Raw genomic sequence first — 144,179 nt, 5'->3', positions numbered from 1 at the left:
ACCCTTCAGCGAAAACTCACAGTTTTCTCTGTAACCCAAGACCAACTCCTTAAGGCTTTCCTGGAGAAATTGAGGCTGCAGATGTCACCATTACAATACTGTACCCCAAAGTGTAAAACATGACATTTCCTGTTCCCACTAGGTGGCGCTGTCCCTGGTGTCAAATATGGCAGTTGAAATATGTTCAGGGGTGGAGCCTTATCATATGTGTCCACTTTGGTCAAGGTCGGACAATGTATGACAGAACGAGAGGCAATAAGATTTTCATGGCGAGTCATCGAAATTCGCCGTGGCGCCACGGCCTCACAGTAACCCGAAAACTCAAAAGCTCCGCAATTTAACATGGCCCAGGTGTGTAGTTGACACTGACCAAATATGAAGCTTGTACGATGAAATTCCAATGAGGAGTTCGCAAAAGTTCGAGGCATGGAAATGGCAAAATTAGAGCCAAAATGTCACGTTCACTTCCAAATGGCGGACTTCCTGTTGGGTTTAGGACATGGCCATAATAGACTTTTATGTGCGTCTCCGAAGGTTAGATATGTGTTCCGAGTTTTATACATGTAGGTCATACCCATCTCGGGGGCTCGCGTTTCTCATTTTTCTAGGTGGCGCTACTGAGCCAATTTCCCTGAACATGTCTACGGACATTAAAATACGTAAATTTTCACCAGACCTGACGCGTGTGCAAAATTTCATGAGTTTTCGAGCATGTTTAGGCCCTCAAAAGGCCGATTCATTTGCCGAAATAATAATAATAATAATAATAATAATAATAATAATAATAATAATAATAATAATAATAATAATAATAATAATAAGAAGAAACAGAGCAGATACAATAGGGCCTTCGCACTCTCGGTGCTCGGGCCCTAATTAAAGCTGCAAGCAGCGATATGAGGGCCCTCGCACCCCAGCACGTCGAGCCAAGCCCAACACCTAAAACCAGCGCTTCCGATCTGATGTCACATTGATGGAATTCATGCCTAGAACCACCAGCTAACGATTCATCTCATTCAATCATTATTATAGTCGTCCCACTAGGTGGCGCTCTAACCATTACTGACAAATGGCATAACAAACATTTCCAAGCTCGAGTCTCATCACGCCTGCGACCTTTGGGATAGATTGGACATTGTGTTTTTGAGCGACAGCAGGTTACTGCTTTTTGGCGAGGGATTGAAACTCCACGTGCCGCCATGACCACCCCGTTTCCTTGAACGTAAAAAGCTTCGCGATTTAACATCACAAAGATCTTTAGAGTCCACACACAGGAGATCGCGTAAATCTAATGAAATCCCTTGGAGGAGTTCGTCAAAGTATGAGGCCTGAAAAGAGGGGAAAATGTCGCCAAACTTACACATTAATTTTAAAATGGCTGACTTCCTGTTGGATTTGGGATATTGCTCCAAGAGACTTTTTTGTACATCTTGATATCTCCAATAAGCTTGCCAGGTTTCAAACTCATACATAAAACACAGAGCAGGGGCTGTTGTTTTGAAATTTTGTAGGGGGCGCTGTGGAGCCATTTTGCGCTGTTCAAGGAAAATGAACATATAAAAAGAAATCCCTCATCACATTAGAGGGGTGCGCCAAATTTCAAGACTTTTTAAACTTTTCAAGCCCCTCAAAAGCCACTTCATCTTTCATGGTGAACTGCGTTGCCACCAGGGTGTGCCGTTCAGTTTATAGTCACAATTTTCTCACTGAAGCATCAAGAGGGACTGATGGTGATATTCACCACTTTTGAGGTGGCCACGATGAACCTGTGAAAATCAGTACAACAAAATGAAAGACATGACATTTCCTGGTGCCACTAGGTGGCGCTCTACGTATTCCTGACAATGGGCATATCAATCTGTTCAGGGCGGGTCTGACATCATCCCTGTAAAATCTGGTACTGATCACATTGGATTTCATTGAGTTACACTAATTTGTTTCTTCATGGCGAGACCTCAATGTTCGCCATGCTGCTGGGGTCACACCCTTCAGCGAAAACTCACAGTTTTCTCTGTAACCCAAGACCAACTCCTTAAGGCTTTCCTGGAGAAATTTGAGGCTGCAGATGTCACCCATTACAATACTGTACCCCAAAGTGTAAAACATGACATTTCCTGTTCCCACTAGGTGGCGCTGTCCCTGATGTCAAATATGGCAGTTGAAATATGTTCAGGGGTGGAGCCTTATCATATGTGTCCACTTTGGTCAAGGTCGGACAATGTATGACAGAACGAGAGGCAATAAGATTTTCATGGTGAGTCATCGAAATTCGCCGTGGCGCCACGGCCTCACCGTATCCCGAAAACTCAAAAGCTCCGCAATTTAACATGGCCCAGGTGTGTAGTTGACACTGACCAAATATGAAGCTTGTACGATGAAATTCCAATGAGGAGTTCGCAAAAGTTCGAGGCATGGAAATGGCAAAATTAGAGCCAAAATGTCACCTTCACTTCCAAATGGCGGACTTCCTGTTGGGTTTAGGACATGGCCATAATAGACTTTTTTGTGCGTCTCCGAACGTTAGATATGTGTTCCGAGTTCTGTACATGTAGGTCATACCCATCTCGGGGGCTCGCGTTTCTCATTTTTCTAGGTGGCGTTACTGAGCCAATTTTCCCTGGACATGTCTACGGACATTAAAATACGTAAATTTTCACCAGACCTGACGCGTGTGCAAAATTTCATGAGTTTTCGAGCATGTTTAGGCCCTCAAAAGGCCGATTCATTTGCCGAAATAATAATAATAATAATGATAATAATAATAATTAAAGCTGCAAGCAGCGATATGAGGGCCCTCGCACCCCCGGCGCGTTGAGCCAAGCCCAACACCTAAAACCAGCGCTTCCGATCTGATGTCACATTGATGGAATTCATGCATTTAACCACCAGCTAAAATTTCATCTCATTCAACCATTATTATAGTCGTCCCACTAGGTGGCGCTCTAACCATTACTGACAAATGGCATAACAAACATTTCCGAGCTCGAGTCTCATCACGCCTGCGACCTTTGGGAGAGATTGGACATTGTGTTTTTGAGCGACAGCAGGTTACTGCTTTTTGGCGAGTGATTGAAACTCCACGTGCCGCCATGACCACCCCGTTTCCCTGAACGTAAAAAGCTTCGCAATTTAACATCACAAAGGTCTTTAGATTCCACACACAGGAGATCGCGTAAATCTAATGAAATCCCTTGGAGGAGTTCGTCAAAGTATGAGGCCTGAAAAGAGGGGAAAATGTCGCCAAATTTACACATTAATTTTAAAATGGCTGACTTCCTGTTGGATTTGGGATATTGCTCCAAGAGACTATTTTGTACATCTTGATATCTCCAATAAGCTTGCCAGGTTTCAAACTCATACATAAAACACAGAGCAGGGGCTGTTGTTTTGAAATTTTGTAGGGGGCGCTGTGGAGCCATTTTGTGCTCTTCAAGGAAAATGACCATATAAAAAGAAATCCCTCATCACATTAGAGGTGTGCGCCAAATTTCAAGACTTTTTAAACTTTTCAAGCCCCTCAAAAGCCACTTCATCTTTCATGGTGAACTGCGCTGCCACCAGGGTGCGCCGTTCAGTTTATAGTCACAATTTTCTCACTGAAGCATCAAGAGGGACTGATGGTGATATTCACCGCTTTTGAGGTGGCCACGATGAACCTGTGAAAATCAGTACAACAAAATGAAAGACATGACATTTCCTGCTGCCACTAGGTGGCGCTGTCCCTGGTGTCAAATATGGCAGTTGAAATATGTTCAGGGGTGGAGCCTTATCATATGTGTCCACTTTGGTCAAGGTCGGACAATGTATGACAGAACGAGAGGCAATAAGATTTTCATGGCGAGTCATCGAAATTCGCCGTGGCGCCACGGCCTCACAGTAACCCGAAAACTCAAAAGCTCCGCAATTTAACATGGCCCAGGTGTGTAGTTGACACTGACCAAATATGAAGCTTGTATGATGAAATTCCAATGAGGAGTTCGCAAAAGTTCGAGGCATGGAAATGGCAAAATTAGAGCCAAAATGTCACCTTCACTTCCAAATGGCGGACTTCCTGTTGGGTTTAGGACATGGCCATAATAGACTTTTATGTGCGTCTCCGAACGTTAGATATGTGTTCCGAGTTTTATACATGTAGGTCATACCCATCTCGGGGGCTCGCGTTTCTCATTTTTCTAGGTGGCGCTACTGAGCCAATTTTCCCTGGACATGTCTACGGACATTAAAATACGTAAATTTTCACCAAACCTGACGCGTGTGCAAAATTTCATGAGTTTTCGAGCATGTTTAGGCCCTCAAAAGGCCGATTCATTTGCCGAAATAATAATAATAATAATAATAATAATTAAAGCTGCAAGCAGCGATATGAGGGCCCTCGCACCCCGGCACGTCGGGCCACGCCCAACACCTACAACCAGCACGTCCGATCTGATGTCACATTGATGGAATTCATGCCTAGAACCACCATCTAACGATTCATCTCATTCAATCATTATTATAGTCGTCCCACTAGGTGGCGCTCTAACCATTACTGACAAATGGGATAACAAACATTTCCGACCTCAAGTCTCATCACGCCTGCGAACTTTGGGAGAGATTGGACATTGTGTTTTTGAGTGACAGCAGATTACTGCTTTTTGGCGAGGGATTGAAACTCCACGTGCCGCCATGGCCACCCCGTTTCCCTGAACGTAAAAAGCTTCGCAATTTAACATCACAAAGGTCTTTAGATTCCACAGACAGGAGATCGGGTTAATCTGATGAAATCCCTTGGAGGAGTTCGTCAAAGTATGAGGCCTGAAAAGAGGCGAAAAAGTGGCTAAAATTACACATTTATTTTAAAATGGCTGACTTCCTGTTGGATTTGGGATATTGCTCCAAGAGACTTTTTTGTACATCTTGATATCCTCCATAAGCTTACCAGGTTTCAGACTTATAAATAAAACACAGAGCAGGGGCTGATGTTTTGAAATTTTGTAGGGGGCGCTGTGGAGCCATTTTGCACTATTCAAGGAAAATGATCACATAACAACAAAGCCCTCATCACATTGGAGGTTTGGGCCAAATTCCAAGACTTTTTAAAATTTCCAAGCCCCTGAAAAGCCACTTCGTCTTTCATGGTGAACCGCGTTGCCACCAGGGTGCGCCGTTCAGTTTAAAGTCACAATTTTCGCACAGAAGCATCATGAAGGACTGATGGTGATACTCACTGCTTTTGAGGTGGCCACGATGAACCTGTGAAAATCAGTACAACAAAATGAAAGACATGACATTTCCTGGTGCCACTAGGTGGCGCTCTACGTATTCCTGACAATGGGCATATCAATCTGTTCAGGGCGGGTCTGACATCATCCCTGTAAAATCTGGTACTGATCACATTGGATTTCATTGAGTTACACTAATTTGTTTCTTCATGGCGAGACCTCAATGTTCGCCATGCTGCTGGGGTCACACCCTTCAGCGAAAACTCACAGTTTTCTCTGTAACCCAAGACCAACTCCTTAAGGCTTTCCTGGAGAAATTTGAGGCTGCAGATGTCACCCATTACAATACTGTACCCCAAAGTGTAAAACATGACATTTCCTGTTCCCACTAGGTGGCGCTCTCCCTGATGTCAAATATGGCAGTTGAAATATGTTCAGGGGTGGAGCCTTATCATATGTGTCCACTTTGGTCAAGGTCGGACAATGTATGACAGAACGAGAGGCAATAAGATTTTCATGGCGAGTCATGGAAATTCGCCATGGCGCCACGGCCTCACCGTATCCCGAAAACTCAAAAGCTCCGCAATTTAACATGGCCCAGGTGTGTAGTTGACACTGACCAAAGATGAAGCTTGTACGATGAAATTCCAATGAGGAGTTCGCAAAAGTTCGAGGCATTGAGCCCCAAAATACATCAGTGACCTCCTGACCCAGTATGAACCTTCCAGATCCCTCAGGTCATCTGGATCCGGTTTCTTATCAGTTCCCAGAGTCAGAACCAGCCACGGAGAAGCTGCATTCAGCTTTTATGCTCCATATCTCTGGAACAAACTCCCAGAAAGCCTCAGATCAGCTGACACACTCAGTTTATTTAAATCCAGATTGAAGACCCACCTATTCTCAGCTGCTTTTGAATAAATCACCAAATCCACACTTTTAAGCTTAAATTTCAAAACTTACATTTTAACTACTGACTTTATCTACTGCTCTGATTTTATCTACTGTTCTGATTTTATCTACTGTTTTCATTTTTGATTTTAAACACTGTTTTGTTTGTTTGTTTGTTTGTTTGTTTGTCTTAATCAATTTTAGATCATGCTTTTTATTTGTTTTTGTTTTTAATGTCTCTGTAAAGCACTTTGAATCACCTTGTTGTTGAATTGTGCTATATAAATAAACTTGCCTTGCCTTGCCTTGCATGGAAATGGCAAAATTAGAGCCAAAATGTCACCTTCACTTCCAAATGGCGGACTTCCTGTTGGGTTTGCGTCAATGGTCCCACTGACTTTTTTGTTCGTCTTGGCATGATACACATGTGTGCCAAATTTCATACATGTAGCTCAAACCATGTGTTCGTAGGGCTGCATTTAACAAGGCATAGGTGGCGCTACAGAGCCATTTCCCAGTGCTCATATGTAAAACCATTAAAATACAAAATTTTTCACCAGACCTGGCATGTGTGCAAAATTTCATGAGTTTTTGAGCATGTTAAAGCCCTCAAAAAGGCAATTCATTTCGGTAAAAAATAATAATAATAATAATAATAATAATAATAATAATAATAAACAGAGCAGATACAATAGGGCCTTCGCACTCTCAGTGCTCGGGCCCTAATAATAAGAAACAAAGCAGATACAATAGGGCCTTCGCACTCGAAGTGCTCGGGCCCTAATAATAATAATAATAATAATAATAATAATAATAAGAAACAGAGCAGATACAATAGGGCCTTCGCACTCTCGGTGCTCGGGCCCTAATAAACAGAGCAGATACAATAGGGCCTTCGCACTCTCAGTGCTCGGGCCCTAATAATAATAATAAGAAGAAACGGAGCAGATACAATAGGGCCTTCGCACTCTCGGTGCTCGGGCCCTAATAAAGGCCTGAGGTTTTCACTGGTTTTTCTTGCCATCAAAATGAATCAGAGTCTGTGACAGATTCATCAAAAATGTCTGAGCAAAACAAATCTAGCACTCCTACAAATTCCTATATTTACGCGCACATTATTGAATAACTCCAAATAGAGTAATGTAATTTCTGTATGGTTTTCAGCTGAATTTTACAATACTGTAAAATGAAATTGTTGGAAAAATAAATCCCATTTTCATTCCTTTTTAAATAAAAAAGTGTGACGTTGTCACTGGTCTTTCTTGCCATTCAAATGATCCAGAATGTGTAATGTAAAACAGATATATTAAAAATGTCTGAGTTTTAACCAGCTGAATCATACATATATATATATATGTATGTATGTATATATATATAGGTATATGTGTATATGTATATATACGTGTGTGTGTGTATATATATATATATGTACACATATAATACATATGTGTGTATACGTATATATCTATATCTTTATATATATATGTATATGTATATATATCTATATATGTATATGTATGTATATGTATATATGTGTGTATATTTATGTATATATGTGTGTATATATGTATGTGTATATATGTATATGTATATGTATATATGCATATATGCAGCTGGACCTCAGAAGGTCTGCTAGATGATGTTAATGCAGCACTACGGATGATACCTACAACCACGATTACCGACACTAACAAGCTGATCTACACTACGGCAGCAGTGATCAGTGAGATGCTTGAACAGCCACAAGGGGCAGTACCCTCCATGGAGAAGGAGGCTAGAGGGCAAGATCAAAGTAGCACGGAGGGAGGTTAGCCAACTAACGGAGTTGCAGAAAGGCGCGACAAAGAAGGTGCATAAGAAATACAGCAAGCTGTCCATACCTGAGGCCTTGGAAACTGCCAAGCAAAGACTCACAGCCTTGGCCAGCCGCTTGAGGAGGTACACCAGAGAGATAGAAGGCAGGAGAATAAACCAGCTGTTCTCCACAGAACCAGCAAAGGTTTACTCTCAGTGGCAAGGGAACAATAACAGAACAGCACCACCAAGGCTGGAGACAGAGCAATACTGGAAGAGCATATGGGAGAAAGACACAACCCATAACGGCAATGCTCAGCGGCTAGTGGATCTGAGGGCAGACCATAGCGACCAAAGCTGACTGCACTCCACAAGCGTCTGGCAGCACAAATGAACCAGCTGCTAGTTAACGAGAGACACCCGGAATGGCTAACCGAAGGTCGGACGGTCCTGATCCCCAAGGACCCCAAGAAGGGACCGGTCCCAACTACCGACCAATTACCTGCCTCAGTACTACATGGAAGCTCCTGTCAGGCATCATATCGGCTAAGATGAACAGGCACATGGGTCAATACATGAGTGGGACACAGAAAGGGATTGGCAAGAATACCAGAGGCGCAAAACACCAGCTACTGGTAGACAGAACAGTCAGCCGAGACTGCAAGACCAGACTGACCAACCTGTGCACTGCCTGGATTGATTACAAGAAGGCCTATGACTCAATGCCCCACAGCTGGATACTGGAATGCCTAGAATTGTACAAGATCAACAGGACCCTAAGAGCCTTCATCAGGAACTCAATGGGGATGTGGCGTACAACACTACAGGGAGTGCAGAATTATTAGGCAAGTTGTATTTTTGAGGAATAATTTTATTATTGAACAACAACCATGTTCTCAATGAACCCAAAAAACTCATTAATATCGAAGCTGAATGTTTTTGGAAGTAGTTTTTAGTTTGTTTTTAGTTTGAGCTATTTTAGGGGGATATCTGTGTGTGCAGGTGACTATTACTGTGCATAATTATTAGGCAACTTAACAAAAAACAAATATATACCCATTTCAATTATTTATTTTTACCAGTGAAACCAATATAACATCTCCACATTCACAAATATACATTTCTGACATTCAAAAACAAAACAAAAACAAATCAGCGACCAACATAGCCACCTTTCTTTGCAAGGACACTCAAAAGCCTGCCATCCATGGATTCTGTCAGTGTTTTGATCTGTTCACCATCAACATTGCGTGCAGCAGCAACCACAGCCTCCCAGACACTGTTCAGAGAGGTGTACTGTTTTCCCTCCTTGTAAATCTCACATTTGATGATGGACCACAGGTTCTCAATGGGGTTCAGATCAGGTGAACAAGGAGGCCATGTCATTAGTTTTTTCTTTTATACCCTTTCTTGCCAGCCACGCTGTGGAGTACTTGGACGCGTGTGATGGAGCATTGTCCTGCATGAAAATCATGTTTTTCTTGAAGGATGCAGACTTCTTCCTGTACCACTGCTTGAAGAAGGTGTCTTCCAGAAACTGGCAGTAGGACTGGGAGTTGAGCTTGACTCCATCCTCAACCCGAAAAGGCCCCACAAGCTCATCTTTGATGATACCAGCCCAAACCAGTACTCCACCTCCACCTTGCTGACGCCATGAGGTGGAGGTGGAGTACTGTACACAAGTTTCTGCTCTGCATCAAACCAGACCAGAGTCCAGAAGCAGCAAAACGCAGTCTTGCTGACTCTCTTTTTCAACTTTGTTGACAGGCCAAGTAAAACCAGTGCTATGATAAATATTTTGTACCATGCTTTTTCCGAATACTGTTGTCACATTTAGTGCAAAAAGAAACAGTAAAAGCTGGACTTTAACAAGTTGAAAATGCTTGCAAGCCGAAAAGGACAAAAAACATTTTACCCCCTCTCCTATTGGTGGAAAAATGCACCACATCAGTCAATCCAAAAATTTGGCAACACACGGCATTTGGTTGCTTAGGAAGAGGGGAAAGTTGTGGCAGTGACAGCTGGGGGAGAGAGCAAGAGTATAGTAATTGCGTAAGCTAGTTGTATTTTTTGCTTTATGTGTTAAAACTCTGAGCTGAGTACTGAATGTCAGAGATGCCATTGCCATGTCAGCCCTGTTTCGTGTGTATTTTTAGTTTCCTTACCTTTGCTTATCTTTGTATTTTACTTAGAGGTTGGAATAAAGCTGTTTTGAGTTTTATTTGGAGCTTTTGGAGTCCAGGGTTTGGGTCCAACTCTGTCAGCCACACAGACAGTGTGACAGCTAGAGTAAATACACTTTGAGTGCCACTGCAAAGGCCCTGTAGTACTGGTGAGTATTCAGAGTGAAATGAACACTAGTATATAGTTTTTCATAGGAGGAATATCAGAGCTGTAAAATATCAAAATTATGCATTAGAGGTAAAACAATTTTATTTTCACCCAAGAGAAGAACAGCATTCAGCATATTTCTTTCTTAACTCTGACTATAAACATACATCTAACCTGTGCAGCATGGAAAACGTGATTCATTTGTATCTGTCATATCTAATACATATATATGTTTTAAAAGCAGCTAATTAAAATGTCAACAAGTAAATTAAAAGGTGTTCAGTGAAAAGAAATGAACTATTCTGAGTTATACTCACCAAATAATAAAATCAGAATTATAATACTTTATTAACCCCCAAGGAAATTAAGTGGTTACAATTGCTCTAAGACCATAAGAACAGTTACAAACAGAAATAAAATAAATAACACAATATTTTACAAAGTTTACAAAATATGTAGATCAGTCAAAGCAAACCAGTCTTTAAAAGGTCTGAGCAAAGAAACACAGACATATACATCAAATGTGTTAATTATTTATTAGACTTTATAATATTGTTTATAATTACAAAGATTTATCTTTGTAATGATTTTCTGTGTCAGTGAAACACATAAATGAATTAATACTCACATCAGTACAGCACCTGTAGAACCCACTGTGGAGGAACTACTCATGGTAGGACCAACATCAGGTATATAGCCACAAAATGAAAGGTTCTTTGTATAATAAACAATAGTAAAACTGACTCTAAGCTTTCACTAGCAGGACTTTGATTGTAACGAACTCATTTTTGTTTTAAAAGTTATTACTAGTTAACCACTTTCACTGTGTATAAAGGGTGGAATATGTAGGTCCAGGAAGAAGAGAGCAGCATTCTAAATGCTGTGTACGCTATTTACTGTCCCACAAAATAAAAGGATAGGCAGGTCATTACTGTGCTGAATATGGAGCTTCGATTAACTGGAAGCTCAAAGCTTTAATTTGATTTGATTAAATATATTTTCAGTGCTTGAGAACACAGTAGACATCATTGGGATAACTGCTACACTAATGATTGGGTCTGTGTAGATTCCCCTGACTATAGAAACTACATCATCCTGTCCACGATCCTATTCTTCGTAGTGGCTGAGGCTATGTGCTGGTAATATTACTGCTGACACACTTCCAACAGAGCAGCCACACTACTGGTAATAAAAACATCCCATACATGCATTTTCATATAGAAGTGAAAACATTGTGAATGTATATAAAATATAAATAGAAATGTAAAATATGTTCTGCTTTTTGGATCTTTGTACAGGACAACACCATTTCTGAAAGTAGGCAAAATGAGTGAGTATATGAAGCGCTAACTGTAACAGACAGAGTTTGCACTATGGAGGAGGTTTAAGATGGTCACCAAGCTGCTAACGGACATTTTTAAAACACTTTCATAAACACTTCACTAGAATACTAACAACTGGTAATAATAAAAAAAAACCTAAACTACAGGAAGGCTATTTTTTGACCCTTTACTTATATAAAAGGACACATGCATTAACAATAATGTTTCTGGGATATTAGAAAGTATACAGCACAATACAGTACACAGGTGAGCGAATGCATGTTGGCATGTACAAAAAGTGTAATGTAGTGTAAACTGTGTAATGATGTGTGTTTACTCTCATCCAGTAAACTAAATTTCAGATCAGTTTGATTTATATGGCACCATATCACATCAACAGCTGCTTCAGTGCTGCTATTTATTTTGTAAAGTCTTTATGTCTTTATGATACCTGTTTAGCAAATTAACTGCATTAACACTTACAAATGGACTTTGAAACATTTATACATGGTCCCCGTTTTGAGAGTCTCAAAAGTAAACACATCATTTTGGGTACGAGGGCTGTTTTAAATTCTTTGGTGAAAATTGTTTCAGTTAATTACTATCTGAAGTCTAGAACCCACTTTCCTCCCTTGAGGTGCTCTTACAGGCCTTTATAGCAGCTGCTTTGAGTTGCTGCTTATTTGTGAGTCTCTCTGCATTTAGTTTTGCATAAAGTATTTGGAAAGCTGTTCTGTTGGGTGTGACCATAGAAGAATATCCCAATCTTGAGTTGCTTTTGCAGTATGCTTTGGGTCACTGCCCATTTGCACTGTCAGTTGTTATAAATGTAATATATAAGCAGATTTTCTGATTCTACAGAAATATGTTAGCTGCTGTTGTCACATTGACCCCCCCCCATTGTAATATCAATTTTCTTCTTCTTCATGCCCTCCCCCTTTTTAAAGACACGGATAGATGCTTTGACTCATTACTTTTTCCCCCTGTATGTGTAACACAAAAAGTACAGTATGAATGCCTGTGTTGGATTAATTGTAGCTTGTAGTTAGCATGTGTGCTTGTACTGATATAGCAACTTGCTACTAAGTTGAGCTCTGAAAGTGCTGTCTAGTACCACTAAGTCTCATTCACCTAATAACTGTAGCTCTTTCTAACATTCACACACACACTGACAGAAATACATGGACCCAACTCAGGGTCCCTGACTCCTCTGATCCATGTGCTGATCAGTAGACAACTCAGTCTACCACCTGGACCACTGTTACCCTCTTCTAAATAAATGTCAGTTTTGCTTATTTTGAAACGCACCCAAAAATAACTAAGGGATTAGGGTTAGGTGATTTTCAACTATGAAAATGCATTTTTGCAATTAAAATATTTTAAATGTACCAATTTGCCACTATAGGCCTGCTTAGTCATGCGTTTTTAGCCATATCTTTTTAGTGTTTCTGGAATTTTAATTTTCAAATCAAACTAAGCTTTAGGAATTTTCTGTAATTTCTATATTCGCATTTGAAATAAACTTTAAGTAACATCTTACTCACTAATAGTGAGTAAACAGGACTTTCTGCTTTGGTACATTTTAAGTTGCTGTGAAGAACTGATAAACCAAGGCAACATCCAGATCGCACCGCATTCACAGAACGCAGACTCCCAGCCTCATTACCACAGGCTCGAGATACATGATCAAAATGTGCTAGTGGATAAAACTGGATTCATTCATTTTTGTCCCTTGCGCTTCAGTGTCTGGTTCCTTCTTTTTAAAGTTAAAACAAAATGCTAAATTGATACTAAATTCAACTATATTCAATAAATTGATCCAACAGTCTGATGTAAAGCCTAGATAAACTTCAAGTTTCAAGTTTATCCCAATTGTTACAATACAAACATTGTGCTAAATGTACCAAATAGATCTCATGCAGACTGGAGATGTTATTCAACCACTCATCATTACACTGTCCACTTTTACTCCTGTGAAAAATTGCTCAATGAATGGGCACTACAGACAGCTATTTAGGCAACAAAATGCATCTTGCATGGTAAATCTGTGTTGCTTGATCAACAAAATGGCAACATTGATCCCAGAGGTGGCTCTCAGCCTCATGAAGGTCTCATGCTCTGCTGGCCTCTGAGCTGGTCTTGTTCTCGCTGTAATTGCCTGTGAAAAAACAAGTTAGCAATGCTTTCAACAGAGAAAAACTATTCCAGCACCAGTAATAAATATCTGACCATAAGAAATTAGCTATGTTTCCAGCTTTAACTTTTGGAAATCTTTTTACTCTTTCTGATTATGCTCTGTATGACTGATTTACATCTTTCCTCTGATATACAATAACTTACAAAAGGAACAGTGGAACGAGATGTTTGAATTCTGTATAGAGGGCTTAAATCTTTTGACTCTTCATCACTTCAGTGTTACTTCAAGTGCTACATCAGTGTTTGCCATCACTGTGGTCTGCGTAAGTTCATCCTGCTGGAGACCTTCCGGGCCCAGTGAGATGTTCTCTGTGGTTCCCTGTACAAGTTTGAACTAAGCTGTCAGCCACACATCTGGGTTTTTTTGGCACACTGCAGTGGAACGCTCAAACCCAATGCCTGTTACACACCATAACCCTGTATCAAATGCCCACATATAATCTTGATTACAGACGTTTGGTCAGTCGTCCCCCTCCCTGCACAACTTGAAAATGGATATTGAAATTGTATGGAAATAATTTCCTTCAGCTGAAATTGGATTAGTGTTTGGGCTAATGTTTATGTTTCACTTGTTTAGTGAAACCTCCATGCTTTCAGACACAGAAGCAAAAAGACAGCAGCCAATTTAGTCACATAATTCTGTCTGTTTATGGAACATCCTGTCAAACAGCTAAGATAAGAAAATAAGTTATGTGTAATTGTAACCATATTTGTGATGGAAAATATACTTTTTACTTTGACACCCTGTCTCAAATCTAGTCAAATATACATTCTTTCAGTTTTGCTCTAAAATCTTACAGTAGTGAATTCTGTGAAATGATCAGCCGGTAGCTGACCATGTCCCTGCAGCCTCCAAATAGGCCATGAAGGTGACGTTTGCTGCTGCACTGAACTTCAGGTATTTATGTCTCTTACATTTAAAAAGTAGAGAAAGAAAGAAACATGAACAGATGGGCAAAAACACTGGTATATTTTAAAACTATTTTCTGTTGTTGTTGACATATATTTAAGCCCATGTTGCTTAAAGGCTTGGGACTTTTGCTGTTTGGTGAACTGGGGCCTTGTGAGGCAGGCACATCGTTTTTCATGGCTCAGTCATCAAGATCAATTAAGTGAAACCAATTGACACACTGCATGGTAAATGAGTGCTGCTACTTTCATGTGGCTCACACAGACTCTTTTCTTTTTGGCATTTGTCAAGGCGAGCCAGATCTAACTGATTATTTCAAAAATAAGCAACAAATCTATCACATGATGCAGAGGCTGCAAAACGGCATATTAGCAGAGCACATGCTAGACAGTAGGAGCTCATCAGTATCATTTCACATGTCATTCTGCTCTGCTGCATCTCTGCTTGATTACCTGAGAGCATTTTATAGAAGATGTAACTGAGTTTAACTTACCAAAAAATTATGTACTTTATTAAACAAAATGATAGTTGGGTATTTCTAGTATAGACACACTAATAGTAGTGCGTTCAACTTTTCATTCCATAAATTCAGACAAAGAAATTAAATACTTTTCCTATCCTGTCTTCCAATGTAAAATTAATCTTTAGTCTTAAAGGTTGCTATCAATGCTTTTTCTTCCTAGTCATAAGCCCAGCACTGTAACAGCACATGCTGAACAGATTCAGGTACATTACACTGCACACATTGTCAAATTGAGTGCTTGCCTATCCACTGCAGTGTCTTGTTAACACCTGTATATCATGATTGCTATTTCTTCTTTTCAGATCCTGCCCACTCTCTCACAACTTACATGGTTTTGAATGTCGTACATATGCCTTCCTGTATTATTTATGCCCCAGTGCTCCTGCCATTTTCTTTGAATTTGACCATTAAAATGTTTTTAACTTGGTATCTTGGTATCTGTGAATCAAATTACTGTAATTTCAATGACTGTTTGGCTGGTATTTGTACATCCTCATTTCCTTCCACATCTACTGAAAGAAATCTGACATTTACACCCCTAATGCACAATCTTTGCAAACTAATATATATTTCATGAATAGTATCTAACCTGCATTACTTCCCAGTCTAATACTCATTAGCGCTGATAAACTGTCAGATGCAATAACTATATCTTCTTGCTTATTTCCTTCTGCCCTCTGCAAACACAGTATTAAGGCCACCAAGTCTACTGTGCGTACTGATGTTTTTTGACCCATTTGTAAATATTAGGACTTTATCTTTATATAGTTTCTCCAAGTCACTTTTTGTTATATACTGAACACGTGTATGACTGGACTTTTCCTTTTATTGCCTTTTGTCAAGTCCACAGATAGCATAATAAACACCCAATAGATGAAAAAGAGACAGTGGGACAGTACTTTGCATTATGTAAGCATAGATGATAAGCCTTTATATTTGAAACTTACCCAAAGCTCATGAAGTTGCTTTTACTGTGCTTCCAGCACCCTTGCAAGATGGCCTTTGCAGTGTGAGCCTCACCATGCCTCTGTATATTACCCAGTATGTAACCATAAGCTTAACTCCTCTTATTGTCGAGGGCATTTCTCCCAGTTACACCTGCACAGGTACTACTGGGGATGTTTTAAATGCACCACTACAAATTAAGGCTTACTCTACAATCATATATAAATTTTTATCTCATTACGCCTTGTAAGTTTCCATCAGAGACTGCCTTGCTGCCCCCCAAAATCTAGAATAGAATAGAATAGAACAGAATAGAATAGAATAATCCTTTAATTGTCCCACAGGGGGAAATTTGGTTGTACTAAACATATACAAACAGAACAGGACACAGGACATAGAACAGAAACACACACATTTTTTACATATTTACATCATGGACAAAAATTACCAAAACAGAAAATTCTGAGCTCCATTGTGGGGGACAGCAGTCCACAATAGTAAAACAAAAACAAGAAACACAAGAACAACAAAGAAACATATATTAAAGAGAAAAAAGGACTCCGTCAGGTCGGAGCTGCTGATACTGGCTGCCAGCTGGGAGCTAACCTGATAACGGAGAAGATTGTTGATCTTGTTACGTTTTGTTTTATTTTTACAAGGTCTCCAAGAGAGCTTTTCATCAAACAAAACACCTAGAAATTTGACTATATTAAATTGCAATAATGTCTGGCCATGCAATTTTAAAGACAGTGGGTTGTCATTTTGAAAAACCAATTACTTTAACATTTGCAACAAAGTTAACACTGAATCCCCACACATTTGATCCATTGCTCCATTGTATTTCTTGCTATCTGCATTTTCTTTTGTGTACAGCCAAGATTCTGGTCTTTGATCCAGAGTGCTCCATCATCTGTATACAAAGATTTCCTTGTTCTCTGCTCTGTATTTTCAAAAATGTCATGAATCAATCTATTAAATAACAATGGACTACACACACACTGTGGTCTCCTGTTTTCTAATATATGTCACTTAGAATAATAATTACCTACCCTGTTGTACAGGCTACACCTAACCTATTTAGCTTAATTAGATGTCCTTCGTTCAACAACATGTCATATGCCTTTTCTCACAACCAACTGTTTGTTGGTCACAGCCTTCCTGAACTACATGCATAAAACAGTCTCCATTGTATTTCTGCTTTTCACAAACACACACAATTGGTATTTTTTTGTACGAATATTGGTATGTTTGCTTTCTAAGAGATAAGTCAGTTTCAATAATCATTCGTTCCATAGTTTTACCTAACTGAGATGTTAATAATGGGTCTGATGGATGTTTCCAGGTTTTGAAAATTACAGACTATTTCCATGTAGATGGTATTTTACCAAGTTCCCAAACTACATTAAATCTCAAAATGCAGTGAGTCATTATCCATGTGCTCCAATACAGTACATCCAATGCAGTCTTTGCATCAGAAATTGTGTTCTCTTGTTAATGAGTTCATTTAATTTTAGTTTTAGGCACCTTCAAATGATTAAAAAAAATCCTGTGCTGTCTGGCAGCTTTTGCAATCAGAATTCTGATCTGAAAGCACTGTTTTGCCAAACACATTTTGTTATTCAATATATTCTCTGTAGGCTCCTCTTGTGCACGTGAGTATCATGTTCATGTTTGTATTCATTTTTTGTTATCTTTTGTTCCCCAGTCATGTTCCCCTGTCTGTCTAGTTTCCCTATTTTAGGATCATGTGTCTCAGTATACGTGCCGTGTGTATGTGTTGTTTATTGGTGTGTATGTGTGTGCTGTATGTTTATATAGTAAACTGCACAGGTTGAGCAAACATATTGCTGTGTGCAAAAAGAGAAGACAAAAAGTAAAAGACAAAAAAGTGACAGTGGGATTAAGACGGTGCAGTCACCCAAGAACCATGTTGAGTGACTAAAAATTAACAACAACAAGAAAAAAACAAATGAAAAAAAAAACGGGCTATGCTGAATACACTGGCATTAACTGTTCGACGCAGGCAATTCCTTCAGATCAGTGGAAAAGGAGAGTGAAAGGAGAATCAGAAAAAGACCTTAGTGTGGATACAGATCACCCGAGTCAGTACAATCATGGCCTAGTGATGATAAAGCTGCCCTATTGACTGCAACGACAGCTAACTTGGGGTGGCTGTAGCTCAGGAGGTAGAGCAGGTCATACTAATTGGAAGGCTGGTGATTCTGATCCCTTGCAAACATTCTTGGGGAACATACTAACCACAAGCTGCTCTCCGATGCAGCCAGTGCTATGTGAATGTTGACTGAAAGCACTTAAGTATAGAAAAATCGCTTGTATGAATGGGTGAATGAGAGCTTTTGAGTGCTCTGGGAGAGTAGAAGAGCATTGTATAAGAAAGTCCATTGACCTTTTACAGCTTGAGAGCCTACTTGTATGAAACCTTAACAGACTGGTGTTAACAAATTAAGCATTATAAATCTGCCTTCTGGGTCTGACATAGTGATCCGAACAGTGAAGTTTATTTTTGTATTACTTTATATGGCTACACCTTTTTGGTTTGACTTTTAAGAGCCTCAGCATGTGAGGTAACTGTGGAGAGGTGTGTGAGCTGTTACGCTATATAAATCTGGTTATAAACCTACTCTGGTTTTTAACTCCAGCTGATAAGAACATTTCCAACACCCATAAACATAAACTACACCCCTTTTACACTACTGACACTTTATTCACTTTTAGTCACTTACAGTTATTTATTCACCTTCAGTCACTTTAATTTTAAAACTGTGTAATTTTAAAACTGTATATACTGTATATTCTGTGTATTTATTATTTCACTCCTATTGCCTGTTCTTATTGTCCTTATCTTCACCGTACAGTGGCTTGCAAAAGTATTCGGCCCCTTTGAACTTTCCCACATTTTGTCACATTACAGCCACAAACATGAATCAATTTTATTGGAATTCCAGGTGAAAGACCAATACAAAGTGGTGTACACGTGAGAAGTGGAACGAAAATCATACATGATTCCAAACATTTTTTACAAATAAATAACTGCAAAGTAGGGTGTACGTAATTATTCAGCCCCCTTTGGTCTGAGTGCAGTCAGTTGCCCATAGACATTGCCTGATGAGTGCTAATGACTAAATAGAGTGCACCTGTGTGTAATCTAATGTCAGTACAAGTACAGCTGCTCTGTGACGGCCTCAGAGGTTGTGTAAGAGAATATTGGGAGCAACAACACCATGAAGTCCAAAGAACACACCAGACAGGTCAGGGATAAAGTTATTGAGAAATTTAAAGCAGGCTTAGGCTACAAAAAGATTTCCCAAGCCTTGAACATCCCACGGAGCACTGTTCAAGCCATCATTCAGAAATGGAAGGAGTATGGCACAACTGTAAACCTACCAAGACAAGGCCGTCCACCTAAACTCACAGGCCGAACAAGGAGAGCGCTGATCAGAAATGCAGCCAAGAGGCCCATGGTGACTCTGGATGAGCTGCAGAGATCTACAGCTCAGGTGGGGGAATCTGTCCATAGGACAACTATTAGTCGTGCACTGCACAAAGTTGGCCTTTATGGAAGAGTGGCAAGAAGAAAGCCATTGTTAACAGAAAACCATAAGAAGTCCCGTTTGCAGTTTGCCACAAGCCATGTGGGGGACACAGCAAACATGTGGAAGAAGGTGCTCTGCTCAGATGAGACCAAAATGGAACTTTTTGGCCAAAATGTAAAATGCTATGTGTGGCGGAAAACTAACACTGCACATCACTCTGAACACACCATCCCCACTGTCACATATGGTGGTGGCAGCATCATGCTCTGGGGGGTGCTTCTCTTCAGCAGGGACAGGGAAGCTGGTCAGAGTTGATGGGAAGATGGATGGAGCCAAATACAGGGCAATCTTGGAAGAAAACCTCTTGGAGTCTGCAAAAGACTTGAGACTGGGGCGGAGGTTCACCTCCCAACAGGACAACGACCCTAAACATAAAGCCAGGGCAACAATGGAATGGTTTAAAACAAAACATATCCATGTGTTAGAATGGCCCAGTCAAAGTCCAGATCTAAATCCAACCGAGAATCTGTGGCAAGATCTGAAAACTGCTGTTCACAAACGCTGTCCATCTAATCTGACTGAGCTGGAGCTGTTTTGCAAAGAAGAATGGGCAAGGATTTCAGTCTGTAGATGTGCAAAGTTGATAGAGACATACCCTAAAAGACTGGCAGCTGTAATTGCAGCAAAAGGTGGTTCTACAAAGTATTGACTCAGGGGGCTGAATAATTACGCACACCCCACTTTGCAGTTATTTATTTGTAAAAAATGTTTGGAATCATGTATGATTTTCGTTCCACTTCTCACGTGTACACCACTTTGTATTGGTCTTTCACATGGAATTCCAATAAAATTGATTCATGTTTGTGGCTGTAATGTGACAAAATGTGGGAAAGTTCAAGGGGGCCGAATACTTTTGCAAGCCACTGTAGGCTGCTCAGTTGTTTGTTAATTGCCCCTTGGGGCTAAATAAAGTCTTCTGATTCTTATAAATCTTTCACCATAAATTCTCCACAAATTTCGATCTGGTTCATTCTTCATAAATTGGATCAAAACGCCATGCAGCTTTCCCAATGCACATGTTAGAAAAAATGATCTTACTTTCCAAAGCTTCAATCTAAACAGGGGCACCAGACAGAGCTGCCCACTTTCCCCCTTACTTTTTGTAATTTTCATTGAACCACTAGCATCTGCAATACAACAAAATGTAGATATTAAAAAATTTCAAACTAAGAATACAGACCATAAAAAAAAGCCTACTTGCTGACGATTTATTACTTTTCGTTTGGAACTGACAAACCTGTATAATGAAGACAGTCACACTCATGGATACGTTCTCTTAATCAACTGGAATAAATCAACAGTTCTGCCTCTGAATTGTAATTTCAGACCTACCCCACTACAGTCAGGGGTAAAACTTAATGCACCATGGGAGTCCCCAAGCAGCCTACACCTATTGCAGCATAACTAAGGGAGGATTCAGGGTCACCTGATCCAGCCCTAACTATATGCTTTAGGAAAAAGGAAAGTTTGAAACCTAATCTTAAAAGTAGAGATAGTGTCTGTCTCCCAAATCCAATCTGGAAGCTGGTTCCACAGAAGAGGGGCCTGAAAACTGAAGGCTCTGAAGAAGCAGAAAGTTAGAGGCCATCCAGGTCTTTATGTCTTTAAGACAGTGAAACAGTGCCTCTATCGAGCGGTGATTTCTGTTTCTGTTCTTTTGTGCTTTACTCATTCCACCAAGGCAAACTATTTTTTACCACTTCCCACTACAACCATTGGAATGGTTTCTTCTGGAATCTGCATGATTACTGTCACCAGCATTCTGTTAAAAAGATTCGGCATTACTTATATTGTCCCTTAGAAATTCTTCACATTTCACTTACTTAACACTTTTTAACTAAACCTTTCCCAGTTATACCTAGTACCTTTCCTGTCAAGATTCGGTTGTGTGCAGGCTGGAGTTGGACCCAAAATGCAGACTCTCAGACACGAGTGATGAACTCAAAACCACAGCTTAATTTGCTTGCAAGGGAAAAAAAGCATACAAAGCAATATGAAACTAAACTGGGAAAAGATTAACTGAAACGCAAGGAGACACAGGGAAACACAGCCATGAGGGAGGACGCGACACTGACAAAGAGAAACACAGAGCTTAAATACACTGGGGAATAAGGAGGCATTCCCCTCCTAGACACAGGAGGAGAGCACAGCTGAGAAAAATCAGACATGACGAGACAAGGAAGCAAAGCAGAATACACTTACATGAGACACAGACCTTCAAAGTAAAACAGGAAGTACACAGAGACAGCCTGGAGGGAGAAAGAGAACATGGAGGAGCACGTGACGGGATGAGGAAACAGAACACAAGGAGTGGGAACAAAGCACAATACTCACATCACTATATCCACTTAGACACACAGAGGGAGACACATGGGTCAGCTACACAGAGGGAAACCTATTAAATACACAGGAAACTAAACAGAGAATACAGGAAACCTAAGAACACCGGACACTATGGAATAAACTAAGATACAAAGAGAACCTTAAACATCAAACATAATACAAAAGACACAAGGAACTCTGAACGCTGGGTCGAGAGACCCAGGATCCTGACATTTCCTACTCCAAAAAACATCCAAAAATCCTCTACTTCTCCACAGTGTGCTATTTGCATCTCCAAACCATATTATTTTCCATCAACAGCGTTCACTATATCAACAGGCAAGTCTTTTACATGGACTGTAATAGTTAATAATTGTTACCTCATTGTCTGTCATTCAAAACCCTAACCTTGATTGACTCATGTTTCATATTTACATTAGCTAATCTATACTTTATTCTATTCTACACAAGGGTTAGGGCTAGACAAGGATGATTATGTGTTATTTTATGGTGGATGTAAAAAACTGCACAGCCCAAACAGACAAAAAATACCTGTAAAAAAAATCAAGATGATTGGGAAGGCTGCAGAAAAATTCCTTGGAATTAATGAAATGGGATGGGAGACAGTTAAGGAAATGCTGAGCGGTACAAGTCCTAGTTTAAAGTCATGGGATGGTTCTTTGTGGTATTAATCATTCTACAAGGGCTTTGTTATATGCACTGTAAAAAAAAAAAAAAAAAAAATCTGTAAAGCAACAGGAATATTCAGGCAGCTGGGTTGCCAGAGAAAACTGTAAAATAATGAAAATTTACTATCACATAAAAATACAGAAATATTCAGTAAATAAAATAAAGAAAATATTAGTATAATAATAAATTACATGTGTAAAAACAATTAAATTACCTAATAATATGGTCAAACTCTACTAATAACTAATATAATTAATCAGGCCTAACATTACAAAAAAGTACTGTTATTAGTTATTAGGGTTTTTTAAAATGCAATGTTATATGAAAAATATTGTACTTTTATTCCATAATTAATGCAATAATATGATCTGCCACACTTTAAAACAAAAATCAAAATACTTTTATTAAACTAGTAATTGGATTTACTAGCTCTATCACTCTTGTCTGCCATCTCCTATCCATTCACAATCCAGTTGTTGCCATCTGCCCTGATTCAGTCCCTTATCCAAGGTGTAGGTTAACGACCTCTTGGATCATGGTAGTCTTAAGAACTTGAAAAAAAGGCAAGAAGATATCTTTAAATTTAAAAATTTTAAACAAGTCCAGTCACCTTCTTTCCCAGCTGTTAAGACAACCAATACCACAATCAAATAGCCAAAACTATTTGAAAAGAATTTCGCTTTCCACACCTGCAACCTCTTAACCTCTATGACAAAGAACTCTAGGAAGACAAAGACTAATAGTACAATAAGGTAATTAAGGAATTAGGAAACACCAGGAGACACAGAAAACAAGCCAAAGAAAGCATAATTAAATACAGCACAAACAACACCAGAGACTACGTAAATAAAAGTAATTAAACATAGGAACATCAAACATGGTGACAGACACTTAACAGCCAGAAGAAAGGAACATAAGGCCAGCATGATAAACTGAAAGAAAGAAAACAAAGTAGCCAGCTGAAATCATGAAGAGAAACTAGACTGCAAAAGTAATTGAATTCAAAATACAAGATTACTACAAGTATTCAAACTCAACCTATCAAATAAACAAAACAAAAGCTCTGGAATAATACTCCATAAAATGATTTGAAACACACTCTCAAATAATTGCCAGTTCCACACACCAAACGAATCCTTATCCTAATATCCTAATAAACATTTAACGTATGGTTACACTGTAACCTTTGTTCTCTGAGTGAGAGCTGAGTGAGAGCTTATGTGACTTTGACCGAGGTGGGGGACCTTGTTGCAGGAGTTGGGTTGCCCCCTGGCCAAACATGGCAGAGGGGTCGACAGGCAGCCTCAGCAGGCAGTACTGGTTGTCCAGCTGGAGCTGGGACTGGGACAGCCAAAGCAGGTGGCCTGCCACCGAGAGCAAGGCCAGGGAACTACCAGTAGCTATAACTTGCTCCTTCATCAGCCTGGTGGGTGGAAGCGGCCAGCAGGTCAGCTGCGACGCTGAGGACTGCTATACTCTGGTATAACAAGGGGGCGGGGCCAACCGAACCCAGAAAAACACAACAGTTAAAGAATTCACTAGCCAGGCGAACCGCAGCAAGGACCCACTGGCAGTGTGAACCCGCAAGACTGTGAGCAATGTGCCAGGGGAACAGCCGGCTGCAAAACCCTAGGCGAACGCCAGGTGTGCAGTCTGGGAGACCCGGCACCAGCAGCTAGAGCCACAGCAGCTTCCTATCTTTTTTTAAAAAAAGTAATTTATTTATCCTTTTTTCTGGATAACAACCTGCAGTTGTTTGTTAAAATTTTTTAACAAGTCTCAGACACGGCTCCTGAGCATTCACAGATGAATCTTATACTCCATCCCGCAAATTTTCAAAGGGATTCAAGACTGGTCCAGGCCAGTTAAAATTGTTTATGTTGGTTGTCTGGGGGTAGTTCTTCAAAATGCATGTTTAGGTTTCACTCTCATAGTCCACTGGAGCACAAATGGAGTGTCATCATTATGCTACAATACACGCCATCCTAGTCCGGCCCTCAGGGCGGGGTTTCATTCCTCACCTGCCGTGGCCACCTGCAAGCCATCAGGCATTCAGCTGTGGAGTACTGAAGACCGGTGCTGACTTCCACTCTCAGACCGTCCGCTACCCCATGGTGGTAACTTGGCTCTTGTACCTTGTGCCTCCTTGTGCTCTCCGCTAACCAATCTAGGATCGTTACTCACCTCACCTGCAGCCGCTTCCTGAATGCTGGATTTCCCTCTCTACTCACCTCAAAATGCTTCGCTGGGTGTACTCACACACCTCCTCATTCCTGCCCTCCAGCCTGTCACTCACATCTGGATGGTGCAAACGGCTGGATTGCCCTCCTTCCACTATATGAAACACTCACACGGCTATTAGGGAATTAAAAAGTAGAATGGGTGGCAGAGTATTCAGGCCCCTCTTGTGTGAAACCAGATTGGATTCAGGAGACATTCATTCTTTCTACTTTTAAGATTAGGCTTAAAACTTTCCTTTTGATAAAGCATACAGTTAGGGCTGGATCAGGTGACTGAGAATCCTCCCTTAATTACGCTGCAACAGATTGCTGGGGGATTCCCAGATTGCGTGTTGCTTCTTAATTCACCTTTTTTTCCACTAACTATGGGTACACTACTCTGCATTTAACCACTCTGCATTTAATCAATAGTTATTATTAATCTCTGGTGACTGTAGCAGATGGCTAGAATATTTTATTAATCCCTAGGGAAACCTAGGGATTAATAAAATATTCTGATGATTCTGATGGCTGTCCCTCTCTGAGTCTGGTTGTGCTGGAGGTTTCTTCTTGTTAAAAGGGAGTTTTTCCTTCCCACTGTTGCCAAGTGCTTGCTCAAAGGGGGTCATATGATTGTTGGGGTTTTCTACAATAACACAGTTTTTACTGTATTGTTGTTGAGTCTTTACCTTACAGTGTAAAGCATCTTGAAGCATCTGTTGTTATGATTTGGCGCTATATAAATACCACTGAACTGAATTAAATTCAGCTGTGTCAGAAAACATCCTTAGGATTTACAGTTAAACCATAATTCATAATGTTTAACTTTATTAAAGATCTGTATATACTGTGAAATGCCCCCCCCCCAAAAAGCTGTTGAACACTTTCACTGATTTCACAGGGTAGAATACTTTGTGAATCCACAGCAAATATTTCACCTTTTGTTCTTTCTCATTATAACACTTCAAAGCCTTGTCTTCTGCATTCAGGATGTTTTTATGTTATGTAGCATTTTCAGGCTTTGCTTGGTATCATAACATCCAAAAAGTGTGACAAATAAATTGGAAAAAACACACACCTATTTATTTAAAATAAGTAATTTGTACAAACACTATCTGTGGAATTCTCAGCTCTAGTTTGAATAACGACTGCTGATTTGACAATTTCAAATATGGACTTGTATAGCACATTCTTGCAGTACATCCCTATGAATGCAGCTCATGTAACAGAACTTTACTCTAAATACCATTTATCTCTCAAAAGACAAGTTTTCTCTCAGGATGTCTCGGGATATTGAGTAGAACACGATGTCTGCAAGAGACTTTTAGGGCTCTAAGAAACGATAGATTTTTCTGATTTGTCTCCTTGGTCAAACAATAAGAGCTGATCACCCCTAAAATTGTGCCTATTATTGTATCATATAGTTGATCAGTTAGACAATTAATTCTATGTTTGAATGTATCTATGCATGGACTGACACTTTAATTCTAATTTTTTTAATGTAGTTTTAATTATAAAGAATATATTAAACACACAACCATATGTAGCCATTTATTCATCAGAATAAATAGGAGTAAATAAATAGAATAGAAAAGAATAGAATAGAATGCCTTTATTGTCACCATACAGTTGTTCAGTGAGATACAGAGCATCTCCAACTCAGTGAATAATAATAAAGTATTGATTATCTTTATCTCCTGACATTCAGCTCACTGGGTGTATTGAATTTAACACATTTAGAATTTTTTGATCTGAATTAAAATGGATTAATATAAACACTGTTGAGCTTTTTGTGGAGGCTTCAGTCTTAGAATCTTACACAATTTTTTGCATTCCCCTTTGTAACCTTTTCAGTTTTAAAAAACAATATTAATATCATCATTCAGAGGACTGTCACCGCTTCACAGTTTAATTTATTTTTCAAACTTTTAGAAAAACGTGATCAGAAAATGAGACATGGAAAACACCTTCACTATAAGGCTAAGTGTCAAACCTTGAGGACTAGCTTGTGTTCCTGCATTTGGTTCAAACTGATTTAAGGTTTTTTTTTCCAGCTGTAAATAAAAGGAAAGAGTGAGCACAGCACACATCAATGCCTGCAGCTGTCCATTAAAGAGTAGTTGCACTGGCTTGCAGTAGCCTGTATTTGACAGGTGCTGGTGTTTTGTGTCCATCCAGTGTGACGTACAGGCGGATGTGCGGGTGTGGAGGATGTGCTAAGTCTGTGTTAAGGCCTGCATTTTCAGTGTGAGTGTATCGTGGGTTTGGTGTGTGTGTGTGTACGTTTGTGTGTTCTTCGTTCTCATTGGCTGCTGAAACTTGTTGGAGCCTTTTCCCCCTCAAATAAGAGAAAGCGCCAAGAACCTATTGGTGCTCGCGAAAAATCGTCCATTCTCCAGTCCGCCTGGTCTGGACTTCTCCGGGAGAAAATAAACTGATATCAGACAGAACAACTGTATACTGCGAGCACATTAGAATTGTAAGGACTCCGCTCCACAGCAGTCCCGTGTACCTGAATGCTGTGGGCTCACATTTTAACATCCAACCGACGTTTTCGTTTGTTTGCTTGTTTGTTTGATTTTTGCTCCACGCCGGATCTGAGTCCCACTTTCCATCCTCAGAACCGTGTGACCAACAAATCAACTCTTGAATCGGACATCTAAACGTGTCCGTCTTTTTTCTTTTCTTTTCTTTTCTTTTCTTTTATTTTCTTTTCTTTTCCCTTTTCTTTTCTTTTCGTTGTTGTTTTTAATGCTACAATGTCGTCTTTGCCAGGAACAGTACCACGAATGATGCGCCCGGCTCCCGGACAGAACTATCCCCGCACTGGATTCCCTCTGGAAGGTAGGAGCTTCAGTAGCCCTGAACAGCCTTTCAGACTCCGGTAGATTTTGTGCGGAGGCTGAAAAAAATGCAAGCTTAATTTGAAGATTATTCAAACAAATATTCTGCACTAAACATTAAAGGCACGTGAGAAGTCCTTCAGCGTGCTTAACAGTTAAGGCCTCAACTCCAGGGTAAACTTCGTGTGCACGGACTGGCACTGAACACAATTGCATGAATAAACGCAAGTGCCCCCCCCCCACCAAAAAAACAACAACTTTGTATTATTCTTATGCTAATACAATTTCCGTTGTATTATTCTTATGCTAAATCATCTTAATCATCCAGTGACCACTTTGTCAGCAAATTGAAAACGACTAGAAATTCCAGAGAAAACAGAGACAGTCTCTACAGCACTTGGATTTCTTCAAGTTCTGCGCGCCTGGAAATTGGCACCCACTGGCAGAACCAGAGGATCAGTCCAATATTTGGACAGCGTGACGGCGAACAGTGAAGCGTGGCAGCAGGTGTTCTTCACCTCCTCTGCTTGGCATGTGGAACTGTGAAGTGTTAGCCCTTAATGGCGATCAAATGAGATTTGAAAACAATTGACACATGGTACTGCCAGTGAATACTGGCAGGGAACAGCTGAAAGAACACTGGGCTCGCATTACGTGTGATTGATAAGAAAAATAGCCTGTCATCAAACTGGATTATTTAATAACAGACAACAGTCTGCGCTTAAAGCCGCTCTGTACCGAATCTGGCCTTGTGTCGTCCACAGTGTCTACTCCTCTGGGCCAGGGACGAGTCAACCAGCTTGGGGGGGTTTTCATTAACGGCCGACCGTTGCCCAACCATATCCGACACAAGATAGTCGAGATGGCCCACCACGGGATCCGGCCCTGCGTCATTTCGCGACAACTTCGTGTCTCCCACGGCTGCGTGTCCAAGATCCTCTGCCGCTACCAAGAGACCGGGTCCATCCGACCCGGCGCCATAGGTGGCAGCAAACCCCGGGTGAGAGAAACGATCTAAAGGACAATTGTCTGTCAGTACCACTAGGCTAAATAATAAGTTAGTAACCTTTTAGTAAATGATCTGTAGATTATCTGTAGGCTTCCACAGCGTTGTGATAGTTTATATTTCCACCTGCTTTCTAAAAAGTCGCTCGAGACATTTCGGGGCCTGTAGCCTGTGGCTCAGCTCACTCTTCTTGTTTCTGTGTGGCTCACGGCGACCTGCAGCAGGTAGCCACGCCGGATGTAGAGAGAAGGATTGAAGAGTACAAGCGGGACAACCCTGGCATGTTCAGCTGGGAGATCCGGGATAAGCTACTGAAGGACGGGGTGTGTGACAGAAGCACAGTCCCTTCAGGTGAGGCCTCCTCTGGTAAGCAGCGTTTAATTCACAGTTTTACTCTCTGAATTTTGCCCTCCTCGATGAAAACATAAAAACAGACTTTCAAATCAAGGACGTTATCACGAAAAATATATTATTATTATTATTATTATTATTATTCTTGTTATCATCATCATCATTATTATTATTATTATTATTGTTGTTGTTGTTGTTAATGGTAATAACAAAAATAATAACAGAACAATATAATAAAATAATAATGACAGAATAATAGAATAACAGTGATTTTAATATAAAAACACTATTATTATTATTATTATTATTATTATTATTATTATTATTTTGTTATTTTGTTATTGCTAAAAATGCCTTTCTGTTCGCAGTGAGTTCGATCAGCCGTGTACTTCGCGCTCGTTTTGGGAAAAAGGAGGATGAGGATGAGTGCGATAAAAAGGAAGAGGACGGAGAAAAGAAAACAAAACACAGCATCGACGGCATCCTCGGGGACAAAGGTAGGCCCCGGGAGGACTAGCGGCCTGATTACCAGACAGTTGTCTGGTAATCAGGTCTAAACGGGCGTTTTGTCCCATGGCTTCTCCCGCCTGGAGGCCCTTAAATATTCATGGTGAGCGGTGGCGCGGGCTCCCGTCACGCTGCTCCTCTGAGAGCGACGCTAAACGATGACAAATGTGGCGGTCCATACCGATCACAGGCGGCAGGAGCCAGGCCGTCAGCTCCGTGTGTGGATACCAAGTTCAAGCAGAATTTTCGTCTGAAATGACATTTAGCCTACAAACAAACAAACGCTAAATAAATACATGAACCTAGCCAAAAATGGCATAATTAGATATTTGAATGTATTAAATTCATAACTTTTAAAGTGAAAAGGCATAGTAAGTATATGGTTATAGTACGATTTTAATGGAAGATGTTAAATATCCCCTCTTCATATTTCTTTCATATACACACGTATACATGGCGGTTGGAAGCTGATTTGTTAGTTTCATTTTTATTAAAATGACGTCGATGCAGCATGTTTGAGTGTAGCGTGTGGACGGCCGTCTGTTGTTTAAATTTGAGACCTGTAGCGGACCCAGTGCTTTCTGACCACTGGTTTCACTGGTGATTTTTTTTCAAACAGCTATCAAGTCTCCCCCTTTCCACATTCTTCAAAAGATCAGCCCAGCGAGTGTCTCTGTGTCATCCGAGCTTGGCATTTCATAATTTGAAGACTTAGCCTATTACAGCTGGTAATGAAACCGGTGTCTGTTGAATAGGCGTTTGTGTTGGAAAGGGGTGTAATAGCTGGAAGGCATGGTAAGAAATATATTTATCCCCTATCAGCCCTCACTCTCACAGTCCCAGGCACACGCTCTTGAAGGGCCTTAAAGCAGATTAAATTGAGCCTTTTATTTCTTTTCACTTTCATCTCTCAGTGGCTCACTTCATAGTGTGAAGCCTGCAGCATAAATTCATGAGATTGTAAGCTTTCCACTCCCCTTGTTTAGATAGTATTTTTAAATATATATATAATTGTTTTAATTTGCAAATGTTTTTTTAATGTTTACTTTTGGTGGCGTGCTGTACATATTTCAGCAGTAGTCAGAGTGAATTTTAGGTTGAATGGAAGAGGCAGTAGTGATTGAGACAAACTCATTGAAGGGTACTGTTTACCAGTTTTATTTGATCCATTAAATGAGATGATTTTTTTATTTACATGATATGTGAGCACTGATTACAGCAAAGGACAAGCTAAAAACGACATAAAATGAGTAAGGCTAATTTGAAATAACCTTTAAAAGTAACACACACACACACACACACACACACACACACACACACACTTGATTCCTATTGAAGTATTGCTCAGTTGAATGCAATATTCCGGGCACATCCTGTTCTAGTCTGACATTTGCATATAACTGATAAATGACAAACTTACTGTTAATCTTCAGTTAGGATCATTGTTTACGCTTGTTAAATGTACATATCAAAGCTTCAAAGTAATCACCTTGGTTCTGTAAATTACTGTCACATTGTAGAAAACACTGAAAATGCTTCCTAATATGTTAGCCTGCACACAGCATTTCACTGCACACAGTGACTGGAATCCAGTTAAACAGCTGTTCAGGCTTTCTTTTTACAGTTTATAGCACTATTTAGTGTGTATGCTGTGTCTTAAAGATGTAAATAAGAATTATGTAGAACAAAAAAACTATAGAGTCCAGCCTGGTTTAAAGAGAAAAGGTAGACAGTGAGGATAGAGAAAGCACTTCAAACAAATCCAGTGCAGGTGACGGGAAGCTCCTTTGCAGAGAGCACAGTCTTTGGCAAGTTGCTGCTATTAATAACAATTTCCCTGGGCATTCACACATACTCTACTCCACCTTCACTTTCTTCCAGCTATTTTACTCGGGTTGAAATTGAGGGAGACCTAAATGCTGTCTGCAGATAACACAATCATCACAGCCACGGTCCTGGGCTGTGCATCACTGTATTAAACTGGGATTAACCTCTCTTTTCTCCCCTGCTGTTGTGCACCAAAATTTACATTTTTAACAGCTGTGTTACAAAATGTAAAGGGGGTTGGAGGTCAGTGGAAGTGTATCAGCAGTAATGAGTAGTGAGTCAAAATCATCATGACAGTGATGTGTCACAGTCATTCGTGGGGTAAAAATTCAAAATGCTGCTGGCATTTGCATCATTGTGAGGATCTGCTGCTTTTCTGCCTTTGACCTGTGCTAACAGTTGGCATTCTTAAATATAGCAATTTGAAGGCATCACCCCAAAGTGCACATGTAATTTATTTCACTTTAATTAAACAAAGAATTGTAAATATTACAATGAACATATAAAAAGTGTATTGAATTTTAAATGTAAAACTAAAGGAAGTTTCCAAACGTCAGAAATAAATCCTTTCACACTGTGATTCCAAATCTTTGGGGAGATAATATTTGTTGTCTTACGTAATGATCTAGATTACATCAAAGCATTACCACCGATCAGATATATAGTTTATAATCATGTACTGTAAATAAAATTTTGTAAAATCCTTGATGAAATTTTGTTCACGGTGTATGAATATTGAAATGTATTTCAATATAGTATGTTACATTAACACTTTATTGTACTGATAAAAAAAGTGATACAAAAATCCAATATAACCAAAAGTCTTAAGGATCACTGATTTTATTGCGAGTGATAAAATAAATTAATTGCTAGTGAAAATGTAAAAAATCAGTGATGTGAGACCATGACATTACAAACATCATCACGTAGCCCTCGACTAAACATTCCTAAGATGCACTGATTTTATAGCAAATCATTCCTCCAAAGGACAAAAGAGTGCAGTGACTTAGGAATCAGCTAACACTGTCCCTAAAGCTTTGAAAAGAGTCAACATATAGACATGCTGGTAGTTTGTGATTATGGATGCAGAGGTTGTTTTGCGTCATAACAGTGAAATTTTACTCCCTTATGAGTTGTAAGTATAAAAAAAAGGCACATATGTTCACAGAAGCTGTTTCCACTGTAATGCTGACTGTTGAAGCTGTGGTGGACTGAGGGAGACCTGAGGGCACGCTTCCTCTGCTCTGTTTCAGACTTTAACAGCAGAGGAAAAAGTAGGTGAGGAAAGTATGAAGCTGCTGGAGCAAAGTGAGGAGCTTAGAGGCTTTGATCCTCTGCTGCTTTTCATTATTTGTAGCATTTGTGGTGACACTGCCACAATGAGGCTTCATCACATTCGCTGAAGCCAGCACTGCCTTCAGGCTTGCCTGTGTAATAATTAAAGCCCATTTTCTATATGAGAGAGGATCTGTCCGTCCCTCTGTGCCCCCAACACTAATGCCATGCCTCTGTTCAGAGGGACGGCCTGTCTCTCTGTGATGTCTGAGTAAAACCATTGTGCTTATTTGGAAACTAATGACATCAACTTAATAGTTAAATTAATAGCTGCCTTCCTTAAAACCACAGAGAAATATTTAAAATACATTTTAAAATTACAGTTGTCTATGTGAAGCGTTTTTTCTAGGCTCTCCCTCTCTCTCACCATGTGAAATGAAGGGAATCATAGTTGGATGAGGTTCTGGAGGTGGGCAGGGACAGCATTAGATCCCTGTGGGGAAACTGGGTCACTGCAGACGCACAGAGGAAGAGGATAAAGCACAGTAACACAAGACACACAGCAAATAGGAAAAATCAGAAAGCAACATGGGAACGTTTTATTTGAATAGCCTTACTGTGTGGAAAGATCAATAACTGAAATATTTAATAATATGAAAGACAGACGTCAGAAAGTGAGCCAGTTAATGTAGAAATGTGTGACAGTAAGGTTTCAGATTAAAACAGGTTCAGGACTTGTTATCGAAGATGAACAGTGCTAAATATAAGTTGTTGCTCCAGGGGTCCACGGCCACTAAGAACAGTGATTTCATTAGTGGGCGTTAGAGGTTTTTTAACAGTTGTTAACAGAAGAAATGATGAAACAAGTTTGTATTTCCAGTATTTGATAACATCTACCGTAAGCAAAGTTTTCAGCAGTAAATCAGTAAAAGTGTCAGACTTCTCAGTTGTTTTAGTGATCATGTTTTCATTTACGATATGTGGAGGAATTTTCTGATTTTTATCTTTCACATGCAACACAAGGGTTACATGTGAAAAGAAGACTGCTATTTCTGGAGTGATTCACACGTGTTTTGGTGCATTGTATTGCTTGTTCAAACATGCCTTAAAAAAAGGCATCGGGATATTTAACATGAATATTTTCCACATATTCTGTTATGTTGCATATAATCAGTCTAATGCTCTGTATAACAGACGTTCCGATGTATCACATGACCACAAATTAATTTTGTTTTTCGCAGCTTGCTTTGATGACAATGATAATGTGGATGAATCAAATTCAGTAACCAGTAGAAGGATCCACAGGTTCTACAGAACATCAGAGAAGAATACCAATTTTTACACCAGTTGATTTGCTAATATTTTCTTATTCCTATTTATGAGTATTGGTTCCATTTCTTTAGTCTCATTAAAACAGACACCGACTTCTTTCAGACATTTCAGTTACCACCAAGTTAGGTAGTTGATAAATTCATTTAATACTTTCAACATATGAAACATCTTAAAGGTTTACACCAAGAAAACATCACACTTGATTGTAATTGTTGGTGCTTAGAGTGCAGCTAATTGTATGATTTCTTTTCCTTTTCAACAACTATAAGCATGTTTGCCGGCCTGACTTCCCTTTATTTCTGCAGAACTGGGGACTTCTCAATGCTGTCTTTGAGAAAACAAATATATATAAAGGGGAGCTGCTGAACTGGGAGAAGGCTTTGAATAGGAGAATAGCAGCCCACTTCTTAGCCATGGAGTGTTTAGTAGCCATCCCTTAATCCTTCTTTCATTTGCCGACAAATGCCAAGGATCTTGTCTGGCAACCCAATAGGAAGCTGATCAGCCAACAAAAGAGGAATGGTCCACAAAGAGCAAGCAGGCAAAACAGGGATGAGGGCAGTCAGAAGCCTATGGCATCCCATTAACAACCCATTTGTAAAGGATATACACATCGCAAATTCAAAGAGAGCAATATAATATTTGCACAAACAATATTATAACAAAATGATGCCATGTTAACACTTTGGTCAGTCTGAAACCTTAAAGAAACCTTATACCTCGGCTGTATAGCTTTAGTTTAATTCTGAATTTGTATTGCTTGTGTCATTATTCTATGAATTTTATTGATCAACGTTTTACATGTTTTTTGAGTGGAATACCTCATAGCCGGAAAACACTTAATGTCAAGATAAATTTGAGGAAACCTTAAAAAGCCTTTTTAGATTTGAAGATTTCACTCACCTTTTTAAGGTTTAAGAACTTCATTTGAAATCATGTGCTTGATTGGTTTGTTAGCTGCCTGTGTCAGGGTGTAGAAGGGAAATATCTACTTTAATCCAGTTCATTTGGCTGCAGGGGAAAACTTTCCGCTGTATGCTAACAGACCATTCAGAGAACGTTCTTTCTCCACCTTGCTTTTCTCACAGCTAGCTGTAGGATTAAACTCTGCTGTCTTTAAAGACACCGCTCCCTGACAAAATCAGTCGGTCCAGAGATACTGCTGCAGCTTTGTAACGCCTTTTAGGTTATTCTTCCATCTGCAGCACCACTGAATTTATTTTGAAATTAAACTATCTTACAAATTAAGCGTGGATGCATTTTTATGTAAATTACATGTTGATTTGCAATGTCACTTCCTTTATAATACAGGAACACCATATAGCTTGTGATTCTTTAAAAACGAGATGCCCCTGAGATTTAGGGGGAAAATGTTCCCAATTCAAGCAAAATTAAAAAAGCATATCAAAGCAGATATCTGGATTTATAGAAATAACAAGGCCACAGTTCTCTCTTTTTATTGCAAAGCAAAAATTTTAACTATTATTGTTCAGTATACAAATATAAACATGTAAAGCAATCATCCTGTTGCCTAGCAAACTAGGAAAAAATTCCAAAAACCCAGACTTCTCAGATATTATCTTAAGTGTGAGTGTTGGGGCCTGTGCCTAATTAATATGAGTGAAATTAAGCATGAAAAGAAAAGATTTGCATTAAAGGATGATACAAAGAATAAGATCATAGTATAATACTGAAAAGATGGTTTGATATCTTTTAATATCCCACTGCCTATTTAATATTTGTTTAATGTTAAATTCTATGACAAACATAAAACAAGCAAAAATGAGCAGAGTATGTGATTATCTGTATTAGATGATTAGGAAATCATCTAAGAATTATTTAGCAAGTATAATTTCTCTGAGGGTCAGTGGCTTTTCCATGGTTTTCTCCATACATTCATGAAGTAAATCTCATTTAGTAAACACCATTTATTCATTGTTACTGGCTAAAAAAAACGACCTTAAATAAACAGAGATTATTTGGGTATAAAGGCCTAACAATGTTTTCGTTGGTGGGTGCGCAAATGTTCACTCTGTTTATAGGAATGAAAGTGGATTATCAGCCATTTCTCTATCACTGCAATAAAAATAATTCGAGCCAAATCTTTAGCAGTCTTTGGTCATGGTGGAAACAGCATTGTTCACACTGTGGCTTCATGAGGGACCACACTCTGTCACGCTAGTAACCTTGGATTAGTGAATGGATCTGCTGCAGCTCTTTGCACAAAAATCTTTTTTCACTTTGTTCTGAGAGAAGTCTAAAGGTTTCGATTAGCACAGAATGGGGTTCTTAGTTGGTGTTACTACAACCTGACCCATGAGAACAGCCTCAGCAGTAGTAGTGATTTATTCTCTGATTGTGTTTAACTCTAATTAAAGCACATCAAAACAAAAATGGCACGCAAACCGGTCCAAAATTTGCTGTAATTTCATATTTCGGCTGACACGCAATGACTGTGGATGGGATAACAAAATATTCACATTTTCATCAAAACATGAGTTTGATCAAAATTACACTTTAATTTAATTTAATTAATCTTCCTTGTCTCTGTGCCTATATTTATGTCTTTTAATTTGAAAAAATATCTTGATTCGAAGAATTTGCTTTTGCCCAGACTGCTAAATGTTTTGTGTGTTTGTTGTGTGCAGGCATGAGCAAGTCTGCAGAAACAACTTTTGTGTATGTTGTGGGCTGCTGACAGGATGAGAAGAAAGAAAAATTAACCTGGTTTGAAATGGACTAGGAGGGCAGCCTGCTATTCTGTGCCTGCATTTGCCACTGAAGGAGTTGATGAACTCCTCCAAGTCTATTAAAGAAAGGAAACAATATGAACCGAAGGCTTGAGGCAAGCAGGCTGACAGTTTATAAAGTGGCTGCCATTGTAGCCCGAAGGCAGATGCATGAATACCTCTGAATAGACTCCTTCAAAGTGATACGATTGAGCTAGACAACAGCAAAATGCTGAAAGGCTTCTGGTCTGTGCTGGTGAGCTGATCGGCATTTCTAATGCTTCTGTTTTGAATGAATATGCAACTGCAGTGGGAGGGATCGCTGTGGCCAACTCTCTACTCTCTATTATTAGAATTAGAAGAATTCTTACAGCAACTTCAAGCAGCAGGTATAGCAGAACTTCTAGGGAAGCATTTTACCAAAATGGCCTTTCTGGACTGCCTGCAGCAAACATTACCTAATAATGACATGGTTTCAACTCAACTGCATGAAAATAGTTAATGATAAAACAATAATAGCAGTGTAACTCGGCTGAAGAAAGCTCTAGGTAAAATGAAAGATATGAGCGCTCTGTTCATTTGCATTAATGGGCCCTTTAAATAACCCAGAGGGAGATATAGGACCTTGCATAAGAGAGGAAAGCCAACTTCTCTGAAGCGTGAAGTCACACAACACAATAATACAAATACCCTAGCTAATTATTCCATTAATTAATAAACTGTATATTACAGGGGTCTCAAACATACGGCCCGCTATACAATTATATCTGGCCCGCGAGATAATTTCCCGTGTCAGTAATTAATGGCCCCTCAGTATGTGGGAGCCAAATCTTCAGTCCTACTGAGAATTAATGCAGACAGAGGCAGGATTTCATTTTGATTGGCACACCATGCGAGCAATCGCATGTACAGACAGACTTGGATCATACCATTATGTGAAAGAAGGAAGGATGGCAGATGTTCTGAAGACAAGTGTAGTAGTACAGGCCAGGTGCAAATGCAAGCTTGTGGGCCAAAAACAAGCAAAACCATAAAATGAGCAGCATCTGGCTGCATTTCCATCATGTTGGAGAATTAATGGTAAATGGCCTGTATTTATATAGTGCTTTACTAGTCCCTAAGGACTCCAAAGCGCTTTACATATCCAGTCATCCACCCATTCACACATACATTCACACACTGGTGATGGCAAGCTACATTGTAGCCACAGCCACCCTGGGGCGCACTGACAGAGGCGAGGCTGCCGGACACTGGCGCCACCGGGCCCTCTGACCTCCACCAGTAGGCAACGGGTGAAGTGTCTTGCCCAAGGACACAACGACCGAGACTGTCCGAGCCAGGGCTCGAACCGCAACCTTCCGATTACAAGGCGAACTCCCAACTCTTGAGCCACGATCGCTCCTAATTTATAAAATTAGGAGCTAGATAAAGGGATACCCACTTTTATTTTCAGCCATTTTCCATTGTGCAAGACAAAAAACAAAACAAAACAATAAAAAAACTTGTCCAGGCCTCGTGTGTTCTCCTTAGTAGTAACAAATGCATAAAAATAAGGGTATCATATAACTTTCATATAAATATATATAAATATAATAATACATAATAATATACTACTACTAATAATATATATAAATATAAAAAAGTGTTTTTGAATGGCAGAGATGCAGAAATGTCTGCCTGTAGCAAAGAGTGTCTAAATAAGTCTCTCAGGCCTGAATGTACACGAGAAGCCATTTATAATTCTTGGTTGATCTGCTGCTCACAACAAACAAGCAGAAATTTTGGACTTTTAACTCTATTTTCACAAGTTTTCCTACTGATAAAAACCTCCCATAACAATTAAAGCAATAAACAATTAAATAACAAAAACTTTCTTTTTTTCACTTTCTGCTACAGAAATTTCTGGGGTTTTTTTTATAACTACAGTTAAAACCCCCCAAAACCAAACAAAAACTGAAGAGTCTGGGCAATAAGCTACCAGAACTTTTTCTGTCATTTTGTATGTTTATTTCCTATCATTAAAGTCTAAAGAGTTGTGCTGAGAGCTTTCTGCTGTATCAGTAGTTAAATATGCAACTTCTTTACACTGATAGAAAGAGTTTCACTGGTTCAGCACACTTGGGGTCAAAGTGAATGAGACTGAGTGTGGCCCACAGTATAAATGAGTTTGACCCCCCTGGTCTATTGCAATCTTTTCTTTGCCTTTTCTTTGAATTCTGCCATTCTTTTCTTATTCACTAATGTCTGAGGCCTCTATTTTTATGGCAAACATCCATGTGTACAATAATGACACCATACAACACCACTGTCTTTGAGTTTACAAAGAATTACAAGAAATATAATATTTAATTTAATGAATGGATCTGACATTGAAAATACAAATATCCTGACAGCTCTAAAAAGCAAAATTTTGTCCATAAATAAAACTTGATTACATTTTTCTAATTTTTCATGCAATGCATGCAAAACATATTATGTTACTTAATTATGTTAATTCACTTCACATTGGAGGAATACCTTTGTAGATGTAATAAATTCTGTTGCATGCACTCTTCTAAGAGCAGGGTTGGTATAAAGGTCTTCTCTAGATCTTTTAGGAGCAGAAAAAGTCCAGTCAGCAAGATAAAAATGCATACACAATACTTGACCATACCCCGCTCCTCTCATATGGATCCAACGACAGGTGAGAGGGACGACTGGGTTCAACCCAGGTAGCTGAGACGGCAAGGTCCAAGGCTGTACTCTCAGTGCAGAGCTGCTGCTGCTAGCTAACTACACTGAGCTAATTGTTGGGACTAATAAAGAAAATGTCTTCTGAAAAGGAACAGATAAAATGTCATATTTAGTCATGTGTTTAAACATATGTGATGTCAGTTTTTTGTTGTGGTTGTTGATTGGCAAGGAAGGACATCCTCCCTTTGTCCATGATTTGAGCTGTCGTACTTATTAAGAGGGAATGAATGAATAAAAACAGCCAACTGTATTCAGTTATAAGAAGAGATCCTGCCCCCCTGATATCAGCAGATGTCACTGTTGTGGCATTTTAAGTTCAACAACAGATTCGTTGCAAATTGAGAGAACATTTATTTTATAAATGATAATGGATTGAGATTTTTTCAGTCAGTTACTGTTTCTTGTCATATATATATATTGATCTCCTTTTTTTCCTCTGAAAAAATAGAAGAAGAGCAGCCCCCTCTGCCTCAGTGTTGCTGCTGATTTACACATTTTAGGTTTTTTTTGTGACTGAACTTGAATTCAAAATTCATTCACTAAACTGGAAGTTCCAGCTGTTACTACTGTACTGAGGCTTCTGAAATGGCCGCAGTCTTTGCATGTTCTCCGGTGTGGGTTTGCTCTCAGTGCTCCTGCTTTTCTCTCACAAAGAATGTGTCATTTCATAAAAGTGTGGTTATTATGTTTCAAGGGCATAGATTTGGTTTTGGCATTGGTGGGGACGGATGATTCAACCACCAAACCCTGCCCTGTTTCTCTTTTTTTCCCCTTTTTGTCTTTGCTTCTTGATAATAAAAAAAGGAGAAATATACTTGTCTACATATGCTATTCTACATGCTTTTAAACAATTTAAAATTACAATTCATACTTTTAGATGTGAATTATATGATGTTAAATCACTATTAAACAAATGACTGAGTAAGTATTTTAGAATTTAGTTTACTTTAGCCATATTCCATATAAATCAGATATCATAAAAATAGCTTAAAATACAGTCATGACAATAAAAGAATATGACTTTAAGGACTTAACAACATTACTTCAGTTGTAGTACACCAACATGTCTTATACATTAGCACTAAGGGAACACTGAATGACCTGGTGGTTTTTGTCCATAAAACTACTCATCTAAGATTACCACAAAGTAAAAGATCTCTAAGCAACATTATGCCCCGATCAAATCAGTGAGCTGGGATTTTATATTCTAAACATGAACTACTGTTACAGCAACAGACATGGACTACTGGTGCCCCACACAACAACTCAATGTCCAGTATGTGAAGGAGCCAAACACATGCCTGCTCCTCTCGTTAACTGAGATAAACTGCTGGCATATTGGTTTTACATCTACACTGTCCAGTCTCTCCTGGTGGACATACAGCAGCATTGTTTAATCTCATTTGAGCCACTGTTAAACTTAGCCATCTTTTTAGTCTTCTGAGAGCACTGAAGCTTCTTTCAGCCTCAGTACATGCGTTTTATCCTCAGATTAAAATTATTATTCTGTGCTTGATGTGCCTCACCTTTGGCCCTGGCTCTTCCCCTCTGACTGCACTAGAACATATTGCCACCTGATAAAATAACACATTGATTTGTGCCATATAAAAAGTGAGATATGTCAATTCAGATTCTTTGTCCAATGTACACTAATGAATCAATTTACATCAGCAGCCTAACAACTGTCATGATAATAAATACTAGTTAATCTATAGCACCAAATCATCAGTCAGTGACCTGTGACTTTGCCTCTTCTGATGAATAACAGTGAGACATTCCAAATACATGCAGTCACACATGTGCTTCAAATACAGTAATAAACCACCAAGTCATCATCCAATTTCACCTGTGATCTTGTATCACCATTACTCTCTGAGCTCTGTTGGTTCTTCTGTCACCTGACAAATAGCACATACATGACAATAAGAATAAAATGTGTAGCTGCGTCAGTGTTTCTGTCAATTTGTGCAGATCTTGACTCATCAGTAATGTTTGTAGTGTGAGTGCATTTTTAAAACAATTTGTGCAAACTGCACTACAAGGTGGAATATTTGCAAAATCATGACTACCTCATGATATTTTGTCTCAAAAATTAACCCTATGAATATATCAGTGCCATTAGGATTAAATTATTGTGTCACCAACATTTTAACGTTAGACATATAATTTTAACATCCTCTGTAAACTAATATCCTGGCTTGCCTGAGGCTGCCGTTTTCTCTGACAGTTTCAATCAAAATTAGAAATGCTACTCTGAGACTGAGATAACTAATAGTGCTGCCTGTTGTGCAGTTAGTTTCCAAAACACGTTATTCATGGTTACATACAATTTTAGACTGATGTGGGCCAAAGCCTAGCATAGCCTGTAACGTTATTATGACGGACACATTTTATGAGTGAACTTGGCTTTAAGTGACTTACAGGTTTCTTTGAAAAATACTTTCTTATATTCAGGTTCTTCCTTTTTGCTGCCATCCTCCTCTCCTCCTTGCAGGTCCTCGCAGCGCAGGCTTGCCGCTGCTAACACTAAACAGAGCTCCCTGAAAGGCACAGCCAATCACATCGGCATATTTGTCACATGAGGTAGGACTCCAGTAGAGAACGTAATTTAACTCTTTCTGCACCGCTGGGTGAATGAGACGTTGACAGATCGTTTTTTTTCTTTCTATCGGGTTTGTTTTTCTTTACTCGAAGAAATCAAATTATTGGTGGGGACAATTCAATAATCGCTGGATATTGGTGGAGACATGTCCCTTCCGTCCATGCCAAATCTACGCCCTTGTTATGTTTTAACATTTAGTCCAGTCTGATGTGTTGGCCTCTTCATTATGATATAAAGGTCACAGGAACAATCTAGGACCCATCAAATGTCTGATTTCCCATATTGATCAGATAGCTGTTGGTATAGCGTCACAAGGTCACAGTAAATAATATGAGACTCTGTAACACTATGTATTTTACTTTTTCCAATCAGTGTCTGGAAGGAGACTTTGGATAATTTATTACCTGTAGTATGATCTAGACTACAGGTAATGGGTCCATTACAAATATTTCAGTCCTCATGAATCAGAATTTGACATTTTCCTGTCACAATGATGGTGACTGTAAATGTTATTAAGATTTCACGTTTTAAAGTTAGGCTGACGAGCTCTTAGAGTGGTTGGAGTACAGCTTGTTTTGCATTCAATTTCCTAAACCCAAATCGGAGCACTTATTGTGGATGAAGGACCCAAATGCAGGACTGGTACACAGAAACGTAAACTTAGAGCGGCAGCTTTATTTGCTGGGAAAATTATCCATAAAACAAACTTACGAAAAACAAGCCAAAACTTGAACATGGAAACAAAGAACTAAACACTAGGAACGATGGAAACAGAAACACTGAGAAACTTACACGACATTCGACAACAACGGGCAGAGGAAAACACTAGGCTTATAGGTATAGATAGGCACAGAGACGCAGACTTGACAAGGAGACACAACTGACTTGAGAGACACAGGAAATGCACAAACATAGAGACTGGTGAGACTAGACAAGAAACGTGTTACACAGGGGAGACGCAGAGACAAAAACAAAGAATCACCAAAAACTAACTGAATCAAAGAATATCAACAATCAAAAATATAAACACTCGGTCACCAGACTCAGGAACATGACACTTATAGGTATGACAATATATTTAATATTTAGCATATCACACGACCTTCCTCACAGTGCTGTGTGATAATTTGCAAATAAATATTATTATATTATTAATATAAATATTCACTCAAGCCTAAACGAGGCCCTTTTTGACTTCCCCGTTGTTTTCCACATTCTATGGGATGGAGAAAATATGATTCTGATTCCAAAAATGAATGTCAAGCAAGTGTAGTCATATATTCTGCAATACTGAAAATCAGACATTTTCAGCACATTGGTCCACAATTCAATCGGACCACTCCTAACTAAAAGGTCAAAATAGCGCCCATATAGTGCTCAATAAGCTTTAGTCAGATAATTAAGGGGCCTGGTAAATAAGATTGAGTCCTTGACTTGGTAGTATAGCATGTGTGTAAATGGTAAATGGAATACGTAGTGCTTTTTACACACACACACACACACACACACACACACACACACACACACACACACACACACACTCTAATGAATGCAAGGACACTGGAGGAGTTGGGGATCAAATCACCAACGTTTCAATTAGTAGATGAATCACTCTAAATTCTGACGCTGTCCAGCCAGGTGTTGAGGTGAATCCCTCTGTTGCATTTGTTCTTTTATTACCATAATACTCATGCTATAGTTTGGTTTTACAAATTTCCTCCTGTTTGTAGAAAAAAATTTCAAGAGACTATCATTCTGTATCATAGGCCTTAACGGTAAGCTTAATGGTTAAAGCCTTAAAACAAGTAGGGAAGTCTGACAGGTTTAGGTTTTGAGATGGGTGCATTTGCTCCCATCTGGAGGTGAAGTTCAAACCATTGTTATTTTATTTTATTAAATGAAAGAGGCTTAGTATTATTGCTGCTTCTGGATAAAAGAAAAACTGGAACAGTTTCTATTAGTAATCCACGCAGTCCTGGTGTCAAACTATGAAGAAAATTTTTTACTGTCAGCTATAAACATTTGGCATTGAACTGATTTCTGACTGTATAATTCAGAGCGCATTTGACATGTGACCCACATTTGCACAATGGTGGCACGAGCAAAGAAGGTACAAAGGAAAACCTCACCTGTTCCTCCATCTCCTACAAGCACATCAGAGCTTTTTAACTGAAATCTGTAAAGATGGTCAGCAAGCACAAATCGCTTCATTTTCTTTGCACCACTCTGATAGTTAATCTACTTTCTTCCAAAATAAGATTATACTGTTGCTCTTTAAAACTTTCTGCTTTCTTTAAGCCTGCAGCTGTCCAGAAGGCTTTACTGTGTCGAGAATATCTTAAGAGTTCCTCTTATTATTATATTTGCTCCCAGCTCTAATCTCTATCAGTATGTATATTGACAGTCTGCAATTTTTGTTTATGGCTATTTTTTATCTACTAAATAAAGACATGCATGCCAGTGCCTGGGGAGGAAAGAAGATAAAGACTTTGCATTAATAGCAGTTTGCTAAGACATAATGCTCTGATAAAGCCAGCGTCTTTGTGTGGGCTGGATTGAGTTCAGTGCCAGTTCTGTGCAGCATTTGTGCAAACCATGAGGCTTCTGTAACAGCTCCCATAGCTTTCGGGGAGACTATATTTTGTGGATGCAGTCAAATATTTTTCCATAGTTAAACGACAAAAGTTGGGATTTTTTTCATTCATTTTTCAAAGAAAGTGTGCAGAGTTTTTAAATCCTTTGGCAAATATTTCACTCACTGCTTTAACATGGCCTATGCTGCACGCACTCCACTCATGCTGCTTACTATACACTTTTGCTGCATTTGTTGTGACTAAATACTATTGTGATGGAGCTGTATTGGAACAAAGGCAGGAACAATACTAAACTGTGTGAATGGGAGTGTGTGCAGAGGCGCAACAGCATTGCAGCGCTTCTCTGCTTCAGCTCGATTTTGCCCATTTGGGTTTGCATTTAAAGCCTTTGTTGACAAAGCTGCTCCTGATGCCAATTGGCAGATTATATTGTACTTTCTGTTGTGATTTTTGAATAATTTTTCAAACTTTGGCTTTGGCCTCAATTAGCTTAGTGTTTAGAGCAGCAATTCAAGGACTTGTATTGTTGGTAAAGGCATACATAAATGAAAAGAGCCATCCCAGCAAAAATGAAATGAACCTCTAGCTGATTTTACAGTAAACTTCAAAAAATGTATTTACACATTCAGGACGGAAGCAGCTAAGACTTCCTTGTAGGAATATTCTTAGTAGAGTTTGCAACATTTAATGAGGATTGTTCTTTAATTGCTGATTTATTTTGGCTCGTAAACAGTGCATTTATACTAATGACTGAGCATTGTCTAACCATGCTAAATGAACTATGCTGAAACATTTAGATTCATATACTTCAGTCTTTCACATAAACAATATTAGTTAAAAATATGAACATGAATATTTTGTTCTCTCTCTCTTCACCATTTTACCTCTTTCATCCTCGATTATGCAGGCTGCACTTTGCTCACTGCACAGCTTTAGTAAATCATTTTGAAAGTGTTTACTGAAATCTTGCAGAGTGTGACAGGGTCTTTTATTGTCTTTATGTCCAATGCCCCCCCGATGAGGTGCTCCTTTTATACCTCTCACCTTCAAAAGGCCTCAGGAGGCTCCTGGGCAACTGTTATTTAAGAGAAGCCTACTTTGTGCTAAGACATGATGGCTAAAAGAGCCACAGCCAGCACCTCTCCATTTTAGTTTATTTCCATTTGTTCATACACCTCCTAAATCTGTTCACCTGCGTAGGACAAGAAAGAGTCAGCAAGTAGAACTTTGTATCCTCTCTTTTTAATTAGTCCGTTAGAGCTGGCATATGGAATAGATGATACAAACTGTACAAATGAAGGAAATCCTTTCTATGCTAATTACAGTATCCATTAGATCACATGACTAATACTTAAAAGTGTGCCATTAAATTAAGACTTGCTAATGGTATAGTCTCATTGTGGTATTGACACAGTTAGGGCATTAGTTTTCCTGCTTTAAGATATATCTCAGTAATATTATGGCAGACTCCATAATTATGTGGATCTATCAGTATTGTCTGTAGTGTATTTTCTTTTGTGTGTGTGTGTGTGTGTGTGTGTGATTCACATATCAGAAGGTCCTTCAGCAAGATACTAAACCCCAAGTTGCCCCCAGTGTGAGAATCAGTGTGGCTGTGTCTTAGCAAAGTGCTGTATATATCATATCATCTTGGGGTGGCTGTAGCTCCAGAGGTAGAGCAGGTCATCTATTAATGGGAAGTCCCTGGCTGCTGCAGGCTGCATGCCAAATATCCTTGGGCAAAATAACCTAGCAACCCCAAGTTGCTCTCCAATGCATGCATTGGAGTATGGATTTGTGTGAATCCTCGGTAGAGAAAACTTAAGCATAGAAAAGCGCTTGTTTGAATGGGAGAGTAGAAAAGCACTATATAATTATCAGTCCATTTACCATAATCACTCTGTGACTACGGTTTGTAAAGACTTGTTAAGTGCTAGATGATTTCAGACATTTCTTTCTTTGCAGATGATTGTTGTTCTCAGTAAATACTAATACTAAAGTTAACTAAAGCTAAACAAATGCATTTTGCTCTGGCTCAGGTGTGCCCATAGCCCAAGCAGGCCATAAATAAACTGAGACAATGAACAAAAGAAAGATGCTAACAGGCCACTTATTTCTCTAACATGCAAACAGACCCGCAGAGGACCAAACAGCAACATTAATATTCCATTATGAGAAAAAAAACACATTGTTTTTCAATAATAAAATTCATTAACTGTTGAGCCAGCAGTCTGTTTAACTGGTCAGAGACTATTGAGCTGAACTGAAAGCAGATCCTGGGTGTAATTACACTGGAACTAATATGATTTTCTCAATGACCCATAATTAGTTTCATGTAGCTCTCCAGAGCAGTTAGTCTTTGTCCCCATGTCTTGGTCAAAATGGGTAACAATATCATGACTATTGTCCATCAGATCGACTGTTTTCACACTGCATTCTTTCAGCAAATGTGTTGCATTATATCTGTTGGGCATATCAAAATATTAATGCCTTAGAAGGCCTTTTCTGTGAACCCCAAACAGTTGTTTATACCTCTGCAAACATGTGACAGGTATCTTTCACTTCTACATTTAGTAAACCCAATAATTGGAATAGTTTGCTTCATATAGTTAAAGATTATTACAAATATATACGATGATACAGTAAAAATAATATGCAAACATAATCTTTGGGATTTGTTTATAAAGAACATTTTGCCAATTTTATGTTATGAAAATGTAAAATAATATATTTACCAAAACACACACATGCACACACACACCTGCACACATCCATACAGCACTTTATTTTATGCCTTCAAATACTTTCTAGTATTGGAGTTCAGTGACTTTCCCAAGGGAGATGCACTGCATGTCATTGTGTGCAATGCAAGATAAAACATAAAAGCTTGGATGTGTTTCAGTGCTGGTTGTATTCACTCTGTAACAAAAACGTTGCTCTTCTTGTGTTTGTTATAGCTGCACATGTGTAACCCTGTGCGTGAATGTGTGAGGGTGCATGTGTCTGGGGAGCTACATCACACTCCCATTCTACAGATAAGTCATAGCATGCCAATCGGGAGATCTGGCGTGGACAAAGATGAAGTCCAGGTTTAGCCCCTCTATCGGCTCTAGGCGTCTGTCTCATTACCATAATCTCTGCTTTCCATTATCAGCTGAAAAGAGGAGCTGACCCTCCTGATCCACCGGCCTGTCAAACTTTAGTCTCATCCATGCTGGGGATTCTTATTGTGCGGCTTTCCAAAGCAAGCATGGAGCAGCTGCTAGCATGTGATACCAAACCTCCAATGGTGTTCAAGATGCCATTTGCAACACTGAAGATCACACTGTGCTATGCAGTCTTTTTTTTTACATGTCAAATTCAATGAAATTCTCAGTGACTTACAGCTCTGCCTTATATAAAATAATATAAATTAATTCTCATGCACTGTATTTTATATGGAATCTGTTCTCAGGAGAGAAATTCAAGTTGAATCATAGATACAGTTCCTCATCCTTTTGATTGTAATTTTCATGCAGTTATGGAGCTTGTTTGTGACTAAAAGACTTTGTGTTACTGACTTAATTGCCTGTAGTGGTGAGAATGGTACATGAAAGTACACTGGCATTTATATAGCACTTTATGAGACCTACTGGAAGCCCTTTAGATAAAAATGAAAATGAGTCTGTACTTTGCACAAAGTTTCATCATCATGTATAATCAGAACTTACCTAATCGTTAGAGCAAAAAAGGTGCCATATTCAGGAAGTTCGACTCCATCTACCAAATGTATACATGAAACACATTTATTTTAAAATACACAATTTAGCCCAAGTGGATAGAGACAGAGAGATTGTTTTGGTATACTGATAAATACTAATAAACATTTGCTAACTACCAAATTGTGGTACTATAAAAAGTACTTCTAAAAGTTTTAATTACATTTCTACAGCTGGCACACTCTACATCATGTTCTTCAGTGAAATGGCGTGATGTCAGAAATCAAACCAACAGAATGATCTCACAACCTGGACGGACACAAACAGTCTGCAAATGCTGCTACTATTGTGTAGTGCACTTTAAAAATATTGCTCATCATCTTTGCTGTTACAAAAACCATCAGCCTTCTGCACTGTAAATATGTTCACCACAAACATAAAGTAACTGCTTTGGTAGTAAGGTGAATAAAAAAAGTAGATATACAAGAAAAAATGCAAGCTCCATAGCCAGTTTTCTCAGCGAGGATGCTTCTTTTCTTTCACATTTTCATTCACATTTCTTTCACATTTTGCTGCCACCTCTGCCCTTCTCTTGCCCTAAATCTAGCAGCATGTGGCGGGAAAACAAATAGAGTCTATCCTGTCACAGCAGCACCCCGAGGACTCTGAGGTGCCTTTTGGAAAGTGATCCCAGTGGCCTCAAGTGTTGTCATGCTGAGTTAGTGCCAAATTGCTTTGCAGCAATCCCTCCTACCCCACTCCTTCACAAACCTACCAGCTACGAATATAACACATACGGTATATTGAGACTTACTTTAGAAATGTGGAGAAGTATAAATATATTTTTTTCATTATTATTTTTTTTACCTTGGTCTTTAGGAAAACAAACCTTTGAAGAGAATAAATGTTGAAAGAATTGATTTAATTAATGCAGCAGCATGTCCTGTGGCCACATGTAATCCGTTGACAATTCTCTAGTGGGAGTGTTTGGCAGAGGGTTGGGGGGTGGGAGTTAGGGGGAATACAAAAACATATTCTCCCTGAGACTCTTCCAGTGGCCTGTACTGGGAACCTCACACTAATCCTGTAATTCCTTGTTTAATTAAACTTCCTAGTCGACCCTGTAGTTGTCCAAGTCAGTTTAACAGGCATTTTCTTTTTTTATTTTACCACCAAGACCAGCTTCTGAATGCGTTAAGCTAAGTTAGTTGAATTCAGTTCGTACAAAAAAATCAATAACCAGGAAATATCCACAACCAGAGCTCACAGTCAGTGTTGAGTACTGAATTACAATAGAATATCTGATAAGTATTTAAGACTAAATCGTGAAAGAGTGAGCCATCTACACAGGCTTCATTACTGCTTGTCTTTTGTCATGCTACAAGCTTGTAGATGTAGGTCCAACTTCTTGAGTCTGCACAACCACTCTGAACACTGACAGACTGAAAATCCTTGCACCCTAGTGCTAAGCACACTAACGTAGCTGTTATTCTGCTAATGTGCTGTTCATGCCTTAACTTTTGTGCAAACTAACTGTCGCAGTCACAGATTGAGGGTCAACTGTTCTGACAATTCTCAAACATATCTATCGTTCATAATACATCACATTTGAATTTAGAATTTTATAGTATAAGGTTTAATGCTGGCAAATATGACCTAAAATGGCTGAAAATGGCTGAAAATGTTGAATGGCATCCCACAATTTATATCAACTATTAAGAAAGAACAGGACCCAAGTGAATTTTAGCAAAACAAAAATCAGAATCAACCAACTCACTGTAATTCACTCCATATTTTTCTAATCTTCTGGAAGATTGCTATTAAAAACACAGAAATGTGCCTTATGTCATAACACAAAGATGGACTGGAGACCAAAATAACTGCTCTACAATCCAACAGTTCATTTCAGATGAGTCTGCACATACTAGTTTAATAGTACTGTTACTATTTTCATAATAGAATTACTAATTTGATTTGATTTAAGTTTCCAGCCAAACAACTTCCATGGCTACTGTACCCTCTACAAGATGCCTCGTGTTGCTGAGTTAGTGAAGCAGCTTGGTCAGCTCTCTTATTGTGTCTTGTATTACAACATGCACCCTTTTTACTGCACGAGAGTGTAACCATCCTTGCAACTGTCCATTGCCAGCCATTTCATTTTGCACGAATCCAGCCAACTATTCCACGTTTGTGTAGTTTATCCTTATGACCAGATTGCACCATGTCTTCAACGTCTTATTACTTATCGTAATAAGATGAGTACCGTAAATCCCGGACTACAGAGCGCACCTGATTAAAAGCCGCATGCTCTAATTGTAGAAAGAAAATCAATTTTGTACTTGTACAGGCCGCACCGGATTTTAAGCCGTATGCGTTTCACTTGTAATATGAGATATTTACACAGAAATATTACACGTGAGGATTTTTAATGTTTAATTTAATCCGTAAGGTAACATAAACGTTATGGTAACATACAAAAATACATACTGCAAAAGCTTTTTTTCCTCGAACAGCGCCTGTAACACGGCTACCTTTAAGTATACGTACGTATCGGTAACACACAAATTACGTTGCTTATGGTTTTTTTACGGAACAGTGCACAAACAACATTACAACGTCTCTTAACAACCGATAAAAATATATATCGTATATATACTACTTATCATTTTGATTGGTCTACTGTTACCAGGCAAAATGTTTTTGGCCGCATGAAAAAAAATATGCATTAGCCGCACGTCAGTATAAGCCGCAGTGTTCACAGTGTGGGGAAAAAAGTAGCGGCTTATGACCCGAAAACTACGGTAATAAGAGTAAGAAGATCAACCTGACTGTGATTATGTTTTAAAGAGAAATAATTCCCTTGTTACTGAAACCGATTCTACACATGGCATTTTGTAGAGGGTGTAGCAGCTGTTGCACTTTATCTTGAAAGAACAACTGTAATCTTCACAATTTTTACTTTTTTCTCAAAATATTGACTTCATATTTAAAATGAACGATTTAAAAAAAATATGACACTCTTACCTATGCACCCTTCTCATATAATGAAGAACCCACAGTCATCAATTTTCATTAACCTGTTGGTTAATCTGCCATTTTCAAGTGCTATTAAGCAGAAAAGCTGTATCTAATGTATATATATATATGTATATATATATATATATATATATATATATATATATATATATATTAGGGGTGCAACGATACACAAAATTCACGGTTCGGTTCGATACTTTGGTGTCCATCCATCCATCCATCCATTCGCTTCCGCTTATCCTTTCCAGGGTCGCGGGGGCGCTGGAGCCTATCCCAGCTGTCATAGGGCGAGAGGCGGGGTACACCCTGGACAGGTCGCCAGGGCCAGGGTACTTTGGTGTCACGGTTCGATATTTTTTCGATACAAAAAAATGTTCATGCCTTTTTAATTTGTCGTTTATTAAAATTATAAATAGATATTTCAACTCAAAAGTACAGTTTTTAAATTTAATGTTGCTGAAACAACAAAATAATAATAAAAAATAAATCTATCTGATCGAGGAATCACTCATCTTTGGAAAAGGAGAGTTTATTACAGAGAAATGGCTCTTTCCAAAATAAAAGCTATACTATACGCTTCTTCTGGGGTATATTCTCAGCAGCATATTGAACATATCAGGTCCCCATAAGGAGAATCATGTGCTGACGGCTGTCTAAATGACTCGCGTAAAGTTTGTAGCATGCGTGCTTGTTTTTGTCTGCTTCCACTTGTCTTTGCACTAGGATGTTGTCGGCGTAAATGTGCAGTCATATTCGTTGTGTTCCCACTAGTGCTGTCAGCGTTAATCTCGTTAAAATGACATTAACGCCATAACGCGGCAAATCTCTGTTAACGAGTTACCGCGGATCGCCCCGTGCGTGGGGCTGGACGGCATCAACACGCTAACTGCGCTAACGCACTAGTTCCCACCAATTGAGCATTGCGTGGCACATCAGACATACTGTTTTACTTTTGTCCATGATGCGCTTACCATCAGGGTCATGCTTCACATGAAAACCAAGATAGTTCCAAACGCCAGATCTGAATGAGGGTGTGGGTGTGTGGGTGTGTGTGTGGGGGGTCAATTTTGGGTAGCGTTGAGGCAGTTGCCATGTTGCAACGAGCTTAGCTTCTGTCTTGCTAGCATGCGCTGCACTCGACAGTGCAGCCTAGGCGGAGTAGCCGAACGCAGATCCACTGAGCGCTCAACAGAGACAGCATCGGCAGAAGAAAAGTTGATAAAAGAAATAAAAAATTTTGTATTGTTCGATACATATGCGTACCGAACCGAAAACACTGTATCGAACGGTTCAATATCGATACGAGTATTGTTGCACCCCTAATATATATATCTATATACAGGGAGTGCAGAATTATTAGGCAAGTTGTATTTTTGAGGAATAATTTTATTATTGAACAACAACCATGTTCTCAATGAACCCAAAAAACTCATTAATATCAAAGCTGAATGTTTTTGGAAGTAGTTTTTAGTTTGTTTTTAGTTTTAGCTATTTTAGGGGGATATCTGTGTGTGCAGGTGAGAAACTTGAGTGAGGAGGATACCATCAAAATCTTTTCCCCCCCCTCTTTTTAAATTTTTTTTTTTTTAAAAAACTGAAATCAGAGAAAATTTACTGTGCATAATTATTAGGCAACTTAACAAAAAACAAATATATACCCATTTCAATTATTTATTTTTACCAGTGAAACCAATATAACATCTCCACATTCACAAATATACATTTCTGACATTCAAAAACAAAACAAAAACAAATCAGCGACCAATATAGCCACCTTTCTTTGCAAGGACACTCAAAAGCCTGCCATCCATGGATTCTGTCAGTGTTTTGATCTGTTCACCATCAACATTGCGTGCAGCAGCAACCACAGCCTCCCAGACACTGTTCAGAGAGGTGTACTGTTTTCCCTCCTTGTAAATCTCACATTTGATGATGGACCACAGGTTCTCAATGGGGTTCAGATCAGGTGAACAAGGAGGCCATGTCATTAGTTTTTCTTCTTTTATACCCTTTCTTGCCAGCCATGCTGTGGAGTACTTGGACGCGTGTGATGGAGCATTGTCCTGCATGAAAATCATGTTTTTCTTGAAGGATGCAGACTTCTTCCTGTACCACTGCTTGAAGAAGGTGTCTTCCAGAAACTGGCAGTAGGACTGGGAGTTGAGCTTGACTCCATCCTCAACCCGAAAAGGCCCCACAAGCTCATCTTTGATGATACCAGCCCAAACCAGTACTCCACCTCCACCTTGCTGGAGTCTGAGTCGGACTGGAGCTCTCTGCCCTTTACCAATCCAGCCACGGGCCCATCCATCTGGCCCATCAAGACTCACTCTCATTTCATCAGTCCATAAAACCTTAGAAAAATCAGTCTTGAGATATTTCTTGGCCCAGTCTTGACGTTTCAGCTTGTGTGTCTTGTTCAGTGGTGGTCGTCTTTCAGCCTTTCTTACCTTGGCCATGTCTCTGAGTATTGCACACCTTGTGCTTTTGGGCACTCCAGTGATGTTGCAGCTCTGAAATATGGCCAAACTGGTGGCAAGTGGCATCTTGGCAGCTGCACGCTTGACTTTTCTCAGTTCATGGGCAGTTATTTTGCGCCTTGGTTTTTCCACACGCTTCTTGCGTGGACAAAATACTCATTTGCCTAATAATTCTGCACTCCCTGTATGTGTGTGTATTGTATAGTACTTTATTCTATGTTATATAGAATTTTATTTTATTTTGTATAGTATGTTATTCTATTCTATTTTATTCTATTCTATTGTTTTTCTTAATTTTTGCTGCTCTTAACTTTGTACTGTCCACTTTCTGCTGTGGCCAAACAAACTTAGCACATGTGGGACTAATAAAGGTTTATCTTATCTCATCTCATCTCATCTCATCTTATCTTAGTTCAGACTGAGTTTGGAAAATTTATTCCCTTTATGCTATGGAGGTCCACAGAGTTCCATGCTCGGACCAATTTCATTTAAATAATACATGCTTAGGGTAAGCATGTAGTATAGCAAGGCATAGCATACATTTTTATTGCTGCAGATGATACCCAGCTCTATCTATCCATGAAGCCAGATGATTCATACTTTACCATTTAGTTAAACTACAGGAATGTCTTAAAGACATAAAGACATGAAGATCACTAGTTTCTTGTTTCTAAATTCAGATAAAACTGAGGATGTGAATTTTCCAGCTGTGGGACTAATAAAGGCTATCTTATTGTTTTGCATTGGATTGTATCATATCTCGCCTTGTCTCATCTCATCTTGTCTTACTCTGCCCTAAATAAATATCTTAGAAATACAGTGTTCAACCAAATAATCTGGATAACATTACCTTGGTCTCCAGTAATACTGTGAGGATTCAATCTTTTTTGACCAGGTATGCCCTCCAATGTGCATATTACACAGGTATGTAGAACTGCATAGAACCCTCAGAAACATCCTGTCTCAGAATGATTATGAAAAACTAGTTCATGCATGTATTACTTCTAGGGTGGACTACTGTAATTCATTATTATCAGGTTATTGTCAGGCCCTAAAGACTTCCTGACTCCCAGTAGATGTCTTTGTTCTCAGACTGCAGGCTTACTTGTGGTTCCTAGAGTATTTAAAAGTAGAATGGGAGGCAGAGCCTTCAGCTTTCAGGCCCCTCTTCTGTGGAACCAGCTTCCAGTTTGGATTCAGGAGACAGATACCCTCTCTACTTTCAAGATTAGGTTTAAAGGTTTTCTTTTGATAACGCATATAGTTATAGCTGGATCAGGTGACTCTGAATCCTCCCTTAGTTGTGTTGCAATTTTTAATAACTGTGGACTCTCTTCCATAGCGAGTTTTTTGTCACTATGGCTGCCCCTGCCTAAGTCTGGATCTGCTGGAGGTTCCTTTCTTCCACCCTTTGGTGGGTGGACCGAGGTGGACGCAGTTTTTAATATCCTCAGGGAAGAGGTTGTCATAGAATGAGTCGTCGTCAAACACCACTTCATAAAACGTAGCCGTGGTTAGCGCCACATTTGCTCTGGTAGTAATGGCCATTCTTGTATTTACAGATCACTTTCTGACCCACTGCTAGCTCCTGCATGGCAGCTTTGCTGTGCTCAGGTATGGCTGGTGCTCTGTGTCTGGCTAACAGGACTTTGTCTCTTTGCAAGCATCTGCACAGACAGCATGCTAAAAAAGCTAGTCAAGAACCCAGAGTGATGTTATAGCTGTATGCTGACTTCAGCCCAGCAGCCAGAGCCTGATCTTCAGCAGGTAACAAAGGCAGTGATGAGCAGTCAAGCCTTTTGTCACCTTTTACCTATTCTTGTTCCGAAAGTAGAATCACTGTAGTGATTGCTTCTAAGTCTCTTTGGGCTGTTTTTCCAACTTAGCTTTGATTTGTTGGGTTTGTGTTCACTCATAAACAATAAAACAAAGGCTGTATATGTGTTCTCAATATGACAGGAATTTGTGTTGTTGTGAATGGTAAATGAAATGATTCTTATATAGTGCTTTTCTACTCTCCTGGAGTACTCAAAGCGCTCTATACAACGTGCCGCATTCAACCATACAAACCCATTCACACAAGCACTCTATGCTTTGTCAGTGCTTTCTAACTAATATACACTCATACGCATTCATACTCCAATGGATGCATCGGAGAGCAAGTGGGGGTTAGTATCTTGCCCAAGGATATTTGATATGCAAACTGGGGGAGCCAGGAATCGATCAGCAGATGACCTGCCCTACCTCCTGAGCTATTTTACCTACATTACCATGAAATGGTAATTATGTTTCAGTGCATTTCAAGTCATTTTACTGAAAAATACCAAAGTAATAGTGTAAAGACTTATCTTCTTCAGCAATTAAGAAGTGGTTTAATTTACCATCCTTTGCATAGTGAATTTCACTTTCTTTCTTCTGGGCAAAGGTTTCTGATCCCAAAATGTAAAACAACAAGGTTTAAAAAAAAAGGAACAGATAAAGGAACCTGAAGCTGAACCTTTGTTCTGAGAGCAGACTTTACAAATTAACAGCATTTCAAATTAGTTAACCAAGAGAGGGTATCTTCACTGAAGTTCAAATTTTATGCTAATGACTGACATGAGGTCAGGGTTAGCATCCCATTGCATCTATAAATTGGGGCAATTTGTTTGTACATCTCAGTTGTCCTGTGAATATTCTGCATTAATACATATTCACTAAAACATGATGACTAAAGTCTTCCTAAATGCTCTAAATACCTTCGTATTTACCTTGTGCTTATTCAGGCAGCCGGATGGATGAATCGTCAGATGTGGAATCAGAGCCTGACCTTCCACTGAAGAGGAAACAGCGTAGGAGTCGGACTACTTTCACAGCGGAGCAGCTGGAGGAGCTGGAGAAGGCTTTTGAAAGAACACATTATCCTGATATTTACACTAGAGAGGAGCTGGCCCAGAGAACAAAACTTACTGAGGCCAGGGTCCAGGTAATGCTTTAGTATTCAACTATCCATTAATCCATAGATCTCTGCATCCATGAGTTACACCCTTCATCTGTCCATTTTTCATTCCATCCTTGATCTCTTTTTTTCAAACCCACACACAAAGACACACTTACTCATTTTAAATGTTGAAACTGACTACTTGAACTGAGGCACTGATAGAGAGCATCTCTATAAAGAAACATGAATGATGTTTTGTATTGTGTGTCGTCCAACACAATGCTGCAACATTCTCAATAGATTATTAGTAAAATATTGACCTTTTTTGAAATCACACATACTGGTTAGAACCTTTACTGTTGACTATGCAGCATTCTACTATACTGTTTCATAAATTACTTGCAGTACTATCCAGAAGTCTTGAGCCACCATTTGTTTCTTTATATTTTGCTTTCAAGGAGCAAGACTGTCATGTCATTTTTAAAAAATAGTCTTGAGCAATGGTTTCTCAGGTACCCTTCCAAAGTTTTTTTTTTTTTTTAATTCTCTTTAACTCATTTTTCCTATTCCACTGAACATATTCAGATTTGTTTTGCATGTTAACTCTGGCCTATGTATCATTCAAACATAAAAAGGCACCTAACCCAAAGGATGAACCAGTGTTGTGTCTGTTGGGTTTGCCAAATGGCACAGTAACAGGACCCAGTCACGAGACTTCCTGAACAGTTACAGTGAGGTTATTTACAGTGAAAAAACAAGGTGCAAAACAGTTCTAACAAAACGTGATTTTCTCAGTGGTGACTGCCCCAACTCCCGGTGGGGCAATTCCTTCCAAACACACACTCCACAGTTCTATCCAAAATATTTACAAAAACCTTGGTACTGTCTTCAAAACTCTCCATGGGTTTTTTAGACATAAAAAGAACAGAGGGTTAGTTTCCTTCACTAAGAGAAACACAACAAGATCACTTCTTTGGATGAGCCAGGGTTCCAGTGACTATTGTCACTCAACGATTCAGTGTTGACTGAAGCTCGACCGCTCTACTAAATAGTGCCCCTTGACGGGATCATCAGCGGCAGACGTATGATTGTCAGCAGGTGTATGTGGCTCAAGAGTGGGAACTTCTTCAAGGTCCCAGTGCTGCACAAAGAAAAGAAACCACACACACAGAGGAGGGAGAGAAAGAGGGCTTGAGGTGGAGGGAACCCCACCCCCGAAATGGAGGTCAGGCCAGCAAAGACAGAGGGACCATGACAGTGTCAATACAAAACAGACAACTTAGCAAATACCGAATTTTAAATTGTTCTAAGGAACATGGTGATGAAATAAAAACAATGAACAAACTAAGTAGCTTGTTACAAAAATACATTATTTGCTTTCATATCTTTAGTTGAATGGTAATGATAACACAGGTTGGCAGGCATAAAATTGTATTTTTGCACCAACATGGTTATCCTTAAAGATCGGTTAGCTCACCAGCTAGCTATGCAGTAAATCCTTAAAAAATGAGGAAGCTGGACAAGTAGAGGACAAAAATAGGAGGCCTTAAAAGCAATCTAAAGTAGATGAAAGATATAAGAAATGTCCATAACAGGATAAAATGATGTGACACAGGACCTGAGAGACAGTTCTGGTCCTTCAGTTGATTCATCTATTGCTCAACAAAGTTGACGGTCAAGAAGCCATTCATAAGGAAGGGAAACTGGGAGAGAAGGCTCTGGTATGCCACATTAAAGAAGAACTACTGGCTGCATTTCAATTATGAATGCAGAAAAGCACTGTCAGGTTTTGACCCCGATGCAAAGTATCTGATTGGCATGGCTGCCAAAAAGAGTTCAAGCTGTGATGAACAATAAATTTGGTCATACAAATACTGACTTTTAATCTCATTAGAATTATACAAACTCTGTACCAAATATGTTTGTTTTCAATACATCACTGTACATTTCCCATATTCTTAGCAAAATATAAAGAAATGAGGTGTGAGACTTTTTCACAGTATTTTATATATTTGTTTAGTGTGCAAGACTAACTCTCTCTAACTTCTGGAGACTCTGCCAGCTGTTCACATCCCCACTAAGGAAACTGGCTTTGGTATCTGTTTGACAGCTTCACAGTGCCTCAGTTGTGTTTGGGAAAATATTGTAGAGTTCTAACAACAGCTGTAAGTTTTCAGCAGTAGGGTGGGTGCTGCATTCCTCTTGCATGTCTCACTCCCAGATTCTTGGCTGGAATTTGTTTTTCCCACCATTTTAGAGTCTACCACTCATTGTAAAAATCAGAGCAGATCATGGAAGTCTTGGCTCTCAGGGGAACTTTAAGCCATAACTGCAAAGTGGCTCAATCAAGTCACAGAAAACTGAGACAATGAGAAACCAGCGTGGCATGGAAACTCCTCCATGCCTGCCACTTAGGTCATGAATGCAGACCTCAGAATTATCTGTAAGCCTCTACTTGACACTGGTCGTCTTACATCCATCCTACACATAGAATGAGTTAATGGAGTACAAATTAAAAGAAAATCCAACTCAATGCCCACCTTCTAACTTGTTTTGAAGCTTACTATTTCTCAATCATGTTGGCTAAATTTTTAACTTTGGATCAGGGGTCGCCAACTCCAGGCCTCGAGGGCCGGTGTCCTGCAGGTTTTAGATCTCACCCTGGGTCAACACACCTGAATCAAATGATTAGTTGATTACCAGCCTCTGGAGAACTACAAGACATGTTGAGGAGGTAATTTAGCCATTTGAATCAGCTGTGTTGGATCAAGGACACATCTAAAACCTGCAGGACACCGGCCCTCAAGCCCTGGAGTTGGAGACCCCTTCTTTGGATAATGGCACAGTTAAGTAGACCTAGTTATAACTTTACACTACATTTGAATACTATTTCTGTGTCCTTAAGCTGAGGCAATGAAAGGTTTCAAAAAATACATTAATATTAAATACTTATTACATAGTATGGTACAGATATAGTGATGGGAAACAGAGAACTGCAAAGACTGTAACTAAAAATATTTGTGTGTCAAATCAAATCATTGTTTCAGTACTACTTAATGTATAAACATGGAGAAACCAGTTATAGTCAGCTTGAATGATTGTCTCTGAAATTTAATTCAACAATATTTGCACAGAAAATGCAGCCATGCAAAATTACTGTTTTTGCATGGCTGCAATTAGCAACCAATTTTGTTCTAAACACATGTATTATAGTTGGTCAGAATCATTGGAAATGAATGGGGTTGTGCCTAGTGAATCCATGACACACCTATGTTTCTATTTGTAGTACTGGCACTTATATGTGGACATTGTAAGAAATTACACAATGACCCCATTTCAGAATAGAACCACCCTCATTACCGACCAAGTGGGTCCCTGCTTCTTTAACTGTCTTCAGTGTACAAACTACCATGCAATCAGTAGCTGGAAGACAAGTAAAGACAGACATAATGCCATAAGAGCCACTTATTTCTTTTGTCCTCACAACATCTTTCACTTTCTCCACAAAATTCAAGTCAGGAACTTTGAGGTGTTTGAGGTAACAGATTGATCAATTCAATTCAATTCAATTCAATTCAATTCAATTTTATTTATATAGTTGGATCACACTGCCAATGATCACACTGCCAATGAACATTAAAAGTACCCCCTTATTTAGGTATCACTGGTAAACCATACTGGCTCGGTATAGTTTCCCCTGGGTATAATCTGTTGTATGAGATGTGATCAGGAGTATTGTCTGTTTTCAAGTGCCTCAGAGAGTCTGTGATACTGGAGGTTGGGGGCCTTGTGTTGCAAAGACAGGCTGACACTTTCCTCTTCAGTTGCTCCGCTTCTGCATCCACAATGTTGTTCTTTTGGATGACTGTATCTGTGGCTGTAATTAGTTCCAAATGTGAGATTTGTGTGGTGTGACATCAAAGTTAAAATCGTTCACAAGGATGGCTTTCTCTGCTTAAGTTAGTCATCTGTCAGATAATTTCTTCTCTCACTTGTCCACATTCTTGGAGGGAAGCATTCATCTCTTCACCAGCTGTTGAGGTCAATTCAATGTAACTATCCATCCTTCCGTTTTCTTCCACTTATCTGGGGTTGGCTGAGGGGTCAGCAGCCTAAGTAGAGAAGCCCAGAGCTTCCTCTCCCCAGCCGCCTTCTCCTGGGAACACCAATGCATTCCAAGGCCAGCCGATATATTTAGTCCATCCAGCATGTCTTAGGCCTGCCCTTGGGCCTCCTCCCGGGGGCACATGCACAGAAAACTGTTTCTGGAGGCATCCTCATCAGATGCCTGAACTGGCTCCTTTCAATGTGGTAGAGTAGCAGCTCTACTCTGAGCCCCTCCTGGATCACTAATCCCTTTACCTTATCTCTAAGGGAGAAGCCATACACACTTAGGAGGACGCTCATTTCCACAGCTTGTATCTGTGATCTCATTTTTTCAGTCACTCCAGAGCACATGACCATAGGTCATGTCTGCAGTGATCTTCTTGGTGGTTGGTTGGAGGGTACCGATGTCAGCAAATACAGGAGTGGAACAGGGCGCCACACTGCCATAGCAGGAGGAAAGGAAGCCTTGGGAATGTTTCTTCCAGAGGCCGCAGCTAGAGCCCCGTCTTCACTCACTGGATTGAGTTTTGTGGATACTTTCCTTGGATGATGGATTTTATCTTTTTCCACAGCGATGTTGGAACAGTTCAAGAACTTCAGTTTTTGGTTTGAGGTCCAAGGATAACTTTGGTACATCATCCTTTAGGCTTGATATGTCCATAGGTGCATTATGTCTTTCATAGAGTTGTAGGTCTTCTTCTGAAAAACATTTAAAAACCCCAAACATTTTTCTGAGAAACTGTAGCGGAGGTGTGGTCCCTGACTCAGGTGCAGGGGAGGGGTGGTGCAGTGAGCTCAAGGGGCAGTGCCAGGGAGTTTGGTTTGGACAGGTGTGTGATGTATTAGTTAATGAGTTCTCTCTCTCTTGCTGTGCGATTTTTAGTGAAGCCAGAGCAGAGAGTGGAAAGGTTGGTCAGAGCAATCATGCCCGCAGAGTTAAAAACAGGGGGTTTGTAAGGGTTGGTAAGTATTGTAAAAGTGGTGTGATGTACATGTTCAATAAAGATGGCTCATAACACCTACCTCTGGACCCGCTGTGCCTTAATCGCGCCACAGTGGTGCCAAAACCCAGGACGCGGCACGGCAGGCCCACGCCAGAGCCAGGGAGGGGGAGAGCTGGCTGAGAGGGTAGTTGAATTGGCGGCCACTCAGCGGAAGCAGGTGGTGGAGGCATACCGCCAGCAGGAGGAGCTGCGGGAGCAGGCAGCGTGTCACCTGGAGAGGATCGAGGATCTGGCTCCGGGCCTGGTCAACACCACCACCGCCACCCCACACCGGTGTATCCCGACGGTGGGGAAGCGGTGGAGGAGCCGCGTGGGGCACCTCGGCAGCCGGAGGTGGTATATGAGGCGTGCGGGGGGCCGCGTCTGCCGGAGGAGGGGGAGCAGCCGGGTGAAGAGCTGCTCCTGCCGGAAGTGGTGGAGTAGCCGCTCCAGCCAGAGGTGGCGGATGAGGCACACGGGGATCTGTGCCTGCCAGAGGGGGAGGAGCCACTGCGTGAGGGGCTGCTCCAGCCAGAGGTGGATGAGGCGTGAGTGGGGCCGTGCCTGCTGCTTCCAGCCGGGAGCGGTGGACGAACTGTGCAGGGAGACGAAGGTTCTCGGGCCAGGGAAGTGCGGTCAACCTGGGGCCGATGTCAAGGCGGCAGCGGAGCAATGGATCCCAGCTCAGCCTCCTGTGAGCAGGGTCTCACGACCGTGCCTGCCGGGTTGTGCCAGCTCGCCAGGTTGCCGACCTCTGGACCAGCGTTGCCGCCACCGCTGGAGGCGTGGCCGGCCTCCGGACCTGCATTGCTGCCACCGCTGCCACTGCCCTGTTGGGTAGTGTTGGGTTGGGAAGGGGGGTGGGAGTAGGTTCGGCCGGATGGCTCCCTGGCCTCTATTGAGCAGTGGGGGGGTGTGGTGGGGTGTGGTGGGGCGTGGTCTGCGGTGCCTTGCAGGGAAGGTGGATGCACCTGCACGGCATCCACAATCACGCCTGCAGAGTTAAAAACACGGAGGTGTTAAATCCACCTTCCAACTGTTTAAAACCTTGATGCGAGCAGCCCAAATGTCTTTTACAGCTAGAAAAATGTAATTAAATTCTGTTTTATTTTTCAGATAACTACAGGCAAAGTCAGATCCTTTTTGCAATGTTCCAGTATGAAATATGAAATGTGGATATTTGTGGTTGAGCTAATTAAATAACACAGCTATTTGTAATTTTTTTTAATATTTCCTTTGAATTGGAGAAAAGTCAGGAATGTGGAACATGGGTTCCACTCACAGAGCTTTAAATATGTCTCTAAATGTGCCAGAAATATGTATCTATAAATGTACAAACATATACATTCCACATCTATTTATCCTTGCATGAGAAAACAACCCAAAGATATCATGTTATTATTTCCTCTAGTTATGGTCAGGAAGAGGCAAAATGATGATAGGTCATATTCTGTTTCTTTTCCAGTCGCAGTCACGTCTCTTCTGCAGAGGTAGTGAGACCTTATGATCTACTTCTGCGTTTTTTGCGCAAGTACCTCAAGGCAACAACGCCTGTTGTAATAATTTAAGCCTGCTCTGCAGATATAGAAGTCCAAATCAGCTTCTCTACATGAAAGGCACATTTTCGTTTGCACTAAATGAAAAAGAGGATTCCTGGAAAAAGTGGGCAGGTAGAAAGCTGCAAGCAATACATAGATTTCTGCTGTGACCCTATGTGTAGATGTTAACAAATGTGTAGTTTTAACAAATTTCCCACCTGTGGGTCTAATAAAGGTCATCTTAAGTATGCCTATGTTAAATTATGTGAGTGGTATAGTTTAACTGAAATGAAAACAAAAATGCAGGACTAAAAGTGAAGAAGAAATCTGATTTACACACAGAAACACACACTACAAACATTAATGTGCTGAAGTTTTACCTTTGAAATGATGGCATGTCCCAATATATTAATGCTTAGAGTAAGTTATATGTCCTGAATCATTTTTGATATTCTCAACAATAAAATATAGGCTTTTGATTGTGGATCTTGCCCTGTGTGTGAAATTTTACAAAAGGACTATCTGTATGTGATTGTGGCCCAAGAGTTGGGAGTTCGTCTTTTAATCGGAAGGTTGCCGGTTCGAACCCCGGCTCAGACAGTCTTGGTTGTTGTGTCCTTGGGCAAAACACTTCACCTACTTCGCCTACTGGTAATGGCCAGATGGTGCGATATGGCAGCCTCGCTTCTGTCAGTCTACCCCAGGGCAGCTGTGGCTACAACTGTAGCTTGCCTTCACCAGTGTATGAATGTGAGAGTGAATGAATAGTGATATTGTAAAGCGCTTTGAGGGGTCCCGAAAAGTGCTATATAAATGCAATCCATTATTATTATGTACTTTGTGGCGAGAAAAGGTAAAATTCTCTTTCAGCAGAGAATCTGTGAGACCTTTAGCAGGGCATCAGAAAAGCATCAATGAAAATGTGCAAAGTCTAGCTGATTTTAAATTCAGCTATGCTCTGGATCAGGTTAAATATAAAATAAGTTGGTGAAAAATAACCTAACTTTCAGTAACCAGTGGGGTTTGGCTGACATTGCTTTATTATTTCATTGGCTACCTCACACCATTAGACTACACATTTTATTTCTGTCTATTAAAAGGCAGAAGCTAATTTCTAATTAATAAAAATGAAACAGGACTTTTTCTGACTGACCCTTAGTATCAACAACTCAACAACTAAGAAAGTGAGGCTTTTGTTGTTTTCCTTCCAGTTTATTTATTTATATTTCTCTTCCAAGGTGTGGTTTAGCAATCGAAGGGCCAGGTGGCGAAAACAAGCAGGAGCCAATCAACTTGCAGCATTCAATCACCTTCTTCCAGGGGGATTTCCTCCTGCAGGGATGCCAACACTTCCTACATATCAGCTGCCAGAATCCAACTACCCAACCAACACTCAAGGTAGAACAGATACTCCTTTCACTGATAGATTACATATGCGACATATAGGTTTTCCTAAGGAGTTGGTGGATACCGCTATTTTGGCCATGTTCTTACCAACAAATAATGATTCATGATGGGCACTTTTATAACTATATTGCTGCGTCTTGTTTTTTTTTTTGTGTGTGTGTGTGTGTTTTTTTTTTTTTTGACTGGATGTATGGAACAAATTAATGATCAATGTAAGTTTTTCTCTGGAAGAGGTTCTAAACTGCCAATAATGTCTTATCTCTAGCAGAAGAAAATGCAGTGTTATCCTCTATCTATTACATTAAAGCATATTGCCTCAGAACAAAATTATTGTTTCAATTATAGGCATGACTTACTAGGTGGTTCCACAGAATAAAAAACTGATTGCAGAGAGCATGCCATCCCCAATTAATGTTAGTGTGTAATCAAAGGAATCACGGAATTAATACTATATTGAAAAGCAATAAGAAACTGTATTGTCTATGAAGGTCAATGCCGATTTTGCAGTTTTAACAAACAAAATCTCCATGCCAGGTTGTTCCTTTGCCCATCCTCCACCACTGCTTCAAGGTTTATGAATTTTGGCTTGGTAGATTTTGGAAAAAGCAGAAAAATTCCCAAACAAAGAGAGAGTAGTGATGCAACCTGCTATTGGAAATATTTGTAATTGTATCTATCAAAACGTCAGTCAGGTTTAACCCAGCTTTCCCCGTTGTGTTTAGTTGTAAAGACATCCTAAACTAGATACGTAAGCCTTTTAAGCCAATTAAGCCTGTGGGGCATCATGGTGGTGTACTTAAGTTGTCAAACTTGCATTGTTTATGTGTTGGTGTTACATATACATATATTCAGGAATGTGTTTATTCTCATCTGGTATACAGACTGGTAGAACAGGTAGCCTAGCCTAGCTAGTGTCTTATTTACATAAAGGAAGGAACCAATATATATGTGTGAAGTGTTTTACTTTTCAGATGGTGGGGCTACTGTTCACCGTCCCCAACCCTTACCTCCTTCCACCATGCACCAGAGTGGTTTATCAAGTCCTGACGGCAGCACTGCCTATGGTCTGGCAACCAACCGGCACGGCTTCTCCAGCTACACTGACACCTTCATGAACTCTGGTACTCCTAGTAACCATGTCAACCCTGTCAGCAATGGGCTATCTCCACAGGCAAGTCCTGCTTTATGGCTGGGATATTTATGCACGAGGATAAGCACTTACTCAGTCATGAATAAAATGAAAGGAAAGGACTTTGGTCAGTGTATATCATTTATTCTATTCATATTCGACTGAAAATGCAATAAAAGAAGGGTATAAGTAGTTGTTATTTCAATATAAATAGGAAATAAAAAACAAGCCATGGACTAAAATGGATTTTGACATTTAATGCCTTTGATACGTATAACCAGGAAATTAAATTCTTTGTCTGTCTTTTACTTGATTAATTTGGAACAGTGATACAGCACTGTCATGATTATGAGCTGGAAATTAATGCATGTGGGTTTTCACCAACAGTGTTTGAGCCACAGTAAAAAGTCACAGTAAAAGTCTTTTTGTGTTATATACTTTTACAAGAAATTCTAAGTATATTGTTGCTATGGCTAGAGTGAGTTAGGCTGCTTCCTGCAACATGACCATAGGTTAATATTAATTTCCATTGTGGAAAATAAACAATTTAATTTGGTGTGGAGCCTGATTGTAGTGACACTGCAAACCAGATGGCTCCATGGCAAGTTTTGAAATGAGCATTTCTTGTCTTAATCCACAGTACAACAAGTTAGAGTAGATGTTCCAAATTAAATCTAAATTAAAGATGTCTTATTGACAAACTCAACTGAGTGGTGTGATACAAAAGGACCTGGCACGCAGGCAGGCAATCAACCCCACCTGCTTGGATAAAATACACCCCAGACCCCTGTTCAAGGCATCGGTCTGCAGGATAAAAGGGAAAGAAAAGTCAGGAATGTGGAACATGGGTTCCACACATAGACCCCTCCTTACCTGCATGAACACCCCCTGGGACTACTCTGTCTACTGGACCAGATCTGGGGCACCTTTTCAGGTGAGGTCTGTCAAGGGGCTGGTCATCCCTGCAAAGTTCTACATGAACTGACGGTAACACCAGCCAGTCCCAAGAAAATAGTCACCTTTTTTTTTTTGTTCTCGGGATCTGAGCAGGATGTGGTTCCTGCTGTTTTGTCTGTTCTGGGGTGCACCTGTCCTCCTCCCAAAATGGTACCACTGATACTGCACCACCCTCCATCCAACTGCACACTTTTTCGGGATGGCTGCGAGCGCTGTCTGCCTCAGAGATTTCAGGACTACGGCCATCCACTCCATATGCTCCACACAGGTGTTGCTATGGATAGTAACATCATAGCAGAATATGCCACCCAGGCCATAGGAATGGGCTGGGGCTCCAAACAATTTGAATGGAAGTGCAATGAATTGGTAAAAGTGTTATGGAGTGGAGTAGGCCATTTTTTCTTTGGACTCTGGACTTTGGACTCTGGAGACAAGGACAAGAATTTTGTAGGAAAGTTGGAGGAAACTTACACAGGCATAGGGAGAACATGCAAAGTCTACACAGAAACCTGTCAAAGCTAAGAACCTTCCTTCTATGAGTGGTGACTGTGCTAGTGACTCCATAATTCCCTGGTTCCAATCCTAAATTTAAGTGAATGTGAAAAACAAATGATACATCGACTAAACTTGTCACTGTTGGACTGAAATGCATTAATGCACTTGGGACACCAGGGAATCACATTGACACCAAAATGACTCCATGAGTACAACAAAGACTCTTCTAGAAGGTCACAAAAGAACACTTAACAACATATAAAGAACTACAGGCCTTATTTTGTCTCAGTTAAGGTCACTGTTTGTGATTCAACAATAAGAAAGATACTGGACAAAAATAGTATCCATAGTATCCATGGGAGAATGGGCAAAAACCCACACCGTTGACCAAAAAAGATACTAAAAAGAATACAAAAACTCATCTCACATGACAAAAAAAAGCAAACAAACAAAAAAACAAAACGATTCTGTGGACTAACAAGACAAAGACTTTTAGAAGGCTTGAGACCAGCTACATCTGTGATAAAATTAATACAGTATTTCATAAAAAGAACATAATACCAACAGGCAAACATTGTGATAGTAATGTGATGGTCTGGGATTGCTTTGCTGCTTCAGGACCTGGACCACTTGTCATAACTGATGGAACCATAAATTCTGCTCTCTAGCAGAAAATCCTGAAAGAGAATGTCCAGACATTGGCTTGTGCTCTGAAGCTAGGACAGGTAGATTGCTTCACGGGAAACTATAAATACTTGATACAAAAAGTTTTTTCTGTTCATCTGGAGGTAGCGACATAGTGCTACGTCACATAGCTCCAGGAATTATATGCAAATTAGCTCATTCTGCACCTGAATATATGTATATATATACATTATTGGCATTTGCCTTTTTCGTTGTTATGTAGTAACAGTAGAGACAGACAGGGGGAGCTATGCAGTGAGGAATTGAAAGGCTGCTCCAAAGAAAACTTATTGTTTCGGAGGAAAACACGAACACAGTGTACTGTCAAGTCTTAATAGCTTACTTACAACTGGGCTCGTCAGGCACTCTTTTTGGCTGCAGTGGTTATTATTATATTTACATGCGTCATACATGCTATCCCTGTATCACTCTGCCTTTTGCTTCATAATAAATCACTTTTTGAATAATAATTTTTAAACATATTTCATCACGTCATTATGTTAGCCACAAGTAGGGGACAAAAAGGAAAGAGCTTCACACTGGTATTTTAGATCCAAGTAATTTAGACAGTTTAATGTGAATTTGATCCCAAAATGGCTTTATTTTTTTTACATGTTCAAAAGATATGGGTGTAATTGGCACAAAGGTTCCCACACTGCCTCTACCAGGGCTCCAATGATGAGAATTTGCTCCTAATGTGATGTGATGAAAAAACAAACTTCCAGCCAAATATTCTCCAGTTTTTGTATCTTTAATTCTTCTTCCACAGAGAAATTTTTAATGTTTTTTTTCTTGTAGGCTTCAGCTAAAATGTATCGTCTCCTAAAGGTAGCACTGGCTTTATTTTTGTTAAATAGTAATCCCTTACCTGTAGATAGCTAAAGAAGTCTAGCTGATCTAGATTAAATTCCTCTCGTAGTCCTTTTAAATTGCCCTTTTTGCATTAATGTGCATAGTGCTGTTATAGCCTTGTTTTCCCATTGTTTAAAAACTCCTTCCCTAATTTTTGGATGAGGTTTACAATCAAATGCAGGCCAGTCAAGCAACCCAATATATCCTCCAAGACTGAACTCCCTTACAAACTTAATCTGTATCACCTAATTGATGAAATTTGATTGAATTGATTGAATTGAAAATGACTCAGCTTTAGTTTCTATTATTTTCCATTTGATTTGTAATAAGGCCAACATGCACAGACTAAAAACCTCATCTGAGAAGCAAAAAAATACTGCCTCAAACTCCTCAAATGGAGTGTTTTTAACACATTCTTAGACTCTTGCCAGCAGAGATAAATCTAGATATACTTTTGTTCCAGTGCCTAAACTAAGTGTCAGGGATAGTGAAAAGTATTGACTGTAATAGATTAACATAGATAAATAGAAGAGTAATCTTAGGAAAAATATTCATTCTGATTATATCAAATCGGAATGTAAGTTGAATGCTGACCCCTGCCTGATATCAAGCTTAATGTGATCATTAATTTTGTAATAATTAAATTCATATGTTTCCTTAAAAGATTTTGTTATCACACCAAGATATGTAGTAGATTTAGTCTTCCATTTTAATCTGTGTTGTTTGCTGATTAATGAAGAGGGAGAGTAATTTATAGCCAGAGTTTGAGTTTTGTTTACATTAAGTTTGTAGCCAGAGTATTTTTAACAAATTCCTCTAGCAATTTCAATAGTCTCAGGAAGTTTCTCTCTGGCTCGCAAAGTGCCACTATGACATCGTCGACAAACAGTGCCACCATGTGTTCTTGTCCTCCTACTTCAATTTCTTTTATGCAGTCATTTTGTCTTATCAGTTGTGCCAATGGCTCTATGAAGAGAGCAAAGAGTGTTGGGCTGAGGCAGCATCACTGGCAGGTTCTTCGTTGTAGAGCAAACCAGCTGGTTAAATGACTTTGTAACTTTATCTCTATAAAGACCTTTAGTACACTGTATATACTGAGGCTGAAATTCAAATTTTTCCAACACTTTGTACAAGAATGTCCAACTAACACAATCAAATGCATTTTTGGTGTCCAAACTTACTTATAGCATTTCCGATTTTGTTTTATGAGCATGATTGATTAAGTGAAGGATATGCCTTATATTATCTTGAGCCTGTCAACCTTGAATAAAACCAGACTGATCTTTGTCTATCAACTCAGGTATGAGGTTTTCCATCTGAGGTCATGGTTTCATAGAGAGATTTTAGGAGAATTGGAGACAACTCCTCCCTAAAGGTCTTATACCATTTGCTACCTAAGGTTTTGTCCATTTTCAGTTTGCTTGTTGCACTAAGTAGTTCCTTTGTTGTAATTTCTGAGAGCAGTTTTCTATTTTGTAACTCTCCTATAGCCGGTAAATCCAGAAGCTAGAGAAATTTGCTTATTTCCAATTCACATTTTGCTTGGGGTTGTGAATATATTTTTTGGTAGCAATCATAGAACACATTTTGAATTTCCTCTGGTTCAAACAGCATTTGGTCTGTTACTGGATATCTAATTTTATGAACTGCACTAATAGTCTTTCAATATGCCTAGCTAGATATTTTGCTGCTTTAGCTCCTGACTCATAATAGAGTTGTCTAGTAAATTTGAGTTTCCTTTCTAGCTCATTACTCAAAACTTCATCCAACTGCTGTAGTGTTGTAATAACAAAACAGCAATATAGTAACACGTAGTGCTGTTTCCTCACTGTTTTTTATGTTGAGATTCTAACTGTGTTCACTCATTGGTCAGCTTTTTGTATTTTTCTTCTCTTCTCCTTTTCAAAAAGCAGTTTTTGCAGTTCATTTTCTCCTCAGGTATGTTTTTACTGTCTGTGAAACATACCTGAGGAGATTAAGACAGACATTTAATGTCTGTCTTGATCTCTTCTTTCATTTCTTGATTATTTAAGGTTCCCACATATAATTTTCAGTTTGTGTGTTTGGTCCTTCTGAGTAGATGAATATTGAGGAAGACAGTACAATGATCCAACAGATCCGTTCTTCCTATTTTGTTATCTTCCACTCTGTGTCTATCAACATAATTCATGAAAAAAATCAGTCTTTGAACAGACTGATGTATGGCGAACTTCATCCTCTGGAAGGTGATTACACATTCTACTCTACTCCCCACTGAAACATCCCCAGCTCTGTTAATGAAATATTGACTAGCCTTGAGAGTTGGCTCTTACACCTTTTGTTGTTAGTTGTGCCAAGTTTGTGATTTAGGGTCATATTTAAATCACCAGCACAAACTAGAATTTCTACATTTTCCATAGCTATAAGCTCAAACACCATTTTAAAAAGTGTCTCTCTTAGTAGGGGGTACATATACATTGATCAAAATAAATGGTATGTGGACTTCTTATATAGAGCGTGTCTACTCTCCTGGAGCAACTTGGGGTTAAAATCTTCCCCAAGGATATATAGCATGCAGATTGGGGGAGCCAGGGATCGAACCTCCAATCAGCAGATGACCTGTGCTACAGCCGGCCCCAAGTAACTTTTGTATTTAAGTAACTTTTGTTAAGCTTGTTTGTGCGTATACCCGAATAATAGAAAAGCTGATTAAGCCTAAGGGACCTTTTTATGTTCTTTACTACGTTGTGTTTTAGTTAAGCTTGTTTGTGTGTTGATTTGGTTAGTTCCTGTTCTGATTTTGTTCATGCAGTCTTTCAATCGTAACTATGAAATGTTAATGGCATGAATAATAAAAAAGGAAGGTACAAGGAAGGAGCCAAGAGGGAAGCAGCAATATTGATCTCAGAATCGGTCAAAAGGTTTTTGTGGAGGGATAGGGATAAGAAAGGAGACTAAAGGAAGTTTGTCAGAGTGTGTACAGTGGTCCCTCACTATAATGCGGTTCAACTTTTGTGGCCTTGCTGTTTTGCGGATCTTTTTTTGTGCAATTTTCCATGGTTTTTTTGGTTTTTCTTTTTGTTTTGTTTTTTACAGCGCATTGTGTTCTGTGTCCTGATTGGCTGTAGACCATTGTCAATCATCTTGTGCCGTGTCTCCTGTACAGTACAGAATGTGTTCAGCTTGTCATATATACAGAAATCTTCTATCGCTAGCAGTGTGACTCTGAAGTGCTGTACTGTATAGTTGTAAGTTTTGTCCCCAACAAACACAACAACGTTGACGAAACATTTTGCACCATCAAAGGCACCTGCGGCAGCACCCAAAAGGCAGAGGAAGATGCTAACCATCGCACAAAAAGTTGGACTTCTGGACATGCTAAAAGAAGGTAGAAGTTACCCTATTTTTCAATTATAAGGCACATTAAGCAAAACAAAACAATTAGATAAGTCAAACTTTATTCAACTCAGTCTTCTTGCTTCCTTTACTTCCGTACCATTGATTCATTAATGTTGAATTAGCTCGCAGCTGCTCTATTCCCTCTATTTGGGTTATTTTTTGAACATAACTCCCGCGATAAACGAGGGACTAATGTACAAGCAACACATAAAAATCTGTATAAATACTGATGGAACAAAACCACAGACAGTGGTGTTGGACTTAACATTTTGAAACAGCAATATTTTTGCCCATATTGTTCTTTTTTAGCCAGAAGTTAGATTAAATGGACAAGTGGGTGGAGTTATCAGTTATCAGGTTACTACTTTGCTTGATTAGTAAGCTACATTGATAAACTGTATGGGATACAATACACAGACACACATATCAACTGATTAATGCACTAATAAAATAATAAATATAAATAAAATAAAGTAATGAACTATTAAAACAATAGAATTTTAGTCATCAAAACTGAAGCCCAAACTTCTTGTATGGTCTGTAACAAATAGCAAGCAACAGTATTAGTAAGATAATTCCATCTGGGGATAGCCCATTCCTGTTCCAATATGATTGAGCACCAGTGCACAAAGCAAGGTCTGTAAAGACATGGTTGAGTAAGTTTGATGTGGAAGAATTTGACTGGTCTACACAGACTCCTGACCTCAACCTGACAGAAAAGGAAGCCAGGCCTTCAGTGTCTGACCACCAGTGTTGGGAAGGTTACTTTTAAAATGTATTCCATTACAGAATACCAAATACATGCCCCAAAATGTATTCTGTAACGTATTCCGTTACGTTACTCAATGAGGGTAACATATTCTGAATACTTTGGATTACTTAATATATTATCATGCTGTTTACAACTATGTGAATGTACTATTGCTGTGATTTATTACTGTTACTGAAGGTCCGCGGCTCCGAAACGTAGTAAAGGGACCTCTGACTAATACGGTGGGTTCCGTGTCGGGCTCGTAGCTGAAAACTAGCTTTACTTTGTTGTCTGGGTCAACTTTGCTAGCGAGAGACAGAGAGAGACGTTGAAAGGCTGCTCCAACGGAACTTATTTTTTCCGGAGGAAAACACGAACACAGTGTACAGTTGAGTCTTAATAGCTTACTTATAACTGGGCTCGTCAGGCACTCTTTTTGGCTGCAGTGGTTATTATTATATTTACATGCTTCCAGCTCCCGTTTTTGCTCAGTGACAACTCTACTTTTCCTTTTTCTCCCTCCCTCGCTCACAGACACATAACGGGTATGGTAGTCCATTCTCCCTGCAGCACGGACTACACTGCCCATGATGCTACATTCTTTAGAGTTATGCCTGTAGCATTCTGCCTTTTAGCTTAGCACAACAACAACAACAACAACAACAAAAAAACCCTCTCTCACCCAGGAAACACGCAGAGAGAGAGAGAGAGCGTCACCCTGTAACCATGGCAACCGTAACGCTGCCGCCTGGAACAACAGAACGTAGCTGTCAAACAAACCCAAACAGTCCTGACCCGCGACAATATGAAACAGGAAAGTACCGCCGTGTAATCCATTTATTTCAACAAAGTAACTGTATTCTGAATACCACCTTTTTAAACGGTAACTGTAACGGAATACAGTTACTCATATTTTGTATTCTAAATACGTAACGGCGGTACATGTATTCCGTTACTCCCCAACACTGCTGACCACACAAATGCACTTCTCGAAGAATGGTCAAAAATTCCCATAAACACACTTCTAAACCTTGTGCAAAGCCTTCTCAGAATAGTTGAAGCTGTTATGATTACAAAGGATAGGCTGACATCATACTAAACTTATGGATTAAGAATGGGATATCACTTAAGTTTAAATGTGTTTGAAGCTGTGGCGTGTCCAGCGGGGTGGCCTGGGGGGGCACAGGCCACCCCCCCAACCAGACTGGCCACCCCAGGTGCCACCCCGAAGCCAAAACAATAAAATCCAATGAAAAATCAAATGTACGATTATGTTTTCACAGTGAAGCTCAGATATCCGAGTGTAAGTGAATGCAGCATCGGCTTCTGAGCTATGAGCATCGTGTTAGCAAAGGTAGGAGAGCCAAGCAAGAAAGAGGCACCGCAGAAAAAAGTTTTTCGGCGAAAGATTAACAGTTTAGCTGGACTGGCCATCGAGCATGGCGGAGCTTCCACAGCGGCTAGCAGGTGGATGCGTGAAGGGGAGGCAGGAGGAGAGACCCGAGGCGGCCGCCGGTCCCAGTGTCAGGTGAACTGAACTTCAGGTAAGAAGTTATGACCTGCAGTCTATCTGGGTCAGATATAAACCAAGTTTAGGTGGAGTTTATTTTTGTTATGCTGACTTTTTACAGTCAGTTACAATAACTCATACTGCGTGCTAGCTAGCATGACATAGTTTCTATACAGCTGGGTGGGTGCTGTGATGTTACTGATAGTGAACTTTATTTTATTCATAAGTTTAGTTAGTAGAGTTTCCAACCGCTCCTTAAAAAATGGAATGGTCCCTCATTCAGAGAAAATATTACAGGTTTCGTATTGAGCTGAGAAGAGACGCAGTTTGTCCCGGACTTCAGCTAGAATGGAAAAAAGACACAAAGCTGGAGTTATTCTGTGTCTTTGCTGCACAGCTGCCTCTTCTTCTCTCATTCTCTCCCCCTCCCTCTCCTGTTGCTACTTCAATCATGAAACTGATCAATGATCAGCTGATCGGCTTTTCTCTCGTTTGTTTATCACCCACTTTGCACCAGAAAGAGGAAACTAGCGGATGTCGCGCTAAACAACAGCAGCACGTTTAAGCTTGATCAGCTGTTGTTAGAATTTATTTAATATTAATTTCTAGTATCAGCTGATGTTTGCTGGAGCCACAGCTGTAAAGCTGCTGGTCATGATGTCGGTTTGGATATGTGGTGAGAGGGAAACATGCAGATGAAACCAGGAGATGTCCTTACTGAATCATCAGAGCTGAACAGGTGATGGAGAAACAGGTTTACCTTGTAGGTGACATGAATGAGTTGAAGTTATGAACTGTTTCTGAGAGACAAATAACACCAGGATCCTTTTCTATGTAGCTGACAGCTGGTAACTGTGCAGGGGCGGATCTAGCAAAGTTATGCCAGGGGGCCAACAGGGAAAGGGGGGCACAAAGAAATACTTTTCTTTCTTATTCTCATTTAAAATATTTAGCTTTTATTAAATAAATATCTGAATCTTGCGAACAAAGTTTTTATCTGACGTAAAATTGATAGAAATCATACATATACCAACACGACAGTGTACATCACTGTCACAACAGCGTTTGTTTTCATTCAAAGGCTTTATGGCTTTAATACCTGGCGGGCCGGTCTCTGGTCAAAATGCCTGATTTTTCGTTCCAGTCCAGCCTGCAGGTTAATACTGGCAGTGTCACCATGCCAGCTGACTGTATTTTATCATCAGCCAGTGTTGTTCTTTATACATCAATATTACCAAAGTTTACCATAAGGCAGCATAGAAAGTATTTACTTGCTTTCAGGTTTTATTCAAATGTTAGTCTTTTCATTTGTTTCCCCACTTTTTTCCTGTTTCAAAATCAAACACCAGTTTGTAAGAAGATTATCTTCTTTTTTTAATAGGCAGATAAAGTTTTGCATTGGCTAATTTGCCAATTGTATGTTAAAAATGTTCGTATTTTAATATTTAAAAATGTTTTTGCCCAAAACATACGTGCACTATATGTCAGTAAAAATACTATGCAAATATTGCTGCACCATAGTGGTTAAAACCTTGTTCTAATAAGAGTCAAAAGCAAATTCAGTTATTAGGTTTACAGGGTTATTGAATGATGGTTAACTGTTGGTAGAATTTTTTTAACATTATCTGCCAATTACATCTGCCACCCTTCTCCAAATCTGTGCCCCTACCTGGCCCCCCCAACAAAAATTTTCTAGACACGCCACTGGTTTGAAGGAAGACAAGTGAATACTTTTGGCAATATAGTGAATTTGAAAAGCAGTGTGTAGAGGTGAAAACGTGGAACTGCCTTGTTAAAATACAGAGTGACAATGATGAGAGTCCCAATTCTCCTTATGGTAGAACCTGGGCAAGGACAAAAAGCATGCTCCTCCCGTTTAACCAAAACCTGGCCAACAGTGACGCAGGTCCAGGTTGGGGGAAAGGCACTGATACTTTGACTATTTGTCTCGATGAGGTGGGTTCACCTTACTAATGGTTTGTAACTGACTCTTGAGATGAGCAATATGTAGTGTCAGCGAAGTGACAATAAATTCTAGAGATGAATGGAGTCTTTAATAACGAAGACTAATTAGCAGGTATGCCCCCATATACTGTTTGCAGTTTAAAAAATACTGAATGATCTTAAGCAGCCTCAAGATTTAATTAACAAAATTAAATCTTTAGTTTTAAATGTTGAGTTTTAAATAAGTGTATCGTCCTTTCAAGTATATTTATACTATTGCCTGTTTTATGGTAAAACAAAGCCATGACATAACAGTTCACTGTGGAGTACATCTTATCAAATTTTAAATTCAAATCCATTCTAGTAAATTCATTTGACTGAAACAGTATTCATTCCTGACATGAAATTTGCCTGCAGTAAAGGCTGCTGGATTCTGTTTATTGTCCTCTCGGTCTATTCTGAGTCCCAGCTGAAGGGTTTCCATTATGGCTTTACTGACATTGACCCTTTCATCATGTTCCCAAGCATTTACATGAGATAACAATGCAGGGAAAATTTCCTAAGATCTCACTTCAAAATGGTAGGAAGACCATATGCTGTATGTCTGACAGCCAGTAAATCAATTTGAAACAGCTATATTGCATTTGCAATGTAATTCACACAAGCCATTTCTGCACCTCCTCCTCTTAAATTGAATGGGGAAGAATTAGAGGTGGACTTTCATGTTGAGAGTGGGTACTTCCCAGTTCCAACAGTTACAGACAAAATGACAGTGTGAAATGCTATCCCTGTGATGGCACTGCATGTAAATAGGGACAATTTCACAGCTTTACAAACAGAGCTGTTTCAAACTTCTCTGAAAAAAGAAACCTTTTTAAAGCAGCACTCTGTTTTTTGGACAAATTAAATGAATCCATTTTGTTTTACAGCATTCTAAATGGTGATGATTTTTTCTTCTTCTTTTCAGTCAGGCAGCCAGAAATGCTTGACTAATACCTTTTTGTCAGGTCAGAAAATTTAGTGACCTGGCTTGAAAGATGAAACTATTATTTTCCTATAGTGACCCCAACACCTCAGCACACCATGAGTAAATGACAACACATTTCTCCTCTCACATTTTCTCTCCAATTTGTTGTGAGAGGAAGATTTAGCCTGCTTTGGAATGGTGGAGCTCTCTGGCTTGCCATTTGATGTCAGGGTGAGAGAGAGAGAGAGAGAGAGAGAGAGTGAGTAAGGATAGAATAGAGTGGGTTTCAGTGTTGGGGGATCAGAGCTTCTTTGGTTCTCCAGCTCTGTCTCTTTGATCCATATCCCCAGGCCTGCCTGCCGCGCTAACTCAGACCTCTGCTCATGATTCCTGACAACTGTCGGCCTGAGATAAGGAGGTGGGATGGGGGGTGTGGGGGCCTTGCCTGCACACCATCCACCCCAGCAATACTGTAAAATATGCTTGCCCCCCCCCCCAACCTGCACACACACACCAACCATCTCCATCCTCAATTAAATATTACTTACAAAAAAGCGCCCCAGTTTACAGTGTGTAAGACATGGAGACAGAGTTCTATGCACCTGAATATCAATGACAGTTGTACCTAATACTAGGCTCAGCTGCTATTAGAATTTGCAGTACTAAGCCCTTTGACTGGGCATGCTGTCAACTGGCATGCTACCATGTCAACAAATCAAAAAGGATGAGCACATATATTTACATCATTCCCGTAATGAGGAATGGATACGAGGTGGGGGTGTGGGGTGTTAATTGGAAATCCTCTGAAAAACAGACGCTGCTTTAGTTTGGCAAGACGCAAACCAAGCAGCTTTATCGAGAAATGAATAAATAAAATGCAAGACCTACTCAAGAAAGCTGCCAGAAAAGCAGAGGAATTTAAATCATACCCACTGATGGAATGTTTGTAGGATATATTTTTCTTTATTTGTCACTTAGAGTGTTACCCTCTCCTCCTCCCTCAGTAAAAACTAAACATATCCCAGGGTTCTGTCTGACTGACTGAGTGGGTAGAGAAGTGTTAAGCCTCTCTAGTTCTTGTGGTTTGGATGAAATGTGGGTGTTGATTGGCCACAGATAATATTAGCTATAACCTGGAAATAACATCTGCTTTTCTGTTTAAATGCTTGTGTTTTTACAAGTTCTTGTATAATGACCAAAGAGTGCACTTGTCTCCAATGAGTCAGGGTAGTTGCAGTATTTTTCACAGCAGTTATTTGATATTGTGACTCACTCAAGGAAATTTACTGCTGAGTGTATCTTTATTGTTGACATAACGGTAACAGAATAGTGGCACTTATTTGTCACAAAATAAGATATTTGTCTGTCAGTTTAAATAGATTACAGTGCATTTTTTTCTTAGAATTTGTCTTACAATAGACAAGCAATGATTTCTTCATGAAATTTAATTTGATTTGTTTTTATCACTGAAGATGCTTGGCCTAAAAAAAAATATTGAGTAGTAAAATGGCATACATGATGGCATAATTACCTGCATCTGATTGCATCAGATATTTGAATGGATACTGATATGCTTGAAATGCTTTGCAAATATTTCCTGACTAAGATTCAAAGGAAGACTGTGTTAGATATTGTCAACACAAGCAACACTAGCCTTAATCCCAATTGCTATATTTGCTCATGACAAACATTCAACCTGACAGTAAGTGGTGCATTATAGTAAAGCATGAATGATTGTAAATGTAGCATAAAATAGTTGTTCTTTGGCTAGAACAATTACCATGACACAAAATTCTCAGTGTTCTTCAGTGGAGAAACAATATAATGAATAATCTCATTCCAATATAGTTTCTGCACCGACATTTCTTTTCTTTTTCTTTTCTTTTTTTTTGCCTGTCCCATCTGGCAGTAGCAATCAGAATTATTCTAAAGCCCAATAAAAATCCCCAACAGATTTTATTTTCCCAAGTGGATCATTATGGCTTTGCCCTACTGGTCCACTTAATTGATCTTTATTATTAATTGATTGATTTGTTGATTTATTTAAAAACGTATTTTTTTTTAAAACTTTTAAGTTATTACAATTGGAACAGACAGGACCAGGGGATAGGAAAGAAAAAGACGCAGACGAGGGAAGTTCAAGAAAAGGAGAGAGAAAGAAAAACAGAGGGGAAGAGAGCCAGAGAGAAAATACATCATCATCATCATCTGCTGGAAATAAGAAAACAAACAAATAAAAAACACAGTAGGGAAACCACAGCAACAACCTATAAATAACAGTGAATAATAAATATTGAATGCTGAGTGGCACACAAGACCGACAATGCACGATATGCTTAGAGGCAGCAGTCAAGGAAAATAGTGTGTGTCTGTGAATACCCATGGACACGGGTGAAGCAGGCATGTAGGAGATCCAGACACCAGATGTCTGAAGGCCTCGCAGAGCACGAGAGCCCACGGATGAGAACTGCAGGGGCAGCCGCACTACCACCCTTTAGAGAAGAGCTGAGGAGGGTCACCCAGCAGCTATGGTGTGTGCTGGTGTGTGTGTGTGTGTGTGTGTGTGTGTGGGGGGGGGGCGACATCTCAGGCCCCCTCAAACACAGACACAAACATGCATTCCCATCCTCATGCACACATATACAAATACTCAGCACTCGTCCAACATGGAGAAAAGACAGAAATGGCCACTGTACACACACTCACACTCCCCAAACATACTTTATGCCCCCAGGTCCAGGCACCATCAACCCCAGAGGGGCAATCTGCCCCAAGACCCAGGCGATGTTTCCCTTTGTTCCGGGGTGGAGACAAGCAGACTAGGGGTGGGTTTTGATTATTGATTTTCTGATTAAAATCGATTCTAGCTTGAATAGCGCAATATCGATTCATTAAAATCCTGAATCAATTTTTAAATATACATTTATTTTGCCCGAAATGCCAGAATCTCAGGTTAAACCTCACAAAATTTCGACAACCACCAAACAGCTAAAACAGTAAATGAGAGCAGGTAAACAGATTCCGCAAAAAGACGTAAACACAAAGCACAGACCAGACCCATCAGAATCAGTGAGATGTCGGCTTTCTCACCGGACGGCACATACATGAACACGCCATCGGGGCTGAAAGCCGACAGCTTGCAGATTCTGATGTGTCAGCTCTGTGCTTTGTGTTAACGTCTTTTTTTGCACTTGATTCTAATGCTGTAGGTTTCGTCACTCTCCAATCAAATTTGACTGAACCAGCACCAAAAGAAGTCCAAACTACTCTTCACATTTCGCTTCCCATAAACCTCGTCATGAATTCCCTCTTACTTTTGCTGTTTTGCTTCCACCACGATAAAATGACACTTCATGCACAGCTCTCTCTCTCTCGCTCTCTCTCAGTGTACTTGAAGAACAGTTTCCCATCTAAAAATCTCTGTTTTCTGCATTATTCCTTGCTTTATTACCCACCAGTCTACCGTTATGTATAGCGCTGCCGGCCGCTGTTTTTTCTTTTTTAATTTAACTGACTTCGAACAAGAAACTCTCATTTGTACTTTTCAATACTGAAGAAATTTAACCTTTTTAAAATTATGCAAAATTGCAAAATGCTTAGCTGTGTGTCTAATTAAACCTCGGTAACTTTGCTCTGCTTCACTTCAGCAGCATCAGTTAATGTTTATATGTTAATTCACGGTTTTCTTCAGTTTTTGTGCTACTGCAGAATATTTTTAAGGGGGTTATCTGCCATAAAAACCCAGGCCAGGAAAATCTCCCTCATGTTTTTATGTGTTTTGTGCTCAGTTACTTTGACACAAAGGCATCTGCTGTGATGCTTACACCTTTGATAAAGTGTCAGCTTTCTTTTTATGATATAAAAATATGGATATGTACTGATAAATGATCAGAATTATAATATTTCTGACTGTCAGAGGCAAAATTTCCCTGATTCAAATCGAATCGTGGTTCGAATCAAATCATGGATCGAATCGAATTGGGATCTTGTGAATCCGGCCATTCATATGTGGTGTTGCAGCTTTCTGTTCTAAAGTGCATTTAAAACATGGAAGGGGCATCTCCAAAAGTTGAATCTGTTCATCTGGACGTAGCGTTTTGTGGGAGAAACGTTTCATCACTCATCCAAGTGACTTCTTCAGTCTCCACGCTACGTCCAGATGAACAGATTCAACTTTTGGAGATTTACTTTCCTGGATGATTGAGAATGCATCAAGATGGAAGGGGCATGATACTCTCTGCCAGAAAGCGGCAGTATTAGCGTATTTAGATGTGGGCATCAGCACCAGAGGTGAGGCTGAATAAACAGACTGTCCTCTGGACGATGTTTAGTGTGCCCACCCCAATGGGAAAGGAATGCCTCTCCTGCACTTCAATGACACACCTGTACCTCAAAGGCCTGCATGTGTGGTGAAGTGATGGAGCAGGAAGAGGGAGGCATTTGGGGATGGGGAGGGAAGGATTGGGGGTGGAAGGCAAAGTAGCTCCCCTGCTGACCCTGGTAGCCACCCCCGTTCCCTGAACCAAGGATAGGGTCCGTGGCAGGGCCCACTTCAGCGGCTGCACTGACGTTTCTTGTTTTTTGTCAGCTGACAAGATGAATCTACCAACGAGCAAAAAGAATGGTAAATATTTGCTGCACTGATATTATCAGTCTTTGATTGTGGGCGTTCAATCAAATGCCCTCAATTTCATGGTATTGAAATTGAGGTATATGGTGCCATGTATTCATGGTACCATATACCTGATATATGAAATGTGATGAAGATCAATTTTTAAAGGCCATAAAAAACCTATCCAATGGTTTTCCATTTAAAGGACATGGCTGACTAGTCAGATTATTCTGATTATTCAGAGTATTGCTGAGTCACTTTTTAAGTGATGTGATTGTCAGATTGGAGCTTAATAATTTGGTCAAGGACCTTTGCTGAAAAAAGCCAAGTTTTTGTTAATAGTTGCTGACCTCTTCCAGGTTACTCTGGAATAGCCATAGGGATCATGATGGAAATAAGCAGGTGAATCTTGATTTTTAAGGGGATGGATGGTGAGGACTTCATCCTCCATCTCTCACCTTCCTGATGTGAAAGTTGACATGTTTTTCATCTAGGTAGGTGAAACTCTCCAGCTCTTTCTCCAGTTTATTTTGTAGGTCTGCTCATTACTTGGTCATTTTTGTTCATGATCCTTAACTTCAGCACTCCAGTGGCCACTTTCAGGGGGCTTCAAGGTCAAGCTCAGTCCTTGCATCTTGCAGCGTCATCTCATCCTCTTTGAGGAAGTCCAGATTGCTGGGCAATCATCATCAGTCCAGTGGCTACTGGCTCCAATGTGTTCCCCAGCTTCTTGCATGACATAGGCCAGAGAAAAAGTAATGGGAAGTCTATGTGGCTATTTTCAGTTTTGACACAGCAGCTCAATCTGTGATCTGTGCACTGAGAGCAGAGTGATGCTCCACATTTGATCCATTCAGATGTTTGCCTTTGTTAAGAATCTTGACTAAAGCTCTTCTCTGCCAATCTTCTAGGACTATTTTAGTTCACCACTACTTATTATATAGCATTACAAACCTTTCTGCCATTTTTTCTGCCATAGCTTCTCCTGGGCTTTGTCTGCAAAGTCAGTGGCTTGTCTCTCAAAGTCAGAGGGGATGCTTGGGTCCACCTTTCATTCTTTGGGAATCACGAGATTCAGATTTTTATCTTTGTCGGGACATCAGCCTTATTTTTTCCTTCAGTCTACTTGATGATGTGGTATTAATTTTTGGTGTCATTATGATCGGCAATTTCTAATGTTCAGTTCCCATTATTCCAACCTATTCACGCTTATCTTTTCACAACTCTTCTTCATGAGTTGATCCATTTCGACATTTAGCTGAAAGAAACTAATACCACTTTTTGGATTATCCTATTTTTGTGTGTGTGCTTTTTCCTCACATGTGTAGTATCAAGGCACAGTATGAATAAATGATAATTGAGGAGCAACTTAAGGCTTTCAAGCAGCTTCCAGTGCAAACAGTCTAAGTATGGCAGAGTGGCCATTTACTTCTACATCTTACATTGTGTCTTTATAAAGACTCTTAACATATGTATGTTGAGCTGCTGTTGTGTGTTTTGAATTAAAATATCAAATACGATCTGAATAAACAAAATGTTGTTCAGTTCTACATATACACAGTGCTCATTCATTTCGGGACATTTTGTGATAATGTGATACTAAATGCTTTCTGGGTAATAATAAGGATCTTGAGAAGAAAGTCACTGGACTTCTTTAAACTTCTTTAAGACATTTCACCTCTCATCCGAGAAGGTTCTTCAGTTCAAATGGTTCTAGGACTGAAGAAGCCAAATTCCCTAGTGGGAGTTTCCTCTTAAGAGGTTGTTGACCCAATATCGATCATGTGCCTCATCGCATGAGCCAAGGTGTGTAAAACACATGGGTCGTTATCAGGATAGGTTTTGGGTGAAACCATTGTGAGACATTGCCTCAGCCTATCATGTGATCTATTGAGATCACCTGATGCACCTGGGAAGGGATCACAAAACTGCATTGCAGGTAGAGGACATTTGGTGTCGTAAGCCACCCCCTCTGTTCAAAGATCAGCATTCACAGTGGACATAGATGGCCTCTTTAACTCCTCTTTCAAACCATCCGTCTTTTCTGTCCAACCTGTAAACATTGGCATCCTTGAAAGAGTGATGCTTATCCTTTAGATTCAGATTTACAGCTGAGTCTTGACCTGTTGAGGTGGCTCTTCTATATTGTATCATCATGAAGTGGCTGTTTGGTTTCTCCAATGTAGAGGTCTGTGCACTTCTCACTGCACTGTACAGCATACACTATGTTGTTTAGCTTATGTTTGGGAGTTTTGCACCTGGGATAAATCAATTTTTGTCTGAGTGTGTCACTGGGTCTGAAGTGCAAAAGAAGTGCAGAAGTGAGAACCTACCTTTGTGGGTATGTTTAATATGTTAAGTTTTTTCAACTTTTATTTTATTAACTATCAGTGTAGCTGCAGGAGCTAACCGAGCCAAAATTGTCCAAGCTAAAGTGAAGGATGATTCTTCTGATATGAAATTGCCTTATTAGAAAAGCTTACGAGATTCACATTAAAGAAGGTAAACCATTTCATGCTTGAGTGAATGTTGCTTCTTAGAAGTAGAAAAAAATGAATCACATTGTTAGCATTTCCAGGTGAATCTTGTACTGTATGTATGTGTCCTGTCTACATTGTACATAATGTTTATTTGTTGGTGTGCATTGGTAAATTCAGTAGTAGCATGTAGATTACAGGTTCCAATATCTCCTCCTTACACTATGTTTATATTTTTTTAGACACATATCTGGAATTCCAGTGGTTTAGTTTGTTTATACTGGTTCAGTAAACCTATTTAGTAGGATGGTCACAATAGCGGTTATGTTGATTGATTATGATTTAAATGTCCATCCATAGTATACCATGGACAGGTCTAACATATAGAAACAAGACACTATTTACACTCAGAGCCAATTTCACCAATGAACCTAACATGCATGTCTTTGGACTGTGGGAGAAAAAACAGAGAGAAACCACAAAGACATGGGGAGAATATGCAAAGAACGATTCCGACTAGCTGGTTGAGTCAATCTCAGAGCCTACTTGTGGTAAGGTGACAGTGCTAACCACTGTATGTCTGTGTCATCCTATTCAGATACTTTCTATCTATACTCTGAAACATGTCTGCAACTTATGAGAAATATGGGAAGGTCAAAGGGTCTTCTCCAGGGTCTTCTTCCCTGTGCAGATACTGAGAGAAACTACTATCATTTGCAAAAAGCAAAGATGTGATGCTGCTTAATATTGTTCAGCACATCAGGGACAAGACTTTGCTTTTATTGTGGATGGACGTCATGCTGTGAAAATGGAAAAATGCCCTTGACCTTGAGGATATTTTGGATGAAGATTATTATGTGATAATTGATTGTAAGTTCAATTAAATTCTGACAAATGGTCTAAGAGGAATAGCTGTTTTTGTGAATTGTGAATGGATGAGATAAAAGAGGCCTCACCATGGTGTGAGCTCACAGGTCCTTTAAGTGTATAAGCTAATAATAAAAACACACTAAACATGCAACTTTATATAGTGTATTTTGTGCCTTTTTCTGTGACCTGCAGAGAGAAAGAACTTTGACAAATCATGTGACAGCATATCTTGTGAGAACCAATAACCTTTTGGTGGCAACAAATTAAAGCTTAGGTATTCATCAAGATGATTAAGAATTATTCTTATGCATAAACTAGTGGTCCTCAAGATATTTTGCTCTGTTGCCTGTGGTAAATTCTGATGCATCTTCTCTTTATTTGCAGGTTATGAGCATCCTGAGTAACTCCAGTGGTGTGTCCTCTCAAACACAGCACGACTTCCCAATCTCACCTCTCCACAGCACTCTGGACTCTACATCATCCAACAGTATTTCAGCCAGCTGCAGCCAGCGTTCAGCTGAGGCCTCCATTAAGACGGTGGACAGCCTTCCCTCTTCCCAGTCTTACTGTCCCCCCACATACAGCACCACTAGCTACAGCATGGACCCATCTGTGGCTGCTGCCGGCTATCAGTACAGTCAGTATGGCCAAAGTGAGTCCTACTACTTCAGATTAACTAACAAGAATAACTATTAAATACTTTTCCTGGGTAGAGTTCCTCATGCTTTTTCCTTTGAGCTTAGTGGTCTTCTTTTCACAAATTATGCTGGTAAACTACAATTATTAGTTGTCCTTCACTGCCACTGTATGCCATGCAAAAACAAAATGACTGTTGAACAAACATTTAATAAACTCATTCATTCTGACATTCATTGAACAAAACCTTTACAAAGGGATCAGTACACATTGAAAAGTTTTCATACCAGCATTAAAGAATAAACAGCTCCTTTATACTTGTATTGATAAAAGCTTACTTATTACTGAGTATTCTTCTCAGTCATATAGGCACCTGCTGATATTAATAATGCCAGAATACAGCTTGCTGGCACTTTTAGACCTGTTCTTTCTCATTTTCACACATGCACCCTTTGTACAAGAAAATTGCTGTCACATACCAAGTGTTTTTTAATGGGTATCAATAAAACTCAATAACAAATATCAATAATAATGATAAAAACTTCCTAAAACATCAGTGCTTAGAGATCTGGATTTTAAGTAAACACACTATGAATTTGAAAATGAAACAGCCTTAGCTGTTTTGTAGGCATTCTAAAAGTTAAAAACTAAAAACTTTTAAAAATTGATATATCTTCACTTTATTCACTGTTTAAGGAATGTGTATTTATAAAATCATGATAGGGAGGTTTCCAGTTAGGTATACGATTTATATCAGGTTGTTAATTCAGGGGGAGGCTGTTTTTCAGCTAAAGAAGCCACTAGATGAATGACAAATTTATCAGTTATTCTAACAAACAGGCCTCTAATAAAGGGGATTACACACAGCATCCACTCTATGTTAGGAGAGCCAAAGCTTAGAATGGCTCTTGTGATCAGAGAGACCAACAAAGTGTTTTGTTTCCATTTGAAAAATATTGTCAGTCAGTCACTCAGACATAAGTCTCTGTGCCAACGTTCTCTTCAAGTTCATTAGCCAATGTTTCTAAATTAGAGAGTCCTTTTGTAAATAACCCATCAGCTGCAGCAACCCCTAACTCGTTAGGAATAAATATGGAACACAGAAGAAGTTCCATTCAATTTTGTCATGACATAGGCCTAGGTGCATGTATTTGTTTTCCCTAGAGTTTTCAGTGAAAACTCTCGCAAAATCTGTAAATCATTAATGGCTGTAACAGATGCAACTTATCCACTCATTATTTGTGTTGGTTTTCTAGAGTGGGTCCTATGAATGGATGTAATGATATGTCTTGTGTTAAGTCCTGTGGGAATTTACCTTTTATACTCCTCAGGGACTCCCCAAAGAACAACTGACATGACATTTATATACACATTAGAGCAGCGGTCCCCAACACCCGGGCCGGTACCGGTCCGTAAGTCGTTTGGTACCGGGCTGCGAGAGTTGAGGCTCGGGTGTGAAATTTATGGTTTTCAAGGTTTTTATTGTAATTTTTTTTAGCGTTTTTATCGGTAACTCAGTTTCTCTGGGTCTTTTCCCTTGTGTTATGAATAAATATTCTATTTTTTGGGTACCAGTACTGGTTTGATTTTGTTGTATTTATCCTCCACACCTTAAAGGCCGGTCCGTGAAAATATTGTCGGACATAAACAGGTCCGTGGCACAAAAAAGGTTGGGGACTTTTCCAAGTTTTGGGGAAAATCAGATGTAGTCATGAATTTTTAACATAGCCACCACACATCAGCGACCTTTTCATCTGCGCTATGTAATCGAGTGACAGAAGAAATCTTTTGCTGTCCAGTCAAAGCATCTCCAGGCCATGTGTTTACACGCAGTATTTGCTCCAGGGACAACACATTGTTACATTTAGCTCTTAAGGAATAACACCAATTTTGCAGATTTCAAGGGTGTTGTAGGCCTTGTAAAGTCATTTGATGGAATCAAATGATCACAAAACTCAGGAATTTTAGTCGATGTGCCAGAATTTGTATGGACAGTATCACAAAGGATCTTACAGCTGTAATCAGCATTAGGAACATAAGGGTCTGATTCAATGGTTTCTGAGGTATACAGGAGTCATTTGTTTGGTTGTGAAATTGGTATGCTGTTCTCATACGTTATTTTCGACATAAGACTATGTAAAGGTTTAAATCTTTACTGGAAGGAATGCCTTAATTATTAATGCCAGCTTTTCCTGTGTTTGTGATGTCGTGTGAATGTCTGTTGTGCAAGAAATTATGAGAAAAGTCACATCCAGAGCCACCATAACTGAAAAACACGAGGAATATTTCAGGTCACATCTGACTTGTTGTTTAAGCAGGTGCTGTCTGTGTTCCATTGACGAGCCCTTGTTGCAGGATTGTGTTTTTTCATCTCTCTCTTTCTCTCTCTCTCTCTCTCTCTCTCTCTCGCTTTGTTCCAACATACATGTAGGTTAAAGCGGTAGAGCATGTCTTCCTCAACATCAGTGTAGTACTCTTTTTAACCACTTTGGGGTATGACTGGTGTTCTGAAATTCTCTTGCAATGAATAGCATGAAACCAAGTGACTTGAACTTTAACGTTAGCTGCTGTCTGGGATGTTAGTAGTAACTGAAATGGTCCCTAACACTGTCTTGATGCATGCTCAATCATCCAGGTAAGAAGATCCCCAAAAGTTGATTTTGATCATCTGGATGTAAGGTTTTAAGTGGAAGAAACATTTCGTCACTCATTCAGGTGACTTCTGCAGTCTCAGCTGGCTGCAAGTTTCCCCAACCTTATAAACAGCACATTTGCATAATGACTGACACTGGCAGCAATTTTTCACACCAGCCTATTTATTAACCAAATACCCAGACAGCCTTTTAATTCATTTGAAAGCCTGATGCTTAGCCTTGTCCACCCCAGCTGCAAAACTCAGAAACCAGTCTTATTCGTTCTCATCTATCGTCCACCTGGGGCTTACACAGAATTTCTGTCTGATTTCTCAGGCTTTTTATCTGATTTAGTGCTCTGCTCAGATAAAATAATTATTGTGGGTGATTTAACATCCATGAAGATGCTAAAAATGATAGCTTCAACATGAGATTTAATCTGTTACTACACTCAATTGACTTCTGCCAAAATATAAAAGAACCCATCCACCACTTTAATCACACTCTAGATCTTGTTTTAACATATGGCATAGAAGCTGAACATTTATCAGTGTTTCCTAGAGTATTTAAAAGTAGAATGGGAGGCAGAGCCTTCAATTTTCAGGCCCCTCCCCCCCGTGGAACCAGCTTCCAGTTTGGATTCAGGAGACAGACACGATCTCTACTTTTAAGATTACACTTAAAACTTTTTTGCTCAAGCATATAGTTAGGGCTGGATCAGGTGACCCTGAATCCTCCCTTAGTTATGCTGCAATAGGTGTGCAATAGGCTACTGGGGGATTCCCACACTGTTAAAAAAAAAAAAATCCTAAAAAAACAGTAATATTCCGGCAGCTGGGGCGCCAAAATAATACCAGAAAATACCAGAAAATAACTTTCTCATAAAAATACGGTTATTTTCAGTAATGAAAATACAGTTTGTTGCCCTAATTTTACATGGGATTTTGCCTTTTTCAGGTGCTTTTAAACATTAAGTTAGGAACATTTTAATGTGATTAAACAATGAAATTACCTATAAACAAGGTCAATGAATGCGGCAATATGAATAATAATACTTAAATGTACAGAAATATACAGTTAACAGTTGGTTTAAATAATAATAATAATGATGGATTGCATTTATATAGCGCTTTTCGAGACCCTCAAAGTGCTTTACAATTCCACTATTCATTCATTCACACTGGTGGAGGCAAGCTACAGTTGTAGCCACAGCTGCTCTGGGGCAGACTGACAGAGGCGAGGCTGCCATATCACACCATCGGCCCCTCACCAGTGGGTGGTAGATGAAGTGTCTTGCCCAAGGACACAACGACCGAGACTGGCCGAGCTGGGGCTCGAACCGGCAACCTTCTGATTACAAGACGAACTGCCAACTCTTGAGCCACGATCGCCCTAAATATTTGATGTAAAAAAGGTTTATAAGAACCATTTTATATATTTTTCCATAGTATTACATTTGAATTTAACAGTTCAATCTTTCAAATAACTGACAAATATTTATGAAATTATGATATATTTGTGAATATATTTTAACAATCTAAATATGCATATGTACAGACAAATATATTTTTTTAAAAAAAATTGTTTTATTACATTTACAGTGATTTTATGTCATTTTACATTTGCAATGTGAAATCACAGTCTATTTATGTAAATTTAATGATATTCTAGAAAAACAGTACAAAACTGTAAAATACACAGTACTTTTATATTACAATTTTTTTTACAGTGCATGATGCATTGAGTATTTCTTCTTTAGTCACCTTTCTCACTCACTATGTGTTAATAGACCTCTCTGCATTGAATCATATTTGTTATTAATATCTGGCTCACAGCATTCTTTTGACCTGTCTTACTTCTCTCACCCCAACTGGTCACGGCAGTTAGCTGTTCCTCCCTGAGTCTGATTCTGCTGGAGGTTTCTTCCTGTTAAAAGGGAGTTTTTCTTTCCGACTGTTGCCAAAGTGCTTACTCATAGGGGGTCATATTAATGTTGTTTTTTTCTCTGTATGTATTATTGTAGGGTCTACCTTACAATATAAAGCGCCCTGAGGCAACTGTTGTTGTGATTTGGTGCTATATAATTACAACTGAATTGAACTGAATGTTTTGGGTCACTATCATGCTGCAAGGCCCATCCACAATCCATCTTCAGTGTTCTCACTGAGGAAAGGAGGTGCTCATCCAGGTGCTCATCAGGTTTACATCTTTACCATAATACTACTTGTGTCCTACTACTACAATTATGGCATTGTGTCATGGTCCTGGATATATTACCCAGCTATTTTGAAGTTCAGTTTAAATAATTACTCATTGTACCTAGTTCTCAGTTGCTTTAGTTTAGTTCTTCCCTCAGTTCTCTTATCCCACAGACATGAATAATATGTAGTACTGGTTTCTTGCATTTGTACAATTTCTCTAAAATTAGAAACATCCTGTGAGGCTGAAAAACTAGTTTACTTATGTTTTACATTTTTTAACTGAAAGATTTAAATTGTTTTAAGATATTTCCCTACGAATTTCTATCAGTTAAAAGGAGATTTTGTATGGTCAATGTCTAATATGACATTTAAGGCATGGACATGACCATCCATCCCATTCTTGCTTTTTACAGACAGATTTAATAGTTTGCTTCCCACATTTACAGTGCTGTGAAAAAGTGTTTGCCCCCTTCCGGATATCTTTTTTGTATGTTTGTCATGCTTAAATGTTTCAGATCATCAAACAAATTTAAAAGTTAGTCAAAGATAACACAAGCAAAAACAAAATGCAGTTTCTAAACGTACGGGTTTTATTATTAGGGGGGAAAAAACTAAAATACCTGACCCTGTGTGAAAAAGTGATTGCCCCCTTGTTATAACACATCTTTGTAAAGCTAAGTTCAATTTCTCTACCCACATGTGTTACCTTCCCATGTGTTATCTATGCTAATATTTACTGTTTTTTAATGATTTGAAACATTAGATTGTGACAAACATATACAAAAATAAGGAATCAGGAAGGGGGCATATGCTTTTTTCACACCACATCAACTTACTCTTGTTCTGTTTCAGGAAGCTCCTGACAGATTAAAGTGCATAATGTCAAAAAAGCTGACATGACTGTCCGTGTGTTTCAGTTTGTTCCTATGTGTTATCAGGCTTTATCTCAGAGGCAGACAACTCTCAGTGTGACTGCTTAACAGGGATTTAAGGTATAAACCTGGCTGACAGGAAAAAAACAGCTCCCTTTACAGGGCCTTCTAAGCCCTTGTGAAACACAGTCACACACACACACATGCACACACACACACACACACACACACACACACACCAATACACGCATTTGCTCCCCCGCATACTGTCTAGGTGACTGGCATTTTGTCAGACAGACCTGCCCACCCAAAGGTGCTCTTCTTTCTCTCTCATTCATCATCACAGTAGTGACAGTTTCCTTTCTATGCCCACAAGCTACTTAACTGACATGCCTTACTTATCTTCTCTCTATAACTAAAAAACACATATGCAACCCCACACAACATGTCACACAACATCTATCATAAAAGAGAAACTATCACCAGCTGAACCAGGGAGGGGCAACATTTACCAGTCTGAGAGAAAATATGCTAAGCATTAATGTCAGCTTGCCAAAAACTACATTTATTCTAGTGACTGCTTGCCTCTCTGTGTTTGGGTATATAAACCAAATTGTTGACTTCTTTGTGTCTGTCTGCCAAATGTAGTGTCTTCTTATTAATCTGTATGATTGGATATATAATAATCTGTACTGTGACAATAGATGTTAAAGAATTAGTGTGGTGACATTCTATATCCTGTTTTTCTGTCATAGTGATTGTGTCCTCATGACAAGTAATAAGGACACCATCTTATTTTTAGAGCTTCACCCAGTAACAATCAGGGCTGGACTGGGACAAAAAATCAGCCCGGGCATTTTGACTAGTGACTGGCCCACCATGGTATTATAGGAAAAGCCATAAAGCCTTTATAATAAACTTATATTCTGGTATTCTAAACAGTACTTAGCAAAAATATAAAACAACCTAATTTATAATGATATATACCTAACTAATAGGGTTGCCAACTCCCAGCAAAAAAAGAAAAGAAAAAAAATAGGGAACCAACAGAATTGCAGACTGCACAGATGGTACCTTCCCAAAAGAAAGAATAATATAAGTTACTAGGGTATATACTAGACTTAATATTTACTGAATACAATAATGGATTTCTATACATTTTACATCAGATGAAAACTTTGGTTGTAAGATTCAGATAATTATTTATTAAAAGCTAGACATTTTAAATAAGAATAAGAAAGAAAAGTATTTCTTTGTGCCCCCCTTTCCCTGTTAATGCCTTACCTGGCCCCCTGGCAAAACTTTGCTAGACCCACCCCTGCACAGTTACCAGCTGTCAGCTACGTAGAAAAGGATCCTGGTGTTATTTGTCTCTCAGAAACAGTTCATAACTTCCCTTCAACTCATTCATGTCACCTAAAAGGTAAACCTGTTTCTCCATCACCTGTTCAGCTCTGATGATTCAGTAAGGACATCTCCTGGTTTCATCTTCATGTTTCCCTCTCACCACATATCCAAACTGATATCATGACCAGCAGCTTTTACAGCTGTGGCTCCAGCAAACATCAGCTGATACTAGAAATTAATATTAGATAAATTCTAACGACAGCTGATCAAGCTTAAACGTGCTGCTTTTGTTTAGCGCGACATCCGCTGGTTTCCTCTTTCTGGCACAGAGAGAAAAGCCGATCAGCTGATCATTGATCAGTTTCATGATTGAATTAGCAACTTTCTAGCTGAAGAGGAACGGGACAAATCGCGTTCCTTTTCACCTCAACTTTAAAGTTCGACCTCGGCTGTAATTGGTCCAGCCCAGAGTCGATCATGACCAACTGGCCAATCGACCACCATTTATACCGTTAAAAAAAGAAAAGAAATAAAACCCCATCAGCCCATAAAAACGAAAAATCACGAGTGGCCCACCGGGCAAATGCCCGGTATGCCCGATGGCCAGTCCAGCCCTGGTAACAATTAATAACTTCTAACATAACAACACTGTTGCACTGAATGTTCTTTTATTACAATGAACATTAATTATTGACTTTCTAACTCACTGCTGGCACTCTTTTGGTGTTGCGTGTGTTGGTAGTGCCCACATAGCAAGCAGGTCTGGCCCGGATTTGGTATCAAGCCAGCACTGCTGGCTGACTTCTGACATGATAAGACGTATGTCATCCATACCACGATCGCCCCAGCCACAACCGGGGCGATCATGGCTGGGGCGATCGTGGCTCAAAAGTTGGGAGTTCACCTTGTAATCGGAAGGTTGCCGGTTCGAGCCCCGGCTTGGACAGTCTCGGTCGTTGTGTCCTTGGACAATACACTTCACCCGTTGCCTACTGGTGGTGGCGCTTCCCAACACCCTGAGCCACGGTCGCCACAGGACCACCAGTGTGTCTACAACTGGCCCGTGGCTGCACACCACTTACACATGGCCCACATACTGGTGGCCCAGATCAGGTTTGCCAGAGGTGGCCAGAGGGCCCGGTGGCGCCAGTGTTCGGCAGCCTCGCCTCTGTCAGTGCGCCCCAGGGTGGCTGTGGCTACATGTAGCTTGCCATCACCAGTGGGTGGATGACTGGATGTGTGTAAAGTGCTTTGGGGTCCTTAGGGACTAGTAAAGCGCTATACAAATACAGGCTGTTTACCATTTACCATCCAGATATGGGCCAGGCCTGGCATAGATGGCACTGTCTATGTGATGGCATGCCATATCTGGCTCGATTGTGGTTTGGTTTATGTGGCCCAGGCTCACAGAAAACAGGTCTGGCCTGGATCTGGCATCAAGCTGGGACTTCTGACTGACCGGTGTCATGGCAGAGTGTTTGTCAACCAGATATGGGCCAGGGGCCCGTTCTTCGTACCTCGCTAAGTAAGTTAGCCGGATTTGAATGTTGACGATTTCGCGTGATCTTGGATCGTTCGGTTCTCCGAAGCTCATCTGGGACTTGCTGTCATAGCAACAGATCCGTAAGCGTAAACCTGCTCGGGAGCAGGTTTACTTTATGTAAACAGGATTAGATCGCGGCCACTCAGGTATGTCCGCTGCAGTTATATGAAAGCAAGAGCGATATTTCGCCACTGTTTTACCATAAATAAATATTATCAATGTAACTAAAGATAATGCAGCATTTGATTCTTTTATTGATTTCATACAGATACATACAGGTCATTTCCGAAAAAAAGGGAAATGTACTATTAATCATTCTATTACATGTAGTAGATCATGTCAGATGTAATTCATATTTTAGAGTAGTAATAGTAAATTACTACGTGCAATCAAGATGAGAGACAACGACTATAAAAGCGAAGGTGGATTTGGGAAGTCTGTCGCAGCCATGTCCTGTCCATTTGTACGCGAGCAAGGAAGGTGCAAGATTGATAAGGAGAGTTTACAGAATTTAGCGTATATTGCGGGATAGACAGGATCCTTTAGCTCAGCGCGACGGTGTGCTCATAGAGAGATATCGATTCTCCCGTGAGGGTATTATTTACTTTCTTCCTCTCTCTCTCTCTCTCTCTCTCTCTCTCTCTCTCTCTATATATATATATATATATATATATATATATATATATATATATATATATATATATACTTACTGTACTGTATATACTTACTCCCGACTTACTGTGCATGCTTCAGTCACCCCTTGCATGGGAACAGGTAAAAGTGATGGAGTGTTATGTCAAACTACACACAAAAAATGTCAATAAATGTCACAGTACAAAAAGGGGTGTGACGAGGGGGTGCAGGACCACCACCTGTCTTTATTTGCTCTGCCCTTTTCTTGGTTGCTGTTATAAACAAACAAACAGATTATTCCAGGGTCTCTTGTCATAGACTAAAAGCAATATAAGTGATAAATATTACCATTCTGTGGAATATTCTTATATTTCACTTTTACTTTTTCCCATGTTCTAGTGGGTCCTGTTGTGGCTCTAATGTGAAAGAGGATATGATGTAATATAATATAATGTGGTATAATATAATATCACATGATATAATGTAATATCATGGATCACTTACGAGTTTAATTTGTCAGCAACTTTCTGCCAGCCCTCTCTCCTTGCTTTTGCAGCCTTTGCAGTGTTCCCCTGCGTTTTAATTAAACTCTGAAACTCCTGATATCCCTCAATCAAGAGTTCTTGCTCTGCTGCCGTGAAATACTGTGCGCGCTCCTTCGACATCTTCGCCGACCAATCACAGGGTTGCCGATCAATGTTTCTACTATCGATGCGTAGCCCCTTTTAAGCCACCCAGTGATCTCAGATTACTTCATCCAGCTATACTAATCGTCAACAACAGGTGTGTTCGGAGAACCGGATTAGCGAGCTCAAAGTTAGCACGATGATTTGATCTTGGATGTGTCATTTGATCTTGGATGTAGTAAGCGAGGTACGAAGAACGGGCCCCAGGTCTGACAATGATGCCACTGTTTATGCGATGGCATGCTATATCTGGCTCGATTGTGGTTTGGTTTCTGTGGCCCAGGCTCATAGAAAAAAGGTCTAGCCCGCATCTGGCATCAAGCTGGCACTTCTGACTGACTGGTGTCTTGGCAGAGTGTATGATGTGGGCCAGGTCTGGCAATGATGGCACTATTTATGTTCCTATTTTTCTATTTTAGTTAGAAGACCGAAATGCCATGTTGCAATACTATACTGCTATGGTAGCCAACGTTTCAAATGCAGGTTTGAAAGGTTTGACAGTGTACACTTTATCCAAAACCTAGTAACGGTTTACTTGTCGTTGCCAGTGGGTGGCTGTAGCTCAGGAGGTAGAGCAGCTCACCTACTGATCAGAAGGTAGAGCAGCTCACCTACTGATCAGAAGGTTAGTGGTTTGATCCCTGGCTCCTACAGTCTACATGTCGAGAGTGTAAATGTGTGTGAATGTAGTTAGGAAGCACTCAGTTAAGAGAAAGTGTGTGATTGGGTAAATGTGACATGTTGTTTGATTACTTTGAGTAATCCGGGAGACTAGAAAAGCGCTATATAAGAATCAGTCCATTCACTGTCTGAACAGAGTTTTGTCATGTTACTTTCGCATGTTCTGGCACATGTTGATGTTACATGGCTTGATTAAGGTACAGATTAGGCTGACATCTGGGGCCAGAGCTGAAACTGTTCTGGACCAGCACAGGATTGGATTGCATTTATATAGCGCTTTTCAAGGCATCCAAGGCGCTTTACAATTCCACTATTCATTCACTCTCACATTCACACACTCAAGGTACAGTTGTAGCCACAGCTGCCCTGGGGCAGACTGACAGAAGCGAGGCTGCCATATCGCGCCATCGGCTCCTCTGGCCATCACCAGTAGGTGGTAGGGTAAAGTGTCTTGCCCAGGGACACAACGACCAGTTTCGGGCTCTCTGTCGATCCCCGGACAGAGAGCCCGGGGATCGAACGGGCGACCTTCCGGTTACAGATGCGCTTCCCAACACCCTGAGCCACGGTCGCCCCAGGACCACCAGTGTGTCTACAACTGGCCCGTGGCTGCACACCACTTACACATGGCCCACATACTGGTGGCCCAGATCAGGTTTGCCAGAGGTAATCTACACATGGGCCAGCACAGGACCACTAGTGTGTCTGCAACTGGCCTTGTGCTGGCCCATGTGTGGGCCACCTCTGGCAAACCAGGTCTGGGCCACCAGAGGGCCGTCATTCTTTGTGGTATGTGGGCCATGTGTAAGCACATTGTGTGGGCCAGATCCGGGCCATATCAATTTTGCTATGTGGGTGGTTGGTGGCCCACAATCATGGTCTGCTGCTAACTGATCATTTTGCTCAATAAATTATAATCTTCATAGAAACCTATTGCACATTACAAAATATACACTGTAAAATATAACTTGTTGTTTCAACTTAAAAATATCAGGTACAGGGCTGCCTTAAAATTTTAAGTTAAGTCAAGAAATAGAGTTTGTTCTTATAACACAACCAATTGTTATCTTAATGAAAAATCACATGTTGTCTAAACTTTCGTCTTAGTTTAGTTGACTGAGATTTGTTAGTCAGTTCAACTCCTTTAATTGTCATTTTTACTTGGGAAAACCCTTTCAGCTAAATTAAAATAATCTATTGTTTAAACTCTTGTCCTAGTTCAGTTGACTTGGGTTTTTTAGTTAATTCAAATACTTTAGTAGTTCTTTTAACTTAGGAATCTATTTTAGCTTAACTAACATAATCTGTTAGCTAAGTTGATTTAAGTTTATTAATTAACTGAGCTCCTTAAGGTAGCTGAGTGAACTTGTAAATCAGTTTCATTTTAATTATCAGAGTTGATTGACTGGATGTAAAGAAAAATGTGTATTAAACATCTTAAGTTTTGGGTTGTTTTTTTTAGCTTTCTAACATCCATTTCAGCAAAACTACCTGTTAGGTTTATCTTAGATCTCAGGTTTAAATATCTACATTCCTTTAAATTAATTTTCTGTTGTTTACAGAAAAAAATAAAACCCCACAGATTCCATTAAAGTCTATCTGATCATTTCATACAGAAAGTTTGTTTTAAGAACATGACAAGACAATTACTCATGAGCACCCAACATTCACCATTTATTGTGCCATCTTAGTCATCTGAGAAACAGAAAAATCAGTGACGTAGCTCATCAGGCTCACAATCCATCAAAACTCAAAGGCTGCTCCCTGTGAAACAATAAATTTGAACTTGGTCTTGAGCCCAGTTTGGGTGAAGATTAAATTCTGACCAATACTCTAGGAGCAGTAGTGATTCTTGTGAAGTAACAACATAAAGTCTTAATTAATGTAATGTATCAACGGGACACTTGCTATTTTAGAAAAGTTATTCTTTACATTTGCAAAATGTTTAAACTTCATTGTGCTCAGTCACACCTGTTAGCATAAAACTTGAAATATTAAAATAGTACAAAACCTTTGATAAGTGACAGTAAAGATCAGTTTATAACAACTAAGACATCAAACTCTTGTATTTGTCTTCGTTTACAATTGCAACAAATTCCACAGAACCAATATCTCTGAAAATGAGTGCATGCTTCTGAAACATTTGATAATATGAATATTTCAGAAACATCAGTTTGAGTCTGCTCAATTGCAAAACAAAGGAAAAACTACTGACTTGCATGAGATAAGCATCTGCAAAGTCCACCATTATATTGTTGTTCACATAAGTTTCTTAAACCATGAACAAATGAGTAGTTGTCTAATCTGGAATGTAAAGTGTAGTCATTTAGTGACATACAAAAGTGAGAATGAGAACTTGCAAGAATAAAAAAACAAACAGTAAAATAAAAACTGTCCTTAACACTGAGGCAATTGTATGCTGTGAGCATACAATTACAGTTCTGCATGGCTTTCTGCAAGAGTCTGTTTCTTAGACCATGCACTAGTGAGATGCACTGCCTTCCACCAATGTTCATTAGGATGTTCTGAATGACTTCAAAGATGTCCTTAAGTTCCTTTGGATAGTCTATGTTGAGGGCAAAAAGAAGGCCCATCAGCATGGAAATAGCACTTGAGACATCCCTCAGATTAGACAGGATTACTGCCGCCTCAAGGACAACCAACACATCGATGATGTCTTCTTCTTTCACCATCACAATGCCAACTTTCATCCTCTTAGAAAACGTGTCTTCAATACCTGTCGGCTATAAAAGGGTTCAAAGACAAAAAAAAAAAAAAAAAATTACACAATTACAATTACACAATATCCCTTGTGCTTAAGAATTCATGTCTTTCCAAAGAAGAGCCATACTGATGCTTTGGATGATGGTGATTGGCTTTGGGTAACACTTATTAGTTGTTAAAGTTTTTTCAGAATGAGATATGCACCCCGATGTTACAAATCCATTTCTTGCTTTAAACAAAGACCATGTTCATAAATAACTGAGCATGTCTTCAATTGCAGAATTCAAACAAAATTTTCAATTTAAATGGTAAATGGCCTGTACTTGTATAGCGCTTTACTAGTCCCCTAAGGACTCCAAAGTGCTTTACACATTCAGTCATTCACACACATGGGTGGATGACTGAATCGTGACTCAAGAGTTGACAGTTCGTCTTATAATCGGAAGGTTGCCGGTTTGAGCCCCGGCTCCGACAGTTTCAGTCGTTGTGTCCTTGGGCAAGACGCTTCACCTGTTGCCTACTGGTGGTGGTCAGAGGGCCCGGTGGTGCCAGTGTCCGGCAGCCTCGCCTCTGTCAGTGCGCCCCAGGGTGGCTGTGGCTACAATGTAGCTTGCCATCACCAGTGTGTGAATTTAAATCTACTTATGCTAAATATTGGCTGTGCTCTAAACCAAATCTGGCTGAGAATACATGAAATGTGCAAACTGCAGCTACACTACAGGATCAGATTATGGCTCCATAGACAATGCTTCTTTAATCAGTTTATTGATTAAAGTTTATTTTTCCCCCCTATATTAACAGCATGAAAAAAGAGCATATAGACATGGCTGAACAGGTTGCATAATTGGCACTGAATATCAACATCCACCTTTACCCAACTGCCCAATGACTCTCGGCCAGTAACCTTTAATTGCTTACCCAGTCTACACAGTCTCTTTTCCAGGGTCCAGGACATTTCACCAAAGTATTGCCCCCCACAGCTGTAGCAGCCACTGCAGCCCCTTAAATATCCTAATATCTCTGCCATTACAATATACAATGTGAGAAATCAAACGTAAAGCTGAAGTGAACAGTACAGCAGCGAAATGTCAAAGACCCTGGTGAAGACATGAATAAACACAAGACACTAATAATATCAATGCTAGCTTGCCAGTTAGTTTCTCTGAAACCCAGACCAACTCCAGTGTATAAGATCTTGTAATAATACATTTGGTGAGGAAAAAGTACACATGTTATCATGTGGCATCTATTGTTTCATAGATGCCACATGTTTCATTTAAAATCCACTGTGGTGCTGTCATTATTAAATTTACTAAAAGAAACAATGCTAACCTTCACAGTCTTGAAAGTGTGTGAGGGATCTTCCTTTAGAAAATGAGGTCCTCTGTCCTCTTCCTTTGTGTAGGGCTCTGGTCAAAGAAGTCAAAAACAAAACAAAAACACTTTTTAAACAGTGTTTATGAAGCATGTAGACAGCTCCAAATTCACAGCTTCTTGACACATAATTCCATCAATATATGATTATCATTGGAGATTTTGAATCAGGCTTATAGAATAGAATAGAATAGAATAGAATAGAATAGAATAGAATAGAATAGCCTTTATTGTCATTGTACAGGGTACAACGAAATTGGAGTGCCACTCCCTTGGTGCAAAAATACAATAATAAATATAAATGTAAAATATAAAAGGTACATTAAAACAAACAATAGTAAGTACAATATCAGGACATTCAAGTAGAATATGATATCCAACCTACCACCAATATACACAGATTCTGTAAAAGTTACCACACTAAATGTCCAGTTGTGAAATATGATCACAGACTTTACTTATCAGCTTTCTTTCAATGAGTTCATCAGTTGAACTGGATAACCTAAAACTTAAACAAAGGATTAGATTAAGCAGTTGAACACTTACATCATCACCGAAGCATTTTATGAGCCTAGTTAGCCCTCCTATGCCGCTCTTGATTTGGTACAGCTCCACGAACCTCTCCATAATGGTCAAGCACAGCAAAAAGGAACCCTTTCAGGTCAACAGATGTAAGACGGGCAAATTCTGCTTCAACCTGAGCAATAGAAGAAGAGGGGTGGAGAGTACAGGCAGAATAAAAAAAAGATTCTTTGAGACCCAAATTTAAGCAAACAGTCATCTGAGGCCCATTAGAGAAAACACAAACACACAAAAGCAAACAAACAAAAAGATGCACTTTACCTGCCGTTCAGCAAACAAGGAAGTTCAGAGAACAATAAGCTCTGTCTTGAAATCTTTTAAAGTAGAATGATTGTGAAAATGACTTATGTGATGTAAAACTTTAGTAAACGTGCGATTAAAAGAACACTGAGTAAAAGGACAAGTAACAATTTCCTTATTCCTCAGATGTTTACCTTGATGAGCAATACTGTTTTAGTCCAACTGCCTCATTAAAGTTACACAACAGGCTTTTTACATTAAAGCCAGCAAGTCCATTACATACTCCCTTTTTAGATCTGAAATACTGTGCACATTCTGTGTATATGTAGTGGACAGCAATTTACCCAAAAGAGCGCAAAGTTTGCAAGTCCACCTCATTTAAATGACAAAGTCAGATGTGATCATCTAGACCTGTGAAAATAAATTAATGACAAACCTGCAGTTATGGATGTTATTACAACCACAAGAACCTAAACAGTCTGCTCCATTGCTTTTGTTAATGAATCATTTGTTGGTAACACATCTGAATATTTAGTTTATGCCACCTGCATGTGATCATCAATAGTGCCATATTACTTCTTAAGAAGTACCCTGACACTACAATCTTTATATCATTTGTTCTACAGAGCTATTAAGTTACAATATAATCTGTGGTGTTTCCAGTATGACAAAATGCACAAATTGTAACTTACCATTTGACTCCACTGACAAAAATATATCCCCAGCATCAAGTTTGGCTTCACAGACCTAAAATAAGTAAAATAAAAATATATGTTATAATTATATTGTTTTCGCCATTTATTCATGTTTGCTAATTTTCTGACATATAAACAATGTTAGTTTTGTTACAATACAGAGAATGCAGTTTAATTAAAAGGTAAATTATGCAAAAAAAAAAAAAAAAAAAACTTCTGCAGTATACCATGCCAAAAATCAGTGTCTCTGATGCCAATTATTTTATCACTACAGCTCTTTTAGTATGGAAACTCACACAATCTGGTCATACTGATCACAAGAGTTCAAAAATAAGTCAAAATAGTGAGCTGTTGTTAAGCATAAAGCATTTCAGGGTAACAAATAACTGCACAATAGAATTAAAGCAAAAAATAAACACACTGGAGGACTATCTGATAAAAACTAATATAATGCTGGTTTGTAGACCATATTTTGTCTCAGTCCTCAGTGCACTCTTGCAGCTTAGCATGCAGCAGTTAATAACAACTTAAGTGATTACATAGGGGTAAACAGATGACAACAAGCATCGGAGTCCTGCCAAAAAGTTCTTTTTGAACCCAGTCAGTTATTGGAAATATTGCCAAAATGAACTTCCACCAAAATACAACAGCCTGTGAACTTGAAAGAAATTTACAAGTACAGAGACAATATGAAATAAGCTTTATTAATTAGCTGAGTTAGCTTGCTAATATCGCAACAGTGGTTGAGTGCACAACCTTAAAGCTAGCGGCACAATACTTGTGATTTGGTCAGTGCCACATTAAACCCATAAAAAAGGCCATGTGTCAGTTTATTAGGTCAAGTTTGGTCATGACACACAAGCTGGACCTTGTCGGCTAAAGTTACATTAGCTAAAGCAAACATTTCGGTAAAAGAGAAAAACACACATCATGCCATAAATTCAAAACATGTTCCAACTTTTGTAGCTCTCTTTCCTTATAGTTATAACCAATGTTACTCACTTTGAAAGCATATTCCAAAGAAGACGATTAGAAAACGTCCAAGTAAAGTGAGCATGTCGTTAACCGCCAATTCCCCATGATGCACCTCGGTAGCAGTCACGTGAGGCAGTTTTGAATCCTGCTGTGCTCAACTTACCCACATTGTCAAGTTCACATAAGTTGCTGATTTAGCTGGACATGAGTTTTCAAGTTAGCTTTTTTTGGTGTAATTGGGACGTTTTTAACTTGTAATTCTATGTTATAACAACAACTTCAGTCATCTATCGTCAAACTGATATAGAATAATATGTTGAAATAACAAACAGCTAGAATTACATTTTACAGTGTACATGCCTTATTAAAGCATATATTCTCCTTAAATAGCTACAAATGATAGGTATAGTGCAGGGGTCTGCAACCTTTAACACCCAAAGAGCCATTTGGACGCGATTTCCTCGCAAAAGAAAACACTGGGAGCCGCAAATACTTTTTAACATCTAAAATGAAGATAACACTGTATATATTGTTTGTTTGTTTTTACCTTTGAGCTTTGTGTAAACAACTAAGATATGTTGCTTAAATCCATGAAGTGCTGCAGAGAAAATTACTTTTTTTATTTATGTAATGAACACATTTTGAACTCTTAAAGAAATATAACAAAAGGAAAGACACCCAGCTGAACTAAAATGATCCATGTAGCAAACAAAAACTGTTGTGAGCCGTCACCCTTATATCGCCTTTGGGCCTTGACCTGACTTTAAAAAAAGATGATTGGAAAAAAAGCACTATGCTGCTAAAAGATGAAAAATAGATATTTGCAAAATTCAGCCTAAATATGTATTTTACCTGGTTAATGTGTGTGGCGGGGCGTGGTCTGCAGCGCCGCTGCAGGGGAGGTGGACGCACCTGAGCGGCACCCACAATCACGCCTCGCGACCTTAACTTCTGTGCTCTCTATGCTGTTGTGTTGGTGTGTGTCGGGCTGTGTGCTTTAACACCGACTGTATGCGTACAGCACCCGTGTGTGAAAAGTGGTCAATAAAGAGATGCTGAAAAGGATGTTCATGGAAACATCGTCGGGTCTGCTGTGGTATGTTTACAATGGGACTTCTGCTCCTGAACCTCTGCAAACTGGGGCTGTACGAAGTCACTTTCATCTTTACGCTCGCCTCTGTCAGTGCGCCCCAGGGTGGCTGTGGCTGCAACGTAGCTTGCCATCACCAGCGTGCGAATGTGTGTGTGAATGGGTGAATGACTGGATATGTAAAGCGCTTTGGGGTCCTTAGGGACTAGTAAAGCGCTATATAAATACAGACCATTTACCATTTTTACCATTTACGCTGTCATCTGTGAGGCGTGAGCGGTGTTTGTTTTTAACATAGTTCACGGTGGAGAATAGTTGCTGACATAATGTGGATCCGAAGGTCCATAATTGGCCTACCTGGGGTTGAAAGTCTCAATAAATGCACGGCGTTTCGGCGGGTATACCGGCTTGTGTGTGATGCTTATTTTGAGCGATCAAAAAGAATATAATTTTAGATTTATATTTCAATATCACAATAATCTTCCAATTTAGAACTACAAGTTTAAAAAAAGAACTAACATAAATAAACATAGTGTAACATAAATACACTTCAGCTAATTACTTAAAAAACTAATAATAATTTATTTTCCCAAACCACGCGGAGCCGCACTAAAAGGACTAAAGAGCCGCATGTGGCTCCGGAGCTGCAGGTTGCCGACCCCTGGTATAGTGGATATTTAAAACAAATCAGGTTTGCTAGCTTAACTACTAGCAGTATTAGTAATGGCTTCCAGCTGTTTAACCAATACTCTCTCTGTTTCCCAAATATTTAGTTATCACATCATATCAGAATCTGTGAGCTGTTGGGTTTCAGCCCCGAAGGCGTGTACATGTATGTGCCGTTGGGTGAGAAAGCCACATCTCACTGATCATTTGCTTATTTGTTTTAGCTGTTTGGCGGTTGTTGAAATAGTTTTGTGATCCTGGCGTTTCTGGCAAAATGCATTTGTATTTAAAAGTCGATAACTCCAGGTTTCTTTTCAGCACTCCAGCTAGAGCTCTGTTGAGCATTGTATTCCTCTAGCACCCATCAGTACTAACTTCATTAACTTAGTTCATGAAGTCAGTACACTTGTCCGGTAGTCGGATGGGACCAGTCCCTTCTGGGGCTCCTTGGAGATCAGGACTGTCCAGCCTTCGGTTAGCTGTCCAACTCTTCATACTGGAGACCCTTTCTTGGATGTCTGCCACTGTGATGGTTACTGGAACCTGTTCAGGGAGGTTGCTGTGGTCTGCTCTTAGGCACCTTCTTCATTGCACCTTTTGCAGCTCCTATGGTTGGCTAACCTCTCTCCATGCTACCTTGACCTTAGCCTCTAGTCTCTTTCTCCATGGTACTCATGGCCATTGATCAGTGCTCTTTGATCAGTGGGCCTTGATCAGTGGTTGTTGATCAATGGTCATGAGAATTTGCATAATTATGATGAAGGAACTGACCTCCCAGCCCTTTGTTCCTTCAGTGGGCTGGTTTCAGTCATTGTGCAAATGTACTGTTTATAAGATTGAGGAAACCTGCAGTCAGCTGAGACTGAAAAAGTCACTTGGATGAGTGACGAAAGGTTTTTCCCACTGAAAACGCTATGCCCAGATGACCAGAATCAACTTTTGGAGATTTACTTACCTGGATGATTGAACATGCATCAAGACGTTCTCCATGGAGGGTACTGCTCCTTGTGGCTATTGAACTTGTAGCCAAGCATACTGATCACTGTTGCTGTGGTGTAGATCAGCTGATTAGTCACGGTAATGGTCACGGTAGGTATTACCCGTAGTTCTGCATTCACATCATCTAGTAGATCTTCTGAGGGTACTTCACATAGTCTTGGTAACCGGCTATGGAGGATCCAAGTTTCAAGCTTCGCCATGATCCTATCTTTCAGGTCAGTTCTTCTCACACTCAGTGATCCTTCTTCCATCGCACTTAGGGCTTGGTACCCAATCTTGGGTGGGTGTGATGATATCTCCCCCTCGACCTCTTGTCCTGGCTCCCCCTTTCCGTAGCATTTGTGTTGTACCAATCAATCTCTATCCGTGAGAACAGTTCCTTTTTTCAAATGTTGGAACACTGGACAAAGTGTTTGCTCATACGGGGTCATACTAGTCGTTTCGCCGTCACTCTGGATGCTGGGAATCAAAGATTCCATAGGTCAGTTATCCTATTCATGCAACCTTTTCTGCTGGGGTTACTTGCGTAGTAGCTTCCCAACAGTGCCCTAATTTAATCTCTTCTCCACCGATGCCATCTTGTTCCAGTAGCCCACTTTTCATCAGGGGGTCCTGGTTCCTCAACACCTGACCCGGACCTTGTTAATCCCAAAAAACTCTACTAACTTTAATGTAACCCTTGAATTTGTAGGTAGATAGTTGTACAAAGTATTTTCAGACAGAATGTAGGGATCAGTGGGTTAGCCTGTTCTCATTTCTGAGGTTAACATGTAATATGTTCCGAAATGTTTCAATACTGTAATTAAATTACATTTTTCAATAATGTGGTAATGTAGCACATTCCTTTCCTAAATTCAGGTATTACATTATAGTTAAAATGATGTCATTCTTTGCATTACAAAGGTTCTTCAGTAATTTGCAATCTGGATAAAAAGAGAAAAAAATATAAAAACACCTTTTTCCTCTTGCACTTGTGCTACAATCAGTTGATTTAGATTGCATCTGTGTCATGGCTACTAAAATCATCTTATATCGAGGGCCACATCTTATGTGGACTGGAATGGTGAAATCCCAGTTTCTGTCAGTTTAAAAAGTATAACTATGCATTCAATCTATTAGATATCTTAATATAAGATTAAAAAAGAGCAATTTCAACATTATGTCTCAGTTTTTCTACATGGTGAAGAAATGCTGCCATAATCAATGAAAGGAATCTGTCAGCATGACTCTTTGAGCTCAGATTGTAAGACGTAATGTGTAAAATCACAGAATTTTGTTATATTTTGTTACTTTGGTGTATTGTGAATGGCCATGAGCAAGGGCCTTATTGGTAAAAAAAAAAGTTTTAAAAGTTATAAAAATACAGTTAAAAGTCCAACATTTATGCCGTCATTCCAAATTTCCAAAGCCATTCAGTGGGCCGAATTGGAGTCATTGCAGGGTGGATTCTGGACTCGGACATTCTGTCCGACACCCCTGATCTACACCATTTGAGGAATAGAGTTACAGATATTATATTTGTTTCTAATGCACAAATAGACAAGAAGGGCAAAGGAAAACTTCAAAGTGCCTACAGTAGAAAAGTTCTACTGCTAAAAGAATTTCAGCTGTTTGCAAGCATCTGCACAAACAGCATGCTAAAACAAAGGTAGCTAGAACCAGTGTTGGGGAGTAACGGAATATATGTACCGGCGGTACGTATTTAAAATACAAAATATGAGTAACTGTCTTCCGTTACAGTTACTGTTTAAATAGGTGGTAATCAGAATACACTTACTTCGTTGAAATAAATGGAATACAAGGTGGTTGTTTCCTGACTCATGTTAGGCTATCACAGCTCTATCCCTTCTCCAATTTTGGTGATTAAATGCAGTTGGGAGCAGATTTAGCTCAGTTGGATGAGCATGCAATCCTATGGTGCATGGCTGAGTGTGGCCAGCCTGGGCTCGAGTCCGGCCTTTTTTTTTTCCATCTGGGATTAATACAGTTTCTCTGATTCTGATTGCCGGAAACTCAAACAAAACACACAATAGGAGGCTCTAATGTAAGTGTCCTGTTAATGTTGGTGGCATCAGTTACACAATGGACCCAGAGCCAGCACAACAGAGCCAGCAGTGCATGGGCAGGAATGCATTTCTTACTTGGAAATTCCGGAGATGAATGGGATGGGCGAAACTTCAGTATCTACGATGTACTATTGCTGTGTGAATTTTATTACTATTAATGAAGGCTACTCACCACCAAGCTAACATTCTTAGCTGAAGTTAGCTGAGGTTAATTCACAGTTTACAGACTGTTAGGCTGTTTCTCAATACTCAAGTACGCCAGTCGGTACTCCCAAGACAATATATTAAGCAATCGAAAGTATTCACAATACGTTACTCTCAAGGATTCAAGGATTCTTTATTGTCATACGCATCACGTTTACATGAGGTGGAACGAAATTACGTGCACATGGTCCCGGAGCAAAAGAAACAGAATAACGAAGAAACAGAATAAAACAGAATAAAACAGAATAAGTAGTACAAATAAATAGAGTGCAACAACCTGCGTATTATAAATGCAAGTATTAAAGTAATACAAATAAAATAAATAGAGTGCAGCAACTTGAGTACCAGTATGGAGTATAGACATAGCACCAAATGGGCATGATGTCCAGCATTGATAAAGTGACGGTGTCGGTGAGTGTCAGTAGTGATTAGGTGCTACAATAACAGTTCTTGTCCATTATGCACTGAGAAGTCTCACAGCTTCTGGAATGAAGCTGTTTCTCAGTCTGGTGGTTTTGCATTTAATGCTCCTCAGCCTCCTGCCTGAGGGGAGTGGAATAAAGAATGTGTGTGCTGGGTGAGTGGGGTCCTTCATGATACAGGTGGCCCTCTTCCTGCATCTGGAGGTGTATATGTCTGCGATGGTTGGGAGGCTACCTCCGACCACTCTCTGTGCGGCCTTCACAGTAGAGCTTTCCTCTCTGCCACAGTGCAGTTTCCATGCCACACGTTGATGCCAGAGCACAGAACAGTCTCGACCGCACATCTATAAAAGGAGATGAGGACTGAGCTCTCAAGTCCCATATGCCTCAACCTTCTCAAGAAGTAGAGCCTCTGGTGAGCCTTCCTGATCAGACTGGAAGTATTGTTTTTCCAGGTGAGGTTGCTATCTATGTACATACCCAGGTACTTGTAGCTGGGTACTACTTCGACTGCAGATCCTCCGATATGCAGGGGTGTGTGTGTGTGTCTTCACGTCCACAAGTCCACAATCATCTCCTTCGTCTTCTTCTCATTTAAACAGAGATTGTTTTTTTCTGCACCAGTCCCATAAGTGTTCCACCTCCTTCCTGTAGCCGGTCTCATCCTTGTTTGTGATGCATCGAACCACAGCTGTGTCGTCCGCAAACTTCACAATATTACAGCCTAGATGGTTAGGTGAGCAGTCATATGTAAGCAGCGTGAACAGGAGGGGACTTAGCACACAGCTCTGACGGGAGCCAGTGCTGAGGACTATGGAAGACGAGGAGACATTGTGAATGCTCACAGACTGCAGTCTGTTGGTCAGGAAGTCCAGAACCCAGGTACAAAGAGAAGAGCTCAGTCCAAGAGTCAGCAGTTTGTCAACTAGTGTCTGCAGGATCATAGTGTTGAAAGCAGATGAGAAGTTCATGAAGAGCATATGGAAGTAAGAATTCTTCTGCTCCAGGTGGGTGAGGGTGGTGTGAACCACAGAAGAGATGCCATCTTCTGTGGATCGATTCTTCTGGTAGGCGTACTGATGTGGGTCTGAAGTGACATTGATGGTGGCTTTGATGTGGGCCATAGTCAGCCTCTCAAAGCATTTTGTGACAATTGACGTGAGGGCTACTGGCCGATAGTCATTTAGACCTGTCACAGGCGAGCTCTTGGGAACTGGGATGATGGTGGCGGTCTTCATGCAGGTGGGGACAGCTGCCTGGATGAGGGAGGAGTAAAAGATGTCTGTCAGAACTCCAGAGAGCTGATTAGTGCAGCTCCTCAACACCCGCACAGGGATGTTGTCTGGGCCGGGAGCTTTGCAGGGGTTAATCCTCTTGAGGGTCCTCTTCACTTCAGCTGCGGTCACACTTCTGGTGGTGGGGAGAGTCTGATGCCAGGTGGGGGTGTGTTAGGGTCCTCAAAGCGGGTATAGAACTGATTGAGAGCCTCAGGCAGAGAAGGGTCCCTGGGGCATTGTGTATCCCTGGTTTTGTAGTCAGTGATGCACTTAATACCTCTCCACATACTGCGTGGATCCTGGGGAGAAAAATGACCCTGAACCTTCCGTGCGTATGTGGCTTTGGCTCTCTTGACGCCTACAGTCAGTTCTCTCCTAGCCCTCATGAGTTTGTGTGCATCACCAGACCTAAAGGCGGCATCCCTGGCTTTCAGCAGGCAACGGACCTCTGCATTCCAAGGTTTCTGGTTTGGATAGCACATTACAGACTTGGTGGTGGTAACATCCTCTGCACACTTACTGATGTAGTCAAGGACAGCAGCTCCTCCAACTCCAGCTTTCCCTTATACACAGCAGCATCCCTGAAGACCTGGCAGTCTGTGCATTCAAAACAGTCCTGCAGTACTGAGTCACAGTCATTGGCCACACAGTAATGTGGGTTTGTATGGGTTTGGAGCGTCGTAGTGGGGGATGGTAGGCAGGGACCAGCATAATGCAGATGTGGTCAGAGAGGCCGTGGTGGGGCGCGGGGTACTGCTCTTTATGCGTCTTGCATGTTGGTGTAAACACGGTCCAGCATGTTATATCCCTGTGTCGGTATGGTGACATGCTGATAGAACATTGGCAAGATGTCTGTCAGGTTTACATGGTTAAAATCCCTAGCCACTACATAAAATGTTTCCAGGTGCTTGTTCTGAAGTAAGCTGATGTTGTTGTGTTGCTCCTTCAGTGGGTGCCTTCCCCAATAGCATGTTGCAGTCAGCCCGGAAGAGCTGCCAGCCATGGATCTGGAAGGCTGAGTCTGGCATGTTGTCTTTTAGCCATGTTTCCGTGAGACAGAATTGAGTAATTTAACTCATTGAGAAACTTAATGGAATACGTTACAAAATATATGTTGGGCCATGTATTCTGTAATCTGTAGTGGAATACATTTTAAAAGTAACCTTCCCAACACTGGCTAGAGCCTGGTGAGGGGTGAAAAATGATCAATATGTTTTTTGTGACATTTTTGTTTGGGGGTGTGCCGTGTGATTTTTCTAATGTGAAATATGTGCCATGGCTCCAAAAGGTTGGGAAACACTGATTTATGGAGTCACATGAAAGTAATGTACCGAGTAGTATAACAAATTACTTGTGAGTAATTAAGTAATAAATTTTTATACATGCCAAATCAAAACAGTTACCTCATACATAAACACACTAGGTGTCCTTTGGCTAGTGACTAGTGCCCATGTCTTTTGTTCTCCCCTCACTCCCAACCGGTCCTTGAGCCTGGTTTGCCCGGAGGTTTCTTCCTCTTAAAGGGAGTTTTTCCTTTCCACTGTCATCAAGTGCTTGCTCATAGGGGGTCATCTGATTGTTTTTCTCTGTATTATTGTGGGGTCTTTACCTTACAATATAAAGTCCCTTGAGGTAACTGTTTTGATTTGGCACATATAAAAAAAGTTTTATTTAACTGAAATTGCTGGTTTATGTGGTGACATGCCACATTATGGTAATGAAGGCATGATCTTTAACTCACAACCAATTAAGTGTAACTTTTTAACCTGTAGGTTTGCTGTTGTTCACTGTTTATCCTAAAATCACAAAGCACTATTTTTAGTAGTACATCACAAGACCAAATTTCCTCTGCTGATCAAAAACTCTCATCATCATGGTGATTTAAAAAAATGAAGAAATGATAGGGGACAATATTGCCACCTAATTTGTGTTTAAGAGTTTAACCAGGCAGTTTTGTTATCTAAATATAACCAAACAGCAAAGTGGAAAAACCAAAGCTAAAATCAAAAATTATATTTGTCCTACACTCCAGTTCTCTTTATACTGAAAGATAAATACTCTACAACGTTAGAGAGACATGTGATCAGATAATCCTAAGATAGACAAGAAAGAACACCCTTTTAACAGATTTAATAGTTTTTAGGCTTTCTCATCAAACGAGACACTCACTTGAAGTTCGGCCCTGGACAAAGAAAAATGACAATAAAGCAGCAACCAGTGCAGTGAAATGCCACTGTTGTTCTTGGTCATAACACCTTGTCAGGCGATGGTATCAAGAATGAGTAGAAGGGGAAATGAACTGATCATTTAAGTTTGCAGGATAAATAGTAAACCATGAAATAATATGATTTACTCATAATGTAAAAGTAGTGCCATGGTTCTGGGTCATGTTAATATCAACATTTTCCCAGGCAAGCATGAGCGAGAGTCTACAGCTTTCTACTCCCCAAGGACACATGGTCTAATGCCTTTTGATTTTTCAGGGCTGTGTCCACTTAATACTATACTATATAACTTTATAACACTAATTAATAAAAAAGAATAGCATTATTGAGGCACTGCAAATTATTTAATCTCAAAAGTCATCCGACCCAGCATTTTGAGTTTCTTGGATTCTGGTGATTGTTATGCATTATGATTTAGTGATGTGTCAGTCGTGAACGAAACGGCTCTTAGAAGTGAATGACGCCGGCTCCTTATTGGGAGCTGTGGGGGTTTTTTTTCCCTTTCTCTCACCCTCTCTCTCGCACTTTTTTTCTGCTTCACTCCGCACGCGAGCCTTGTGCGTAAATTAATTTTTTTTTTTAATTATTTGAATATATATGAGTGCTTGTGTATAAATACACAAACAATACACATATGCTTTCAATTGTGTAATTTAAGTGATCTAGGCAGCTCTGTTTTGGAAGTTCAGTTAACACTAGAAATGTGTTTTGGAGTTTGTACGTGCTTCGGAGTTTGTATGTACTTTGGAATTTGTACGTGCTTTTTAGAGTTTGTACGTGCTTTGTCTCTAGGGGCCACCGCATATATTTATATATAAACATATATAAATAAAACCACTTTTTTTTTTACATTAGTAATTTCTTTTGTGCATAATTTTATATTATTGTTAATAATAAATTAATTAAAGCAACAAAACAACCTGAAGAGCCGAAAGAGCTGGCTCTTTTTAGTGAGCTGAGCCGAAAGAGCCGGTTCTCTAAAAAGAGCCGGAAATCCCATCACTATTTTGATTATGGTTTAAGGTTCATTAGTTAGTCTTCAGTTTATTCTGTGTTCCTGAATTCCCTGTGTTCCATGTTTAGTTTCTCGTCTGTTAGGTTCCCCTTGTGTTTTGGTTTTGACAGTCCTTCGTCTCGTGTTCAGCATGTTCAGTTTTGCTTCCCCTGTGTCATCATATCTATTTGTTCTAGATGTGTTCCCCATGTGTTTCCACACGTTATCCCTCTGTGTATATAGTGTGTCAGTTTCCCTCTGTTCATTGTCAGGTTGTCTGCTTAGATTGTCTCACATTGTAATCCTTTTCTAACCTCACAGTTTTATGTTCTTAGTCCTTTGTATTTGTATTAACTTTAGTTAATTAGTTTTTGCCTTAGTGACTTTCAGTCCATTTACCATTTTATCAATTGCAAATCTTTATTAACTCTGCACCCTGTCTTCCATTCTCCACAGCTGCTGTGGATTACCTAGCTAAGAACGTCAATCTCTCCAATCAGCGCAGAATGAAGCTGGCCGACCACTCAGCCGTACTGGGACTGCTGCAAGTTGAGACAGGCCAAGCATACTAGTACTTTCCCAACATATTTAAACAGCAGTACACTGGGTCACCAGCACAACCCACACCACCTGCTACAACACGCATACTCCAGAGAGCATTTGTGAGTGTGTGCCACAAACTGAGTACAAATGTGACTGCTATTTAGTTTTTTTACACATTATTTTATATTGGTGGGTAAAAGATTGAATGATGCAGTTTGGCAAGCTTTAAGTATTCTTTATGGAAACAACCAAAATAACAACGAGGAAGTGTTAGGAACATACTTTGTGCACCAAATTTCAGGTGTGTCAAACTTTTTAGATAACTAGCAATGTGTTATAAGGAATTAAATGTGAATTAAAATCCAGATAATCCGAGTGTAATCTTTGGACTAAAATAACTTTCGTATAACCATAATCACAGTGAGGAAATAATACCATGTTATTCTAATGTTACTTCAGGTTCTTTGCAAAAATGTTCCAGATGAAACAACTAACAAAAACAGAATCACTCTCCTCCTACTGCAGTAGTTCAACAAATAAAAAAGGATGAATTACAGTAAAAATGTGAATGCAGAGCACATTTTTAGGATGAATTTTTGAAAATGAAATGAATTTATAGCAATGTTTCAATGAATTGATAAAACATACTGATCTCTTGTCTGTTCAGCTTTAGGAAACAACTCTTTGAGTTACAACAGCTGAGTACCCTGCAAGTCCCTTAAATCTTTGATTAATATGATTCTGGTTGTGTTGTCAGAAAACTTATAGACCATGAAAGCTACCTCGAGACTATGCATGCTGTATATCTGACCTCAAACAGAATTTAAGCCACTGGATTCAGCAAATATGTTGATTTTCTCCTGTCTTAAAGAAAACACTCATCAAGAGAGATTGATCTTTGTTGACCCTTTGTATTTATTTTTAATTTCTTCCATGTGAAGCCTGGACAACTTCACCAATATGGAATATCAGCATAAAATACTGGGTGCTGAACAATAGAACAAGATGTCATAATTTGTGCATGTGTTAAGTTTGTGAGGGAGAATAAGATTTCTATAGCAGATTTATATCAGATAATAATTCCTCATGGGATGACTTATTCTGAGCTCTGTTCGTAGCTGGATTCCAAGGACACCAAGGTCAAAACTGAGAGTCTAACATGTATTCTGATTAAATGCCATCATTCACATCTGCACCAATCACTACAGTTTCTATATTTATTTATTTCTGTTCATTATGGTTCCTTTAGTATCTACTCTCTGTCCATATTTACCCTATAAACAAAAAATGATATTTGTAGAACCATATCTGCAACTATATTTCTACTAATTAACATCTTTTAACAAATGCTTGTCTTCAATACATTTTTTGTAAAGTAGAACAGTGGACTGTAGATGATATCAAACAGACTGCTGATTTTAAATACTACAAAATGTTGCTCTAAGCAATGTTGCTCTAAGCAATTTAGCACTCAGAATTTAAAAATTTGTATTTGAACACTAAGGATTTTGTCAATAAAAATATATTTCTGTAATGTCACCTTCCCATTCCCATCCCTAAAAAAGAAAAAAAAAAATATGCTACATAACCCCAAGTAAGTTAGATCTGATAAACTCAAAGATCTAAGTAGTTTAAATATTTTGATTAAGATGATGCATACTTTATTTATCAAGAGTTAGGAAATTCCTAACTTCATATACATTTTAAAAATAGTTTTTAACTCATAACTTATTTTTAATTCAGTTCCAAAATGGGATTATATTAATTTAACTTAAAAATAATAGCTTTTTTGGTTACCTGAACTCAACATTAAACAGACACAGTTTAAAGTTTGCTTTCAAGGACAAAATTTTCCAGGGAGAGATCCATGAAAATGAAAAACATCATCAAATTTAAATGGGACTGCACTGATCTTTAAGGTTATCTATTCCATCATGTCATGACAGCTTCCAGTATGGCTGCAATATGTAGATCTCTAATTCGGTTCCATGACCACATGAAAATTTGCTCTCAACAGTTTCAGTACTGGTCTGAATCTTCTGTGTACAAGTGACCCAAATTTTATGTGGAGGATTGTCACTGGTAATAGGAGGCAGGTCACCAGCCATGACAGAGCAGGCCAAAGTTTCTAGCCAGAAGGCAGTGTATCATATCAAGATTCGACCTACATTGTCATATACTTGTCACAAACAAAAATCAATTTGGAGCATTTCCTGTGGAGTACAGTGGAGGACATCAAGTGCAGGAAAGACACCAGTTTATTAAGCTGTGTGTTAGCTTTTCACTGGATGTAATTCTTTCATGAAAGAATCATACTATTTATGCATGAAATAATTCATGATTCTTTCATGCACAAATTGTATGCCAGCATTTAAAAATCTTTCTGAATTAGTATCTAAATCTTTTCTGTTTTTTGTTTTTTTGCTTTTTGTTTTTGTTTTGTTTTGGGTTTTTTTTTTTGTGGTGCTTTTGATGCCATTCCAGAGAGGTTTGGTCTTTCTGAAAAGGAACTGGGAAGTTTGATGATTTCATTTACATTCCAAATGATTTGTTATGACTCAGACAGACTTTTATAATGTTATTAAGCTCCATTGCCACAACAACCATGAAAACTCCTTTGGATGATAACCTTCTCACTTGTGTCTATATAATATTTTTTTTATTTCATTTTGTTTTTTCCACTAAAAGGAAACCAAGGACAACATTAAGGATCAATTGTAAAGATTATGTTCAGCCTCACCATCGCCAACACCTTTTGGCCACTCTTCTACTTGTTTTATTTAGATCACAGTTTGGCATGTATGTCATCATGATATTATTTATTCTACATGTATGAAGTATTAGACTAGTGAAAAATTTGGCATTCACTGTCATTTACTCCTTTCAACCTCTTCGTGTATGTAACAATGACGTAATTGTATGTTCATTAAAACAACTCGACCAAGACCACAGGGGCTGTGCTGACTGAAGTTGTTATTTGATGACAGTACAATTAAACAGATTTGAAAATCTGAACAGCATTTATTAATTTTTCTTGAATTTGTACCTTATTCAGAGTAAGCGCATACATTATAATCAATATACACTAACACTAATAAGAAAACAAACCAGGCAAAACTGGCCAGTAACTGAAACTCAAAGACACTCTTTTGCAATGACTATTCAAAAGAATGGTAATGTAAATCGCTTTTCACAAAAGTAAGAAGAGACCTTATTCAGTAACTTCAGTAATTCAAAAAAACAAAACAAAACAAAAAACGACTTCATGACTCAATAATTTAACCTGCCATTATGACTGAATATGCTGCGGGTTCTAATCATATCTTCACCTCTCTATGCCAAATCACTGAGCCAAAGTTCTAGGGTCATTTCTTTGGTTTTGTGGGGTTTTTTGTAGTTTATTTAACTTTTTAGAACATTTTATACAAAAGGATGAATGGACAATAAGAAAACACAATGAAACAAAAACAATAGTTGGAGAGATGTTAGAGTATACTATGCCTTTATTGTCATTGTACATGTCCAATGAAATTGTGGGTGTGCCACACGACCTATGCTGGAATCAAATATAAAGAGTAAATATTAGACCACAGGAAAAACAGGAGAAATGTATACAGACAAGAGAAAGGCACACAGAGAACTAGTTGCTTGGAGCAAAGAAAACACATAAAAAAACGTTGGTTATGGAGCAGCCCCAACTTGTCAACAGGAATGTTTTATAAGTTTTATATTATTATTTTAAATTAGAGGGTTACCTGTTCATTTGTTTTTCTTAATAATCATGGCTCGGTTTTGCTGTTGCACATATAGCCTTTAGAATAAACTTTATTATTGAATTAAATGTCATTAAGTTTATGTAGTAGATGGAAGTTTTGTGGCATATAAGGTGCAGTTTTAATGCTTGGATTTGTAACGTATTTAAAGAAAAATGAAGGCAAGTCAATTAATGGAATGTGTTGATGTTAATCAAAAGAAAAGACAACTGAAACCTACTGCTAAGGCATTGGAAAATAAATTTGAAAGGCTTCAAAACAGAACACTATGCAAAGATTACCACATTTTTTCAAACATAGCGACGACGCACGGGGTTGAACATTATATCACCATGTTCGGTACCCCGGTGTTTGCGCAGGCGTGCTGCCTCGACCCTGCGAAACTTCCCATCTCTTGGGAAGAGTCTGCGACCATGGAGCGCCTCGGCATCGTACATTGCTTGAATAGTGCCTGGGCCTCTCCGCTACACATAGTGCCCAAATCAGACGGTCAGTGGTTGCCGTGCAGAGATTTTCGCCGTTTGAATAATCACGGAGAACAACCATTACCCCATTCCCCACATCCAGGGTTTTTCCGCCCACCTCGCCGGGACCTTGTTTTTTTCTAAAATTGACTTGGTGTGGGGGTATCACCAGGTTCCCGTGCGTGCCAAAGATGTTCCTAATTACCCCTTTCAGCCTGTTTGAGTTTTTGCGCATGCCGTTCAGCCTGAAAGGCACTGCCCAGACTTTTCAGCGATTGATAGACTCAAGATGTGTCTGGACGATATATTGGTGGTCTGTTCTGAGAGTCCCATCTGCGTCAGGTTTTTCAGCATTTGGCGGCACACGGCCTGATCATGAACCTTTCCAAGTGCCAGTTCAAGTTCTTGGTTCTGGATTTCCTGGGGCACCACATTTCCGCTGATGGTGAGATTTCCGTTGCCAGACAAGGCCCGGGCAGTTTCGGCTTTTCTGCATCCCACGTCAGCACTGCAGGAGTTCTTGGGGATAATCAATTTCTACAACCGCTTTCTCCCCAGAGCTGCTCACCTGCTGCAGCCGCTCTACACTGCGTTGAAGGGTAAGGCCGCTAAGGACCCTGTTGACTGGCACCCTGAACGCATCCAGGCATTTTTGGAGGCCAAGTCCGCGCTGGCTAACGCCGCCCTGCTGGCGTTAGCCACCCGTTTCTGTCGGCGGAGATTGCATTGACTACCAATGCGTCAGACACGTGGGTTGGCACCGTGTTAGAACAGCGGGTCTCAGAATGCATTTTAAAACAGATGAAGCAATATCACTTCCTATTGCAAAACGGGAAGCGGATTTATCCGTTAACTTAGACCAAAACTTCTGGTCTCAGATATGCATAAAAACCTTTCATTTAATTAGAAATCCCAGTCTTCAATTAATTCAATACAAAATACTACATAGAGTACACTCTCTATCGGATGTTCAAGATGGGCTTTACGTCTTCCAACTGCTCACACTGTCAAGCCAATACACTGGACAATTACATCCACGCTCCTTGGTTCTGTCCACCAGTTCAGAAGTTTGGCGCGAGATATGTGAAGACTTGTCAAAGTGTCTGAAATGTCACATTCCAACTTCCCCTTTAGTGTGCTTGTTGGGAAGCTTAGATTATGTCACTACAGAAAAGAATATAGCTCATATGGTTTTCACTGCCCTATGCATTGCCAAGAAAATAGTCCTCATGAACTGGAAAAAGAAAAATATCTTAATTCTAATCAACATAGAAATTATCTAATAGATTACATTAGTCTTGATATAGCCTCTGCCACCACATCAGATGAATTGCTCTGGGCTCCTTTGATCAGCTCCATCACCTAGTGGGGGTGGGGGGTCATAGTTTGGTCCCACCTTCGCTGTTGTGATTGGTGTGGGGGTAGGGACAGGCTTGGGGCGTCGGGGGAGTCCCCAGGAGCGTCTTCTTTGGAGGGTTCAACCCGAGGTTGCGGTCATGGCCTGTTAAGGGCTCTGTTGGCTCTTAGGTGATGGTTTCCTCGTGGCTGCGTGCAGCAGGGCTAGGCGAGGGTCTGTGCTGATGGACGTGGGTTACTGACCTGATAGCCTGGCTGCCCCTGGGTGGGTCTGGGGCAGGCGTGGGGTTCTGGGGGTGCTCTGTCTCCGGGCTGGGGCCCTGGCTGGGCCTTGGGGGCTTGGGTCCTGGTTGGTGTGTCGCCGGGGTTGTGGGCGGGTGGATATATGGGGGCTCAGCCCTGGCGTGGGGTGCCGCCGGTGCATTGAGCCACCTGAGGGGCTCTTCAACTGGTGGGGAGGCTGTTACATCTTTGCAGGAGGTGTCCTCTCTCCAGGAACTCACTCTGCAGGTGGGGGAGAGATATAGGAGAGGTGGAGGAAGAACTCAACCTGGGTGTCTATTGTCTTGTGTAGTCTGGGAGATGAGTGGATGATGGGGTGGGTGCAGTTTTCTCTGTGGTGGGGTCGGGTGGGCTGCCCCGGGCTCTGTGGGGCTGGGTGGCACTGCTGAACTGGGCCCCGGTCCGGATGGGCCTGGACCCCCTTGCCCTGGTGGGTTCCAGAGTATGGGGGTGCCTACTGGGGTCAGCGGGGGAGCTGGCCCCAGGAAGGAGCCACTTGCCCCTCCCCCTTCCTTCCCTCCGCATCTCCAGCTGCCTCCCTCTTCCCGCTCCACCACAATCACCCACACATGCAGGGCCTTGGGGTGAAGGTGTGTCACCAGGGTACAGGGGAGGCATCCCCCCCCCCCGTCCCCTTCTGAATGCCTGTGCCTCAATTTTATCCCACAACTTAGACATTCACATTACTCACACTCTCATAACACATAGATATAGGACCTTGGGGGTGGGCACGCTACACGGCATCCAGAAGACCGTCAGGGTGTACAACCTCACCTCTGGTGCCGTTGCCCACCTCTCAATTTTAAATACACGTATACATTGAGAGCTCTCGGGAGAAGCTATGCGCTTACCTGCTGCTCTCTGGCAGGTAGCTCCATGCCCTCCTGGGTTTTAAATGCACCTTAGTACACACATGCATCAACACTACATATGAGCGGGCGGAGGGAGGTTTGGAGTCTTCACACCCCCCCATTCTCTGTTGCCTGTTGGGGCGGGGGGCTGGGAGGAGGAGTTGGCCGTCCGATTGGGGTCTGGAATGTGGGGCTTCCCTGCTGCTGCGGAGTCACGGTGGTCTGCTTCTCTCCACCCCAGGGAAAAGGGTAAGACTACCTGGGTCTGGGTGCAGTTTCCCCCTCTAGGGGCAAGGGTACCTACACTTGGGGTATAGAGTACGTTTGGGGAGTGTGATTGTGTGTACAGTGTCTATTTATGTCTGTCTCCACGTTGGGTGAGTGCTGAGTATTTGCATATGAGAGCATGAGAGTGGGATTGGATGTTCGTATTTGTGTGTGCCTGTTTGTCTGTGTCTTTATGTCAGGTCGGGTATCAGACGCCACCTCTCTAGGGACATCTCAGGCGCTCCAAGGTATGGAGGCCTATCTCCCCCCACCACTCCCCCTGCCGGTGGCAGACGCCCTCAGACATCGGTGCATTGGTGGTTCTTGGTGTCCGGGGATGGGCTTTTAGGTACACACCGGCTCACTCCTGGCGGCTGTTTGTCCAGGCCTGGAGCCTGGGGCTTGCTATGGCCCCTTCGTGGGGTGGGGTGCCCTCGGCCTCTGGGCCTGGGGGTCAGTCCACTCTGGTACAGCTGGCTGCCGGCGGAGCTCACGGGCACGTCACTGCAACCCCCTCTGGCTTCTACTCTGTGGCTGCTGAGTGACACCTCATCTGGGGCTCTCATCAGCTCTTTCCGGGAGAGTGGCACGGTTGCCCCTCCGTTGGTCTTCCTTGGTCTCTTGTGCTCTGAGGGTCTCTGGATGTCTGGAGCCTGGATCTCCTGCATACCTGCTTCATGCCCTGGAGGACGGGGCTACGGCTCCCCACACCCTCTAGCAGATCGTTACATGAAGGAACCTTTTGAATACAAGCGCGCTCATGCTCACAGGTGTACACAGGGGTGCTCACAGACACAAACTACACCTTTTTTGGCTGCTACCTCAAAGCACACTGTGCGCTGTCGATCTTACGTGCTGCACAATAATATTCAATGTCATGATTTGCCGTGTGGCTGGCAGGCAGGCAGGCAGGAAAAAGGACCCAAAATGCAGGTCTCTCAAAACGGGACTGGAACTCAAAACGCAGCTTTATTGCTGGCAAAACTTTCTCATAAAATAAAACTCACAAAAGCAAAGCAAAAACAAAACAAGACTTAGAACCGAGGTGTAGGAAAACTGGACATAACAAACACACAACATGTTGAGGGTACGACGCAACAGAGAGCACAGGAAAACAGAGGGCTTATATACACAGAGGAGTAATCAGGGAATGAGCAACAGGAGGGAGACACAGCTGGGAGAGATTACACACAACTTTTCGAAACACCTTGCTACTATCCTAGCACCTTTTGTGGGGAACACCCCACACACATCAAGAACACCACTGACTTCCCCTGCCAGAAACCTACCCTGGATCGAGACTAAACTATGGTGTCCTTTGATATAGTCTCTCTCTTCACTTCCATACCTACCACAGAGGCAGTGGAGACTGTCAGAAAACGACTACAAGAAGACAGCTCCTTGGAAGACAGAACCAACTTCACTCCCGATCCGATTTGCACACTGTTAGATCTCTGCCCTACCATCACATATTTCAAATACAACGAGGGTTTCTACAGACAAAAACATGGAAGTGCCATGGACTCCCAGGTGTCACCTATTGTAGCCAACCTTTAAATGGAGGAAGTGGAAAGAAAGGCCCTTGGCTCTTTTAAAGGGAGAGTACCCAGCCACTGGTACAGATATTCAATAAAATTGAATTGAATTGAATTGAATAGATGACACCTGGGTCAAAATCAAAACACAAGAATTGGAATCCTTCACTGCTCACATTAACGCTGTGGATAAAAACATCAAGTTCACCAGGGAAGACACAAAGGATAACTGTTTGCCATTCCTGGACTGTGCCATGCGCATTGAAGACAATGGAAACCTCAACATTGAAGTTTACCGGGTCACGTGATGGCAGCAGGGTGAATGCACTGTTTCTTCAGAGTTTCTGTTCTGGTATGTACATTGCGGGATATGTCCCTGAAAGACTTTTGGCCACAGTCTTTTGACAACATGGGTAAGCAGCGACCGAACAGAGAAAGAAAAGACACTCCATCTGAACCGGGCGAAGCCCCTCAAGATGGCGCCCGCTCCGACTCTAACACTACTGCCGAATTGGACCCAGCCCTTCTCAATGCCTTTAACTTGATGACGGCTAATGGTGTTAAAGTAATTGACGAGAAACTTTTCTAAGCTTGTGGTGGAACTCCAGTCAGCACACAAAAGGTTGGACAAAGCGGAAGCTGGGGTGCTAGCTGTGGAGAGCGCTGCTACTGTTCAGGAACCCCGGATCACAATTACAACAACAGGAAGATCTCGACAGATGACCACACTTACGACATATTAATGTCTTGGAGATAAATTTCAGGGTTGACCTACTGATTATGACCAGTGTTGTTAGAAGTCACGATGCTGATGTTAGTGTCAATAGGATTTCTGTGGCAAGACTATATGAGCTGTGGGAACGTCAGATGAAGGCTGTTTTCCAGATTGTATTCATGATGGGCAGTTTACTTTGTCTAGGGAAGATCAGCAGTTCATGAAGTCAGCAATGGAATCTGCTAGGCTGGTTGGTGGTCATTATAAAATTGGTTTACCTTTCAGGTGCAGTCAGGTGAAAATGTCGAATAATAAAAAGGCTGTAGAACAGCAGGCCATGAGCCTCAAACAGAAGTTTATCAGGTATGGTTTGTTTCATTCTTATTAAACCACTTTGAGGGTGTAGAAAGAGTGCCAGCTGGCGAGTTGGATCGCTGTGATAGAAGGTTATGGTACATTCCACACCATGGGGTGAATCAACCACAGAAGAATAGATTACAAATTGATTTTGATTGTGGGATTTCATTTCAGGGAATGTCTCTGAATGGACAGCTCCTGCAAGGGCAGGTTCTTACTAGCTTGCTGGCTCGGGTCATAACTAGGTTCTGTAAAGAGCGTGTTGTACTCATAACAGACACTGAATCCATGTTCCATCAGGTCAGAGTACCTAGAGAAGACTCAGACCTGTTAAGGTTTCTGCGGTGGCCAGACGGAGAGAACATGGTCAAGATCTGATAGAATACAGAATGACCGTACATTTGTCGGTACACTCAATTTCGCCTTGAGGAAATGTGCAGAGGATAACAGGGGTCAGTTCAGACTGAAGGTTGTCAGCAGTGTTCTACATAATTTTTATGTGGATGATTGCCTTACTTCTGTTGGTTCAGTAGAGGAGGCAGTGTTACTCTATGAAGAATTCATTGCTCTTTGTGCTAAAGGAGGCTTTAAGATCATAAAATTGATTAGCAACAGAAAAGCAGAAATGCCATACCTCAGCAGGAGAGATGCAAGAAGGTTAAGGATTTGGATTTGGACAGAGAGACTGGTAAGGTGTCAGGGTTAGATACATTCAAGTTTAAGATTACACTTATACTAAAAAAAGATTACACTAAAAACAAACCTCATACAAGGAGAGGGATATTATCCATTGTAAGGTTGATCGATGACCCTTTTGGGTTTTTGACACCTGCTGTGTTACATGCTAAATTAATCCTTCAAAAACTGTGCAGAAATCATTGGGGTTGGGATGATTTGTTGCCAGTCACTGCTGGACAAGAATGTAACTGCCTCATCATCCAAAAACGGGTCCATTGTTTCAGTGGAGCCACACATGCTTTTACCCATTATAAAGGCAAAAGCTACCATTCCTCCCTTTGAAAGTAGAATGGACAAGATGTGGAGAAAGGAGCTGCAAACGCAGTTACAGGAGTCGGTTTTTTGAATTGATAGTACCTTTGTATTAAAGTATATCAGAAATGAAACCTTAAGATTTAAAATATTCGTAGCAAACTGGGTGACAGAGATACTTAAAACATCCAAACATTCTTAGTGGAGATATGTTAAATCATCATGTAATCCTACTGATCTGACTTCTAGGGGAGCGAAAGTGGTTGACAGGACCGAAGTTTCTTGTTAAACCAGAAATTAATTGGGCAGTAAACCTTAATTTTGGAAAGGTCTCTTCAAATTATCCAGAGATTAAGATGGGAATTTTAGTTAATGCTGCTGAGGGATAGTGTAATGAGTTGTATCAGTTACTTTTCCTTCTAGAACCATCTGATGGTTGCATGGTTTCTTAGGTTCAAGAGTTTGCTATTGGCAAGAAGAGGAAACAGCTGAAGGAGTGTTGGAGATTTGATTCTGTGACTGAAGAAATGCTTGAGGAAGAGCTTAAGAGTTGCAGGCCATCAAAGACCATGACACCAAAGGATTTCTCTCAGTAGAACATTTTGACAAGGCAGAGAATGTGGTTCTTGGCTATTGTCAGAAAAGAAGATATTCAAATGAGATGAGCAGTTTGCAGAAGGGTGAGAAAGAGAAGAAGAGTAGCGATCTCTATAAGCTTAATCCTAAGATTGAGGATGGTGTATTGAGAGTTGGAGGCAGGCTTAGTAGAGCAGCTATGCCAGAGGAGGCAAGGATATATATAATATAATAGCTGTAATAGCTATATCCCTAGCTATAAAAGCTAAGGATCTTCACATTTCTCATTCAAAGTCAATGACAGCTTTATTGTCAAAAACCATATGTACAGATCATACACAGGAATTTGAAATTGCAGTGCTTCCTCAGCCCTCAGTGTTACACCAAAACAACATAAAAGATAAAAATCTTATATACAATACAACACAATCATATATATACAACAGTGTCCAACACAATCCGAGTGTTTTTTGGCAAGCGTTCGTGTGCAAGTAGAGTGGGGGAATCGGTGAGGGCAATGGTGGAGGTTCAGAGTTTTGTTTGTCAAGCGCAGGGCAGAGAGGGACAGAGCAGGGAGACAATTTAGCATCCTGACAACCTAATGGACAAAGCTGTCCTTCAGTCTGCTGGTTCTAGCCAGTGTTTTCTTCTGCGTTTTTATGCTGGAAGTGTACTGCCTGCAGTCTTCCTGTCAGGAAATCCAACAGCCAGTTACACATCGAGGTGCTGATCTCCAGCAGGATCCAGTTTGTGAATAAGTTGCTGGGGAATGACCGTGGTGAATGCTGAACTGAAGTCTATGACCAACATTCTAAAACCCTGTGTTTGTGTATGTATGTGCGAGCATGTGAGTGTCTGCGTGTGCACGTACCTGTGTGTGTGCATGTGTATATGTGTGTATGTGTCTCTGTGCACCTGACTTCCTGCCAGCCACAAAGTCAGAAGAAAGCGAGACAAACAGTTCAACCGGTTTTTAGGGGAGGATCTCAGAGCAGCACCTCTGCCCTCAGTCTCAGACCACTCCAAAGAACCAGCTTCCCCTGCAGCCTTTTATTCTGTGACACACAGTTTACACAAACACTCATTGTAACCCCCTCCCGCCATGGTGCATCATAAAACTAAGGCACTGAGTGTGTGTGTGTGTATGCATATGCGATCGTGTGTGTGTGTGTGTGTGTGTGCGTGTGTGTGTGCGTATATGCATGTGCACGTGAGTGAGTGTTGTGTGGATGTGGGTGTTTTTGTGTGACTTCCTGCTGATCACAAAGGGTCATCTCCCCTAACCCTGTATATGGCTCAACCCCTTTTTAACAGTCTCACCATACACAAGCACAGGTGAGGACACAAAGGGCAGGAAGTAAAACATCCTCACTAAATAAGGACACCCAGAACCTTACATGCAATGTCTGCAGTTAAACACTATAACTAATTACCTTCCCCACCTTTGAGGCCGGGGAGGAGGACAGAAACAGAAGAATGTCTTAGATCATACAGTTTAAGGCAATACTTACAAATTTAAGTACACTAATGACAACATTTAACAATTTCAACCAAACACAGGCCTATAGCTAAACCAACCTAAAATACACAGACATTCGCAAATCCTTTCCTATTCCTCTGATCTACAGCTGGACCCTCTCATCTAAGCAAACTTAAGCACATTCTATTCTAATCATTGTTTTCTTGTACTCACCCAAGATAGGGTCAGGTATTTCAGATACAATCAGATAATAGTACAACTTCTGTTGGTGGTGAATGGAAAGAAGCGGCGGAAGGGTGGAATCAGGCTCAGATCCATGTGATGCTGCTGCAAAAGGGGCAAAAAGTGTATTTTCAACCAGGGAACATCTGAAAAGGTCTGTTATAAAGGTGGTGAATTCCACTTTGAAAATATAGCCCCTCTAGCTTATCTGAGGGAACACCAAGGCGTCCCCAGGCCAGTCGAGATATATAACCCCCCCAGCATGTCCTGGGTATGCCCTGGGGCATCCTCCTCTTGGGACATGCCCAGAACACCTCACCCACGAGGCATCCTTGTCACATTCTGAACCACCTCAACTGGCTCCAATCCATCTGTTGATGGATAGGTGCTTCTCTTGTCACTCATGAACAAAACCCCAAGATACTTAAACTCTTCCACTAAAGCATTGTATAAGGATCAAATAGCCCATAGAATAGGGTAAGACATCCCATACTCCCGAAGCGCCTCCCACACGGACCTCTGAGGGACACGGTCAAATGCATTCTCCAAGTCCACAAAGCACATCTAGACTGGTTGGGCAAACTCCCATACAGCCTCAAGCAAGGATAAAGAGCTGGTCCAGTGTTCCATGACCAACATGAAAAGGCCATTGTTCCTCCTGTATCTGGGGTTCGACTAACGGATGGACTCTCCTTGCCAGCATAGACTGGCATAGACTTTTCCAGTGAGGCTGAGGAGTGTGATCCCTCTGTAGTTGGAACACAACCTGTGAAAACCACCATCCCAGTCTGCCAATCCAGAGGTATCGCCCCTGATCTCCATGCAACATTGTAGAGGCAACTACAACATCCAGAGCCTTCAGGCCCCTGCCACCAACATCCAGAGCCTTCAGGCCTCTACCACCAAGGAGTTGTCTAACTGTGACCTCACCCCCAGAGATAGATAAGTCATCCCCTTCGTCCCCAAGCTCCGCTTCCTCCGCGGAAGACATGCCAGTGGGGTGGAAGAAATACTTCGAGTATTCCTTTCCCCATCCGTCAATGTTCTCAGTTAAAGTCAACAGTGCTCCATCAGCACTCTACACAGTGCAGGTAGAACACCGTTTTCTCCTCCTGAGTACCCTGACAGTTTGCCAGAATCTCAGTAGGACTCCTTCTTCAGCCTGGTGGCTTCCTTTACCTCTGGTGTCCATCATTTGGCTCGGGGGTTACCATTACGACAGCCACCAACCACCTTGTGGCCGCAGCTCAATGCAGCAGCTTTTAACTATTTAACTGTGGCTTTCAGTAACAAGGGCTAGCTGGCAAGGAACGTTTGTGAGTCTTAAAAGCCTGTGAGCTGATTACTCACTGGTGCAGCAAACGACAGGAAGTGTGGCGACTCTGCCCAGTGGTGGACTCACTGGCACACTGGAAAACCCAGCACTCACCTGGACCATGACATGTTCAATGTGCACAACCTCTGTTATATTTATAGAAACCCTCATCATACATGGATATATGTGTAGCCTGGGAAATGCTTAGCCACACAGGACACAATTACTGGGGTTCTTAATGTGCAGTTTTTATTGTCAATGACGACTGAATAAACAAAAATGTCCTTTGACCTTTACTTTTGTCAAACAGCAGCCATATGGACTTGTACTGAACATCAACAGTATGAGAGGTAACGTGGCAAAGTAACAGGATAAGCGATAAATAAAAAGATGCGCCAGTACAATACAAGGTATAAGGGAAATGAAATAAAATACAAAACACAAAAATACGGCAGTGGCCTCTGTCTGTGCAGAACAAAATACAAAGAGCTAAATCACACAAAGCTCCTTTAAATAAATGTGGACGTGTTACATACATTTTCTATAAACACTTACATTCCACAGCAATCTCAGCTCACTTGCAATACCAGAACACACAGACGATCTCGCAACTTATCCCTTGCATGCAGAAAATGGCTGCTCCGCGCTGCACATACAGGTCCTTTGCATCATCCATTTCAGAAAGACATCATCTTGTTAAAATACTGACGTTTTACCACTGCACTACAATTATACCAATATGTTTCAATGAGTTATGTGCATATTTAACAATTCCTTACCAACAATTTAACTCATTCACAACATTCCCGTTTCACATCCACAAATAAAAGTAAACAGGAAGTCCCAAGATGCATTTTCAAGCTTTCTTAGGAAAACTGCACTTAACCCTTAAGCACTGCCCCCCTCCCCCCCCCTCCTCAGACCACAATATGCAACTACACAAACCAATAAAATTAATAGCTTCAAGTGCACACAACAAAAGAAATAGCACAAGCAGTGGCATTAAATTACTCAATAACATTGTTGTCTTGCCATAAATGGAAACAAAGAAATGACATTTTAAGACCTCTTTTTGAACTTTAAATGGATAATTGGTTAACTGAAGTGGAAAATGTTATTAGTAATTTACCACTACATATGTGTAAAAAGTGAATGAATTTCCATTAGCTGTTCATCCTTGTGTTAGATGTGGAGTTCCGGGAAGAGAAAAACATGCTCCACTCTGAGGTCCTGCAAAGCGCAAAGAACCTTGTTGAATTTGCTTCACCTCTGAAGTGTAGTCAAGGAAGATGAGGACCCTGTTGCCTTTGTAGGTGAGTTGCTGTGTTGTCTGCAGATGCAGTATTAATTCCCTAGTTAGCGTGAAGAAGTGGGACGCAAGACGAGTGGTGAAGTTCATTTTATTATGTCTTTCACAAGTGTTATTGTCGATTTCCCCTGGTAGCTTTTCCAGGTCCTGCACTGCACTCCTCACGACTGGTGGACCTCCTTATTGCAGCTGACTCTGTTTTTCTCATCATCCTCATTGTTCTCAATCTGAATGCGACCTTTGATATGATTTCTCACTATATCCTCCTGAAAAGACTTGTATCTATCCATTGGCATTAGTCATAACCCCCTTGCCTAGTTCACCACATATCTCTCAAATCACACTTAGTTTATTCAACTTAAATCTCACTCTTTAAATTAATTTTCTGTTTCTGTGCTCCAGGGTTCAGTACTTTTATTCATTATTTGCATGCTTTTTCTCCGTTGCACATTTGGAAATATAACATTAATTTTCACTGTTACATGGATGACACTCAGCTGCATATTTCTTCCAAGCCTAATTTCACCCTTCCGCCCATCTTCTGTTGTGAGAGTCTGGATGTCATCCTTGACAGTACTTTGGCATTTCACTTTCATATTAATCACATCACCCGGTCAGCCTACTGCGAACAGAGCTTTCAGCCACTCTGCTCCCCAACTCTGGAATTCACTTCCTCCTGATATAAGGAATACAGCATCTCTTCCCTTATTTAATTAATTATTATAGCCTTAAGATTTTCTTCAGTGAGACAGCACTCTCACTCTGACAGCCACCCCACCCTTACATGCAAATGCAGTGCTTAAATATGATTAATTTTACATATTGATTTTGATGGTATAATCTATAGCTGTATTATTAGTATTATTGTTGTTTATTTAAATTAGGCCGACTGGTGACCTGGCAGGCCAAATAATCATTCCTATTAAGCCAGTTATACTTTCTGGTCTACAAATCTGCTAGAGCCCACTCAGGTCCAAGTGACATAAATAGAATCACCACCTGGTGAGTGTGAGGGTCTGTGCAGACATGTGCCTGCCTGCCTTTCTTATTGTTACCATGTGGAGTCGTCCGTGGATAATTCACATTAAAATGCACCAACTACACATGCGCCGCAGGCGGTGGTTTTTAAAGAAATATAACAGGAATGACTATTTGGCTGTTGGGTCTCAAGCTATCCCTGTCTATGTCTGCAGCAGAGTGTAATCAATGCTTTATACTTCTTTGAAGTTCAGTTGAAGTCTTGGCACATGGAAGATAAAGTCTCTGCAGAAAAGTCCATGTGGTCACAAAACCATTGCGAATGTCCACAATGACGTGTAAAGTCTGTTGATGAAATTGAGAGCACTTGGATCAGAGCAGACCCCAGTAGACTCATGAACATGGGAATTATAATTGAGGCTTTAGTGAAGCAGCCCAAAACACAATAGTAGAGTATATATACAAAGATAAAAATGGGGAAAGGATACAGAAAAATGTCCTGTCATGCTATTCTATTTTATAAAAATGGAATCAATTTACCAAAATCATGTAATCATGAACTTATTAGACATTTAATCTCTAATAGAATTAATTTTTTGTAATTGCACGAGTCAAAACAAAAAGCCAGACCAAGTATATTGTGCACAAGGCATACTGGTGTGTCAAACACTCAACACTGTCACAATGAAAGTCCTTACAAAGCCTAATACATCCCTAAATCGCATAATTATTCTAGGAAACATTATGTACCTGGGCTCCAGCTCTCGGATCATGACAGTAAGGGGATTTCTACAATCAGCTTACTGAAGACAGATCATTGTGATTGGCTAATAATGTATACTTGTAAGTAGTGTGATTAAGCAGTGTGAAACCGAATAATAAGTGTGAAATAAATTGCAGGATTCCTCTCCCCCTCCTTTGCACCTTGTGTTTGTTGGCCATTATTGTTTGCTCTTTCCAGTGTTTCATTTAGCTCAAAGATTTCATTTTCACTAACAACAAAAGAAAGTGACACAATATCTTATTGTAACCAGGTTTTCCACACTTTTGCTGCTATCACCTTCCTCATATTCCATTTAGTGTAATTTCATGTTTTTCTTAAGTCTGGTGTCTTTTATATGTTATCTCAGAGGTCTCCTAAATATATGATTACAGTGCTCCATAGCATCTTCTGTTGTTTCAGGCCTTGCTCTTGTTCCCTACCCCTCACTCACAGCACCCATGTCTAGTCTTTTTACTCTGGTAGCACTTTCAAATTAAGCTTGGAGGAAAACAGGTGTCTTAATAATCTTGCTGCTCTAGACTCTCAATCAGCTACATTTTGGAAAAAGACTTTAGCACATCTGAGTCATCATATCTTAGCTGACAGCTACTCTATAAACCTAGGTTTTCAAATTTGACAGAACACACACTCCAACTTGCTGCATAAAGTAAAAAAAAGGTGCAGATAAATATAACATACTCCTTTATGTAATATATTAAATACTGCTGCTACAACATAATTAGGCAGCAGTGATCTCTTGTTAAGCATGCACTGGTGTAGACAAACTGCATTTTTAATAACCCCATTGAATCTTATGCATTCTAATTTTAAAACATGGAATGTGTCACGGTCTGCGGGGGCAGACCCTGTGGAGTGTGTGTGGAGGACCCATGTGTGGACACAGGCGAAGAGAGAATTAATTCCAACAAAAGGCGAGCCTTTATTTTGGCTGGTATACATGGAACATAAATCAAAGCGAAAAACAAACTAGGCTGTGAAACTATGACGTAACAAAGGAAACTATGAATCAGCTAAGATGACCATGAACTAACTATGATTTCTATGACGTGGGGAAGATACACAGACGACGTGATGAGGAATGAATGGAAACACATAGACTAAATACACAGGAGGTGATGAGGGGAAGGGAAACAAATGGGGAAAACAGCTGACACAAATTAACATGATGACACCACAGGAGAAAGTGAAACTAAAATAATGAACACAGAACTTTACCTTGGTCTGCAAATGAGCTCTTCAATTAAGGGCCTCTGAGCAACAAAAATCATCCACAAGGTACAGAACCAGCTCCTCAATGAACAGGTGAAACAATCAAATTTTACCATTGATGTTCTAAAATCAAAAGAGGAGTGATCGGACACAGACCTAGATGCATTGTCTGTGTTCAAAAGGTGTTTAATTCACTGGGAAGGCTCATCTAGCACAGACTGAAAAGTCTAAGGCCAGGCAACAAAGAAATGACAAAGGAATCAGGTATGACTTACTTGTTGTGCATCGGAAACCACAGTAAAATACGGAGACTGTCCTCAGCAGCCAGAAGAGAGACGGATGCCACACAAGTGGACAAGTGGGTGAAAAATTTGTCTGACAGACAACTCACACAAGCAGAGTGAAATATAACTGTAAAAGGGTTGAACTTTTCTGTGACACCGAGACAAAACCCGCTAGTCGTAAAAACATTGAAACCACATATTGTCTCTAGATGCAGAAAAAATATTTGACTGGAAATTTTTATTTGCAACTTTACACAAATTTGGCTTTGGGAACTTGTTCACAAATTGGTTAAACATACTATATAATTCCCCAACAGTCTCAGAACAAATGACCAAACATCTTAATAACAATAAAAAGCTATTCTATTCTATTCTATTCTATTCTAGCTTCCAGTGTCTGTCTCCAGAGGAGCACCAGGCAGGGATGCCCACTCTCCAACTCACTGTATGCAGTTTTTATCAAACCACTAGCAACAGCAGTCAGACTGACTATGGTGAATAAGAGCATAAAATGCAAGAATGTAGATCATAAAATTAGTCTTTATGCAAATGATGTGTTACTTTTTCTCCAACACTCACAAACCACTCTCTCTGAGGTAATTACATTAATAAACTTGTTCTCAAGAGTTTCAGATTATTCAGTAAACTGGCTAAAATCTATAGTTCTTGGGATTAATTGCTACTTTTGTAATTCTTTTGATTGTTGTTGGTTGTTTTTCTTTGATTGTCAAGATTGCCACTGCAGTCTGGAAATGTTAAATATTTAGATTTTAATGGCTCTCCGAAGCTTGCAGATTTAACTAAATTAAATTACATCTCACTTTTAAAGAAAGTAGAAGACGATGTGGCTACCCATATCACTCATGGGAAGGGTCGCTTCAATAAAAATAATGTTCCAACAATGTTGAACCATAAAAAGACTGGTTCATCATTGATGGAACAATGATGAACAATGATGAACCACAATGATGAAGCAGATAGAACTCTGGAATCGTCTATTTCTAAATTCCTTTGGAAAGATAACCCCCCGCATATTAGCTTAAAAACACTATGAAGAACCAAGGATAAAGGAGGACTAGATCTGCCTTACTTTCAACACTACTTCTTAGCCAACAGCCTACAATCTCAAGATGGTTAAAACGTACCCTCTTAGATGAGCCCTGGGTAGAACCGGCACTATGCAACAATACAGAGATCTCGGACCTACCATTCATTAGCTCTACCCATTAAATGTCCCACACTGGAGTTGCAAAGGTATTAAATACTTGGAGCACATATCCAAAGGAACAGACTTTATTCAGTTCAGATTAGTTATACAATATGGGATTGACAAGAATAGATTTTTAGAATATTAACAAATTAAATCTATAGTAAAAAAGAAATTTAAAACAAATTAACTTAAATTACAAATACAAACTAGAAAAATTTGCATTTCCTGCGAAAATGCTGTGTGGATCTCAAAAAAACTGCTGAAAATAGCTGAAAAAGATGAAAAGTTGTAAAAATTGTATAGCGGTGAAGAAACTGAAAATTTTGCTGAAAACAGGTGAAGAAGCAGAAATTTTTGCTGAAAAGAGGTAAAAAGCCAAAAATTCTGCTGAAAAGGTGTAAAAAAGCTGAAATTTGTACTGAAAAGAGATGAAAAAGTTGACCTGTCTGCTGAAAAGAAATGTTGCCATGAGCTGGATTCGAGTCTGGGCCTTCTGATTTCAAGGTGGCTACTCATCTTACTGAGCCAAACTAGTTCTCAGGTAATTGAAAAGAGGTGAAAAAGCTAAAAATTCTGCTTTAAAGAGGTGAACTTTTTGTACTTTCTGCTGAAAAGAGATGAAGAAACAGAAAATTGTGGTGAAAAGAGGTAAAGGAACTAAAATTTCTGCTGAAAAGAGGTGAAAATTTGAAAATTCCACTGAAAACGTGAAAAAGCTGAACTTTCTGCAGAAAAGAGGTGAAAAAAATGAAAATTCCGCTGAAAAAAGGTGAAAAAGCTAAAAATTCTGCTGAAAAGAGGTGTGGTGAAAAGAGGTGAAGAAACTGAAAATTCTGCTGAAACGAGCTGAAAAAACTGAAAATTTCACTGAAAACAGGTGCAAAAGCTGAACTTTCTGCTGAAAAGAGGTGGGGAAAAAATGAAAATTCTGCTGAAAACAGGCCAAGAAGCTGGAAATTAGGCTGAAAAGAGGTGAAGAAGAAGAATGATGCTACTGAAAAGGTGTAAAGAAGCAGAAAGTTGTGCTGAAAAGAGGTAATGAAGCTGAGGTTTCTGCTAAAAAACAGCTGAAGAATCTGGAGTTTTTGGTGAAAACAGGCAAAGAAGCTCAAAATTCTGCTGGAAAGAGGTGAATCAGCAGAATTTCTGCTGAAAACAGGTTTCTGCTTAAAACAGCTAAAAAGCTGAGATTTGTGCTGAAGAGGGGTGAAAAAACAGGAAATTCTACTATAAAGGAGTGAAGAACATAAAATTTGCGTTGAAAAGAGTAAAAAAAAGTTTAACTGTTAAGTGAAAAAAATGTTGCCATAAGCGGGATTTGAACCCGGGCCTCCCAGTCTGAGAATGGCTGCTCATCTCACTGAGCTAAAACACAGCTCAGCCCGGCGAGCACATTGATAATGTGTTCATATCAATGGGCAAAAATATTGCAAAAAAAAATTCAATATCTCAAAAAGTATAGAAGTTTTGAGCACCAAAAGTCATAGCCGGTATAAGCAGAAATAGCAGAACTTTTTAAGACTTGAATAGAGTAAATCGGATAAAAACTGCAGAAGTAGATCCACGGCGAAAAACGTAGGGAAGCAACTAGAACTAGAAAAATTTGCATTTCCTGCGAAAATGCAGTGTGGATGCTGTAATGCTGAAGCTGTCTGCTAAAAATAGCTGAAAAAGCTGAAAAGTTGCAGAAATTGTAAAAACTTTGCAGAAGCAAAGGAACTTTGCTTAAATGTAGTAACTTAGCAGAACTACAATATCTTAGAGGAAACATAATACTTGGCAGAAATACAATAGCATAGCAGAACTTAGCAGAAACACGATAACTTCTCAAAAATACAAGAATTTAGGAGAAATAGTATAAGATAACACAAAGAATATATTTAGCCAAACATTCTTAAACATTACAGAAATACTATGATTTAGAAAAACAGTACAACATAGCAGAAATGCTGTGATTTACCAGAGACACTGTAATATACTATGAATATTGTAATTTTATATAAATACTATGTTTTAGCAAAAATACTCCAGTTTAGCACAAATATTATAACATTGCAGAAATACTATTCTATAGCAGAAATGCTATATTTAGAAAGAAAAATATAATATAGTAGAAATACTATGATTTAGCAGAAATCCTACAATATAGCTTAATAAAAATGATTTAGAACAGATACTGTGATTGAGCAGAATAGTAATAACTTAAGTGAAAATATTGGAAAGGTAAAATAACAAGCTGAATAAACAGGAACATGGTTAAGTTCGCTGAAAACTAATTTTTGTTCACCTGTGAAAAAATAAAATAAAAATACATTTAGCAAAATAACAAATAAGAACAGCAAACAGATACACACAAAATCAAATATGGATACACAAATACACAAGAAATAAAATATGGATACACAAATGTACAGAGAGAGACACACAGACAGGGTCTATGCCAGTCAACCAGTCTGAATATATTATATTTTTATCCACCAATGAGATGCTGCCCTAAAAAGGGTCTTTGTGTGTGTGTCTTTCTCTCTCTCTCTCTCTCTCTCTTACACACACACACACACACACACACACACACACACACACACAGCAGCAGCATCAGCAAGTGAACAGGGGCTGTTAACAGCATGTTTCTAGGTCAGTCAAACAGCTGTGAGCTTCTTAATTTGAATCCACCAATCAGAGAGGCTGTGTGCTTTTTCCCGCCAAAACTGGTGCACCAAGTGCAGGCTTTTACACACACAACACAGAGAGAGACAGGATTTCTGCAGTCTATTTCTCATAGTCAGGATTCCCCTCAAACAAACAGCCATAAATTCCTAACCGTAGGGGCTAAAATGGTCATTCTTAGACCGTTTTGTTCAGAAGACATGGGGGAATCTTGAAATCTTGACCATTTAAAATACAAATATGAAATATTAGAGATATATGACATAGATGATTGGTTGGCTTAGAAGCCACGAAGGTCCCAATATGCAAATTTGAATGTGCCAGCCCTCAGATATGATTGGCTGGCTGGGAAGCCATGAAGGCAACAATATACAAATTTAATGTGCCAGCCCTCAGATATGATTGGTTGTCTTAGAAGCCATGAATGCCCCAATATGCAAATTTGAATGTGCAAGCCCTCAGATATATGATTGGTTGTCTTAGAAGCCATATAAAAAGCAGTAAAACTTTATTATGACTTGGTAGAAAAACTATAATTAATCAAAAATACTATATTTGGCAGAAATACTATTTTTTCGCAGAAACACTATATTTAGCACAAATCTTATGAAATAGCAGAAATAGTATGATTTAGCAGAAATGCTGTATTAAGCACAAATCCCATAAAATGGCAGAAGTAGTATGATTTGGCAGACATGCTGTATTTAGCACAAATACTGAAAAGCAGCAGAAATGCTATGTCTTAGCACAATAATAATAACTTAAATAAAAAAATTGGAAAAGCAAAATGGACAGCTGAAAAAATCCTGAACATGCTAAGGGTCCCTCAAATTTAATTGTTAAATGAAAAAAAATCAGCAAAAAAAAAAGTATAACAGTCACACAATCACAAATATGTACACATATGGAAACACACATGCACAGAGAGACACACATAGGATCAAATTCAGTCAACCAGTCTAAATATATTGAATTTAAATCATACAATAAGATGCTCCCATAAAAACTCTCTCTGTCTGTCACACACACACACAAACACACACACACTTCTGTAAAGTTATTAGAAGTTAAAAAACTTTTTCAAACACTGACATCGGCTTCGTCAGTTTTTTTTTTTCAGCTTTATATTTTCAGCTGTATCTATGAGACTCAAAAAGCCTGGATCTGCTCAATTTGAATCCACCAATCAGAGCTGTCACTTCTGTCTGCTTCATCAGGCTATGTAGTTGTCCCTGTCAGTGCAGCTGCATCCCTTGCTCACACAGACAGAGACATGGGCTTTCTGTAATGTATTTCAGACATGGATCATTAACATAACATCTTAGCAAAAAAATTGTGACTTAAGAGAAACATAATAACTTAGCAGAAATACTATGATTTGGAAGAAATCATAGTATTTGGCAGAAATACTACATTTAGCAGAAAACCTATAAAATAGCAGAAATGGCATGACTTAGCAGACATACTGTATTTAGCACAAATAGTAAAATGTAGCAGAAATACTATGAGTTTGCATAATAGTAATAACTTAAGTAAAAATATTGGAAAAGCAAAATGGACAGCTGAAAAAATGCTGAACATGGTTAGGTTCCAGTGAAAAATTCACAGAAATTTTTAAAAAAACAAACAAACAAAGAGAAATAACAGCCAGCAGATACACACAATTACAAATATGGACACATATGCACAGAGGGAAACACACACACAGGATCTATGCCTGTCACCCAGTCTCAATATGTTCAATCTATATCCTACAATGAGATGCTGCCAAAAAAAGGGTCACACACACACACACATGCTGCTTGTGTCAGAAATATTATGATTTGGTAGACATACTATAATTAAGCAGAAATACTACATGTAGTAGAAATGATATGTTTTAACAGAAATACTGTATTCATCACAAATACCAAAAAGAAGCAGAAATACTATGATTTAGCAGAATTAGATAAGATAAGATAAGAGAGACACACAGGATCAAATTCAGTCAACCAGTCTAAATATATTGAATTTAAATCATACAATAAGATGCTCCCATAAAACTCTCTCTCGCCCTCTCTTTCTCTCTCTCTCTGTCACACACGCACACACACACACACACACACACACACACACACACACACACAGAGAAAACCAAGTTTCTAGGTCAGTCAAGCAGCCTGGGAGCTGCTGAATTTGAATCCACCAATCAGAGAGGCTGTGTACTTTTTCCCGCCAAAACAGGTGCACTTGTTTTTACACACACGCTGCACAGAGACAGGATTTATGCTGTCTACTTTTCATAGTGAGGACTCCACTCAAACAAATGGCTATAATTTCCTAACCGTAGGGGCTAGAACAGTCATTCTTACACCGTTTTGTTCAGAAGAGATGGGGGAATCTTACAGTGTTGACAATTTATCATTAACATATGAATTATTAAAGATATTTGACTTGTAATGTACCATAACTGAGTAGAGGCGAAGCAAAAATTGCCTTGACCTGTCCTCAAACAACGCTTTCTAACTCTAAATCTATTTGGAGTATCGATATCATTCTTTAACCGTAAGAGACAGCAGGCTTTGGTGAACAGTCATGGAAATTTTCAGGTCTGTGTGGGAATCCAAAAAAAAGATATGACGAGAGAAAAAATTGCCTCATTTCCAGAGTTTGAAATCTGAAGAAATCTGAGCGAAGGATGAATTTCCTACCCTCAAACAAGTGTAACTCATCTCAGAACGGTAATACGTGAGAAAAAAATTCTTGAATTGTGAGCGTCAGGAGTGTCTAAAGATATACGGGGACAAGCCTTATTTCTTAACTTTGCTTCGTTAAGGAGATATGACGATTCGAATATGCCTCTCATTACAGAAATCAAGCGGTGATTTTGAACAAGCTCTCCATTGACTTTCTATGGAGAGTTTACAGACTATGTGTTGGTCTGAGGAGATTTGCCAAAATTCTATAAATCCCACAACAATGACAGTGACATTTTCAGAAAGCCAGCAAAAATACCTACGTTTTGATGTATATTTTGTGGAAGTTGAGTGAAAATTGAGCAAGTAGCAAGAAGTTGTTCGGACATGAAGAGAAGACTGCGAAACCTACAGTGGCACACTGAAAGCCAAGTGCATAGCAACCATAACAACGCATGTATTTTCTGAAAAATCACAATTTTGCAACTCAAACCTTTAAGAGGTGTCACGGCCTGCGGGATCGGCAAGGCGCTGAACAGCATCACTCCACTCCTAGCCCCCCCTCTCTCCTCTTTTTCCTCTCTCTCCCCCTCTCTCCCCTGTTTTGCCGGGGCGGAACTCATGGCGGGTTCACGCCCTTGGTCCACGCCTTCTCGGATTGTGCACACTTGGGCCTCATCAGACCAGCTGGTATATCAGAAGGAGGAGATCAGCTGTTCAACGCTGGATTGTTGTGAAGGCTTCTGTCAGTACACACCCAGCTCAAGTTTCCCGTGCCTCTGTCTCTGAGACTTAACGTGTTCCTTTGTTCCTAGATTCCCCGGACCCGTTCCCGTGTTTCCCCGTGTGGTGTGTGGAAGGAGTGACAGGTCGCTAGTGGAGAGGAGAGAGGCTGTTTGGAGCGCGAGTGTGGTTTCCCAGTTTTCCCTGGAGCCCTGGACCCCTGCCCCTCACGTCTTGTATATAGCACTAACCCCGCACTGTCTATACGTACACTCGGTGAAGATTTGTAATAAACTATCTCTGTGTGAACGCTACCCAGGAGTCCTGCGATCCTCTAAGCAACCCGTGACAAGAGGGATAAAAATAAAACGGTAAAAGATTTGAAAAAGCTGATTTATACCTGAATAGCCCAATAATTTGAGAACATTTTAAAGTTTCAATGGCTGTTCTACGTGAAAATATGAGGAAGTAGTTAAGTTTCAAAAACAAGCAAGTTTTAGCAGAATTGAGGAAGTTTCCCATTCATTTCAATGGGACAAATTAAAGGAAAAAAACGTAATATTTTAAAAAGTATAATAGTGAAAAATAGCAAAAGATATAGCCGGAAAGAGCAAAAATAGCAGAATAGTTTAAAATTTGAACGGTGAAAATAGCACAAAAATTGTGGAAGTAGTTCAGCGGCGAAAACCGTACGGAAGCAACTAGAATAATAACTAGAAAAATTTGCATTTCCTGCGAAAATGCAGTGTGGATGCTGTAATGCTGAAGCTGTCTGCTAAAAATAGCTGAAAAAGCTGAAAAGTTGCAAAAATTGTAAAAATTTGCAGAAGCAAAGGAACTTTGCTAAAATGTAGTAACTTAGCAGAACTGCAATATCTTAGAGGAAACATAATACTTGGCAGAAATACAATAGCATAGCAGAACTTAGCAGAAACATTGTAACTTACCAGAAACATGATAACTTCTCAAAAATACAAGAATTTAGGAGAAATAGTATAAGATAACACAAAGAATATATTTAGCCAAACATTCTTAAACATTACAGAAATACTATGATTTAGAAAAACAGTACAACATAGCAGAAAAGCTGTGATTTACCACAGACACTGTAATATACTATGAATATTGTAATTTTATATAAATACTATGTTTTAGCAAAAATACTCCAGTTTAGCACAAGTATTGTAACATAGCAGAAATATTATTCTATAGCAGAAATGCTATATTTAGAAAGAAAAATATAATATAGTAGAAATACTATGATTTAGCAGAAATCCTACAATATAGCTTAATAAAAATGATTTAGAACAGATACTATGATTGAGCAGAATAGTAATAACTTAAGTGAAAATATTGGATAGGTAAAATGACAAGCTGAATAAACAGGAACATGGTTAAGTTTGCCCAAAACTAATTTTTGTTCACCTGTGAAAAAATAAAATAAAACTAGAAAGCGAAAATTTCAGAAGAAATTTTATGTGTGCCTATGCCGCTGCTAATCACTGTAGTTGCCATTCATACGGCTACAGAGAGCAAAACTCAGAAGAGCAGCCATTCTCCACCATGAACTATGGTAAAAACAAACACCGCTCACGCTTCACAGATGACAGCTTACAGTTTTGTGTAAAGATGAAGTTACTTCGTACAGCGCCGATTTGCAGACGCTGTGCACACAGGTTCATGAGCAGAAGTCCCATTGTACCACGGCAGACCCGACAATGTTTGCATGAACACGCTTTGAAGCATTACATTATGGACCACTTTTCACACATGCATTCACTTTTTGTTTTTTGTTATTTTTACACAGTGTTCTGAATTATGAACAATGGTCTACAGCCAATCTTGTGTATTATTATACAAACTTTGGTTGTGAGATTCAGATAACTATTTAATAAAAGCTAAATATTTTATATGAGAGTAAGAAAGAAAAGTATATCTTTGTGTCCACCTTTCTCTGTTAATGCCCTAGCTGCCCCCCCCCTAAAAGCTTTGCTAGATCCGCCCCTGCACAGTTACCAGCTGTCAGCTACACAAAAAAGGAGCTTGGTCTTTGTCTCTCAGAAACAACTCATAACTTCCCTTCAACTCATTCATGTCACCTAAAGTGTAAACCTGTTTCTCCATCACCAGTTCAGCTCTGATGATTCAGTAAGGACATCTCCTGATTTCATCTTCATGCTCCAGCAAACATCAGCTGATACTAGAAATTAAAATCAAAAGAATTCTAACAACAGCTGATCAAGCTTAAACGTGCTGCTGTTGTTTAGCGCGATAAATAAGAGCGAACAGCCGATCATTGATCAGTTTCATGATTGACGTTTCAACATGCGAGAGAATGACAGGGGAGGCTTCGTAACGACAGAATAAATCATAATGTTTTCTCTGAATGTGGGACGATTCCGTTTGTACGGCACGGCAACTCTATGAACTAACCCTAATGAATAAAAGAAAGTCCAAAGTCAGTAACTTAGTGCGCACACAGCTGTATATAAACTCCCGTGGCAGTACGATTGTAAAAGGTCAACGAAAATAAATTACACCTAAACTCGGTTTATATCTGACCCAAATAGAGTGCAGTTCATAACTTCTTACCTGAAATTCAGTTCACCTCACGCTCCTGCCTTTGGTTTCCAGCATCATCGGCTCATATAAAGGAAAAATAAGTCCAGCTAAAACACATACTGTCGGCGAGCGACCGGGTGCTGACACGAGTTTCACCCGCCTCAATATAAGCCAAGCCTGGGTGCTTTTTCACGAAGGGTCGCTAGCGGCGCTAGCTAACTATGCTAGCGGCGCTAGCTAGCTAGCCGGGCTATCAGCAACACATAAGAGAACTGCTGCTAAATAAACTACACCTAAACTCGGTTTATATCTGACCCAAATAGAGTGCAGGTCATAACTTCTTACCTGAAATTCAGTTCACCTCACGCTCCTGCCTTCGCTTTCCCTGATCCACGATTGACCTCCGCGTTAGCAAACACCGGTCGATCGGCGGTCGCGGCATGTCCTTTCTGTCATACACCGGTGGATAGCTGCCCACTGTTGTAGCTCCGCATTATAGCACCACCAAACAACTCAGTTATTTTTTCCACATCCAGCTGTAACTCCGATTCTGTGCGAGCATTTGCGAGAGACCGGGGAGGTGAAAGGAGAGAGAGAGTCCCCTCGCTGTCCATTTGCAGCCAAGTGCGGCAGCTAGCTAGGTAGCCGGCTAGCTGTCAGGCAGGACCGAGGTCGTCAGAGCACTGTCGCTAATATGGGATGTCTTGATAAAACAAGCAGATATTTGAAGTTTACACACCTACATTCTCGCCTGAAAATATCTTAAAAGTTTATTTTGTGACCTAGAAACACTAATAAAAGACATATAAAACGAAGTGGTGGCCGCCATTGTTTAACTCGGCAGAGGTGTGCTATGAATTGTGGGATATGGAGTTTTCCACCAAGCATAGAAGCCATTGTGTTTACCGTAACTATTCAATGGTTCGCGCAACCTTAAAACCTCCAATGGTTCCTGAAAGCAGCGAGGCTGTGCGCGCCATTGATATTGTCGTCATTACGGTATCCAAATAAGGGTAGACAGGCTGTACCACTCCCGGCATACCACTAGAGAGAGCCAACACACCACAAATGAAGTTTGAAATTTGTTTCAATGGGACCAAAAGATGGCGCCAACACACCACAAATGAAGTCTGTTTATTTGGCGCCAAAAGATGAATTGGCCTAAATTTGCGCTAAAATATTAATATTTAAAAAACTATAAAAGTCATAAACACCAAAAGTCATGACATAATAGTCCAGCTCCAGCCGCACAAAATGATCTAACATATGTAACCCTAATGTCAAAACTGTTCGGCAGAGGAGCGCGGGAAAATTTTCACTAAAATATTAATATTTAAAAAACTATAAAATTCATAAACACCAAAAGTCATAGCACACCATTCCAGATCCGGCCGCACAAAATGAGGTAACATATATGAAGCTTGTCTCAAAACTGCGGGGCGAGATTCGCTGCAAAATTTCAGGCGGAAACTGGAGAATAATAATAATAACTAGAAAAATTTGCATTTCCTGCGAAAATGCTGTGTGGATGCCGTAACGCTGAAGCTGTCTGCTGAAAAGCTGAAAAAGATGAAAACTTGCAAAAAGTTGTATGGTGGTGAAAAAAAAAAATATTGCCCTGAGCAGGATTTGAACCTGGCCCTCCTGGTCTCAAGGCAGCTACTCATCTCACTGAGCTAAACTCATTCTCTCAAGAAGAGGAGGAGAGACCGACAATTCTGCTAAAATGAGCAGAAGC

At 40.0% G+C, this 144,179-nt stretch overlaps 1 protein-coding gene across 7 annotated transcripts; it reads left to right on the top strand.

Annotated features, from left to right (window-relative positions):
* The first annotated feature begins 27,204 nt into the window (after positions 1-27,204).
* Positions 27,205-116,872, top strand: LOC100696153 (paired box protein Pax-7). Of its 7 annotated transcripts, none has more exons than XM_025901910.1 (10): positions 27,208-27,434; positions 27,731-27,799; positions 28,563-28,798; positions 29,026-29,170; positions 29,524-29,652; positions 56,734-56,933; positions 64,755-64,914; positions 65,895-66,094; positions 85,934-86,201; positions 113,771-116,872. In XM_025901910.1, the coding sequence occupies exons 2-10, from the start codon at positions 27,745-27,747 to the stop codon at positions 113,884-113,886; spliced, it is 1,509 nt and encodes a 502-aa protein (XP_025757695.1). In that variant the 5' UTR covers positions 27,208-27,434; positions 27,731-27,744; the 3' UTR covers positions 113,887-116,872. The 7 variants fall into 7 exon arrangements, with proteins under 7 accessions (XP_025757692.1, XP_025757693.1, XP_019211425.1 ...); XM_025901909.1 differs by having other exon boundaries at positions 27,208-27,620; XM_025901907.1 differs by having other exon boundaries at positions 27,205-27,799; positions 29,029-29,170.
* Positions 116,873-144,179: the final 27,307 nt, after the last annotated feature.

This window comes from Oreochromis niloticus, linkage group LG20, assembly GCF_001858045.2.
Source record: "Oreochromis niloticus isolate F11D_XX linkage group LG20, O_niloticus_UMD_NMBU, whole genome shotgun sequence".
NCBI lineage: Eukaryota > Metazoa > Chordata > Actinopteri > Cichliformes > Cichlidae > Oreochromis > Oreochromis niloticus.
Note: the sequence above shows the minus strand (reverse complement) of the source record. Positions and strands in the feature narration are given on the sequence as shown.

Bases quoted from the DNA above. Each gene is read 5' to 3' on its own strand.
- LOC100696153 (XM_019355878.2), top strand. From the start codon at position 27,715: ATGTCGTCTTTGCCAGGAACAGTACCACGAATGATGCGCCCGGCTCCC. The intron at 29,171-29,523 runs GTAAGCAGCGTT...TTCTGTTCGCAG, and splicing joins TTCAGGTGAGGCCTCCTCTG to TGAGTTCGATCAGCCGTGTA. The intron at 29,653-56,733 runs GTAGGCCCCGGG...GTGCTTATTCAG, and splicing joins CGGCATCCTCGGGGACAAAG to GCAGCCGGATGGATGAATCG.